Source organism: Lutjanus erythropterus, chromosome 20 (assembly GCF_056507025.1).
Source record: "Lutjanus erythropterus isolate fLutEry1 chromosome 20, fLutEry1.hap2, whole genome shotgun sequence".
Taxonomy (NCBI): domain Eukaryota; kingdom Metazoa; phylum Chordata; class Actinopteri; order Lutjaniformes; family Lutjanidae; genus Lutjanus; species Lutjanus erythropterus.
Window position 1 is genome coordinate 3,957,451 of NC_139336.1, and position 109,824 is coordinate 4,067,274.

Here is a 109,824-nt window from a genome sequence, read left to right on the forward strand (position 1 = left end):
AAATCTAACCATGTTAATAAATCCTTATGAAGAAATAGCTTTTACTAAAGGTTGACGGCATAAATGAACTGTGGTAAAAATTTAAAATATTCAATCAGCACTGAAATCTCATAATTAATTTGGACTTAACCAGAAATAGGAAGGAACAAAGTACAAATACTTTATTACTGTATTTAAGATTTTTCATGTATCTGAGTATCTCTTTTTCTGACAACTTTTTATTTTTACTCCCTACATTTGAACACAAATATCTTCACTTTCTCCTCATTACATTTATAAAACAGGCTCAATACTCTAGATTTAATGCAACATGAAAACAACGTAAAAAGACGCAACAAAACAAAAATGAGGTAGAAAAGAACATATCAAGACGAAAACAGTAATTATGAAAATGAGGTAAGAAGAAATTGTCGTAAATGATGTAACAAGACAAAAACTATGTAAAAAGTGTAACAAGAATATAACAAGACAAAAATGACGCAACAATGCATAACAAGGCAAAAATTATGTAAAAAATTGAACAAGACAAAATTAATGTAACAATGAAAATGACATAAAAAATCTAATAAGATGAAAATGATGTAAAAGACCTAACGAGATGAATATGCTGCAATAATACATAACAAGGAAAAACTGATCATGTAAAACATGAAGATGAATATGATGTAAATTTGTAACAAGACATAACATGATGAAAATCATGTAACAACATATAATAAGGGGAAATGATGTAAATTATGTAACAAGACAAAAATGACATAAAAGATGTAACAAGATGAAAATGATGTAACAGATGTAACAAAAAACAAAAATGACATAAAAGGTAAAAAGACTTAACAGGATGAAAATGATGAAAAAGACGCAACAAGACAAAAACAACATAGTAATATAAAGCAAGGTCAAAATGACGTAAAAGATGTAAGAAGATAAACTCAACATAAGATAAAAGACGTAACAGGATGTAACAAGATGAAAACAACATAAAATACGTAACAAGACCAAACAGACAGAGTGGGGGACTCAAACATGGAGAAAAGATGAGGTTCAGTTAACTTTGCACACAAACAGTCAGTAGAAATGTCCTCCAGAGGACGACTTTTTACTTTTATACTTTGAGTACGTCTCAGAGCCTGAACTTTTTAACTTTTACTTGAGCAAAGAAGTTGAATCAGTTCCTCTACTTTTACTGCAGTCTTTTTTTTTATACAAGTATCTGCTCTTCAAGTACAGAATGTGTGTACTTTTACCACCTCTGGACCTAACAGATGAAGGTTTGCCCTGTTTTGTTGTTGAGGATGGAGCTGAACTGAGTCACCCATGTTAATGACAGTATTTATGGAAATCCTACAATGACAGATCAGTCAGACTGTTATCAAACACACACAGGTCAGTCCAGAAAAAACTGCTGTCAGAGGAAAACACTCCCCGGTGAAACCTTTAATCAGACAGCACAGACCTCCACACAGGTTTCACTGTCAAGCTTTTTATTCTTAGACAATGTTTGCTGCGATAAATTTCATCAGTGTTGTGGCATTTTAACTACACTCTTAGACATAACGGTCATAAAAGGATTCTTCCTGAAGGGCTAAGGTTATCCTGAGAACCATTAGCTTCTGAAGAACCCTTTTTTGAAGAAGGAGTAGGAAGCATCAGTGGTAGAGGACCTTAAGTACATTACGTAATGTTGTCAGTCCCAGTTTGGTTAGGTTAAAGCACCAAAACTACTTAATTAGGTTTAGGAACCGTGCAGAAAAAAACAGCATAGACCAGTAAAACCAGCAACCATCTTATGCTATTTCATGTGGCTTTTGTCAGCAGGGACAAGATAATGGTTTGAGTTCAAATAATAGTCTGGTTAGATTTAGACAACAAAAGTACCTGATTAGGTTTAGACAGAAAACTACTTATCAAGTTTCATAGATGGGAAGTAACTAAGTACAAATACTTCATTTCTGTACTTAAATAAATTTTCAAGTATTAGTATTTTACATGACTATTTCTTTTTTTCAACAACTCTTTACTTTTACTCCCTACATTATAACACAAATATCTCTACTTTCCACACCATGTATTTTCAAATGTGTCTTGTTATTTTAGTTATAATGCCAAACAGTGTAAAACAGTGTAAAATACGTAGCAAGATGGAAATGAAATAAAAAAAAGACATGAAACAGGGCACAAAAGGACAAAAGATGTAACAGGGCATGATAAGATGAAACGATGTAAAAGACGTAACAAGATGAAAAAGAAAAGAGAGAGACTTGACGATGGAGAAAAGAAAAGAAAAGGTGAGGTTCAGGTATTGTGCAGAGAAACAGTCAGTAGAAATGTCCTTCAGATGGCAACTTTTTTATTTTATAGTTTGAGTACATTTTGAGACTGTGTTTCTACTTGAGTAAATAATGTGTGCACTTTTGGTTAGGTTTAGGAACAGATCATGATTTGACTTAAAACAATGTCACATAATGTCATGGGACTTACATAAGTCATGTATGTAACCTAACTTTAGCAACTTTGAATTTTAAAAAATGTCAACACTACCTTTGACTTTGTTGCTCTTTAGCACCTCCTCCTTTCCCCCTTCCATCATAATTACTACGGCCACTAGAGGTCGCTTCCTCAGAACATAAATATGGGTCATAATAAGCTTCTTGCCCAGACGACCTATAGGTCCTTTGTTCTGGTGCCTGTCAGCTCTACGTAAGTTTTTAGTGTCTTTCAGCTTACTGATTTGATTTTCTAACCCCACAGCAACAAAAATGGAGTGGAGCAGTGGAGCATTTAGCAGCTAAAGAGGCATATATGTTTCTCAAGAGTTGCCGGGGACCAAAACAGAAAGAGAATAGCCAGAGACATAACTCCAAATGAATGCTTAAGTTGCTCTGTTTCTACAGGATGTGTAATAAGTGACTGTGACCTCACACATTATTAACTTCATGAGGTGATGATATGTCAGTGTTGTGTTTACAGCGTGTTTCCGTCCTCTGAAGTGGCCAAAAAATCAATTAATGCAAGTTTGAGTCCACAGTAAAAGTTTTCATTCATCAGCAAAGGAAGAAAAAGGTCCTTATGTCACTAAACAGATAACAAGGTGAAGTACACTTAGACCACACACTCACTTTCAGTCAGCAGATCATTAAAGAGAGGGTGTTCACAGTTTATTCTTGACCTTGGAAACAGTAAAAAACAGAAAAAAAAAATAAAAAACAGATCCTCAGCAGATGGAGTTCAGGCATCACCAGACATTTAATGGACTTTGGATCAAGCTCATGGAACCTTGTAATCCAGGGGTGTGAAACATCCGGCCCATGGGCCAGAACCGTCCCACCAAAGTGTCCAGCCGGGTGCACTGGAAGTTTAAAAAAATGGAGAAAAAATGGCAGTCATTAATTTCAGACCAGAACAAAAAAAAAAAATAAATACAAAAAATAATGGTTATTTATTGAACATTGTGCAAAGAATTGTCAGTCAGCAGTTTCAGTAAAAAAAAAACAAACAAAAAAAAAACTGACACCATCTTAAATAATATTAGTGGAACCCTGTTAAGGCTCTGCCAAAATGTTTGATCTGTAAACAGTTTGTTAGGCAGGAGATCACTTCACCTTATTCCTCATTAGCTTCTACTATAGCTGGTGTTGTGTGCTGATGCAGCATTACTACACAGGAGTGGAAATGTCTGGAAACTGAAAATATTTCTAGATCTCGACACGCTTTTTAAATTATGAAGGAGCAAGATACTGTATTGTTCAGTTCAAAAATTCATCACCCATTCTGGAGAATTGGGACAAATGATGTCCTAATAAAAAAAAACTCAAAAATTATGAATACCAACACTCCAATTCCATATTTTGGTGAAAATGTATCATTTATAGATTCATAAATATGGAATATATGTAATTTATAAAATGTCACTATCCCACAAAGATTAAAAAGTGTGAATCCGTGAATCAGTTAATTTCCCTTCATTTGCTGAATCAACTAACAATAACACATTCTAAGCGAGTTGACACTTTTGTCTGTGGTATTCACAACCTCGTAATGGAAAGCTCAGAGTTCAGAAGTGGTTTAAACGGCTTCCCACGTCGTAACCATGAATTCCATTTGAAGGCAGCATTAATTCTCCACATCCACCTTGTTTGACCTAATCTGAAAGCATCCAATCAGGTTACAGGAGAAAACCATAACGAACTAACACTATGTTACTGAGTTCCAGTTGGAAAAAAATATACCAAACATAATTGTGTACAACAACTATGTAGTGGTCAATAAAAAAGAAACGTACAGACGAAGAGCAAAAACTTGTGAAGCTGCAAAAGAATGGTAAGTCAAAGCTAATATTAGCATAATTAGCGAGGCAATGCTTACCTCACATCTAATTAACAGTGTGACTGGAAACTCTGTTACAGTAGTACTTGTTAAGCACTCAAAACACAAAGTTTAGGACTTAGGAGACTTTGAGATTTACTTGTGACTTGAACAGTGACTTGGTCCCAAGTCAGCCATTTTATATTAACAACCCTATAAAGCATTTAAAAGTTTTTCTAATGGTGTTTTCACAGAAAGCTAATGATTTTTTTGTCCCAATAGATTACATACAAAGTTACTGTAAAGATGCACAAATTTAAAATATTCATCTTGAGCAAAAAATTTGCTTCTGTCATGGGGCTTTTGCTGAGTGTTAGGTGGAGAGGACCAAAGCAGAGCTGAGGCATGCAACCAACAGACAGCTGCTGACAGCTGGGAAGCTTTGGGGGTGAGAGTCGTGGACAGACAGGGGCTTCTAGGGGAAGAAACGCCAGAGTCACACTGGTTTGGCTCCGATGTGGACTCCTTTACTGGCAGGAGCAGAGCTCAGAGTTTATGCTTCAAACTTTTGGGATTTATCGTCACTCCTGCTTCTCAACCTGCCTGCAGCAGCAGCCCAGGGAGGAGTTGCAGACCTGTTTACTAGCAAGAAGAGAGCTCAAAGTTTGCTTTTTAAACTTTTGGGATTAAGAGGTGGATTTATCCTCATTCCTGCTTCTCAACCTATCTGCAGCAGCAACCTACGGAGGAGTCGCAGACCCATTTACCAGTGAGAGAGGGGCTCAGAATTTGTTTTTTAAAGATTTGAGATTAAAAAATGGATTTGTCCTCACTCCTGCTTCTCAACCTGTCTGCAGCAGCAACCCACAGAGGAGCCAACGTCGCTCGACTGTTTACAGTAAGCTAATTAGTTTCTTTTTCCATGTTGACCGTTGACTTGATGACTTGAGGAGAAACGAATTTTACAGTTATTTCATAAACATACAGAGAGGAGGGGTAAAAACAGAGACAGGAAGGACATATCAGAAAGAACCAGCTTCTCTTGTGAGTGCTATCAGAGGCTGACACACAAACGCACACACACAGCTGGTGCCTGCTGGCTAGTGCTAGCTCGCTATTAGCATGTTGCTCATTAGCTTAGGGCAGCCAATGTGGAATGAATAAACACACTCACAACTAACACAAATAACTACAAATGTTCCCAAAATGATCTGGCGATCAAACTTGCATGACTAACGCGAGTTGAATATTTGTTTTTGCATTTAGCATTTGAAAATTCACGTTTTGTTTTTTTTTTCTCTTTAACAATTTAAAGGAAACATTCAGGGCATTTAAGGGATGAAATCATGAATTTGCCTGGTAATTTAGAGCAAATCTAAAAGAGTAGCAAGTGATCCCACCAGCTCGCGTTTGACTGTTTTTACTTGGTCCTGACTTAAGACTGACAGATTTTTTGTGTTGAACCGTTTGGTTGAAATCGTTGTGTTGCTGTTTTTCCATATTCTGCTCCAGATGGAGTGACCCACTTACTGAGAGAGAGAGAGGCTCTGTGCCATTTCTGGTGACTAATACCCCCTCCACCCACACCTCAGCACACACACACACTTACACACACACAAATGCATACACACACACACACACACACACACACACACACAGAGCTGTATTGGAGTGTTGTGTCGTCTTGTTGTTTCTCTGTGTTTCTGCTCTCTGATGATTCTGTTTGTTAAAAATAAAGACGTTTGTGAATAAATGAGTGTTGACAGTGAACGTCAGTGCCTGTTATTGTAGTTTTACATGTTTTCAGCTCAGAAACCTTCAGCCCAACGCTCACTGCTGTTTCATGCCACTTTTTGCATCCAAACTGTAAGACCTTTAATCAAACAGAGGGGCTTTTTTTTCCCTGAAACTATTATACATTTCACAGGAAGTTTTCATTCCAAATAGATAGAAGTATAATGAGTTTCTAATTTAAATTATAACTTATAACATATTTTAATTTAAGTGGAAGGACAGCAAATTTTGGCCATTAATGAAATTAGATTTGTAGTTCATTCCTGCACACAAAATACAACATAGAGACAATTAACTTCAAAATGATCATGCAAAAATTTATTTGCAATTTACATGTACACACTTAGGATATAATTCTGTGCTGCATTTATTTGAATTTTGGTCTGGCTGAATGTGAACAGCAGTGACAATTTGTTAATGATAATATGGTCAACATCGCTTCACATAAAAGTTGGACATTAGGGGACTGTTAATTGTTATGTGAACTGTTAATGTGTTTGAGCAAAAAGCATCATGGATGTAAACACAGTCCTCCTCTTCCTCTTCTGCCAGAGTTGTGCGTGTTGCATCCCATATCAATGTATCGTGTTGGGAAACATTGTTGAAACAATATCCACCTAAACATATCTAATATAAATTACACTCCTTTGAATATGCAGATGTCATAAACCCCGCCACCTGCATTTTAGCAAATGAGACATCAAAGTACAAGTCAAATACTTTTTTTTTTTTTAACCAAGGATGGTTTCTGTCATTTAAGGAAGTTCTTACCACACTGATGTTTGCTCAAATGTTCATTTTTCTGATCAGTTTGGATTTAATTGGTTGTTTGATGCTATAAAAAGGTGGTTTCACCTCATGATTGACACTTGAACCCTTCTTGTTATTGCGTTGACTCTGTGTATGGGTGGGACCCAGAGGTAAATTGCTATTTGTTTAAGTACTTTTCCTATGATGGCAACTTTATTCACACTGGTCAACTATAACTGAACACACGACTAATGTTAGCCTGACTTTATGAATAATTTCATCATGCTGAGAGTATTATACAGTGCACATTAAGTGCTCTATCTGTCTCGGCTGTGACTGCGAGTCTGCATCCCACTTTACTCATCAATTAAATGTCAATATGACAGTTTTGACCGTTATACATGTTTTTATCAGCTCTCTTGTCTCTCGCGTAAAAACAAGTCACTCAGGGTGCATTAGCAGCGCACATAACATTTGCTGCTTATAGAAAACAGCTGGAAAAAAATCCCTCTCACTGCTAAAACTGCACTCTGTCTTAAAGTGATAGCAAAGAAATGATGTTCCTCTTCTATGTTGAAGTCCATTTTCTTCTCTGTTGAAAGTTAGCGAAGTCAACTGTGCGCCTGACAAGTCACTATTTCTGAGCAGATCTCACAGATGTGAAGGTATCGCGAGATCTTGCAGCTTATGGACACTTGGATTACACCACATGAGCAGTATGGAGACAATTTGTGTTTTTCATGTGTTTTTTTTATTTTTTATTTTAAAACTTTTCACCATTCACTTCAATTGTACTGGATTTGGCTACAATTTTGTTTTCCACTGAAGCTCCAGGAGTGTTTTGTGAACTGGAGATCTTCACCCATCCTCACATCAGCACAGGGGTGAGGAGATATTGAGTGAAAGTTCATTTTTGGGTGAACTATTGCTTTAAGAGAAAAAAATTCACATCAAGCGCAACACAATTTCGAAAATAAATTATTAAGCCTTTAAAAAAAAAGATGGCGGCATAAAAGATGTAATCAACATCAAGTGAACATGACATGGGGCTGCTTTTACTTAATAAAAAGAAGAAAGAACAACATGTCTGGGTACAGCCAATATTGTATAAAAGAGGAGAACTTACTGAGTTTCGCTGCTTGGTTCAGTTACTGAAACTGAACCACAACTCCTTTGGGACATATGTCAGGACAGCAGCAAGTATTGAAGCAGCAGAGGAGTCATTTCAGGGAGCCAGATGACCCGGAGCAGCAGCTATCTGTGGATAAGATGTATTAAATGATTAGTAAAAAGTTACAGCTGTGCGTGGTGGAGCCAATAAGCATTTCATCCTTGCAGCTGCAGTGAAGGTCAAGCTGCATGTGGCGTGCACAGTTTATATTATCTTTATTATGATGTTAAGGCCTCGATAATTATTATACCATCAGATAATACACTCAAGTGATCAGGTTTGGAACCTACATACATCAGGATAGCGCACTTCTGTTCTCAGGATAGAAAACGTATAATTTTGGAGAAAAAAATATCTATCCCTACTCCTCACCACACCTCAACATCTAACATTACATAGACTGACATTTTTTGCCCCCCCTTCCCCACCCCCACAATGTTAAACTGATGTCAGCGCCCATGAATACGCCGCGTTTTAGGGTGGAGAAGAAGAGTGGCAAACAGATATGTAAATTAGATTCATTTCAGTTGCCTGCTTTAAAAGCTGACCTCAGGTCACACTGCTGGAACACAGCAGCTCTGAGCCCCCCCACCTTGAGGGAAACAGTCTGGTTCAGTCAGGCGTCTCCTTTCTTTCTGTCTTTCTGCCTCATTAAATATTCATGAGACTCACCTGAGGCTCGCTGCAGAGCCCGCCTACCGCCCTGAGCCATGATGTCACACTGAGGTGATGGTGGTTCTCTTGATGTGAGCGGCTCTCTGGGGGAGAAATGATACAACATGGTGGACGTCAGTGAGGATCTGATGAAAAGAAGAGATGTGACTGTCTGACAGCAGCTGACTGACAGCACAGTCTGCTTCACCTCCTCCGTCACAAATAATAGGGTCATCGCCCCTCGCTGTCAGACCCGCTGCAGGATCGGTCCTACTCCTGGATCTGTTGGCTCCAGAAGCTCCAGGGATGAAGATCGCCCATTCACATCCTGACCCTGATCCTAGATTCAGAGGCTCCGCCCACACAGTAAACAGTCCAGGCTAGGTAGAGGAATGGTGAGATGGCAGGAGATTTTCCACATAAAACTGAAGGCTTAAACACTTTACCTATTTACATAAACTGAAAATATTTTTTGAGGAAAATTGCACATATTTCCTGGTATGTAGGACTACGAAGTGTCTCACCCACGCTGCTTTCATGAAATATTTTTGTTGACCAATCTAGTGGTAGTGATGTTTAATTTCCCAGATAACCTCTGATCTCATTTAGCTACTTTAACCACCTTTTTTTAAAGACACATGAAAGCTTTAAAATTCAGAAGTGGTTTTCTTTTTTTAGTGATGTGTTTTATGTCATAGAGAAAAAAAAACTCTCTTAAGTTTTCAGGCAAATACCCAAAAAACCCCAACAGCAGAGAATTGGCTAGGGACGAGAGAAGGACATGTCCCTACCAATATTTAGAGACTAATGAATTGAATCCCTAGCAGTAATTTGGAAAAAAAAAAACACTGTTGTCCCCCTCAATGTCTAGTCAGTGTTTAAACATAGTTTATCCCATTGCATTCTGTGATCTTAGTCAGCCTTCCTCTGGCAGCAGCACGGCATAACTCCTTGTCCCCTCATGCTGTGCTCCACAGGCAGGAAATGGAATATGCTTGTGGGGGCACTCACCACAAGCAAACTGCCTTTGATTTTCCTACCAACTGTGACATGAAATATCCACCCTTGCAAAAAACCCACCCACTGCCTTCCAGACCAAGCAAACAGAAGTGCTAAAATGCTAACTCATTACCAGATTTTAGGACTCTGTCTGTGGCTTCAAACTATAATGTTGTTGGAGCCTGCTATGACCAAGTTCAAGTGGCCACAACAGAGGGGAGACACACAATGACAACGTTTTAACATAAGATATTTTATTGTTCAAATTAAATCCAATTAAAGTGCCAGATTACATTCTTACATCATGAGGTGCCTTAAATCAGTAGAGTCAGTGGCGTGTTGTGTGGTGGGACAAAATATAAGGATAACCTCAAAAAACATAATCAAACCAAAACATGGTGTACTGTTAGGGAGAGCACATTATACATGTTAAAAAAATATTTCTGAAAACATGTGAAAGGCTGAGAACTATGTAAGTCTGACTAGTGGAGTCAGACCATTAAACTGTTGTTCACCATTTCTTTGTTCAGGATTTTTTGGGCAGACCTGAAACATGGCTCAGTGACGTCCCGGAGCCATGGTCCCCCAACACTATATGAGCCCCGTACAAACAACACCACCTCCCCCTCTTCTCATTGTCCTTAACAGTCAGTTACAAACGTACCTTCAGCGACTCTCTCAGGCCATATCAGCCCAGCAGTTCACTTCAGCTCACTTCAGTTCCAACAACCCGACACAGAAGAAAAAAATATCATCCTGTCACCGTCCTCTGGCTCTGGTGGCTCAAACATGTCTGGACATGTCCAATAAAGCTCCTGGATGGAGCGTCCATGTTTCAGGTGGTTTTCAGGTCGTAGTGGTGTTTGACACTGAGACAGCAGAGCAGATGCACATCCAGTGTTTCAGAGCAGAGCAAACTGCTCATTTTTTTCATGATTTTGAGGCCTGATTTTATATACTTAGGGATTTTTTTTAATCATTCAAATTTGGCTGGGTGGTTAATAACACTTTTTTCTGTGGTGTGACAAACTCATTACATGATCTTTAATGGATAAAGAGCTGTACTGTAAATGCAGAATATTTATAACCCTCACAACTTTGGATTCATACATCAGCCATCACAAGTCCAATGATGCAAACACTCTTGATCTTTCCCAATGGGACCATCCATCCCATACAACCTATAGAGGACATGAGTCTCAGTTGTTGACATGTCTCTGTATTTTGCTCATAGCGTCCTCAGCAGAGCAGGTGTGGAGACGAAACCCTCTGATTGGTCCGTTTATCCTCACTCTCCTTCTCTCTTTCTCTTCTCTCATGTTGTTGGCTGACTCAAAGAGTTACTGCATGTTACATAACCACACACAAACACACACACACACACACACACATATACACACACAGTGAAAGTTTTCAGCTGTGCCTTTGTTTGGTGTTTGGGTTTGATGTTGCCATGGCGACGCTGACTAGAAACAAAAACAGAGGTATAAAATAAAAAGACAAGCCTGACAGGAGACTGTAAAACACATCTGTAAACACTCAGAAATTAAACCAGTTATTGATTCAACCAATCAGAGAATGAGATTGTTTTGTTGTTTGTGTGACTGAACACTTTTTAACCATCTTTCACCTGCTGGTGCATGCTGGGAGACAGTCTGTTTGTTTGAGTAAATGATCACGATGAAAATAATGGAAATCATTCATTCAACTAAATTAATGAATGATGAGAGTAAAAAACAGTCAAATCAAGTGAATGAATGAATGAATGAATGAATGAATGAATGAATGAATGGATAGATGAATGGATGAATGTGTGGGAATGAGAGTGAAGCTCGCTGTGTGAGAGTGAACTGATCACACTGGTGAAAGGCTGAATTCTGATGTGTTTGTTTACCGGAGAAAACAACAGGTTTTTTTTTTTTTTTCTGACGAGGAAAACACCAAGTGAAGATTTAAGAAAATCATCTTTATAATCAGTGTTGTCCTGAACCTGATGGAGGGATGAGGGAGGGAGGATGGAGGTGTGCATGGATGGAGGGATGGATGGAGGAATGTATTATTGGCTCTCTAGTTGTTTGAGGGTGACTCAGATGCTCCGCCCACAGATGCGCTGAGTCACCATGAACCGCCAAGTACTCTGTGTGTGTGTGTGTGTGTGTGTGTGTGTTTGTGCGTGTGTGTGTGTGTGTGTGATGTACCTGATTTAAATGTCAGTAAAGTGAGAATCTGACTCTCTCTCTCTCACACAGTTTTTTTTTCCTCCGTCTTCTGATTGGACGATGCGACTCTGAGAGGTTACAGCAGGAATGCTTATTAAATGATTGGAACCGTAACGAGGCACAAACTCGTTTACCTCTATGCTGTTGCTGTGTTTAGAAGCATTTTAGTTTTTCTTTGTTTAGGCCTATAAGACTCCATTTCCCAGAAAGCCTGCTGGTTGTTTTTGGTCATTGCTCATTTCTTTTATTTATGAATCTCTTAGAGAAGCCCTGTTCATGACAGTTTTCTCTGAGAAGACACTTGTTGTCCCCTCTAGCAGCAGTCAATGTATCCAAGTTATGTTAACAAGTCACATGCCTGACTCGAGTCACAAATTTGATGACTTAAGACTCAGCAAAATGATGAAAAAGACTTGCAACTTGATTTGGACTTTAACACTAATGATTTGTGACTTCACTTGGACTTGAGCTTTATGACCTGAAAATAACTAACACCTTCTCCCAAACCCAAAGATGAAAAAGTCTGCTTTTTAAAAAGCGTGAACCAATCACAGTTCATTCGTAGCAAGTCAACATGTAATTCCCCAGATCCACTTTGTCTGAACCAATCTGACAGCATCTAATCAAGCTGCAGGAGAGAACCACAAAGATCTGATGTTATGTTACTGAGCTCCACTGGGAAATGACGACACCAAAGATCATTTTGTAAAAAATCTATGAGGTGGTCAACAAAAGATGAATTACAGGACACAAAATGCATGGGTCAACAATTCTCCAGGGAGGAACCTTACTGTGCGGAGTTTGCATGTTCTCCTTGTGTCTGTGTGGGTTCTCTCCAGGTACTCTGGCTGCCTCCCACAGTCCAAAGACATGCAGAATAATAAGTTGGTAACTCTAAATTGCCTGTGAGTGTGAATGTTAGTGTGAGTGGTTTTTTTTTTGTCTCTATGTGTCAGCCCTGAGATGAACTTGTCCTTGGTGTACCCCACCTCTCATCCAGTGTCAGCTGAGATAGGCTCCAGCTGAGACCCATCAGGATAAGCAGTTATGGAATATGGAAGGATTTCTGACAATTAATTAATTACATTAAAAATCACATAAAGCAACAGCAAATATGTGTTATGAGTTTGTCACATCACAGAAACATGTTATTAACCACCCTTGAATGAATAAATGAAGGGCGTGTATCTGCTCCACTGTCTCAGTGACAAACGCCACTATGACCTGAAAACACCTGAAACATGGACGCTCCATCTAGCGGCTTTATTGGACATGTCCAGACATGTTTGTGCCACCAAAGCCAGAGGACAGTGACAGGATGATATTTTTTTCTTCTGTGTTGTGTTGTTGGAACTGAAGTGAGCCAAAGTGAACTGCTGGGCTGACTGGGACTGAGAGAGTCGCTGAAGGTACGTTTGTAACTGACTCTTAGGGAGGGTGAGGGGAAGGGGGCGTGGTGTCGTTTGTAGGACTTACATAGTGTTGGGGGACCATGGTTCTGGCATGTCACCAAGCCATGTTTCAGGTCTGCCCAAAAATCTGAAATGGTGAACAGCAGTTTAATGGTCTGACTCCACAGTTCAGTACACATTCTTCTTTTTTCTTTCAATCTGTTTGGCTTTATCACTGTAAAACATATAATGACAGAAACACACTCATAGGCATTGGAAAAGAAAGTGAAGGTTTTGCATTAAAGAGCACTCAAATCAGCTGGACACACCGCCGCAGACCACCCCAGGAGGAGCGGAGGAGAGCGGGGATGAGAGCCACGTTAACGCTGCCTGGACTTCAGGCTGGACAAGCAACGGGAAACCAGAGACTGTTGTGCCCATATCCCATAAAGACTTGCTCCACAACATCCTGGATTAAGCTGTAGGCCCTCATGGGTGGACCATCACCATCATCACCATCTTGTCCCTGCTGTTTATCTCCCTGATGCAAATAAAAAAGAAAAGACCTACAGAATTATTTCCTGCATGTATACATGTGTATGAAAATAACTGTATATATTGTTGGACATCTCAACTTCCAAAAGCCTGTGGGAGCTGCTGGTTAACTTGTGACCAAAGACGTTTGAGCAGAAGCTCAGTCAAGGTGAATAAACAAGCAACACACAGTAAATGAGTGTGTAACTGCCATCCAATTCTGAAGATGTTCTCATGCAAATAAGCTTTTAACCATCATATTGGGAAACTATGCTTTTCCTGAGTTAAAAGACCTGGAGCTGGTGTCACAATGATAGACTTCAGATGGACGTCTAAATTCATCCGTTGCTTAACTAGGACTATGGCACAATAAATTCTGAGTAAATTAAGTATTTTTCAAAAAATGGCTGACCTAGTGACCGCATCCAACCACTCACCTCTGTTTACCCCAGTAGAAAATAAGTCATTTGGAGGAATTCAACAGTGACATTTTACTTGGAAAGTGTAGTGAAGAGTGTAACAATACAAAAAAAAAATCTGATATGGAAAAAGTAACAGAAAACAAAAATAAAATATGGTACAGGCTGCAAAGAAATCTTTGCTTCCTCCATAACAATGTTTAAAAAAAATATGAGCCATGTCTTCCACTTGGTGGCACTGATTGCTACCATGGTAACATGGGTCTTAAGCCTGAGTCAGCCTGGGGGAAAGGTGTTTTTTTTGGCTCACAGTTTGTCAGTTTGTTTATTTTGGTGAAATGGTCTAACTTGCAATAGACTAATCTATGAGCAAAATTAAGACTAGTCTAACACTACAGTCTAGTCAAAAGTATCCAGTCACAGTGTGTAGGATTTAGTGGCAGCTAGCAGGGTGAGCTTGCAGACTGCAAACACCTTGCTTCACCCTCCCCTTTCAAGTGTGTAGGAAAACATGGTTGTTGTAAAACTTGCAAAAACACGAAAGGCTGTAGAGTCAGTGTTTGGTTTGTCCATTCTGAGGCTACTGCAGAAACATGGTGACTTCTGTGAAAGAGGACCTGCATCCTCTGTAGATTCAGTGGTCTGCAAAAAAAGGAAATGAATAATACTTATTTCTTTAACATTTAAATTTTCAATTATTAGTGTTGTGGGTCTATGAAAAAAGTTGAGACACTTCAAAATTTCAAGGCAACATATTTCGATAGATTTTTGAGTTTTGAGCCCAAGTCAAACTCTTTTTGTCCTAGGGTGCTTTTCATTTGGTAAATTTGTCTCCTCATCTCCTCCTCTTGCTTCCTCTCCTCACATCTGAATGAGGAAGAGACATGAAGAAGGAGAAGACAAAGCTGCGAAGTGAAAAATCCTTGTTTCAGTCTGAAGTGAAGACAGTTACTGATGATGAGCTGATAACAGCTGTATCAGCTGTCAAACTGACTGTTCAAATGTCCACAGAAACACTTGAAAACAATGTCAACACCTGACAGTATTCATTTAGGTCTGCAAACTGTTTAAAATAGCTGATTATTAGTAGTATTCTTACTGATGTTGATTTTAATCATCATTTAATATTCCTTTTAAATCTTCTAATTTATATCGGCTATGGATCAGTGTTATTTGTTTGCTTAAGATATTTATTTACTATTATTTATTACCATTTATTTTTATTATTATCTGCACAATAATACACCAAGCTGTGTGAGAATGTGTGTGTAGATTTTATTGTGAAAAAAGACTCTCGTGAAAAAAGACTTTCTCTGATTAGTCCGTTAAAAAGTGTGTGACGGTGATCCCACAGTAATAATCTGTGAATCATCACTGTTCCAGACACCTTTTCATGCTGCCTCTACCTGTTTGTGTCATTTTTTAGAACATGCTGCGTAATAAGTCTAATAATACTAATAATGCTTATAATCATTTTTTTCTTCATGAGCTGTTTGTGACACAGAAGGACATAAATATTCATATCAGAATCATCAAAGTGCTGCAGAAACTTCTGTCAGTCACTGGACTTTCCCGATTTCTCTGCCTGTGTGCTGATGATGCAGGATGACAGTCGATTAGACAGAAACTGTCTAATCAACACACCACTTGATAAAAGGCTTCCGCGTACAAACAAGTGTATCCTTGCTCTGAGCTCCTCCAGAGGCCTCCTCTCTCCTCGCTCCTTGTCTCCTCCAGGTCCATTTAAGCAACTGGATGATCCTTCATGATGGCGGAGGGGAAATGATTTCCGGGACGACGGAGGAGAGAGGAGACGAGGAGGCAGAATTCAGCGTGATGACAAGGACCCAATAGTCTGTGCATTTTCTTTATTCCTCATGTGTTAACTGTTTTGCCCTTCTCTTGTGTTTCTTGCTGGTCCTTGTTTGTGTCTCTCTGTCTGTGTGTGTGTGTGGGGGGGGGGGGGGTCTGTCAGTCAGTCTTTGTGGTAATAAACCACAGCCTTCTTGCTGCATCTTTGTTTTTTTTCCTTTTCCTTTCCTTTTTCCTTATTTCCCTGTGCATCAGATCCACACACACCGCTCACCTGTTTGTCTGCCACTCCAGCCTGCCCACTTCGTTTCACCTGAGAGCCCTGGATCAGCCCAAACCCCCTGCTTGCTTTCATTGAAAATAAATCCACTTCAAACTGAACTCCTGTCTGAGTCTCGCTTTTGGGTCCAGTTCTCACCATACAATACTCATGTTGTGAAAACTAAGTTTATTAAATTAATTTAATAAATACATAAACTTCAAAATGTTTCATCACCTACAAATCTTTTGTTGAGATAATTTACTTTTCTTCTTTAGATAAACTTAAATATTTGAATTTGAGAACCCCATAAAATAATAAGTAAATTCATTCAAGTGAAAGTGAATGGTGGTTAAAATTTTGAAATGCTTTTTTTTTTAGTTTGAGTTAGACTCAAAAGTTGAATCTGTTGCAGTATGTTGCCTTGAGATTTTTTTTAACAGTTTAAGGCGATTCTTACATTTGTAAGCTGTAAAAATGCGTGGCCTATACACCAAATTAAAAGCAAAGTTGCATATTTTGTCACCTAAAAATTGTCATATAGCTCAGTGCCTTTTCCTCTAAATTTTGATGGTGCCTCGTCTCCTTGAGTCTCTATGAAGTAGCTATGGTTGTCAAATCAAAAAAAAAAGTCTTCAGGGAAAAAAGAGGTTTAATAGCCGCAGCTCAAGACAGATTTCCTGTCTTTTATTGGCCAACAATGGCTCTTTGAATCATAAAGGTTGAGGTATAATACTACTCCTTTGAGTTCCCAGGGAGATGGAGACAGTGTTATCAGGACAGCAACAATGGCCGGCCCTGAGACGGTGAAGAGGCAGAGATAGTTGAAATATGCTCTGAGGAATTTGAACTGACCTCAAACATGCCCTTGTCATATTACCTTTAGCCTAAAGAAAGAAAAATCCATCCAGTATCATCACATTGCATTTCAATAAGCTCCAACTGCACATCCTCCTGAACTCTTCCACATCAACAGGGAAAGGCTTTGACAGCAGGTCAATGGCAGCAAAATCTTATTCAAATCTGGCTCAAATTCTGTGATTCCTCCATTTTCATACAAATGCGGGTGTTTGGGAATAGTGATGTGTCGGTCGCGAACGATCCGGATCTTAGAGCCGGCTCTTTGAAGTGAACGACGGGAACCGGCTCTTGATTGGGAGCCGATTTGTTAGTTTCTCCTCTTTTTTTCTGTTAAAGTCGCACATGATTGGTGGCATGTGTGTGTTTCTCCACACTGAGTAGGGAAGGAGTTATAGACACACAACACAGTGAGCACATAAGCAACTGGGAGGGAGACGAGAGAGAACATGCGCTACAGACAGAGACAACACGCTTGAAAGGTGAGAAAATACACTTGTTTGAGATGAACTGCGCCTCGCCTGGAAAGTAGACGAGATCAGGCGGCCGCAGCAGGAAGTGGAGAAGAAAATCTACAGTCAAGTTGGACAGTTTTCAACAGAGTTAAGAGAGAATAGAGGAAGAGACCACCTGTAGGTTACCTGTAGTCTGCAGACCATGGTCATAGCTAAAGAAATAAAGTGCGTTCTTGATCGCTTATTGAGGTTAACATAGAAGAGATCCCCCTTCTGATACATGTAACATCTGTTCTTTTATCTGCCTTGTAAAACCAAGTCATATATAAGTCATATATATATATATAATCTTTATTATTATCAGACAAAATATCTGCTTGTTGACAGATTAAAACTTCATTGCACAACAGAAGACTGATATATCCAGTGTTAAATATTACAATTACACAGAAAATGAGTAATTAATATAATATGTGGTGTTTGTTGTCAAAATTAAGCACTCTGCTTAATATTGTAGTACTCTCCTCCATGTTGAGTATATTGAGTGTATAAATAAAGCCATATAAATAATAAACATTTGATATAATGTATGTTTTTTACATTAGTAATTCATTTTACATTATTTTGGGTAATAAATTAATTTGAGCAACAAAAAATCTGAGGAGCCACTTGGGAGCCGAAAGAGCTGGATCTTTTTAGGGAGCCGAGCCAAAAGAACCAGCTCGCTAAAAAGAGCCGGAATTCCCATCACTATTTGGGAAAGTGGAAATAATCTCCTGTAGATCTGGGAAGTGTGCAGCATTGCTGTCACTGATTTTTCTCTCAAATATTCGAAGCTTCACAACATGATTATAACTGTGCATACATTTGCAATAACATTCAACATGTTCACATAGCCAGTGACGTCAGTCATATAATTATCAGCCTGGTATCACAGCAGTCCATGAAATGTAAGTTATAGGTTTGCGTACATAGCCTACATGAAAACATTTATTTATTTATTTATTTATTATGTAAATTAAAAAACTAAAAACTAAAATGTGCATTTCTCAGCCTATGTCTATGGCCCCAAAAAATAAAAGTCTAGCTGTGGCTGTTATTTTGGCTAAAAATGGCTTTCTGGCATAAAGGTTGCAGACCCCTGTCCCACATGCATGGAAGGGGAGGGTGAGGCAAGGTGTTTATAATCTGCTAGATACCACTAAATCATACACACTGGCCCTTTAAGGAAGTAGTTCTTTTAACACAAACCACAGTCTTTTCCTGAACCCAATCCAGAAGCTATTTTTGTTGTTGAAACCTAACCAAGGCCTTTATTTTGAAAGTGTAACCAGACATTGCATATATATGATTTCTAAATATCATGACAAAAAAAAAGAAACCTGTCCATGCATATAAATCTAACAGATTAAATTTTGAGACTATTTCACAAACTGTCGTGATAGTGTGTTGCATATTTTACCCAGTTATCATTTTTATCACATGGCCTGAGTGTGGTAGAACTCTTATAATGAGCCGTTCACTCAAGAAGACAGGGAGACACTTTGTCTGTTGTTGTAAGCTCTTAAAAAGCCAGTTAGTTTTTGGGGGTTGAGGTAATTTTATCACACACACAGTTCACAAAGATCAAGACACATTTCATTGTCTTTTTAAAAAAGACTCTGTCCAGACTTGATGTTGTTGTTGTTGTTGTTGTTGTTGTTTGTTTCTCTTTGTGTTCAGTGGGCTCAGATTCTGAGGTTACATAAAGCTTCTGTCCCAGTGAGACTCTAACAGAGGGGTCCGGACAGGTACGCTCCTCGCCTGTCACAGCTCGTCAGCTGCCGCCGCGGTGTGATGCGATGACTCTTTCACTGCGCTGTAAGAAGTGATGGTCCTCACTGCTTTCATTTCACAGAGGGACAGATTTAGCTGTTGTAAATCTGCAACAAAGCGTGACCTTGAAATCATAAGGCTCTGTCTGATTTTCGCCAAAAAATTAGGCTCCTTATTCACATGGAACTATATTATGGATGTTTATTTTGACTGAGCACAGGAGACCAATCAGGTTCTGTGCCTTGTCATGTCACCTCACAGACAAGTCAAATTTCATTTATATACCCCAGTATCACACATGACAATAAATTTGCCTCAGGGGATTTTACACACTCTCACAGCTTTGTGGCAGAGGTTATAGAAGTTAAAGAATATAAAATGTTGTAAATATAAAGTTTTGAAACCTCAGAAGTTATAATTTTATCAAAAATATTATCTTTCTAAAAAGCTTAAAATTTATTATTTCACAGATTTGCACGAATCCGAGATATTTTCAGGTTTCTAGTTAGCTAATTCTTAAACATTTCAGTGATTTGAGGCTAATTCTATTATTGCAGGAAACAAACAGTGATGTGCTTAGTTTGTCAAAAAAAAGTAGTCAATAAGTACATTTGGAAGCAAAGGAAGAGCTGGAATGTATGGAAAGCTTAATTTGTGTAGCACACATTTCAACAATTCAAAGTTCTTTACATAAAATATAAAAAGCATCAAAACAAAACTTTAAAGTAACATAAAACAATATAAAAAAGCATTTCAGCATGATTTAAGAGTATGTAGACAAAAATAAGATAAAACAGGAAAATAAAAGCTACAGTGCAGTTTAAGCCTCATAGCTGGTTTCATGAAAGGTGGAGGCAAACAGAAAAGACTTCAGCCTTGATTTAAAATTACTGAGAGCTGCAGCAGATCTGCAGTTTGTTCCAGATACGTGCATAAAAACTGAATGCTGTCTCTCCGTGTTTAGTTTTGACTTTGTGGGGACAGAAAGTAGACCTGTCCCAGACGACCTGAGAGGCCTGCATGGTTTATAACGTAGCTGAACATCATAATAAATGTATTTTGGCCCAAAACCATTCATTGCTTTATAAACCAACAGCTGTAATTTAAAATCAATTCTCTGGTAGATGGGAAGCCAGCACGAAAAACCTCGGGACTGCAGTGATGTGATCCACTTCTGACTCAGCTTTTTTAGAGAGACCTGTGAAGAAACCATTACAGTAGTATTTTTTTCCCCAATCCTGCTGAACACAAGTCCTTTAATTCTTGATATATTCTTCAGGTGGTTGGAGGCTGACTTTGTAATTATTTTAAAGTGGATGTTGAAATTCATTTGAGTCCATGACCACATCCAGATTTCTGGCCTGGTTATTTTTAACATTACTGACTGAAGCTGGGTGTTGACTTTTATTCATTCTTCCTTGGCTCCAAAAACATTTACGTAATTTTTATCTTTGTTCAACTGAAGAAAATTCTGGCACATCAAATTGTTGCTTTGTTTAGTGTAACTGCTGAGAGCTTTGATGGGATTATAGTCCCCCGGTGATATGGTTATACAAATCTGTGTCATCTGCATAATTATGGCAACAAGTCTTGATGTTTTCTATAATCTGAGTTTATGGGAGCATGTAGATATTAAACAGAAGAGGCCCCACAATCAAACCTTGGAGAACTCCACAGGTCATTTTTATCCACTCAGATCTGCAGTTATCAGTAGAAACATATAGAATGAAGATAGTAGAGGAACAGTCACAGAGAAAGGTGGAACCAGGAGAGTTAACATAAGATTACTAGGTAATTTAGCAAGGAATATTTCTGATTCTTTGTTATTGTATATCATAAAAACATAGTTGTACGTAACCAAACTGCAACAGTTGACAACAAAGCAAAGAAAGTCTGCTACAAAGGTCTGGTGCTGTCCAGTGGTCATATATGTTGTTCTGGGGTCACTGGCAAATGATTCATTCTGTTGTTTAGGTTAACTTTGTGCAAACAGATTGTCTTTGGCCCTTTCCTGCTTTAACATGACAAAGCTCTCGTGTAATCCATAATGAAGAATTTGTTTGAGTGAAATTGTCTTGAATGCACATGCAGGATTGTCACCACACACAAAGATTTACCTGGCTTTTATAGGCTTACCTTTAATTTCCACCAGGCGTGGCTGCGCTGCATCACGGCTGCGCTGCGGCATTCGGGCCAGTTCACAGCCATTCTAGACAATGCTTGTGTTTCCACCAGAAACCAAGTCTGTTTTTGACAGATGCCACGCCAATTAGGGCAGAGTAGACTGAATGGGTAGGAAGTTGGGCACGGAAAAGGCAGGGAGAATCCGGTTAATTTTCAAAATAAAAGACCCCGTGCAGACTCACGATCATAAAGACAGACAGAAAATAAACTATTTAACTACGTAGCCTGCTTATCCATGGTAGAAGCACAAAGAGCAAGGAAAGAGGACTTAATCAACTAAATCAGAGCAAGTAAACATAATCAGATGGGCAAACGCTCTGCTGGTGAAACACTTCTGAACCACTGCTGGTGGAAATTGCAGCTGCTCGTACGATGAACGAAAACGCAGCGCACAGGCGACATCACAAAGCCGCATCTGGTGGGAATCCCGGGTTAGCCAGCATTGTTTGCTCATTTAACAAGAGCTTAAATGCAACGGACATTCATTTATATGTAAAAGTCCCAAACTGCAGCTTTAAGTTCGGTACACAAAAATGTAAGTTACTGGTACTGCAATAAGATCACCTATTCTACTCATATTTTAAGATGGAAGATTTTTTTTTCAGTTTCATTTTATGTTCATTCATCAAAGTAAAATGTTTAAGTTGACAAAACTCAAAAAGTGTCTTGTAGTTTGTGGTTTTAAGTAACTGAAAGGAGAAGTGTGTGATTTCCAGTGGCATCTAACGTTCAAACCTTAGATTGCAACTAAGAGGATTTACCCTGACACCGCCCCTCTCTCACCAAGAGTATGGTGGCCGTCAGCGGACAAAATGGCGAGCGAAAGCTATCTCACAACAAACTACAATTATGTGTGTAGGATAAATTACCTGTCCAGCAGAAAACAGGCAACCTCGGCATCACTGTGAAAACGTTTGTCCTCCATCAGCGATTTCCATCATGTGAACGCTATGCCGATGTTGATTCGTGTTTTTGCCGTTTCCTGTCATGTTTGCGTTTACTTTCTTCGCGTTTCCGCTTCTTGGATGACGGGGATTCAGTGTCCACTGCTTTTTGTTCTGGTACAGTGTATGTATGATCCTCCATTTGTCAAAACTGTGCCAGTCAAGGTTCACAACGCTAAATGATCTGCCAGCAATCACCCGCGTCTATCCTCCCCGTCTACTTACGTGTTTACGATGCGGCGTCTACGTAAGGTCGCCATGGGCTTCCCAAGACTCACTGTTAGTGCAGTTTGTCCGCTCTGCGCTGCGTAGACGGCGCAGGATGATGATCTCCGTAAGTCGACCTGACCGTATGTAACTATAAATGGCTATTTCTAAAGTAACGGGAACATATAAATTATGAGTTTACGCTGATTGATAATAATAAATAACATACTTATATATAATATATCTCATTTATGTACATAAATTCCTGTAATTATTACACACTGGTCCTTTAAAGATTACAGACACATGCAGGGCCTGACATGAAAAAGTTATACATGGTAAAACACAACTGGATAGAAAAATATGTACAGTGTTAATAATTATCAATGCACAGGGGACCACAGTGTATTTAAACCTTGCCCTGCTTTCAGAATTATTTACATATAAAATTGATTGCAACTGTATAATTACAGTATTTGGAAAAGGAGGTTGATTCTCCATGGAGCGCTAAACTCATAATCCAGACAACATATTCCAAAAACTTGAAAAGGTAGCACATCTCAAGTCTTCAAGTCAAGGAGGACTTAGGTACGCCTGTCACCGGTCGTTTTGGAAGTCATTGGTGAACTACCTGTTTTGTCGTTCAGGTATCAGGATGTGTCGTTCAAATAGTACTTCTGTATTTTAACAAGACATGTTCATTTTTGCAGAACTGATTTTCCAAGTTTGGTGTGGTGAGGAATCAGTTTCAGAATAAAAGGAATTATAATAACAGTCAGTTTTTTGCACTTGACTGTGGATTGACAGGAGCTGGATGGGACAGGAGCCATTCTTCAGGGTTTGGGTCAGGACAGGATTTTCTTTTTTACTTTGTCATGCAATTGGTACGAGACAGGGATATTTTTGTGGGAGTGGGATGAGACAAAAGTGAAAATCCACTCCTGTGTCATGCCCTTTTTAGGATGAAGAAAAAACTAGATGTACACTTTTTACAGCAAACGCGCTTCGATGGACATTTTTTACAGCGTGAGGTTGAGGGTGTTTCCTCCACTGAAGAAGAACAACTGACCCTGGAGTGTCCCGGCCCCGTGCTGAGACAAGAGTTCAAGAGGTCATGGCAGACCGCGACCCTCCTCCTCTTCCTTCTCTTCCTCGTCCCCGCTCCATCCGCACGCATCACTTCCTGCAGGCGTTGGGTTTGCTTTTTTTTTCCTCTCTAAATAACAACAGCAGCTCATTCTTCAGTCTGAGGAGCAGATTTGGCTGCCGGGACGTCAGTCTGGATTAAACTGCACTGAGGTCCGATCTCGTTTTAGCTCTGACCTCCGGGCTCCGGCACACATCAGACAGTCTGCTTTCCGAAAACTCCCTGCGTCCATGTTGGAGGAAGAGTCCAGTTAGCAGAGGCAGACTTCACCTTCAGGCAGACACAAATTCCCCAAGGCTCCTATGGAAATATTAATGAGATATAAACTGACTTCTCATTTAAAGCTGTGACCCCAAACTGGATTCACCTGCAGTCCTCAGCTGGTTTCACTCTGATCAGCTCATCTCTGGCACAAAAAGTTTTTTTCTGCTGAAGAGTGAAAACATATTAGACTCAGGAGAAATCTGTAATATATTTACTGTAATGAATCATAAAACGACCATAAATGATATCAGAGATCAAGGAAACAAGCTACGTTGGAACACTTACGTCTCTGACATCAGCGTTGCAGCTGCAGTGTCCCACATTGGAATTTCCATTTTAGACCAGAATAACTTTTAGTTTGCCTGTTTCACATGAATTAATTAGAGTTCAAATTAATGCCGAATGCTCACCAATTTAGTGAGCATCTGTTTATGAGTTGCAAGAAATCATTAATAATCTTGTAGAAGTCGTAGGTGTTTATAACTGTTAAAGTGAGGAAAATGTGAATGGAGTTTGGCAGGCAGTGAGACAGCCACTTCATCGTCCAGAGTGATTTCAGAGCAGTAGGCTTTTGTTTTCAGGATAACAGGCTTGACTTTGCATTGACAGAAAAGTGACAGTGTTAGAAACAGCTGATCAGTTTACAGTGGAGGACTCGTCCTCACGATGTTGTGCACATCCTGCGCTCCTGCAGTGTTCCTGCAGTGCTCCAGTCTGGGGCGGAGAGGGCGGAGGGAAACAATTTGCTTCAACCACAGATCATATATTAATTTAGTATTACATTTTGTCAACCTATTTAATATACAGTCTGTGGCTCCAACTCACTATTTGAACTGCTGCACTCATTTCTGCATTAATTAAATATTAATATAAACAAATTCCAATTTTGTGCTGAAAATCTATTTATTTATTTAAGGAATTATATATAAACGAAATATGTTTTGGTCTGCTTTAATTTTTTTAATTTCCAAACATTCTAAACAAAATCTAAAACTCACTATTCTCACAATTTTGTGAAAATATTGGCTCTTTAAAGTTTTGTCCCAGATTTCCGTCAACTCCACAAGATTTTTACAAAAACATGATTTAATGAGGCATAAAAATGCTTAACTATACCCTAAGGACCCCTGTCTCACTTCCTGGTTTAAAAAAAAGCAGGAATGCTGCTAAAGCACTGGGAAACTTTATATTTTTCAACAAATTTATGAAGCAATATTGCTATCAGATGTGTCTCAAGCATAACACATTTAACAGGGCTTAATAAACTATATTTTAATTGTCAAATCCCGACTTCACTTTCAGTTATGAACAACAAAACACACAACAGGAAAATGAATTGATATATTAAAAACTAAAATAAAAGAAAATGGAGATTTGAAATTGATTTAAAAGCAGAGGAGAGAATGACGAAAATAGATGAACCAGTCAAAATATTTGTCTTCATTAAACCTCATTAAACCAGTAAGATGTAATGTACTCTGTGTATGTGTGTGTGTGTGTGTGTGTGTGTGTGTGTGTGTGTGTGTGTGTTTGTGTGTGTGTGTTCTTCACAGCAGTGTGTGTCGATGCGTTCAGACAGCTGCCGTTTCCTCGCGGCTACACTGGTCGATGCCTGCAGATAAACACACACACACACACACACACACACACACACACACACACACACACACACAGCCTATATACTGTATGTGGGCTGACAGTGTGTTGCAGACTCTGGACCTACACTGTAAAAACACATTGTTAGACAGATCTTAAAAATTAACATCATTGACCTTGAAAGAATAACTCTGGATGTTTGGACAGTCTGTGTTTTTATACTCAGGAAACAAACTGCAGCAGGAAATTCACAACTGCAACACACACACACAGAGCCACAACTAAAGATGGGAAGTGCAAAAATATATACATACATGTTACTGTACTGAAGTAGATTTTTCAGGTATCTGTACTTCGCTTGAATATTTTGTTTTTCAGACACCCTTTTTGCTTTTGCTCCCTACATTTGAACATAAATATCTGTAATTTCTACTCCTTACATTGCTCATTACTTCAGCTTTGATGCATTGAGAGTAATAACTGATTCTTTTTATTTCTCATCATTGAGTGCCGCCTTTCCAACATCAGGACTGATTTCAGTGTAAGTGGATGACAGTAACACACACAAGAGTCAGACAAGATGTAAGACGTAACAAGATGAAAACAGATCACAAAAGACACACAAATGTAACATGACAAGAAAGATGTACCAAACGAAAAACGATGTAACAGGACTAAAGGTGACATAAAAAGATGCAACAAGACAGAAAAACGTTTAAAAAGACAAATAGAGACAGACTTGATGTAACAAAGTAAAAAAGATGAGAAAGGCATAACAGGACCAAAAATGACATAAAAAGTCTTTACAAGACAAAAAGATGTAACAAGACAAAATGCAGCAAGACCAAATGTGATGTAACAAAACAAAAAATGACAAAACAGACATAAAAATACAAAAAAGATCTAACAAGACAAAAAATGACATGAAAGACGTAGCAAAAAGACAAAAAAGATGTAACAAAATTCAAAAGATGCAACAAGACCAAACATGATGTAACAAAACAACAACGATATAACAAGACCCCAAAAAAAGACATGAAAGACGTAACAAAGAGACAAAAAAACATGTAAAAAAAATGATAAATGACAAAAATTCATGTAACAAGACAAAAAAAGTAACAGAACAAAAATAATATAACAAGACAAAATAGATGTAATGAGAGAAAAAAGATACAACAAGACAAAAATGACAGAAACAAAAATGGAAAAATGTAACGAGACATAACAAGACAAAAACGATGTAAGAGACGGAGAGGGAGATTCAACTGTGGAGAAAAGGTGAGCTTCAGTTAGCCTTGCACAGAAACAACTGGTTTAAATGTCCTTCAGAGGATGACTTCTTAACTTTTATACTCTGAGTACATGTCAGAGCCTGTACTTTTTCACTTTTACTGCAGTAAAAAAGTTGCTTCTATTGTACCAGAACTTTTTTTTTTTTAACACGAGTATCTGTACTGAGTAGAGAATGTGTGGATTTTTGCAATCTCTGGTAAGAAATGAGAGACAAAACCCACAACCCTACTCCAAAACAATGCTCAGCTCAACCTGATGTGATGCAAAAGCTGGAAGATACTCAGTAGTAGTTATGTGCGTCTGTGTTACCAACATGCATCTTGGCTACACAGTTAATCACACTCACAAAACTCACCCCCACTCGTAACTACGGTGGCCGACAAGGACAAACATGCTGCATATACAAAAACACTGCATATCCAGTCATACAGCGGAGGTGCTCCAGGCCTCTAGGGGCAGTGCTGAGCTCCGCTGTATGACTGGATATGCAGTGTTTTCTTTTTGCTTTTGTTTTCTTATTTGCAGCACGCTTCTGTACATGCAGCTCCTTTCTGTATATGTCGCACGTTTGCCCTTGTCAGCCACCGTACATAACACACTGAACTAAAAAACATTAACAACAAGGAGCATTACATCAAAGAACATACAGTTTTTCACTTGAATTGTTCACATTAATCAGTTTTTATTATAGAATAAGAATAATTTTAACTTATCGATTATTAACTTATATAACTTATATATAACAAGTCCAAATCAGAACTTTGGTCATTTGCTTCAGTATCTTTTATTTTCCTATATCTTTGCACATGGTACACTAATTTACTTGTGACAAATAAAGGTGAAACAAAAAAACTGAAACTGAAATAATTACTAAAAAACAAACAAAAAAACAAAAATTCAACAGCATGTATAATATAATCACTCATACTGTACAGCACTATGAAGGGTCTGGTCCTTTCTCTCTCCTGTCATCAACATCACATCTTATGTTTTTCTCTGGTGATGCATCTTGAAATTTCTAGTCCAACCCGCTCACTCCTCCTTCATCCATGTTTCCAAACAAAAGCATTCTGAAGTTGTCCCCTTTTGTCTTAAACTGCAATCAGCTGTGTTTGGATTATTTCATTTTATTGTAAATATTCTGTTAAGATTATATTTCATTATTATATATTTATATTATATTTCGAGTTTTGCAGCTGGTGGAGTCTGAATGGCAAAAGAGTTGATTGATTTTGGTCAGTGAATGAAATTTTGTGTGAAAGCAATGAAAAAATATTCACATTTTGGTCCACATAGACTTCTGTCACGCTGAGTGTGTGAAGAGTTTAAAGAACGTTACTTCACCAATGCATGTTAGCAATCGAAAAAAAAGTTTAACAGACAAAAACAAACAACAAAGGGCTGCAATAATGATGTAATCACAAAAATTACATCACTTAAACTGTACAGTAGAGTGCATTATTTCATTTTATTGTAAATATTCTGCTAAGATTTTTTATATATGTCATTATAGTTACTTCAGACTGCTGCAGATATATAAAGTTCTGCAGGTGGTGGAGTCCGAATGAGAAAAGAGTTATTGGATTTTGGAAAAAGTAATTGAATGGATTTTGTGTAAAAGTAATGGAAAATGATTCATAGACTTTATTAAGTGTGTGAAGAGTTTTGTCGATGTAATTTCAGTTTTGACCAATGCATGTCAGACATTGAAAATCAAAAAATCAATATCTATATCTACACTATCAACAGACAAAAAGAGGAAACGGAGGAAAATAAGTTGAATGGAAATGTTTGAGGTTGCAGAAAATGGCAATATAGTTCCAAAACAGATTCTCCTGCTCATTGATGTCAAGTGTGAGTTATCTGTCTATAAAAACAAGGAATGTCTGTCTGTATGTCAGGGGGTCGGGGTGTTCCTCACATATCTCAAGAACTGCTCATCTGATCTGCTTCAATTTTGGCAGCTGTGTCACTGGGGACCTGAGTAAGAGCAGCGTTGAATTTGGTGCAATTTGGACATTAATAAATTTCTAATAAACTGGTGAGGATCTGCTCTGTAGCTGTGGAGAATGGGACTCATCGACGTCATGACGGTCAGCAGCGAACTTCATCCAGAAAACAAACTGCATTAAAATACATTGCTCACAAATTTCACCGTGGCCATTCAGTTCGGCCTCATGTCCTGAAAACAAATCATATAAACTGCAGCCCAAAGCTCCGCCCACACCGCCTCAGCTGATTTCACCATTTTCCCCTCTGCGTCTTTCCTGTCAATATTATTTTTAGACAGCAGAGAGTTTGTTGAGATTCTGCGCACATAACCGGTGGTTGGTTAGATGTTGATCCTGGTATGAACTGCTGGAAAACCATCGCTCTGTTTTATATGATGACAGATGGGAGAGGCAGCATGGGATTATGGACAGAAGTGTATAGAAGCCCATTTCTGCCAAAAAAAAAAAAAAATAATAATAATAATAATAATTATAAGATCCTGTAAGTCTTTATAATGAGAAATTCTGTCAAAATAATGTGAAACTTTTCCAAATAATGAGTTAGCATCTCAACATAATGACTTTAAATCTCAAAAATCCCAAAATAATGACTTGTTACTGTGACTGTTACTACAGTAATAAAAAATAAATTATTATAGTAAAAAAGAAAATATTATTGCATCAATCCTACCTAAGATATTCATGTTGGCCAACCAACTGCAAGCAAATAGTAAGAAACAAACTTGCTGTAAAGAAAAATGTGTCACGTAGCAAACGTTAGCTAGGTGGCACTTAAGTTAACATACAGTTTTACAGCAGTTACGTATCTTTAACATGTCGGGTGGAGGAGGGGATTCTGTACATCACTGCTCATTAAATGTTCTTTACAGCGTTATGAAACGTTCAGGGCTTCAGGATTTCTGGACGTCACAAACTTGACTTTGACTCTTAGATCACCTCTGTAAGTTAACGAGACGCAAAATTAGAGCAGTTTCCAGTTTTTGTCAGTTAGTTACCTTATTATTCTAATTTCCAGACCAACATGCCCAACATGCAACTCTTAGATTAACCAAGCTTAATCTCATCTGCTAAACCTGTACATGACATTTTAATTAACATAAAAGTTCATAGGAAACAACATTGCTGGGGTTTGTATCTGTGTTTTCAGTAGATTGTCATATTATAGCTCACTGATTTAATTTATAACTTAACTTTTCCTTTTTCTCCTGCAAATATCCAGTTTTATTTTTGTATGTCTTGTATCATGAGATTTTAATTGTAGAATCAAGTAAACAAACAAGCAAGCAAACAAAAAAGGGGGTGTCAGACAGAGGACAGACTCACCAATTAAATAAAAGGGAGAAAAAAATAGATTTACTATTCAAAGCTGTACTTAATAAACAAATAACATACATCAGAATTCTGCATTAGAACAAACAGATTCAGGCTAAAATATGTGAACTTGCCCTTAATGTTTTGTCATATTTAAAGAAACGAAGTAAAGATAAGATCTAAAATCACAAATAGGTAAAATAAATGTGTGTACTGTGGGTTATGAGGTCAGTTTGAGAGTCAGATGAAACTCAAATTAAACCCCTGCAGAGAAAACTGAAACTATGAACAGATCTCCAGTGTGGAGATATGAGGTTTCTGTCTCTGTCATTAGCATTAGTGTCGGTCTGAACGCAGCACATTAGCTACAGGTTTTACTGCGCTATAATTAATCCTCTTCACGCTCATCTATAATTCATGGAGGTGTTTTTTTTTTCTTTCTTGGATTTGGAAGAGAGAGAGGGGAGCTTATTTAAATTTGACACAGTTTGATGAAAATAAGGTGGTGCTGGTGTGTGTCTGTCTCTGTAATTAGCTAGCTTTTAATGTTTAATTTTGTTTTTTAATCTTAATGTTTCCCCCCACTGTACGTCTCTGGCCTGTGGGGGGAGAAGTGAGTGTGACATTTAATCCTCCAGAGGACGGAAAATCAGTCGAAACCACTACAACTCAGACAAATAGTAAAAAGTAGAAGAATCAGACTGATACTGAGATCTGATTCTGATTAAAGATGCAAAAATACAACAATCCTCTGTGTTCAATCCTTTCATTTTGTCCTCATACATATTAAACATCAGCCTTTTTAGACATTTAAATTAAAACGAGCCTCGTTTCACATCCATCTTAAGACTGGAAAATGAAGTTGGCTTCAAACTATTTGAGAATGAAATCTTTTATATAATCTGAGCTAGACCAGCCGTTCAGTTTCTCCCCGTGCTTCCTGTCTCTGTTTGCTAAGCTAAGCTAAACATGTCCTGGATTGATCTCGAACTGGATGCAGAGATGGAACTGATGTTTATCTACTAATTTCAGATTAAAACATGTCTTAGAACAACGGGACAATTTGCACATCTATTAGATGAGACAAGTGCATAGGAGAGGACTGAGTGGACCAGAAAGTTGCAAGAAGACTCCTGCATGCTGACATTTCGGTACCCAACCTTCATCAGGGTTTGCCTGATGAAGGTCAAGTACTGAAACATTGCAAATTAACGCTGTATTGCAAGTTAGACACTGTGCATGAATCCTTTTGCAAATTAAAACGTAAAATATTGTCTGGTCCAAAATGTTAATCCAAAAATCCCCTTCTTGAGAAGTCATTTTTGTAAATTTTTAAAGTTGTAGGCCTGTTTTCTCAAAACAAGTAAAAACTAATTCTACAATGTCTACATACAGAGAACAAAAGTAGATGACAGTGTCTGGCAATAAGTCTCTAGATGTACTGATTCAGCTATTTTACTGCAGTAAAAGTGAAAAAGTTCAGGCTCTGAAATGTACTCAAAATATAAAACTAAAAAAATCGTCTTCTGAAGGACATTTCAACCAGCTGTTTTGGCGCAAAACTATAAAACCTTCATCATGTTACATCTTTTTCTTTTTATGTCTTTTTTGTCTTGTTACGTCTTTAAGGTCTTTTTCATTGCTACGTCTTTTTAGTCTTGTTATGTTTTTCTTATCTTGTGGCATCATTTCGTCTGATATGCGCTGATGGATACACCAAGGTTTCATCTTTTCTACAGGTTATTGTTCCATCCATTTAGGTTGAAATCAGTCTTGATGTTGGGAAAGGCAGCATGGAATGATGCAAAATAAAAATAATGAATAATTCCTCTCAAATGCATGAAAACTGAAGTAACAAGTATGTTCTGAAAACGTAAGGAGTAGAAAGAACACATATTTGTGTTCAACTGTACGGAGCAAAAGTAAAAAGTTGTCAGAAAAATACAAATTTGTAATAAGTTAATTGCCATCTTTGATTGTGGATCTGTGGGTGTGTTGCAGTTGTGAATTTCCTGCTGCAGTTTGTTTCTCGAGTACAGAACATCTTTGCCTCTGGTCTTTTTTTAACATGTGGGCACCACTGATCAGGATCTGCACTGGAGGTGAACCCTGCTTCTCCACTGGAGTTGTTGTGCGCGTTGTTGTGTGTGTTCCTGTTAGAATCAGAATGTGTGTGAGCAGCTCTTGCCTGGTTGTTTCATTTGGACATTTGCATGAAGTTTGAGATTTTCTCATTTATCACCCATAGTGTAGTTGGACACCTCTTAAATCTGTGTGGCCCAGCAGTCAGTCTCAGTGTGTGTAATGTGTGAATGACTTGTTAGGCCAGGGGCAATTATTTTTCACATGAGAAACTAATCAGGCTTCAGGGGTTCAGACACAAATGATATAAAGTCTTAATTATGTCCAAATCTCTAATGATAAAATGGTCAGAAGTCTTCAATATAGAGCATTTCTACTGCTGGTCAACCTTTCTGAATTGCAATGTGATGTATTGTGGGCTATTATTTTTTACAGTTTACTATGCATGCTGCATACAAGTTGCAACAACAATATTTTATTACATTTTTTACTAACACACACAGTTATAGTGAGCATCCATTTTATGTTTTAAAGTGTATCAGAGTTCTCTTAAGGTTAATCAAAATACACATTTTTAAACCATAATTCTTCTTTAGCTTTGATTTAGAAGGACTACAGAGTCGACATGTTATGGTTAAGACACATCTGACAGAAATATTATTTAATGACTTTGTCAAAAAATATAAAGTTGCTTGAGCAGCATTCCCTCTTTTTTTTAAACCAGGAAGTGAGACAGGGGTTCTTAGGGTATAGCTAACCCTTTTTATGCCTGATTGAATCATGTTCTGGTAAAAATCTGATGGAGTTGATGCAAATCTGGGACACAACATTTTTACACCTACATGTATGTTATCAGTAGATATTGTTAGTTTTTAGATTTTGAAGGCTTTTAAAAAAAAAATTTAAGTCTTTTAAGTTGTGAATTCTTCTCTGGGATAAGGGTGTTTTTCTAGCACAGAAAAGTTTAGAATTTTAAAAAATTAAAGCAAACCAAAATATTTCATAAAAGACATAGTTATATATGTTTCACCCAAAAATCACCCAAATTATATATCAAATGTGATCACAGTAACATAGAAATGTTCACAACTGGTTTTCTGTGGGTATGTTAGTGAGGTTGCTCTTAGAAAAATGTGACAGTTTCCTTAAAATGTTCCATTTTTTCGAGGACTTCTTTGTTTTAGTAATCTGCACTTCTCTCTCCATTTCTTATTCACTGAGGAGACTGAAGAGGACAAGGGGCGAGCATGATTGTGTTTCGAATGGAACCCTATATTTGTGAAAGTCTTGTGCATGTTGTAAAAACTAATTATGTTTTATTATGTGACAATGCTGTGGTTAGGATCTGGGTAGGGTTAGGAACTGAAAACATCTGGTCAGTGTTACAGAATGATTATGGTTTTTAAGCTTGCAAGATCCTTCATAGGTCTGGGGTTCCCTTCTACACATGACGAGCAAGGATGTATTGAACAGAACTTGGTACATCCTGTACACACTGTGTAGTGGCAGAAATGTGTCATGAATCAGGAGAAATGCGGGGGAATTGTGAGCCATGGAGGAAAATGGGAAAGGGCACTGAAAAACGCATGTTCATTTTCAATGGGAGTAGTCAGTTTAGGGTGCAGTGGTAGAGGCTGCAAGGAAAACTCTGGCTGATGGGAACATCATTCATTTTGCAAATGTGGATATAAACCAACGTATTGGATGAATTACAATGTTGACATGGTCACCAGTTACATTTCATACTGAGTGGAACATGAATGTCTGCACCAAAGTTCATGGCAATCCATCCAGTAGTAGTCAACAGTTTACAAAGTCGTCAACCTCACAGTGGCGCTGGAGGACACCATGAATGTCTTTGAAATGGCTGACAGACCATCCATAGGGCCATGCTGCTAACGTGGCTAAAAACTGGTCAGTGCGATAAGCATCTTTCACCATGTATTTTTCGTTTTGTTCCTTTTTGCCACAGCTTGCATTATTCTGCACTCTATTGCAGTGTCCTGCACATAAAGTTATTGATAGGACTAAGAATTTTTGTTTCTATGACAGAATTCTTTCTTCATATTGTGAAAAAGTTCTTATTTTCAGAGCCCAAAAGATGATATTGCTCATCTTTAATATAAAAACCCTATATAAACCCTAATGTGTGCAAGATAATTCCTCGTTACACAAGATATGGTTTTCATGTTTTGTGCACAAGTTCTTACCTCATACGTACAGGATAATAACTGGTGCACTATAGAAACTGATCCAATATCTTGCACACACAAAATATGGATGTGCAAGATAACAAATAAAAAACATCATCTTTCAGGACCAAACTTGTTGATGTTGTCTCTTTAGGTGTCTTTGAATGATCAGATGTGTAATTGAGAAAATGATACGTCCTGGATCCTGTAATTAAAAACTCTTCAGGTTAATAATTGTCTCTTCCTAAATCAATCCCTGATGCTTTTTTTCTTCTTCTTGAAGCCCCTGGGAGCAGATCACAGTCTAATCAACACGGATGTTTAAAAGAATCACTCTCAGAAACGCTCCAACATCCTCCTGCTCGGCGTTACAGAGCTGTGAGTCACTCCACTGAAGGAACCCAGTGAGGGATGAAAGTGGTATTAGTGCCGGTTAATTCGTCCTGACAGTTGGAAATGTTAAATCCTGCAGGGGGCTCAGCTTAGCGCGCTCGCTCTCTGCCTAAGTAGGTTAAATACAAACCAGTGTGATCAATCAGCAGACACTAAATAAATCCACGCAGCCGAGCCAAACACCGGCTGCAAACTTGTGAGGAGAAAAGTGAAGGAGTAGAACCGGCAGCAGTACCACAGAGGAACCCTGGAGCAAGGCACTAAACCACCAGCTGCCCAGAGGCAACCAGTAGAGGCAAAGCTAGCAATTAGCTAGAACAAAGGGGTCAGTACCCAAGAGAATCTGACCCCCAGGAGTTTCTGATTGCCAGGAGCCTCTGATCGGCAAGAACTTTTGATGGCCAGGAGCCTCTGGCCACCAGAGACTTCTGTGCATGAGGAAACACTGATTGTCAGGAACCTCTGACTGCCAGGAGCTTCAAAGTGCTGGGAACCACTGACCACTAAGAACCTCTCATTGCCATGAGCCTCTGATCAATTCATTGCCAAGCGCCTTTGATTGCCAGACACCTCTGATCACCAGTAGCCTCTGCCACCCAGGAGTCTCTGATGCCAGGAGTTTCTGTCCACCAGAAGCCTCTGACTGCCAGGGACCTATGAATGCTTGGAGTTTCTGACTGCTAGGGGCCTCTGACCATCAGGAACTTCTGACTGCCAGGAACTTCTGATCACAAGGAGACTCTAACCATAACAAGCCTCTGAGCACTAGGAGCTTCTGACTGCAAGGGGCTTCTGACCAACAAGACCTTCTACCTGTCTGAGTGCTGGAGACCTCTGACCACCATGAGCCTCTGATCACCAGGAGCTTCTGCCTGCCAGCAGCCTCGAACTACAGGAGCCTCTGATTTCAAGGGGCCTCTGATAACAAAAGTAGAAAGAAGTAGTAGTAAGAACAGAGGGAACATTAGGAATGGGCTACTATGAGGGAAAAAAGATATAATGAGAAGAAGTAACAGATGTTTTGGCCAAGACTAACAATAAATATTTCTTTGGCCCTGAAAAGTGATGAAATGCAGTCATACTGTGTGTGTATAACAGTATTTATTAAAACCACATGTTTTAATAAATGTTGATTTATTGCACCAACAGAATATTCCAAGAGTAGGAGTGAATTCAAACATTCTTCAGACACTTCATACTGTTTATACTGTTGTTGTAAAACTTTTGATGGTTTTGAAAATTAAATTAAAGTTTTATTAAGATTAAGGACTTTTGAAAGGACATTGTCACACATTAATAAAAACAAGACTAATATAAACAACTTCAGTTTATGCCATTGCATTACTTTTGTCCTACTGATGTATTAATGACTCATGGGATTGAAAGTATCTGCAACTTCTATTAAAAGTCAAATTACATTTGTACAAAATAGCACTGGTACTAGTGATTTGTTTTTAAAATGACATTGTTCCTTTTGTCCCAGTTCTCCCCTACCTGTTCAGAGGAGACCAGAGGTTACAGAGGAAGGAGTCGCTTAAGCTTTACAATGTTCTAGTTTGTACAACGTTCCATGTGGCCACATCTGAAGGAGAACAATCACACTGGAAGCTGGAGTGAAAAGTCTCCTGTCATAGACAGGTTTAAGGCACAGTTATCACTCAAACCAGCGCACACTTTCCAACAATCTCTTCACAAAGACAGTCATGATGTCGGATTCATTTGAACACACGTAAAGTGACAGAAGAATTTGTGTGAAGACTGAAAGAAGAGAAACTCAAAGTTTATCTGGTTTCTGGTCATCTGGTTTCTAACAGTTTGTGTCTGAAAACACAACAGGCTTTCAGCGGATAAATGGTCTTTAAGAAGTTGAATATTTGCTTTAAACAGAAGCAGCGATGGCTGAAAGAGTCTCATCATGTGGTTTATTTGTTGCAGCTGATGTCAGTGTGGGCTGGCTCGGGCTTCAAGTTGGATAAACCTCTTGACGTTCATCTTGCGACCTGCTCAGCTGGGACTGGAAGCGCGGTCAGACAGTCAGACGGACGGCTGGACGGATGTTGGAGCAAAAAGGCCCCGCAGCTGCTCTGCTGCATGAAATTACAGAGGAAAAAAAAACACGGCGAGGAAATTTATGCTGCTGCCTCTTTGTGTTCACGCTGTGAGAGAGCAAGCTGAGCGGAAACTGATCAGATCTGATCAGAGCCACGCTCAGGACGAGGCCAGCGGTGCAGGGCTGACTCTCAGTGTGTGTGTGTGTGTGTGTGTGTGTGTGTGTGTATGGGGGGGGTGCACGTTCACGGAGCCATAAACTAATTTCATCCAGAGTCGTGGTCGCAGCTCGTCTAAAAATACTAACGCCTCACATGTTGTTTTATCTTCAAACTGGAGGTCAGAATCAGAATCAACCGCAGCTTTCACTTCTTTACAGGAGCTGTGCTACATTCAGAGTTTTGCCAAAAAATCAAACTTTCTTTCTCTTTTTTTCTTATTGTGTGTGTTAATATTTCTACAGGCTGACCACCACATAATTTTATTCAATGTGTGCCTTTGATTAATATTTTTCAGAGGTTTTATGTGGACGTCCTGCCTATAACGCCTATTTTGTTTCAATTTATTCTCTATTTTATACATTTATTTTTTAATGTAATTTCCATGGGTATTTGAATCGATTATAAAAATGAGAGAATATCAGACTGTTTTCACGCTCAGTCTGTTTCATTCTGGAGGTCAGAGGTCATCGCGGAGCTGCTCGGCCCACTGCGCTGCGATTATTCAGTCAAGGTTGAAGATGGCATTTAGAGAAAAAACTTCAGGCCAAAAAGCCGAAAACAAATAGCTGCTCATCATTATTAACGAGGTCAGATCAGCAAAATCACGTCAATAAAACTTCACAAAGGAGCAGAAATGACACAGAGATCATACAACTGACATCAGGAATACATTTTAAAAGACCAGACTGCTGTTTTTTTTTTTTACAGAAGAGTATTACTGCCAGGCATTATTTAATAAAACAAAAATAAATAAATAAACTTTTTGAGAATAAAGTCAAAGTGATGTGTTAACTTTGCTCCCAACATTTCAACTTTGTTTTCAAAATGCAAAGAAAAAAAACCCTTCCTCTTCTGATTTATTTTTATGACTGGAACTAATACTGAAAGTTTGACTTTATTCTCTGCATTTCAACTTCATTCATTCGTTCATTTTCTGTAACCGCTTATTCCGTAAGGGTCGTGGGCTGCTGGAGTCTATCCCAGCTGACATTGGGCGAGAGGCGGGGTTTACCCTGGACAAGTCGCCAGTTAATCGCAGGGCTGACACATGATGGGCTGAGGATGATATGAAGCACGGTGTCCTGGTTTTATTTATAAGACACATGAGGTATTACACACAGGTGACGGGTGTGTTACAGTCATTTTAAAGACCTTTCTAGCTGAGATTGTCATTAAGCTGTAGGAGCTTACAATAACTTTTTTTTTATTGTATTTTTTTTTTTTTCAAATTCCTCTCACAGTGGCGGCTGCACTCTCCATCATCTGGTTTAAAAAAGGTTGAATCACACCAACAATTTGTAATTTGTCTAATCAGTGCAAACACAAGTGAAAAAACTCTTTAATGCAGCATATAGACAGCTCCAATTTTAGCTTGTTCATATTATCGATTACTGTCGGCAAATAGTTTTTTAATTTTTTGGGACAAATTTTGGGACTTTCATTTTTCAGGACTCTAACTCCTGTATATTTTTTTATACATTATGGGAAAATCTCAGTAATCTGGGTCTTAATGTCATTTTTGCCCATCACTTCTATCAGCATATAATAGTACTTACCTGTCAGATGCTAAAATCTGGGCACAGGGTGACATCACCAGAAAAATTATGTATTTGCATCTTTTCTGCTGCTGTTATTTTAATGCAGAAAAACCCCTTTCCTTAAAGAACAGAGTGTTTTGGATTTTTTTTTTTTTTGTCATTAGTGTGCCTTTTTTGCCATCATCTTGATGATGTAATAATTGAGTGAACAGATGATACTGAGTCTATAAAGACACGGCTGTCACATTTGGTCAGGTCTCATCTTTCATATTTTATTTTGTTTCACAAATAATATAAATTGTAAAAAATGGAAAGAAACACACAAAAGTAGCAAACTTAAACAGCATTAATATATAATTAAATACAGATACAAGAACTTAAGGACAATTAGAGACAAGAAGAAACAGGAATCTAACTGAGTTTTAGGATTAATTTAAATATATGTGAGCAAAAATAATGAATAATTCATGTGTGTGTGCGTGTGTGTGTGTGTGTGTGTGTGTGTGTGTGTGTGTGTGTGTGTGTGTGTGTGTGTGTGTGTGTCATCCTAAGCCTTGTGGCTAATAATAATCTGAAGGTACAGACAGTGTAACAAATCAACACTGAATATGTATGTCAACAACAACATGCACACACACACACACACACACACACACACACACACACACACACACACACACACACACACACACATAGCTGTGTCAGTCAGTCATTTGTTTGGGATTTGTCAGATTTAATTCAGGAACATTAATCTGCTACGAGACAAACTGCAGACAGAAAGTTTACGGGAACTAAAGGGGATGTTTCTCACCTGAGGCTGCCGCTGATTGGTCAGCGCTCAAGCTGTTTCTGTTGGAGTCCTGACCAATCAGAAGCGTACAGCTGCAGTTCCTCCCTGTCCATGAGACACTGCTCCAAGAAAGTTTTTGGACAACCCCTTCATCTCTGTGGAGATCGTTTACCTTCTTCTAAAGGGAAATTTCACTATATTTCATGTGGCTGTCCAGTCAGTGCTGATGGTAAATGTAGTCAATTAAAGCAACAAATTCCTCAGTGCTGTTATATTGACCAAGAAAGCCATTCTCCTGCTGCATCCGGTGATGTCACAATGATTTTTGTCACCTAATGCTGTGTTTTAACTGAGAAAGTAGCTATCAGCTAGAGGTATGGACTCGAGACACGTGACTCGGACTCAGTCAGACTCTAGTCATCAGTTTGAGGACTTTAGAAATGTGGAGTTTCTCGCTCATTATCCTACATCAACAGTCTGAGGCATCTTAAACAGCCACTGATGGTTTTACATTGAAGCAGTGGTAAATGAGAACGGGCTGGTTTGTCTGACCCACCCACTCACCCCGTGTCAACATGCACACTGCGAAAACATCCCTACAAAAAAGAAACCAAATAGTCTGAAATATAATCAAATTTAAGAAAAAAAAATCTGCCAATGGGGTAAGCAATTTTGCTTGGCTAGAATTCTTAAAACTAGCTTACAAAAAATTATTCTTCAGGTGAAAGGCTCATTGCATGAGCCAAACTTATTAAATATAAAAAATGCAAAGCTCCTTGAAAAACACACCAAGGCACACTGTAAAGTTTGTATAAAGTTAAAATGCCTTTACTGTACATAGCAAAAAGAGTCAAAAGAGTTCAAAATGACCAACGTGTATCGACCAACACAGGTCTTCATCAGGGTCAGACAGGAGTAACCTGCACACCTGTGTGACACTAATGAGTTGAGTGGGGGGGTAGTTCCCTGTCAAGACACACACCCACTGACCAGATACCAAGTGTATCAAAGTGGAAACATGGGGGTGGGGGACAAAATGAAAAGAGAAAAAAGTAGAACTAAAAAAGAGAAATATGAACGAAGAAAAAGAAAATGACAAAAATAATAACACTAATAAAAAAGGAAAATAAAAGAAAAAATATAAAAGAAGAAAATAAAAATAAAAAATTAAACTATATATATATAAATAATTTTTTTTAAAAAGGAAAAAAAACAATAATTGAAAACGTATTAGCTTACAAATAAATAGCTGCTTAAAGACCGTAATAGGCCAAATATTTCACTTATTTATGAAATACTTGCTTAAAATGAGAAATATGGTCTCTTCATTGAGCTGACTTTAAGATTTTTTTTTTATTTGATTTAAGTTTTACAGTGAGCAAAGAAGCTTATTATAAGACTCATTTTCTTAAAACAGAATAGTTTGGTTTCTTGATTGAGATGGCTTTAATAATTCAGCAATAATTCAGTCTTGTTCCTCAGCTATTATGCAAACCGTTGTTGTAGCTTGTTATCGGTTAATTATAGCTCAATATTTCCCAGGTTGGATATATTTTCTTAAAATGATATGACTTCTCTGATGCAAAACTTGCTTGACAAGATTATTTTTCTTTTTAGGAAAAAAAAAAAATCTGTTTTTGCAGTGTAAAACTGCCAGAGCATTAATGTAACAGGTGCACGTGTGAAAGAAGCTTTACAGAAGTCACAAGTCGGTCATTCATGTTCAGTAATATTAAAGGTGTGTATGAATAAAACAGCTGTGGTCAGCTGTCAAACACAAAATGATTGTTTGTTCATATCTAAAAGTCATATGTGAATCTGTCAGTCAGTACCTGGTGTTGTGTGTGTGTGTGTGTGTGTGTGTGTGTGTGTGTGTGTGTGTGTGTGTGTGTGTGTTGTGGTGTTGTGTGACATTCAGTCTGTGTGTTAAAGTCAGACTTTGCTGCCAGTTTTCTTGCAGACAAACTTTCTCATGACATCAGACAGGAATTAAAGTGTCAGACGTGACTCAAACCAACAGCACACACCTCTGCTGCATTAATGCTCGACCACGCACACACAGACGCGGACACACTGTATATATAAAGGAGGTGAAACCCCCGTCGTTATGGTTACGGTGTGTCACAGGAACGCCCTTTAACCCCAGAGGAGTGATGTCACATGGTCTCCACCCGGCTGTGCGTCACAGTGACATCGGCAGACAGAAACGCCGACACAATAACAGGTTTCTGTTTACTGAGCTGATAAATAAACTCTGACACACACTCTGAACACCAGCATTCATCTACTGAGTGTAACAGAATATAATTTATCCCACAAAAAGTTTCTGAAACAAAACTGCTGAATGAATTTTATGCAAAACAGTCCTGATTTTCAACCGAGCAATATGGAGTTTTATTACATATATATATGTACATATATATATATATATATATACCTCAGACTTTATGATGGATGATGTTATTTACATCTTTAATACAAAGACTACTTTGCTTTCCTGATTTAATTGATACTCAGCATTAGTGTTATTCTATGTGAAATAAAAGTATGTAAATCAAAATGTGACTAAATGTGTTTTTTTCACAGGAATGTGTAGATTGTGGAGGTGCTTTTACAGCCCTGAGTAGTGCCTGCAGTCTTCCTCTCTAGCAGTCTGTGGCCCCAACAGCCTCCATGCTCCGCAGGCGTTGTAATATTCGAATGTGACTCAGATGAGTGTTGAATCTTTATCAGCTCCTCACTTCTGAGCTCTGGATTTGGCAGCTGGACAGTCAGAAGACATTGTTAAGAGAGACTGCCGCGAGGAAAACAAACTGAAACAATAAAATTATTTTTAAAAGAAAGGGGAAAACCCTTTGCTGAGTGGAAATAACCCCTGTGTGCACATAAGAACAAAAGAGATTGGAAATTAGTGGCCTGCTCAATTTACGGTTGAGTGAAACCACACTGTTGTATTAGAAAAAAAACTGTTTTCAGCATCCCATTAGGTGCAAATCACTAATTATTATTAAAGGTAGGGCTGCCATGGACAATTAATTTAATTACTGATCTGCGAATTAATTAATCTATGTATCACTGCCAGCAAAGGAAAGCAGCAAATCACATTGGAAAAACAGAGAATGGTTAAAGGCAGAGTCAGTAGTTCTCGTCCAAGCTGTTCCTAAATGCATTAGGACGTCAGATACCAATGTTTTAAGTTGGTGAAACGTCCTGAGCACCGTGAAATAATGAGGAAAAATAATGAAATAAAGGCAGAGGGCAGAGTTTCTGCAGATATATCCAAAACCACACCCTTCTAATGGGTCATAAGTGATTATTGAAAGAGATTATGTCATATGAGTCCATACAATGTTTTATTTTATTTATATTGCAGATTATACCTTGAGAGTTTTTGCTTAAAAAACGACTGGTCACCATTTAATTTTCTGAAGATCTACTGACTGATTAAATTAATAATCATTTCAACTGTAATTAGATGATATGACACATGAACCTTGTATTTATTTTGCTTGATTCATGAGAACTTTCTATGAAGAGAAACCTAAGTTTCTTAGTCTCTCAATTTACGCCAAGGGTCTGAAAGCTTTATGATCAAAAGAGACATTTTTGGCATCCAGCTTATGGACTCTCAAGAAGATGAGCCCCCGTCAAAATTTAAAGGAAAAGGCTATATATTTTTACACTTGGCAAAAATAAGAATCACTTTACAAGTTTAAGTTTTGAAATAAAGTTTAAAAAGATTTGCCGAACTATAATCTTTAGTTGAGATAATTTCCTTTTCTTCTTTAGATAAAGTTGAATCTTTGAGTTGCAGGTTGCAGACCCCTGATTTAGGCTGATAAACCATACTTACTCTGACTCGAATTTTCTTCTGCAAATGCTTCAAAATTGTGACTTTGGGTGCTAAACTTTTTAAACACAATTGACTCAAAATGACTCGTAACCCCTGCAGAGAGCGATGTCACTGAAAGTACGATCATAAAATGCACTGACTTCACTGACATTGAATCTCTTCAAACTAAATTAAGAAGTTGGCAGTCCTGACAAGTTATCCCTGAGTTTATATTTGTTACCATGACGACAAAGGTCACCTAACTATGGATCAGGGGCACGTTCAATCTGACAACTTCCTCTGGCAGCAGCACCGTGTCCCTCCTTGTCCCCACAGGCTGTGCTCCACAGGCAGGAGGCTTTTACTATACTTACGGGGACACTCACCACAAGCAGACCGACTTTACTGTCCCAACCAGCTGTGACATGAAATATCCATGCTTGGCGTATACGTACAGTATATCAGTGTAATATAATGCATGATGTCACAAGGTGTTCAACACACTACATTTCTGTTTAAATAAACATTTTGCCATGTTTTGTCAGGGCTGAACGTGTCCCTGCTCTCCACAGAAGTTCACTGGAAGAACTGGTGTATCACACATGATTGGACTAAAAATATAAGTGCACACACCAGTTCAAGGTCTCCTGATTGTGTTTTAGAGAGGTAACCCCTGCATTTTAAAGAGCCTTTTAATCCTCCATCAGTCCTCCACAGTTCAGTCATTCAGAGAGTTTGGTCTTTAAGTTCAGCAGAGAGTCATTAACATACACAAACTGCACTGCCAGGATTATTGTTGGGAAACTGTCCTGATCAAATCACAGGAGGTTAAATCAGGTCTCATTCTGAACTTCGCATGAACTTTGGGGAATTTTGGCAGAAAAAAAAAAAATCAGTAGCATAAAGTCACACTTTCATCATCGTCCTCTCTCCTCCTTTCACTCTTATTCATCTCACAGATTCTCCTCTGTGACTCATGTTCCTTCACTGCCTGCACATCCATTCATTACAATGTCAGGGGGAAGAAATCACTTGCATGCACAAATGAAGTAACATCAAGTTACTGCTAGTTAGTGTTTGCAACATAAATCATTTTAAATGATTAAATAAATTACTAATTAGTGCACACAACTTAGGCATTTCTGAAGCAAGACTGAAGTGACTCTAGAACACAAATTACTGTGTAATTACTGATCTAATTATCTCTAGGCCTACTGCATGAATTAGGTAACTGAAAAAGTGCACTAAATAAATCATTCTGGAGCACATTAATTAGTGCAGATTAAGAATACATGATGTAATTCTAGAACACAAATTACTTGTGCACATATATACAATTAAGCACCACAAATTGCATAATTTTAGGGCTTAAATGAGTTTGTTCACTCATGTAAATAATTCTACCACACAAATTGTATATTTCTAGAGCTTGAATTGGTCTACATAATTATAAAGCCTGAATTAATTCATCCTAGAGCATAAACTGCACAAAGAACATAATTCTAGAGCACAAATTACTAGTTAATGTAATTCATTCTTGAGCACAAATCATGAAATTCTGCAGCATGAATAATGTAATTTCAGAGCACAAATTACACAATTTAGCTGCCGTCAAAAGAGCTCAGAGTACTCGTAGTCATAAATAATTTGACAGTACAAATTATGAATTTCTAGAGCACAAATTAGTGATGCATGAATGCATGTACAAATAATGTACAAATTACATTATTCTTGAGCTCAAATTACATGAATTAATAAAGCACAAATTTCAGAGCACAAAAGACAATTTTAGAGCTCAAATTACTGATTAAATCACTCATTTAAAAAAAACCTACAGCACAAACTGTATTTTTAGAGCATGAATTAGCCTACAAAATTCTAAAGCATTAATTAAATAATCCTAGAGCACAAAGTACGTTATTCTAGGGCATAATTTAAATAACCCAGTATTTAAAAGATTTGTTAACTTTCTACATACTGTCTTTATTTATCTGCACCAAAATCATCAATGCAATTTGCTTCAACTTGACAATAAACCTTCTGATTCTGATTCATCTGCTATCATCTACTATCATCGTGTTTTATACAGCAGTTTGACTTCTGGTGTTGTATCCTCAGGCTTTGCTCAGCAGCACCTCGGCAGCATCATGGTCGTTCCATGCGCCCTCTCGCTCCTCTGATCTCTGTCTTCTCTCTGGGATTTGAACCGACAGCTCCCTGCTCACAGTTAAAGCCTGTTTCCACCCTCTTCCCCCTCGTTTCTCCTCCCCCGCTCTGTTTCCTCCCCTGAGGCGTTTTTTTTGTGTTTTTGAGGAAACATGCAGATCATTGGCAGCGAGATCAGACAGTATTATAGATCTGATAGACGCTGGCAGGCAGAGTTTAGGTTTATGGCAGCGTTTATATTTATATACATTATAATCATTATCATCATGTTCGTCCCGCTAACCCCCCATTTACTTCGAGCCGAGTCCTCGGCTCTGTGCTCCAGGCTGAATGCTGCGAGTCCAGACTGAAGAGAATAAAAAGTGAAGCTGTGTAGTTTCTATCTGGGTCAGAGGATGAACACATTCATCAGCAGCAGATTCACATCAACACTGAAGAGAAGAAAACGATCTGATGGAAGGAGAGACTCTGACGACGTGCACACACTGTTCCACTGTTCACCTTTAACCTCTGGATCCTGATGTCCCCTTTACGTTACACACACACACACACTCACACACACACACATATATGTATATATAAACATATTTATGTATTTAAAGATTTAAAGTAAAAAAAAAAAAAAGCAAATAAATACATTTTTCTATGTAGTCAGTTCACTTTCCATTAGTGTGTGTTTTCTGACTGGTTGAGTGTTCTGACTGCACTATTTTCACAGTAACAGTGGGGGTGGGGGCATTAGATGACAAGTTGAAATGTGCTTTAATGATAACAATGATTCATTCATTATCTCAGTAATTACATTTTTGTACTTAAGGGTCAACCATTGACCTTTGCACTTTGTATTCCTGTTAAGCACTAAATAAATAAAATTTATTATGATTATATGATTATTTTTGTCTCTTTTGTTTCTTCAGGTGAGAGGTGTTTCCATGTTTTTGCATTTTATCAGGAAAGTTAAAGTATTAAGTAGTAACCAGTGTGTGGACTATTTAAAAAAACCTTTTTTATCTCTGCTGTGTTACTGATGACCTACATGTAAAACTTCAGTAATCAATGAATTAAAAATGAATAAGAAAAAGTTCTCTCCATATAAATAGTACTAAACCCAGCATCACCTTTGTTTTTGGTTGCTGGTGGCAACAGCAGCGGAGCATGCTGGGAGAGGCAGATCATCCAGGTGTTGTTTAATGAGAGCGGTCAGACCGCAGCCCGGGGAGCGTTACAGTTTGGACAGGACGACCTTGATGCTGCGCCGGAGGGGGCGGAGCTTCAGCCCAAACACGTCCACCTGGATCAGATTCAGCCCCGCAGACAACAGGACTGTTCACCTGAGGAGGGTCGAGGTCACCGAGGAGCTGAAGTCTGCTGTCCAAACTGAACACAGCTGAGAGACATCAGGGATGGAAGTCCTGCTGCTACTGTCCCCTACAGGCCGCACTGTGCATTACAGACACTACATGAACAACTGTTAGAATAACATCCTCATTTTGTTATTAGTTCTACCACTAGTGGAGCTAAATGTGCTGTTATTAGAGGACAGCTCACACGGCCATTAAAGGGACAAAATCAAAAGTACATATTTTTCCTCTGGCTTGTTGGGCAACACCAAAAAAATCTAGATGGATAAATAACACAACAGGCCTGGTTTTGGGGTGAACTGCCCCTTTAAAGGGTTTGCGGGTTAAAAAGACAACAAGTTTTGTATTGCCATTTGTTGTGATCATGGCAAGAACTATTCCTTGGGTCCATATAAAAAGTTACTTTAAAGTTGTATTGCCACTTTTTACTTCTACACTGTAAAAAAAACCACAACAATTTAGTTGAATCAAGTAATCTTTTCAATTTAACTTAAATACACGTTTTATTTATTCAAGTTAATTAAACTTAAAATTTCATGCATTTATTTTCAAAACACTTGAGAACTTCTTTGTAGAAATTTGTAGTCTTTGACTTGAAATGAGTTGAGTGAATGTACTGTACAGAGTTCTTACCCATTAAATTATTTTTCTAAAGAAACATGATACATGAACATATTAGCAGACTGTGTGACTTAAAAGTTGTTGGTTCAACTTAATATTTTAGGTTGTTGGACAGATTTTCTCATGTACAGCTGACTTAATTTCAACTTTATTTCATGAAATAAAATTTGAAGGCAGCCTGTACTCCTCTACATCTCAGAGGAAAATATGGTGCTTTTTATTCACATTTATCTGACTGCTTTAGTTACTTTACCAATCAAGATTTCTACACACAAAACATGGCAGATTTATAAAATATGTTTTTCTTTGAATTAAAGAGTTTATACAAGTACAGCTGACATTATTAGTCCATTATGCAATTAAGAAATTGACAGAATTAGCAACGAAGCTACTTTAATAATTGTTTAACATTTTTCAAAAGTTTTAATGTTAAAATGATTGTACATTTGGCCTTTTTTGGTAATGTTAATCAAATATCATTCAAATTATGGTAAAAATATGATAATTATCATACATGTGGCAAAACCGCTTCAGGTTCACGTGTGCATCTATTAAAGGGGAGTCTGTGTGCTGAGGGTTCCACCCTGAAGAAGACTGTTTGGACCGATAAGCGTGGGTTGTGACCCAGATAAACTTGAACATGTACAAGCACTGTCAGTGTTTTTCGAATTTCATCATGAAATAGCCTTTTTTTCTTTCTGATACCCAAGATAAACTGGAGGGGTCACAAGGTGATCAAAAGAACACAAAATATATTAAAATATATATATGAAAATATTTACACTTCCACTCAATTCACTTACTTTTGTCTAATTTTTGCTTTTAATTAATTTTTTTTTTTTTATATATAAAAAATGATGAGTCAGACTGTCTCCTCACTTGGTGCAGCTCTGTTCTGATCAGTGATGAAGACTTCAGGAGAGGATGCTGGGACAAACACAGCTCTGTACCTCCACCTGCTGGACAGAAAACATCACTGCTGCTCTTCTTTTCTCCTTAAATGAAAACGTTCTGTTGAATCAAAATTAAGTTGATCAATTAATAAATCACAAACGTTTGTCACAACAGTCATTTTGATATGAAACACAGATGTTACCAGTAATGTTAATTAAGGTCTCGTTCCATTTAGTGTCGCAGAGCCTTTCCAGTATGAACAATAGCTGAGGCCTGATTCTGTGAGACCTGCAGCCGCTGCCTCCACCTGAGTGATCTGGTAGAAACCTTTGTCAAACAGCTGCATTTTTAGAGAGATTAAAGATTATAACATTTACACCACACAACATCAGCTTTTAATTGGACTTATCAAAAACTTCCATGTAATGTAGTCATGTGATTTGTGAAAAGTTTACTGACTCTGTATTTTTTACACATTATTCAAATGTGATTTTATATGTGAAAATGAAACATAATACTGGCTTCATGTTCACAACTGAAAGACTCTGTATGAATATTAAAGGACAGTTGTTATTATGTATGAAACTGAAATAATGTCAGTGATGAATTAATCAAACAGTTCCTGCAGTACCAAGCACATCCTGTAGGAGGCGTACACAATAAATGTGTGTAATTAAAGTCTGTCACTTTGAGCGACTGATCACAGATCAGTTTTTGTTGATCATTTGTCTCGTATGTTCAGGTTAGTCCACTGAAATACACAAAAGTCAACAAACGTGACTGACTTCATTTGTCAGTCAGAACAAAAGCAGCCTGAAACACCTCAGCAATTAAAACTGGACTTTGTTGATTTTATTAAAGAGATTAGAAAGTTTTTGCAGAACAAGTTTAATTTACCTGTTTACATGTGAAATGTTCCAAAATTCCTCAACTTTCAAACTTTCACAGTCTTTTGTGGCTCCTGGTGTAACTTTTTTGAAACATGCTGCAGGCATCAAACTTTATATTTACAAAATCAATCAAGTTTATCAGTTTGATAATTAAATATCTTGTCTTTGTACTGTCCTCAATTAAATATGGGTTAAAAAAAAAACATAAATTTTTTTATTTCTGAAAAAGTTGTTAAATGAGCATCTTTACAAATGTAACCTGTTACTGTCAGTGTCAACACAGTGACCATCAGATGTTTTCATGAAAGCTGTAACACAAAGGTTCCTCTGTACACGACCTAAAGAATGAAGAACATGTTTACTTACAAAGATTCAAAATTTATCACAAAATTCAATTAAGTGTCTATGAGTGAGAGGAGAATGTTAATATAACCATGAGGAACCTGTTGTGTTACATCTGTCATGAACACACAAGAACATCTGATCAAGTGTCCAAATTGCAGAATCAGAAACAAATCAAGTTTTTTTTAAAAAAAAGAAAAATGTAAGAGAAAACATCATTATTAATGAAGTACTGTAGAGTTGCAGAGATGACCTGGACTAAAAATCTTGTTCTCCAGAGAAAAGAAAACATGTTTGTTTGCTTCAGACCTCAGTAAATATCACATCATCACTTTTACTAAATCTTCCTCCCTCCCTTCCTTTCTTCCTTCCCTTCCTTCCTTCCTTCCTTCCCTCCCTTCCTTCCTTCCTTCCCTCTCTCCCTCACAGTTTCGGGGTCACAGTAACGCCTCCGGTCTTCTTGTGTGTTTCTTTAAGCCATGATATCAGGATGTTGTTTGTCTCGGCTGGACTTTCCATCTGAATCCAGTGTCCACACTCCTCAATGTGTCCTCTGCTCAGGTTTGGGATCTGCAATCAATGACCAGAGACATCTGATTCATTTCCAATAATCTATAATGATTGATTGTCATGCTGCTGTTTTTTTTCCCCTCTTGTTTTTCCTCACCAAGTCCTCCATTCCCTTGGAGAAGGCCGGCAGCAGAACCGGGTCTTTACCTGCCGTCACCATCAGTGCAGGCATCAGCAGCTGAAACACACACACACACACACACGTACCCACGCACACACACAAGTCAAATACATATTACTACGCCACTGAAAATAGTACCATTTACTCCTGTTTGTTTTGTTTGTTTGCTAAAAACCACAATGAGCAACATTTTTTTATTATTATTATTAAAGTATACATTGTTTGCTTGGGAAGTAACAGATTACATGTACCACGATTATGTAATCTGGATAGAAAATCATTGTAACTGTATTCCATTACAGTTACAAAAAAATAAGATTTAATCAAAATACAGATACAGATTTTAATCAAAATTAAGGTTATTAGAAGGACTGCAATTCTAAACTAAAGAACGATATCCTACCACACACAGCTGACAATTCATTATCATGACCACTAGTGAAAAAATGCTTCACTGAAATTTCCAAACCATTTTTTGGCAATAAATGGCACTCAAAAAGGAAGGAACAGCTGAACAAACTAATAAAATTAACCAACATAAAACACTTTGAGCTCTGATGATTAATTTATTATTAGTCGACTATTAAATTAATCTGCATCTATTTTGATAATGGAGTAATTGTTTTGAGTCATTTTTCAATTCAAAAAAGTCAAAATTCTTAGATTTCAGCTTCTTAAATGTGAATATTTTCTGGTTTCTTTACTCCTCTCTGACAGTAAACTGAATATTTTGAGTTGTTAGAAAACATCTTGAGTTTTAATCAGCATTTTACACCATATTCTGACAAAGAATTAATTGATTAATTGAGAAAATATCAATAATGAAAATAATAGTTGCAACCATAAAAACACGATATCACGCTGAACAATTTGACCGTTTTTTACACTGAGGTAATTCAAAAGTAGTAGAAAGTAATCAAGTTACATTACTTTGATATTGCGATACTTGGATTACATTACTGATTACATGTTTAACAGGTAATCAGTAAGTGTACATGAATAGATTTTTAAAGCAACCCTGTATACTTGTGAGGTGTTTTTAACGTTTTAGTATGAACCAATGGGCTTGGAGCTAAGGGCCACAGACAGGAAGTCAGACAGTATTGAGAGACGGACGACGGCCCAATCCCAGCGTCCACACTCACAGACTTTGAGGCGTTTCTGGTTAATCAGCGAGGGCTTCAAGCTGTTCGTGGGACACGGGAATCATAATAACAGTATGTCCGTTTTTTATATATAAAAATGTGGATAGAGGGAAATGGGATGGAAAGGGAATCATTCTTCCGGATTAGGACGGGACAGGATTTTTTTTTTTACTCTGCCATGGGGTTCGGGATGGGAATATTTTTGCAGGAAAGGGAAGGGACAGCAGTGAACATTCACTCCAGTGTCACTGTCTATTCCACTGTCACGTTTTCAAATACACAAGGACTTTTTTGCAGACTTTTTGAGCCCTTTATGCACCTGTTCTGTAAGCATGCATTTCTGCAGACTCTGAGAGAATTACCCACAGTTCATAGCGTCATTAGAGGGACAGTCTGGAATTTTTGAAGTGTGAATGAGGTACTTTTCCACAGTCAGTGTTTTACCTGCAGTAGGTGGAGGTTGACGTGCCTCCAGTTTGGAGAAACAGCTGTTCTGCTGCTCCCTCGATCTGTTAGTTTGTGTTATTGTGTGACTTTGTTGACTCCAAACTAAGTTTTTAAAATAGTAAATGTAGATTTTATGACTGGAAACCAGTTCCAGTTCCAGGTTTTCCCAGGATGATTAGAAACCTGTTCTTAGTGTCTGTATGACGTCTTGTTTCTGATGCTCTGTAACAAACCTTCCCAGTGGGGCGAGAACACATCCACTTCCAGTTCACTTCACTGTTGCGATACCAATTCAACGGTCCCCTGTGGAACGAAACACAAACATTGTTATTGATCCACTGGAGTGTACTGCTGCTTATCTGATGATCTTTTAAGAAGGCTAATATTTATTTAGTTATTAAAATGTTGCTTCACAACCTCAGCCAGTGGAAAAAACCTCTTTGGTGGCCACAGAGGCTGAAAATAGTGAGTTTGTGTTCATGCAATGGGAGTGACCTTTCACAAAAAAGTACATAACTTCCAAATGGATTTACAGACTTGCAGAAGATTTTGTACTGAGGTTTGTCATGAGCATGGATGTGTTAAACACAATCTTAAAAATGGCGCCTATTACGTCCAATGAGAACAGTTCATCAGGTGTATACGCCAAAAGAGTTTTCTAGCTTCTGGGTTTGCTTTCGGAGTATTTCACTGAATATGCACAGTCGTTTCTAGAGGGGAACCCAAGACCCCTCAAAGATCTGGTGAGAGGGTTCATTTAAACCCAAACCATCTCTTAGATTCAAGATTCTTTATTATTCTTTATTAACAAAATTAAGACCCTGACCCTAATCAGTTGTTTTTTTTTTGTCCTGTGGTGACCCAATTTTAACCACAGTGTTGTCACACTATAAAACATCATTAGTTTGTACAAGGTGCTCAATGATCAGGGCCCTGTTTCCCAGAGCCTTCGTAGCACTACGTGCGTCCTAAGTTGTGTTTTAAGGTCTCCCGGACTGTTTCCCAACTCTGGGAAATGTTCTGGGAGACCTTAAATATATAAATGGATCGATATATTAATGGTTCTGCTTCAAGATCTGATCAGACAGTGAAACTGGAGTCGTGTCGGAGCAAATGAAAACAGTTTTAGATGCAAAAATGTGATCAGTTCTTGAAAATGTCTGATGTTGAGCAGAATAAAAGGGAAATTCTGTATAAGTATTTATCATATGTCAGGTGTTAATTACTCCAGCTAATGCCTGTAGCACCCTGGACACCAGTCTTTGGTCTCTGTTACACCTGTTTGATCAATATCTTGAAGCCCTACAGCACTGAAACCCTCCCTACACTGTACAAAAAAACTAGTTGAGATAACTGAAACTTTCAAGACTGCATACTGCAATAGATTTTTGAGTTTTTAGCCCAATTCAAACTCTCAAGTTCTGAAATAAACTTTAAAAAGTTTAAGCTGACCTATACTTTTTAGTTGAAGTAATTTACTTTTCTTCTTTAGATAAACTTGACAGAGTTTTAAAAAAAACCCAAAAATATTGTATTTCAGAAATTGTTTGCACTGAGCTCTGAATCTGATTTGTCATTATTTTGGTACCTGAAAATTTTACTTTGATAAATTGTCAATATTTTTTTTAAATGTAACTCAACGAAAGATTTTTAAAATTTAAGAATCTAAGTTGGGCTCAGGACTCTAACAAACTCAACTCTATTGCAGTACATTGCCTCTGAAGTTTTCTCAACTTTTTTGTTTTTACAGTGTATCAGAAACTGTTTTTCTTCTAATAAGATGGAAGCCAAGGAGTCACCTTTATTTCAGTTTTGTTTAAAATGTTTTAACACCTTAAATATCATGCTTTCATGACATTAATTAATTATTGGCGATATATCTTTGTAATCAATATGAAAATCAGTGATCCCTGCACAGAGTTGAGATGGTTTAGTTTTGGTGTCCTGGAGGACCTTTCCTGGTGAATGAACACTGTTTTAACTGTTCAGAATGTGCGACCTGAATCCTCGCTCTCTGTACTGGCTGACGTAGTACTGCAGGTCAGCCTCCGTCAGCATGGAGCTGCGGGGATTCTGCTCCGGCAGACCCACAAACAGACCACCTGTAACACAACACAAACGAGACCAGAGACAAGCCTTTTTAACAAACTCTTCACAGTGTCTGTAGAAACTTTTATAAAAGATTTTTTTTTATGAGGAAATTCCAAGTAAGACTTCAGACTGGAGCCTCACCTCGAGCACACACTCCTGCAGTGCTGATAGCAGGACGCTTCGCCTGAGAGAAAAGACAAAAACACAGATTTATTAAGTGACACAAGGGTGATTTTTCTATCCATACAGACAGATATTGTACAGTACGTGTGTGTGTGTGTGTGTGTGTGTGTGTGTGTGTGTGTGTGTGTGTGTGTGTGTGTGTGTGTGTGTGTGTGTGTGTGTGTCCTCACTGCTTCAGCACTGCTGAAAAAGAAAATCTTGAAGGTTCTCTCCAAGTCTTTCTCCAGCTCGGCCTCTGCTACACCCTGCAACACACGTGTGTACAGTTTGTGTTGTGGTGATGCAAAGATTCAAAACTTTATTGTTACAGAAACAAGAACTAGTTCAAGAGTCGTACAACATGATCAATTAATGTTTGACTATTTTTTTAAGAAAACAATACACAAAAACTCAGATTTCAGCTTTTTAAATAGGAATATTTTCTGTTTTCTTTACTCCTCTCAAGGGGTGGAAGTAACTAATTACAAATACTCAAGTTACTGTAATTGAGTATTTTGGAGAGAACTCAAGTCTGTACTTTTTCTACTTGAGAATGCATTTCACTATGTAATCTACTTAGTTACTTTTAAAATCACAACTGAGTACTGAATACAATTTGAACTAGAAGAGGTCACTCAGTAGAGTGCAGAACCCCACCAGGCATCACATGGTGAAGCACCTACTGCAATGCCAACAACAACAACTGTAAAAATAACATGTAAAAATACTCTGTTACAAGTAAAGTTCTGCATTCAAAATCTTATTTAAGTAAAAGTGGAAAAATATTAGCGACAAAATAAACTTAAAGTACCAAGTAAAATTAAAGAATGGTCTATACCTGGATATAAACCTGAATTATGATTGATTTTTATACTGCTGGGTAGTTTAATGTATAATAATAAATAATCTATAATCATCTGATTTATATTTTGCATTAATAATCTCAATCTTAAAAGTCATCAAGACAGTTATCAAATAAATGCAGTGGGATAAAAAGTTCAATATGCCTCCAACGTGTAGTGGAGTAGAAGTACAAGTAAAGCAGATAAGTAAAGTACCTCAAATCAAGCCAAAGATGTTGAAAACCATTGGCTTAATCTTATATGTTTTGTTAATGCAAAAGTTTAATCTAAAAAGTAATCTGTGATAAGTACTACTGTTGAACAAATAAAAAAAAAATGGTGCAGTGACAGTTTGTCAAATATTAGCAGTTGGTTGGGTGTTACTCCAGGTTAGGGTTAGTGGCAACAAATCTCACTTCAAACTGAGGTCAAAGTTTGCAGTCCTGCATGTTGCATCACCTATGTTAGCATGTTAGCATGTTAGCATGCCGCACACAGACTTACAGGTTTTTGGAAGTAGAGCTGGTAGTCAAATATGGGAATATCCTTCAGTTTCTGTGCAGGAGGAACAGACGGATCGACGCGGAACAGAGGAGTGTTCAGAGACGCTACGGCCCTTCACAAACAAGAAATTACACGTTTTACTACAGTATAATACATGTGGGAGACGTCACTGAATCTGTGTGTGTGTGTGTGTGTGTGTGTGTTCACCTGACTCTCTCAGGGTAATACTGAGCCATGGTCCACACCAGAGCGCCTCCCCAGTCATGACCCACCAGTGTGACCTGTGGTATCGACTGCACAAGGGACAGACATATTATTATTATATATAGAAATATACTCTATATATCTGGGTTATCCATCAGAACTCATCATGGACAACAAATAAATGCGATAACCACCTGTATCAGCAGCAGATTTTACATCTGCAAGTTTATTTTCATCATTAATTAGTGTGTAGCTGAGGTAAGAGTGTGTATAATGTGTTATTACTCACCATTTTGTCCAGAAATGTGATTAAATCCTGGAAAAAAGAGAAAAACAGCATGTTTTATGGCATTTTAATATTGTTCTTTGTAAATATAATTCAATAATCCATGAGAACTGTCATGTACTTTGCAGTGTAATAACACAATAACGGACTGTGGTGACCTAAAAGACTACGGTACAACTTTTGGTAAACATGGCAGCGCTTTCCTGCCACACCAGAAAAAGACAAATGAATCAGTCTCATTTTATAACATGAACAGTTTGTTAGAAGAGGATATTTTCACATTATTAAAAGCTTTATTGATAATATTTCTATTTAAATTCATTTTTAAAGAAAAACATCCACAGAGCTTTTAGAGACGTGATGTTTAAAAGTCAAAATCACTTTTCTATAAAAAAAAAAACAACAACACATTTTTTTAAATGTGAATTTATCATTATAAAAATGTTTAGTGGTCCAAAACAAATATTTAGTTTTTTCTGAGTAAGATGAGTGATTGAAATGGAATGGAAAGGGGCAGTGTGACCTCTAGTGGCCAAACGCATCAGTAGAACCTTATGTCAAAACTTTTCTTAAAAGAAACTTTTCTTGTTATAATATTCTACTGTTTATCTTGTTAGAATGTGAAATATGCTTTAACATAAGTTATCACATTATAACACAAAACTTTTTACAGTATAACAAATGAAGTATATAATATAAAATATAAAAATAAAGTAGTAGTAATAATAATAATAATAATGATAATAATAATAATAACAACAAATAGTATACTGTTATAACAAGAAAGGTTTTTGTTACAACAATAAGTTACCACATTACGATATGAAACTTTTTTCATTGTATCACAAGAAATAGTTGTTATCACAAGAAAGAATAAGCTGTCAATTTATGACATTAATCATTTTGTTATAAGATAACTAGTATATTATAATAAAACAATAAAAGTTTTAACAATAAAAGTTATCATAGTATCATACTATCATCTACTATCATACTTTCATGTTATAGATGGATAAATAGTACACAACAACAAGATAAATAGTATAATGTTATAATGGAACAAGTTTGTATTTTGTAATTGTGTGAAAATATATTTTTATTAAATAAAAACACCTTATTATAACAATAAACATTTCACATTATAACATGATACTGATCGGTCGTTACTTTTCTGATGTGGTAGGAATATGCTGCCGTAGGTCATGTATAGTCATTGTTTGTGAAAACGTGAAACACCCTCAATATTTGTGACATATGTTAAATGAAATGTGAGGGTGTGTGTTGGTGAGTTTGTACCTTGCAGAGCTGCTCCTGAGAATATTCCTCTATGTCTGTCAGTGGAAAAACAAAGGACGGTTAGTGAGAATATGTTTCTTGAGGTGCAACATGAACTTTCAGAATATGGGATTTAGGTTTTTTATTTTTTTTTTAAAGATTATTTTTTGGGCTTTTGCCTTTATTTTGATAGGGACAGCTGAAGATATGATAGGAAAGGGGGGCAGAGAGAGGGGAATGACATGCAGCAAAGGGGTCACAGGCGGGAATCGAACCAGCAACCGCTGCAGAGGACCAACAGCCTCGGTACATGGGGTGAACGCTCTACCAACTGGGCTATGGGCTATTTATTGTGTGTCAGTGTCCAGCAGAGGGCAGCACTGACCTGCTGATACTGAATACAGGGGAGGTTTTCAAATCAAAACCGTTTAAGTGCTACTGGCTGGTTCAGCTCTATTTGTCATCGGCTGTCTGCAGTTTTATAGAATGGCCTGTGCTGCATGAACACACACACACACACACACACACACACACACACACACACAGACCTGGGGGTGCTGTGGACTGTCCATATCCCTTCATGTCCAGAGCCAACACCCTGAACCCTGCTGCTGCCACAGCTGGGATCTACCAGAAACATACCAAATGTTCAGACACAGATGTAGTACAAACTGGAGACACTTTACTTGAGTCTTTTCTTTTCATGCCACTTCTACACCACGACATCTCAGAGTGAAATATTAGTTTACACCACATTTATCACTAGTCACTAGTTACAAATGAAGAGAATCATGTGCAAAAATATACACTTTTACTTTAAACACTATAAGGATACATTCCTGATTATACTTGCATATTTGTACTTAAGTAACATTTTTTCAATAAATGGATCTGATTTCTTCCTCCACCACTTGTTTTTAGTATTAATCAGTCGCAACAATTCACACAAATTCAACCAATCTCAGTGAATGCTGCGCGACCTTGCAATTTTGTCCAATCATTGCAACTTTTCTGCAAATCTGATGAATTGTCATGCCTTCCCATGAGTTCTAATAATCATCAGCAGTTCCCTGCACCAATGTCATACATGTATGTCTCAATTATTTACTATTTTTTTTGTTTTTTGTCAGAGGGTACTGAAAAGAACACAGGGTTTGTCATTGTTACTGAGACTGATCAATGCTGTGTGCAAGGTTACTTAGAACACTCAGAACAGAGGGTGGTTTTGTTCTCACTGGAACAAGGTTCTTTTTGTTTTTTTGTTTTTTTGTTTTTTTCAATTTTCAAATTCCTAAAACATTGCAACATGCATCAGAAGTTTTTAGAAAAGCTGACGTTAAATCAGACATTTTATGCTGCAACAATCCCAAAAAACGCCTGTGAAATCATGTACTGTAAATGTAAAAATGTAAAAATCTGTATCACACTGCACTACTGTACACTTTTTTTTTATTATTTTGGCAGACTTACACAGAATCCCACAACAGCAGTGGGTGCAGATGAAGTTTTACACATGAACATGTTACCTGGTGCCTCCAGGAGTACCAGCTCTCAGGGAAACCGTGGCACAGCAGAACCGGTGGACCCGAGCCCATCTCGACAAAATGAGTCCTCACACCGGGCTGAAAAAACACACACATACAGAGGAAGTGTCATTAATGTCCCAAGAAAACATTTGTGTGTCTTTCTTCCATCATTTCCTGCACATGTTACAGGTAGAGAACCATGTGTTGACACTGATAGAGGTTATTACCTTGATGGTGACGAATCCATGAGACACTTGATCAGGGCTGCAGGATGGAGGAGGACTCTCTGCTCCTACAGCCTGAAAAAAACACACACACACACACACACACACACACACACACACACACACACACACATGTTATTTAGGCAACAACATGACCTTTCCTCTGGCATTTGCTGGTAGGTGTTTTGTCTTCCTGCATCACTCCTGTGCTATTTTCTTTTAATGTTTCATTAATTACATAAAGCCTGCATTCAAACTTATGTCTTGAAAATTATGTCATCTTGGAGGGGCAGTGATTCCCAGTCTGGAGAACATAAACCCACTGCATCAGGAGAAAAATAAAACGTGTAGAAGAACAAAAAAGCTCGGTCAGCCCTGTAGCTGCAGGAACATCAGGATTCAGATTAGCAGAATGAAAATTGAAGTACAAGGTGGAGAGTTTACACTACAAATTTTAGGTAGTTCTTATCATGCTGATGTTTGTTCTGCATAGTGAGACTTTTCTCCAGTGCTCAGCTCAATATGTGATCATTATGCCAATGAGGAAGAAAAAAAGCAGTCTGGCTTGTTTGTGTTTCTCTAAACCAATCCCAATCTTCTTGCTAAGGCAGAGATGCAGCAACGACGCCCATGCAAAATAGTGTCAGGTTTTTTGTGGAACATTTGCATGCAGGGAGGCGAGCCCTGGCATCAAAATGTCTAAATCACCTCAAAAGAACAACTGCTGGCTTGTTTACATCCGTATCGTTAGCGACCACATGCTAATTGCAACTTGCAAATGTTGATGCTGTCTAAAACAAGTGACCAATGACAGGCTTAGACCCACATAGTACATCTGATAAGTTGGGCTACACTTATGTATGTTGAAGTGTTAATTTTTTTGATAAGTTGGGTTCAATTTGATGCTATAAAGGGGGGTTTCACGTCATGATGACAACGATAACGTGGCTCCAACCCCGATCACTACTTCACAGACTCTGGCTCTAAATGATGTCACCAGCCCAAGATGGCAGCGCTCATATCTGGGATAATTTGGGTTCATTTTTGTACAGTGGGAGAAAGTGGACATGTGGCGTCCATCGTTATATACAGCCAATAGTCTTCACCTGAACTCCAGTAAAGTTGACCAGTTTGCCCAGAGCGTCGTCCAGATTTTCCACCAAGATGGATTTCATCCCAGCTCCCTCTGCTGCCCTCACACCTTCCTCATCTGCATCCAACCACAGAGTCTGAAAGAAGACAGACAGGATGACCAGAACTGTACCGGTTGTCCTTTTGGAGTTGTGTTTTCAGGTTATAAAATTATATGTACGCGAGTGTGTCCTCTACCTGTTGTGATGTCACTCCCAGGTGCTGGAGGGCACAGCTGAACATGGAGGGCTCGGGGACCCTGTGACCTGAGCGACAGGACTGGAGGACCAGGTCAAAATGGCCGCCCAGCAGAGAGAGAAGGCGGGCTGGACTGTCTGAAGCGGTGCTGTCATCCAGCCAGTGATTGGCCAGCACAGCTGTCAGTAACCCTGATGGCACAGAGAAGTAGAATCAGATGGAGGGAAAACTGCAGCCACTGAAAGCCTTCAGCTGGTGAGTTTGTTGGATGTCATTTCACCTGCCTGTCTTCATGTGGGGACAGGATTTGATGTTATGACCTCATATTTGCACACATTTATAGGATTAGTATTAACAGTGTTATCTTTGACATATTTATGACGAATAAAGTAAAAGTTTTACTGTAAACAATTTAAGAGAAGGCTTTGACTTCAATGAATCAATCAGCCAATAGATTTTGTTGGAGGACCAGAGCTGGACCACAGGTCACTATTTGACCCCCGCTGTCAGTGTTGTGCAACTTCACACTTAAACAGCGTGAACTCAAAGTTCACAGAGATTAAAATGAACTAGTTCATGTTTCTAGTTCACATTCTTTAATCTTTAACTGAATTAAGTCAGTATCTCAGAATAATGAGAAACTTTATGAAAATTATGACTTAATATCTAAAAATAATCATTTAAAATCTTAAAATGATGACTTAGTATGCAAGTCAGTTTATAGATATATGGTCAGTATTTATTGTATATATTTTTTATGATATTTAGTATCATTATTTTGAATTCCAAGACATTATTTTGACAAAGTTTCTCATTATAATGACTTCCAGGATCTTCTTTTTTCCATCATATCAGCAGAAATGTGCTTGAATGGATACAGACATTTGGAGATGAGTGTATAAGGCGGCTTTCTCTCTCTCTCTCTCTCTCAGTACTCAGTGTTTGTCTCTGTTAACAGACTCCAGTCTGTAGTGTAGTTCATACACTTCACTGATACACCACAGAATTATAGAGAAACTTCAGGCTGATCAAACAAAGTTTTTATATCACGTCGACACTTCTGTCCATGTTGGCGCACACTCTCTCTCTCTCTGCTGTGATCACACTGTTTGAATCAGCTGATGATGTGAGCCCTGTTATCTGTCTCAGTTTGGTTATACAAGGACCTGATGGCTCGTAGTGACCACCCCTGTACCCATAATTCCCTGCGGAACATCATACCACTTTGACGCAGACTGGCAGCTGTCTTCAGCACAGCTGGTTGGATGTCCATCATCGCCTCTCTGAGCTCATCCAGCAGGCAACTGACTGACCAATCAGACGGCAGAGTCACAGCCCTGACCTGAGCCTCCTTCAGACACTCCTCCTGGAACGCTGGGATCATCTACACACACACACACACACACACAGTTAGGAAGGAGGCAGTAAAGGTCCATCCAAGGTCTAATTTCTGTTTTCAGAAGACAGAAGTGAGGTGAAACAGTAAATCAGTGGATTGTTTTGATGTCACCCACCTGAGAAAGCGTCATCTCGCCTCTCTCTGCCCGGCTCATGGCACTGTCCTTTTGTGATGTCACAGAGGACAGAAAACCGCTGAAATCCACAGAGGGACAAAGAACAACATTAAAGCTAGGGTAGGCAACATTGTTTTGGTATCACTGAGAAATAATTTAATAAAAACATATCAGCATATAGTAAATGAAGTAGTCTGAGAGAGAACTAGGACTTTCTCTATTTTTCAGCATTTAGAGAATCGGGCCCGTGACGGTAGACTTAAACCAATTACAGGTCTTTTCAGACCAGGGGCTCCTATTGGATGTTCTAGTAGTGCAGCTGCACATGCATGTTCATTTGGTGACACCCTGAGTCAATGGCTGAAACGCCTGCAGGAGAGGTCTCTATAAAACTAAATTATAACAAAAAGAATCTCAAAAACAGTCCAGCTAATGAACAACATGCTCAGCCCAGGAGTTGATGCTTACGTTTGACTTCATGTTTAGTTGAGTTTATTCACGTGTAATGCGGTGCCTTACTGAGGGCTGAGAGGACCGGGTGGAGCTGAGACAGACAGACAGCTGAGAGCTCAGAGCTGGGGAGCTCTGCAGGAGAGGGTCGGTGGCAGACTGGAGCTTCTTGAGGAAGAAACACCAGAGTCACTCTGATGCCTTTATCGGCAGGAAGGGAGCTCAGAGTATATGTTAAAAACTTTTGGGATTACAAAGTGGATTTCTTTTCATATTTGTTTGTACACGTGTGTGCAGTAGCACCATGAAGGAGTTGACTGCACTGGTAATAGTAAGATAATTAGTTTCTCTGTCCATGTTGATTGCTGACCAGAGGAGAAATTTATTTAAAAATCCCGGAGCGAGAGTAAAGAGAGGAGAGGATGTAAAGGAAAGAATCGACTTCTTTAACTGGTGAGTATAATCTGTACTGACACACATACATGGTGCTTCTGGACTGACATTTTTGGCCCTGCAGAGTCGAACTGTGTTGCCGCTGATGTGCATTTCCACCGAGCCGCGCACGAGATAGACCCACTCTGGAGCGGGAACAAAGCAAGCTCAACTCGCCTCCAAGCAGGCTGCAGTCACGTCTCGCCGACCGCAGCCAAACCGTGGCGAGCCTCCTTTTCTCCCCCTCCAACAAGTGTGTGTTGTGATGTGTGCAGGAGAGCAGAAAGACGTTTTTAAAAAGCCTCTTTATTTTCAGCTCTCAGTACTCAGTACCCTCACACTGAATCCTTATGCTGGTCTATGCTTGCTCACGATTGCCTTGGCAAACTGTTACGTATGCGCATGAAGCACAAGCTGCTCATCTGGTAGGAGGGGCTCAGGACCGAGAAAACAAAACCTAACTCAGATGAGACTAAAGATTCGATCGTTTTTAGGCTTCCTACCTACTGCAGCTTTAAAAGGATAGTTCACCCAAAAATGAAAATTCAGCCATTATCTAGTCACCTTCATGCCACTTGAGGGTCGGGCTTATTTTGTTAGTCCACAAAACACTGCTGGAGTTTCACAGGAGAACAGTGTTACAGAATCTCCCAAACAATGTAAATGAATGGTAACCAGGTTTAAACATAAAAAACAACTTGAAAAAAAAACATGAAAATGGCTCCATACTGCTTGTCTGGCATAATCCAAGTTTCCTAAAGTGTGCCGTTTGCACACTGTCACAACACACACACCCAGTTCAGACAGTGTGCATGTGCACATGAATGTGAAGGATGTACAGTGAAGATTCAGGCTAAAAACATGGGGTGAATAACACCTTTTTAGTCAACTTGGCATGTTGGGACTTTAGGAGACTTGGATTACACCAGACGAACAGGATGGAGGCATTTTATTTTTTTTATTCTGTTGTTTTTTACATGTCAAAACTTGTCACCATTCATTTCCATTATTTGAGAGATTCTGCACTGCAGTTTTTCTGTGAAACTCCAGCAGTGTTTTGTGGACTAAAAAACTAAACGCGATAATCATTTTATATCCCAAGGATTTTTCCTAGAACCCACTTTGGGCGAACTCTTTCCTCTGGAAAAGGTTCTTCTGATGAAAGGGGTTCTTAATGAAACCTTCGGTCTTACAAAGAACCCTTTCTTTTAAAAGCCCAACAGGAAAACCCCTTTTGGAACACTTATTTCTAAGATTGTAACAAAAGAGTATAAATAAGACTTCTCTTTTAGCTGATTTTTTTTTTTTTGTAATTTTATGGTGCAATAATATCATATTGCATTTTGCCATTTACTTTTGGGCATATAGCCTGTGCACCTACCATCTAAACTTGTTTCCAGTTTTTCCACTAAAATTCCAGTTCTACTGAAGTACTGTAGCCTTCACTGTTTCCACAGAAACACTAAAAAAAACATATGGACTTGCTCTGTTTTAATAAAGATTTATAAAACTCCTGTTTGAGCTACATATTTTGGTCAAATCATTTTCCTGCTTGGACAGATTAACAGATTTTATATACTTTAATGTTGGATCCATAACATCTTTTAGAGAAATTATACCTTTTAATTTGATCTGGATGAATTAAATTGCATAGCAAACAGGTCATTTTTTACAGTGTACAGATGACGTAACAGTCTCACCCTGGCAGGTTATGCAGCTCCTCCAACTTGTGGAAAACGGCATGAGGTGTGGAAGAGACGACGACTCCCCAGAAGTTGAACAAGACGGCTTTCTTCTCAGCCATCTCCTCTGAGCGCGAGTGAGAGGACCTTCAATTCTTCTGTCTCTGTCCTCAAACGGGGACGCGTGTTCTCTGCTGCAGCTGCTGCTGGAAGGCTCTGCTCATGCACGAAGGGAAACTTTGCCCTCTGAACAGACTCGCAGAGCAGGTCCGCCCCCTTGTCCTGCAAGCTCACACTTGATTCAGAAAGAGGACAAAGGCCACACCACATATAAAGTTTCAATAGGACTTTGTTGAGTACCCCAAAGTTTGATTTTAAAGTATGAAGTATGAATGCTGCTGCATTAGCATAATCGCCTATATGGACAATATTTCAGCAACGACTTGGCTGATTTGGACACCATTGCCATGGTTTTTGGGGTTACTGGGATGCTGAATTAATTTCTGATATTTCTGGCAAAATTCAGAATGGCCATTTAAACTGGATGTAGCTATATTCCAGCTCCCATGGACCGATTTTGATGAAGTTCCAGCCCACAATTATCTATCCCACAATTAACAATTATCTAAATGGGATTTTAAGTTTATTCCAAAATAAAAATTGCTGCATATTTCAACACACAATAGTATAAATTAGCATTCAGCATTAGATCAGTATGAGTTTTGTAATATAAAAAAACCCACTTTGTTTCAATTCCTTTTTTATTTTATTTGTGTAGAAAGACTAACAGTCCTGTAAAATCTGTTGATGTGAGCGTCAATACCCAGAACCCCAGTAGCTCATGTTATAAGAAGACAGCTTGGACGTCTGTGGTTGTGTTCTCAATCCTTATTAAAAGAAGGAGTGAAAAGCTCTGCAGTCTCTGAGTCTTTGGCTTTGAGGACGAGGGTGTGAACCTTGTGTTAGTTTTGAGGGCAGTGTCCAATGGAAAGAGTGAAAAACTCTAACAAAGAGATCTCTAATATCTTTGATTCACTGGCTTAGTAAGGGAGAGCACTGCTTGGAAGTTTTGCAGATCCAGGTTTGATCCTTGTGTTAGTTTTGAGGGCTGAATCCAACAACTGCTCAGAATGATAGTGGACTGTCTTAGGTTTGATTCTTATGAGGCTCAGTGAATAAAGTCCAGCAGCCAAAATAAAGACATGAAAATGCTCAAAGAAGCTGTCTCAGTGCAAAGTGGACTTCGGGTTCATTCGGGTTCATTCAAGAGCATACCATGGTTATACTAAACTGTGAACTAAACTGTTTTGAAAGAAGAGGTCTCTGGAACATCTCTAAAAGAATCACAAACAAACTGAACTCCATGCAGAGAGATAGCTCAGGAGAATGAGCTGCTGAGATTGAAATTGTCTGATCAACGCAGTGCTGGTTTGATCCCTGCGTGAGGACATGTCCTATTGTCTTTAGAGACACCAGTAGAATGCACCCCCTACAGGCAGCTCTGGTTCACTGTGTAGTGATGATTGTTCTTAACCTAATAAGTTTGATATTTACCTGCAACCAATTAACTCAATGATAATCAACCAATTAACAACATGATTGTTTAAGATTACACGTTTAAACCAAACAAAGTTCTTTAATGTATTTTTTGAGCATTTTATTAGTTGTTTATCAACTCCTGCTGCTCAGTGTGTCAATGTACCAAGATCCATTCATATCTCAAACATATATCCGCACTCTTTGTGATATGTTTACAGAACTTATGTTGTATCAGTCCTAATGTACTCAGGGGATGATTAGGCTATGTGGCAGAAAGGGGAACTGAACCATCAACCTTGACACAACAAACCCTGGAGACAGACCTGAGACTTGGTACAACTGGTGGAGATTCTGCAGACCTGCTGACGTGGAATTGACATGACTGTGGTAGACTTAGTAGACTGTATACTGGGTAGGAGCACCTGCTCATTTATGAACATCAAGTATACTCAGTCTACCAAGTCTACCACAGTCATGTCAATTCCACGTGAGCAGGAATCTGCCGAGTCTCCACCAGTAGCACCAAGTCTACTACAGTTCTACTACAGTTAAGTAAATTCTGGTCGAGGGGGATGGATGGTGTGATTGCATTAGTCTAGGGGTTAGTCTTCATTGCCTGTTGTCTTAAGGTTGATGGTTCAGTTCCTCATTCTGCCTCATGCTAAAACACTTCATGCTGAGGGGTGGAGGACCTGAAAGCTTCAACATGATCTTTCAGAGCATCAATATCTCTCCTATCAGTGTGGTTGTTCATTGTCAAATGATTCAATACAGCTTTGTCTGTAGAGACACCAACACAACTCAAGGTGTAAGATCAGTCTGAAAGGCAGGTGTGTCTGTTGGAAAAGAAAACACAACTGTTACACTTTCAAGTCAAAGCAATGTGGTCATCCAGACTCCTATTAGACACCAACCAAGGTATGAGCATCTTTTCCAATAGCTCAGGTAGTAAAAGGATGACTTAAGAATTTAAGATTGCGGGATCGATTTTTTGCCCACAATGACTTTGGAAGGATGCAGTCCATAGAAAAGAGTGAAGCCCCATGAGAACAAAAGTAGCTCTGCCCAATCAGATAGCTCACATTTTAAGAGGACGGTTTGGGAGTTGAAGGTTGTGGGTTTGATCCTTACAAGACTCAATGACTTTTGAAGGCCAAAGTCCAAAGAAAAAAGTAAAAAAAAAAACTCTGAGAACAAGGAGTTCTTCAGCTGATACGATAGCTCAGGTTATAAGAAGACGGTTTGGGAGTTGGAGGTTGTGTGTTCGATCCTTATCACCCTCACTGAATTTTGAAGCCCAACACCCAAAGTGAAGAGTTAAGAGCGTCCAGAGAAAAGGTCTCGGTGCAAAGGGATTCTGGTGGCGTTGTGGAGGTTCATTGTGACTACGGAGTCAGTAGGCAGTCACTAAGAAGATGTAAGAAGATGCTGCATCAATGTCTTCTCTGACAGTGGACCACTGGGGGGACATCAGCCTGTAAAATTCAAAACCCAAGTGAAAAGCAACTCTTAAAGGGACAGGTCATCCACAGTCAAAAATACTTTTCTTCCCTCTGGTCCATAGTGCTGTTTATCCATCTAAATATTTTTGGTGAGAGATATCAGCCATAGAGATGTCTGCCTTCTCTTCAACATAATGGGACTAAATAGCACTCAGATTGTGGTCAGATTGTGGATTATCGGTGCAGTACATTGATAATCCACCAGGGGGCAGAAGACCTGCCTCAGATTGTGAACAGGTTATTCACAGAAGTATTGATGATGATGTTGTAGAGGCCTCAGAAACTCATGTATCAAATATGATGTAAATATCATCATAGGGTTTGTTTTTTCCAGATCTGTGAACTTGCATCTGATTGGTTGCTGCACTCAGTCACTTATTTTTCTACTGTGCTGCCTTCAAAATAAGAGTTCTCTACTTCATTTGCCAGCAGGTTGACAACCTCATCTAATTATGAAAAATGATCTTCAAAGGCACTCAAGATTGTACAACTGTATGATCATTTCATTATGATTAATGTTCAATGTGGAGTTTAGGTTCATAAGATTATTTTCCAGAAGAAAATAGATCTAGGAATTAAGGCTGGATTCGATTTATTTAGATTTACTGACTGTAAAAATACAATACAATTAATAGCTGATGAGCTTGATTATTGCCTGCCTGTCTTAACAATACTTAATTCTTCTTTGCCCACACAGGGATTATGCTAAGGTTAACATTCCAGCTCACCTTAGCGTCTATATTTCTTGGCAGAAAGTTACAGCGTGAACCTCCACCTACAACCTCTGTGAGCAACCTGCAAAGTCTGCCTCCACTTGCTGAGTCTCACTGACGTCTGCAACTAAGATCTCCACCCAGAAACCTGCCACCGCTGTCTGCACCTGAAGGTCCTGGCAGAAAGATGCAGCTTGAACCTCCACATACAGCCTGTACCAGAAACATGCAATGTCTGGCTCCACCTGTGGGTTGTAGCGGCCAGCCGGTTCAGCCCAGATCTCCACCCACAGTTGCTCTCAGAAACCTGCCACTGCTGCCACACTTCAGGGTTCACTAGCTGTTTCAGACTTTGTTCACAAGGTGGCACTGTTGAGGAGGATTTCTGTTATTCCAACAAGTGCGTCTTGATATTTACCTCCACCAGGCTGATGTAGGCCTACCACCACCAGGCCTATTAACCTAGCAGCCACTGGGCCAAGTTAAGCCCTTTAACAACCTCAATCCAGCCTTTTGATCAATTATAAATATGAAAAAATATTTTATTGTGATTTTTTTTAATAACCTGTTAACACTCTAAGGTTATGGGTGTTTACATTCATTATCAGAAGATCATTTGTTTATTAGTGAGCTAATCAGTCCATTAATTGGTTGTGTCTGTTGTTCATCACTATCATCATCATTGTAACTCAGGCTGTTCAAGCAGAGCAAACTGAGGAGAGTCAAACTGAATGAAAAACGATGGTTAAAAACAACAGCATTACAAAGATGCTTTCTTTTCTCTTGTACCTTTTTACTAAAGTTTCAGAGCTTTGCAGATGTCTGCCTTCTCTCCAATGCAAAAAACTATTTGGCATGTTTTGCCGCTCATGTTGCTCAAAGTGCCAAAAAATATGTTTGAAAAACTCAACAATGTCTTGTTCCAAAAATTATGACCCAGTTAACTTGAGATAATCCACAGACCTTGTTGTGAGCAGTTTCATGGAGGAGCTATTTTCTTTCATAAACGGATGACTGGACAGAAGGAAGTGTGCATCTACTCATGGGTGAGAGGCTCATGCTCATGACAGTGTTGGATGTCAGTAATGATGGCGTCCCTCCTCGGCTGAGCTGCAATCTCTCATTCATGAGTAATCCCACCCACGCAAGACTTACTGATGGAGAACCAGGCTGAGAACTAATATGTGAGGTGAAAATGAATAAATTAAAGGCAATGGGCTGACTTTGTAAAATGCACCCTCTTTACATTAATGTTACCATGACAACAACATTAAGTGTCACCTTCCCATTTTGTCACCTGTAATCCCAGAGAGGGGCGCACACACAGTATCTGTTATGGCTTCATTGTCATTCAAGTTTATTGCACATTAGCAGCTGTTTAATGATTCCACGTGTAGGAATACACACACAAACACCTCTGCATCCTGTTTATGTGAAGAAAAATACTGGAATAAGTAAAGAATTACAAATTTATCATTTATTACACAAAACATATTTTAAACTCTTGCTTATGAGCTTTTCCTTTTAGGAAAGAAATCATCAAAGACAAACAACATAAATAGGATAAAATCACTGCGTCCCCAAATCCCACACCAGGATCTTTTTAGAAAGAGCCAACATTGATTTGTTTTCTTTCTGAGTCTGAAGTGAGAGGTAAGATCCATATGAGTGTCACGTCTGTGTGACGAGTACAGTGCTGGAATCAAGACGAGGTTAGCCTAGCTCAGCATAAAAACTGAAGGCAGGGGGAAAACGGCTAGCCTGGCTCTGTCTGAAGTTCACAAATACACCTAATATCACTCTGAAGCTCACTGATTAACATGCTGAGGTTTGTTCAGTCCCTACACACACAAAAAAACCTCTATAAAAAGTTTGTGATTTTAGGGGGAGTTCCATGTTGGGACTTTTTCTTGAAGGGCAATAGTTGATCCGTCCACCCAGTACTAGAATTGGTATTGTTTAGATTTTAACAATCCTGATTCTGTGCATCAATTTTGGTTCTTAAAGATTCTCTGTTCTGTTTCTTTGAGTATCCTCCTGCGTTCTTCACAGCGAATTACCACAAATAAATGTTACCAGCAGAAACACTGAGCTAACGTTAGCTAGATAACCGTAATGATAGTGAGTCTTTTATCTTATCTTCAGCTATTTTACTGCATCAACAGAGGACTATCCCATCCTTCTGAAAAGTTCTGTGGTACAGTCAAGCAACTTGAATAGATTCACTGAGAATAATGTAAGAGTCACAATTAGGGCTGAACAATAAATTGAACTTGTGTATATATATATATATATATATATATATATATATATATATATATATATATATATATATATATATATATATATATATATTTATATATTTATATATATATATATATATATATATTTATCTTTCGATTTAATTACATTTGTAACTGCTGACAGTTAGTACACTGTTCAAATTCAAGCTCAGATTTTCCTTAGCAATGAAAAAAAAACCGTTGTCTAACGTTGTCAGCCGTCATTTTGTGTTTCTTTTTTTTTTTTTTAAGTATCGGTTCAGGCACTGATGCGGTTTTAAAAGTAGTGTTTTAGCACCTGAATTGGAAAAACCCAAACAGATACCCAACCCTAGTTTCAGGAAATCGTTTCAGCACAGAACTCCCACTAAAAACAAACCCAAAGTGTTGAACTATTCATTTAAAGTGAGAGTTGACTCAAAGTCATTTCACTGCAGCCCAAACAGAAGAAAGGAAAAAGAAAAAACCCTGATATGTAAGGAACTAATCAGACTGGAGTTTTCCACATCCTGTATTTGCGTTCCCGAACGTGTGAGTCCTTCAGCTCTCAGCTCGGGAGTCTGCTGCTGTGCTCAGCAGCTCTTTAACAGTTGCTGACGATGTGAAGCAGATTTTACTCTGCCGCTCACTTCGACCACACTGGTTCGTCCTCTCTCTGCTCCAGGTTACTCAATGCCTTTCAGTGTGTGGTAGATGTGTTTGGGTAAAATCACGTATCCCTCCCCGAATGCCGGCGGCGGCTCTCGGACGGTCCTGGCCGTCTCGCACGCCGCCTTCAGCCTCTTCAGCTGTCTCTCCTGCCGCCGACACTTCTGCTGCGTCGTCTTCAGCTTCTTTCTGAGACTCCCCAGCTGCTCCTCCAGCTGCTCGATGCGCTTCTTCTGCCGGGCGGAGTCCTCTGCCGTGTAGTTGTGGTCACAGGAGACCGCCGCCGTGTCACCCCGGTTGTCGGGCAGGCTCCTCCCGGGCTCCTCCTCGGTTTCCCCCTCCTCCTCCACTGCCAGCTCAGAGGTCAGGGGCAGAGAGAGGGGGAAGTGGATATCTGAGGGGAAAGGATCCTCCAGAGACTCCGACTATCACACAAAAAACACACAAGGTCTGATGCTTAACTAATCCTGGATTACATTAAATTAACCTGATTTAATTACCTGGTTAACACTCATCCACAAGTAAAGAATTGGTTTGTTCATTCAGTTGGAGTCATACAAACATCTGTTTTTCATTGCCCTCTGACCATTTCCTCCTGGGATCAAAATTCTTCCATATTTCTCATGACAAATGTTCACACCATTTTCCTTTTCATTATCACAACCCGTTTCTGATACTGTACAGTGTGTATAAGCCCTATACTATAAAACCCTACTGCTTCCATCTGTACAATAATACAGCTACATCAAATCAGAGGAATTCACATTTCTTAATGAAATTCTTTAAGGAAAGGGGCAAACATTTTGTAAAATCTGTTCCATCAATTCTCTTTTAGGGTCTATGTCAAAAAATAAATGAATAAAAGAAAACTGATGAATATTAGTTTATGAGATGTTCATGCTAGAGGGATGAATTATTCTGTATTCTTTCCTGAGAACTAAGTACTCAACATAAAAAAGCTGTTGCAGTGTATTTATTATTTTGTTATTTCCATTATTTAAAAGTCACCAGAATGCAAGGAAACAAAGTCTCTGAAACTATTTTTTTTTGGTATCGAAATCCTATATGAACTCCTATTGTCACCTGATCCTATTGAACTGAGTCTTTTATAACAGCATGCTCTTATTTTGAAATAAAGACAATGGGAGCCTTCTAATGCTGTGATTAAGCTTGAACTTGTTTTATTATGATTCTCTTAAATCCCAGATTGTCCTCCAGCTCTGTTGATGTTATCAAAAACTGTTTTCACAGTAAAGTTTCTGAGCATCAACTAAGATAAACTTTAGGGTTTGGAGTTTATTAAGTTCACAGCTGTTTCCCCAAGCTGGAGAATCAATATACCAATCAGAGCTTAGCAGACAGGCCAAGAAAAGTGACATATGAACATGACCTAGAATTCATTTTATAATTTAAGTTAGCAACAGTTACACTTGGTAGTTAAAGGGTGATTTCAGGATTTTTCACCTGGACCTCATTTTCCCATGTTTTGTGTGAGCAATTTTTGAAGCTGGTCCAGTGTTGAGGCTGTAACGTAATCTTCATCTTCAATGGCACACCGCCAAAGTGTGTTCAATAAAAGCGCTTGTTTTTGTCTTCAGTTTATGCGTTGCAGCCTGTTTTAATTTAGTCATGCATAAATCTCCACTTTGTAAACACTTGCGTAATAACCAGTTTAGACTCATGAAGAGTTCTGAACTAAAAAAGAACAGTGTTGTGTTTATTATCTTCTATCGATCAAATGTGTGTGAACAGCTCTGAGATGTTTCACCTTGATGCTGAGGTTGAAGGTGAAGAGCGACGGCACGGCGTTCTCCTTCAGCACTCGGTTGTTGCACTCCCTCTTGAAGCAGTCTTTGGTGAAGTGCTGTGAGCAGATGTTGCTGTACTTTGTCGGCTTGAAGTTGTTCCTCCTCATCGCCGCCACCCATTTACCGCAAACATCTGGACGCGCCAGAGGAAACCTGGGAAAAAAACAAACAAAAAGAAGAGAATTTTAAAAAATGATCACAATGCAATTACTTTGTCTGCAATTGCGATATGACGTCCGATATTAGAGGGAATGATATTTTTTACATCATTATTCTCATATGCATTGAAAATTCTTTTTAAATGATTTTGTTGCGATTTCTGTGGGCATCTGTGGCAAAAACAGGCATTTTTAAGTCTGTAAAATATGACATACAGACCAGGAAACCTCTGCAGCACAATGCTATTCAATTTACAGTGGTACTGTGTGTGCCTCCTCAATTAAAGCTTTAGTTCCACAACATATTGCATATTCTCTGACAGCAGCATTACATAGCCTATGAAGCAAATTGAGACCTAAAGGCCTTCATAATAAACACATACTTGAATATCAGATAACATGTGGGGCAAGTTCATAAACAATGTTATTTCAGATCTTTATTTCATAGTATATTGATTCAATCTCACTTGATCAACCCAATTCTTCACAACCGATTAGCTGATTATTGACTAATCATATTTTGACGCACAATTTTGCGATTTCAAAATTGCAGTGGGCCCCATTGCGATTTCAATAAAATGTAGATTCAGCTCTAAAATGAAATTTGATCACCTCAGGATTTGTCCCTTATGTAGGATTTATTTAACAATTATCAGCAGGATATGAATCAGTTCCTTGTATAGTTATCAATAATTCATTGAGGAACTTAATGTAAAATTGCAAAATACAGCCTGGTCTTGTGAGGAATCCTTTAATGATAAACCCTGAAGAGGACATGTAGTCCTGCACACAGAACTCCGTTCAAAAAAACTTAACTTTAACAGAGGTTTCATCTATTGAGTGAATGTCAGTGCCTTGCTCTATCTGCTGCTGGGTTCAACAGGGAATTGAACCTCTCACCAGCAGTTTTCACCACTGACCCTCTGGCTGCAGACAGCCAAATGACACTGAGATGGAACTGAATTGTCTGCTCTGTAACCTACGTTGTTAATTGACTTCAGTTTGGATCACCTTGTCTCACTCCCACATGGCCAAACCTACAGGGTCCCCACATGTTTACCCTGTTCTATTTGGGCTAACATTAGCATGACGGCCAACAAGCGCCGACACAAGAAGAACTGTAACCGAACTCCACTCAAAATCAGTGGATTTTAAAATTTCTGTATTTGTGCATAAGGCAACATGTTGAAGAACATAACACCAAGTGTATTTACGAACATGTATTATGTTGTGCTAAATTCGGCATATGAAGATTTGTGAAATAGTTAATTGGTTAAGTTTTAATTACATCTTAAACAGGACTGTGTGTACGGCCACCCTAATCGTGCTGTATGTTAACTTGTTACTTTGGAAGAGCGGGACTGTGCGGTTAGCAGACGAACTTGATTCAACACTTTCAATTTCTCAATGTAAAATGGTGCTTGGTGAGTTGTGTGTTAGCCGATTTTACCAGTAAAATCTACCGACACAAGAAACATCTTGTGTCTAACTCTACCGCTCATGTAGTGTTAATAACGAGCAATGAAACTTTAATGAGGCACATTAGTAAACGCAGGCTGGTGAACTCTGTCCTGATACTCTTCACAGTGCTTATCCATCATGTCTGGACAGCTAATGCTAACTAGGTGACAAATACACAGTTGAAATTAACTTACTTGTGGAATGAAATGTCTTTGTCTTTGTGGTAGCGGTTCTTACAGCCGTACGCTGAGCACGTCTGAACCATGGCTGCTGGCCGGACGACACTCACTGCGACCCGGACTGATACTCAACGAAGCTCCGCTGGTGCCTCTCTTCACCCTCCACGCAGGCTTCACTGCCACTAACAATGATGGCGGCGCAACTTGGGTAACGTGACCTACGCTTTCGGATGTGATTGGCTGAGCTCGCGTCTTATGCTTTCCTGAAATATCTCGTGTCCACCAGAGGAAGACTGCCAAAAAAGTAAAGAGTTTTCATTCACATATAGATTTTTGTTTTCTTTATTTTGTTTTGCTTTTCTTTTTTTTAAATCTATCCTATTCATTTAAAATATCCTCATAAGGATATATTAGATAACTTTACGTCAACAATAACAACAAAAAATAATAGTATTGCACCTAATAAGTGTTGTACTTTGTGTTGTAAATTATATTTTATGTTGTTTATCACAAAGACAAATTACATTATCCACAGAAATTGTAAGTGGGCAACATTATGATGGTATTTTTTTTCTAGAATGAAAATCTATCAAACTTTCTGATCATTAAGCTAATTAAATTTTCCTGTATTTAATGCAACAAAATCATTAAATGTTTCCAACGTGTTTTATATGAGAATACTATGACTTGTGTGTCTGATGGAGTTGACAACATTCAAGTCCTCAGCCACAAAAAATTCTATTTAATAAAAGATTTAATCACAAACAGGTTGGCTCATTACAAGGTTTAATAGTCAAGAGTTTGGTGTTTTAAAATATTTTAATTGAAGAGTAAGTTGGTCCAAATTCTCTAGAATGGGTGATATAAACAAAAAGAATCTGTACATGGAAAAGTTAAACCATGGAGCATTACTTCAGAACTTATTTTTGAAAAAGTAGGTGGCATTAAATTTCTCCTGCATTGAAATTTTTGATATAAGATTCCTGTTAAGTCTCATTTCCATAAACAAGTGCTACTATTCTGGTTAATTATTTATGAACATAATTTTTTTTCCACATAAATTATTAATTTGGAATAACAAAGGCAGATTTAGATTTAAAAATAAAATATTGTTTATTGAAAGCTGGTCAAATACCAAATTTTTGGCTTGTTGAAATATCCTGAGCACAGAAAACAATGAGAAAAAGTAGGGAAACACAAGCAGAGGGCAGAATCTATGCAGATATACATCATCACACATGTGATTGAAAGGGAGTCTGTACCAGTGTTTCCCAATCCTGGTCCTTGAGGCTAACTGTTCTGCATGTTTTAGATGTTTCTCTGCTCCAACACACCTGATTCAGATGATCAGCTGATCATCAAGCCTCTACAGAAGCCTGATAACAACCTGATCATTTGAATCAGGTGTGTTGGAGCAGGGACAATGGGCCTTTGGGAAACACTGGTCTATAAATTGTTAATAGGAAAAAATTATAGATGAGTGGTAACAATTACTAATAAAAACACACTTTTACTAATATGTATGTAACAAATATGAAACAATATGTAATTCCAGTTACTACATGCTGTGAGCAAATGGCATGTTTACATACACTGACCAGCCAAGTTCACCTTGCCAGTATCAGGTTGATCCCCCTTTCCCCTTCAGAACTGCCTTAATTCTTCGTGGCATAGATTCAACAAGGTGCTGGAAACATTCCTCAGTGATTTTGGTCCATACAGATGTGACAGCATCACACAGTTGCTGCAGATTTGTTGGCTGCACATCCATGATGTGAATCTCCTGTTCCACCACATCCTGAAGGTGCTCTGTTGGACTGAGATCTGGTGACTGTAGAGGCCACTGGAGTACAGTGAACTCACTGTCATGTTCAACAAACCAGTCTGAGATGATTTGAGCTTTGTGACATGTTGTGTTTTCCTGCTGGAAGTAGCCATCAGAAGATGGGTACACTGCGGTCATAAAGGGATGGACATGGTCAGCAACAATACTCAGGTAGACTGTGGTGTTTAAATGATGATCAGTCGGTATTAAGGGATCCAAAATATCCCCCACATCATTACACCACCACCAGCAGCCTGAACTGTTGATACAAGGCAGGATGGATCCATGCTTTCATGTTGTTTACACCAGATTCTGACCCGACCATCTGAATGTTGGGGCAGAAATTGACTCTCTTCAGACCAGGCAACATTTTCCAATCTTCCATTGTCCTATTTTGGTGAACCTGTGTGAATCGTAGCCTCAGTTTCCTGTTCTTAGCTGACAGGAGTGACACCCGGTGTGGTCTTCTGCTGCTGTAGTCCATCTGCTTCAAGGTTCAACATGTTGTGTGTTCAGAGATGATCTTCTGCATACTTTGGTTGTAACGACTGGTTATTTGAGTTACAGTTGCCTTTCTATCATCTCAAACCAGTCTGACCATTCTCCTCTGACCTCTGGCATCAACAAGGCATTTTCACTCAGAGAACTGACGCTCACTGGATATTTTCTCTTTTTTTGGACCATCCTCTGTAAACCCTAGAGATAATTGTGCGTGAAAATCCCAGTAGATCAGCAGTTTGTGAAATACTCAGACCAGCCTGTCTGACACCAACAACCACGCCACGTTCAAAGTCACTTAAATCACCTTTCTTCCCCATTCAGGATTTCAATGAGCTGTTCAGAAATGCACCACAAACATGCCAAGACTTCATACATGGTAAAATTTGCACCATTTAAAAAAAGTGCAAATATTGGTGCTAATATTTTCTGCAACTGTATGAAATTCCTATATGAGGGCTCTTGAGGCTTCAGCACTGTTTGTCATGCAGTTTCCACATATAAAAACACATGAGCAATATTTTGCAGCTGGGGCAGGCTGAGTCATGGGAAATGTAGTTCTATGCTATCAAAGTTAAGATATTATTCAGAACACAAACGCTGTTGGTCAAAAAAACTTTATTAATAAAAGGTGTTTTCAACAGGGCAGATCTGTCTGACCAGAAATACACCAGAAAACAAGTAAATACACAGCACTGATATGTAACTGTGACCTCTGTGTGTGTATCATCGCTATTTTATATAACATACTGAGTCCAGTAGTTGAACCAAAAAAGCAGAAAAGGCCACAAGGCTCTTCAACACTAATCAGTTCAGTCAGTTTGAGCAGCTGCAGACTGAAAACTGGACAGAAAAAAAGCAGCTCACAGCTCAGTTTCTCAGCAGCTGACAGCTTATTTGTGGTTGTCAAAGCTCAGAAATCTGCAAACCAGGCTCAAATCATGATTCATGTGACTGCACTTAAACACGCCATTACAGAAGAAGAAAAAAAAAAGGAAGGAAGGACAGATTGAAGGGAGGTAGGAAAGCAGGGAAGGAAACAAGAAATGAAGGCAATATTTAAAAAGAGCAAACTTCTGATTAGGAACATTATTTGTTCAGTTTATACATCAGCACATGAATGCAGCACTGTGACAGACTTTAGAGAGGAAGAAATAAATAGAAAAGTACAAAGAAATTTTTTGGGTGGGCTACCCAAATAAATTCTATATACAGTACAGGAAACATTGTATGTCTTCTCCTGTTACATTTATATGTTCACATTTACAAAAATGACAGACCAAATTAAATGAAATGCTTTCAGCATTTAAGAGAAATGTCCAGAATCTCTGATGACATTGAAACATTAAAAATGACTCTTAGTGTTTTTTTTATAGTCTGAATCTTATTTTTAATAGTTCTTTCCATCTTTTCTGTTGGCTATGAGAACATTTAACTGGAACATTTTCAGTTCAATGACTTCAATAACAGAATTTTGGGTTGTGTGAGGCACTCATTCTTATGACCTGGGACAAAACCATATTTTGAGAAGGTCTTGATTTTTACTCTTCAGTTACGCTGGGAAATATATTTTGAAAGATCAAACCCTTGGCTGTTAAATGTTGTAACAGGCCAATCTCCTAGTGATTACATTTATTAAAAAGTAAAAAAATAAAGTTAGTATTCCTGCCTTTTTAAACAAGGGCATGAGACAAGGGTCCTCAGGGTATAACAAACTCTTTTTATGCTTGATTAAATCAGGTTTTTGTACAATTCTGACAGAATTGTCTGAATTCTCATCTGGGACAAGAGTGATTTCTGGCACAGAGCAAGTTTAGAAATTTAAAAAATTAAAGCAAACCACAACATTTTATGAATCCTTAAAGAATACATTTTCTCAAGAAATTGGAGGGTGTTGGTTGATGTTTTTTGTTTTAAGTTTTTCTTTTGGTAGGATATGATTTGCCCCAATTCTCAAGAATGGGTTAGAAGCACCGGCAAACTCTTAGATTATTTTTCAGCCATTTTTATATTTTTTTCAATAAACGCAACATCTTTGGTCATTTCTGGAGCTGTATATTGAATCTTACAGTCACCAAATGGTTATCAAGTTAGCGTGAACTTTTGGTCTCCTGGTTTATGATCTCTCAATGAAGCTTGTGTCTTCTTGTGTCAGTCCTAAACTCACAGAGATTCAGTTTAAAATGATATAAAACAAGGAAAAGCAGCAAATCCTCACATTGCAGAGGAAGACAGCTGAGTCAAATGTACTTATAACTTGCAGAAGAGATGGACAGAACTACCAACAAAAAATACAGACATTTCTGCAAACACTGCTTTAAAACTACAGTGTGACAAATAAAAAGCTACTGTACAATAAAAAGTGTTTCAGTTCAGGATGAAATCATTTAGTCTACATCCTCTGCAGACATCTGTTAGGAGCCTGTCAGACAGTGATCACAAAAAATAAAATATGTCTGCTTTGCAGGAACAGTATCCAATATAATCTCTTGTTATAACTAAAAAATAATTGACATAGAAGAAAAATGCACACAAAAAGAATCTGAGTGCTGTCAGCTGGGTATGTTGAATGTCTCTAAATACTGCAGTACCCAGAAGCCTCAGAGGCCATTGTCCATCCATACTTGAGAAATCAGAATTCATCAGATTCAGAATGCTTTCACACTACAATCAGGAACAAAACAACATGAAGCTCTCTTAGTGGATGTTTCTTATAGCAATGCTCTCTGGGACTTGTAGTTAACTTCTCTGCTAGAGGCGTGACTAGACAGTCTGATATCTTTGACATTTAAAGGAACACTTCCTCATCTCGGTGTCTCGATGCTTGTTCTGTAGTTTCAGCTTCAGTTTCTGCTCTTCTTCCTCCAGCAGAAACACAAGACACACTGAACATAAAGCCTCTGGAGGAGTGTCTCTGCTCACAGTAACACTGAAGCTGCAGCGGCCTGGACATTAAAAAGTGGCCACTCTTATCTACGCGTCATCTGCCAAGTCTGAGTATGCTGCTGCTGATCTAATAAACAGTATGTCGCTCATTTGAGCGTCAAAGTTCATTCTTGTCATTGGGAAGTGTGACAAAATGATTATGGTCAACTCAAATTCCACTTCTCTGTGGAGTTTTTAACCATGACCACAACCTTTTTTGATCAATTTGCTGAAGACTGAGATACGGTTGAAAGCCCTGGAAAAAAACAGTGAGTGGACCTTGAATTAAAATCATACTGTCACAAGGCATGTCACTGATGTCCACTGAGAGAGACCGCCTCTTAATGGTATTTGAAAACCAATAATGTTAGAATAAAATAAAGACTGTGGATATTTGGCACACTGTGCTCGCCGCAAGCTAGAGCTGGCACTGGTACTTAAATAACCCAGTACCAACTGGTATCAAAACTTCAATCATTTTGGTATCCAGATCTAGACAAAAAAAATGTTCTGCTTGCAGCCAATCAGCGCAAGCGTTCTTCATAAAGAAGAGCCTTCAATAAAAGGCATCAAATGAAGGACTCCATTGGTATCAGTATCACTTTAAGGATACTGGTGTTGATACTGGTATTGTATTTTTAGCTAGCCTTACAGCTAGCTAGTCACTCAGTGACATACTGCATGTTTGACACTGCTGCTAATTATTGTAATGTTTCATCCACCGACTCAAAAGCACTAGAAAATTTCACAAATAGAGGTATTCAAACTTCTTCCAGTGAGATAAACTCATTATGCTAGCTCTACAGGGATAGCATGTAAGCTATAGCTAGCCCCAACAGCTTATACCAGGTTCACATCAATTTTTAATTTGCAGTTATGACTTGGGAACTTGCACCTTTTTGAAAACTTTGATCTATCTAGGGCTGCAACTAATGATTATTTTCATTGTTGATTATTTTCTTAATTAATCTATTAGTTGTTTGCTCCATAATGGATGTCGTCAAATGTCAACCAAAAGAGGTTAAGTTTACCATCATGGAGGAGTAAAGGAACCAGAAAATAATCACATTTCAGAAGCTGAAATCAGAGAATTTTGACTTTTCTTCTTGAGGAATCAAAATAGTTGGTGATGAATTTGATAATCGATTCATAATCAATTAATCACTGTAGCTCTAGATGTATCAGCTGTCACTCATCTAACTAAAAGGAAGAAGTCAATATGAAAAAAGGTTTGTTATTAATAAACTCTGGATAAACAGGTGCTCTTTACAGCAGCGGCTGCAGAACTTAAGGGCTCTGTGGACTGAGTCGAGCAGGTCTACATCCACAGCAGGCCTTTACAGGCATATACTCGCCCTGTCAGGTCCGCAAGAATTCCATTCATGGTATTTGTAGTACAGTAGAAAAACAAGTATCGTCACGTTTTCAGAATTTTGGCATCGGTTTGATACCAAATAGGGCTGGGTATCAGTACTCAATATCTTTAAGGTATCAACTGAAACAACCCAGTACCAGTATCAAAACTTCAATGGTCAAACAATGATTTGCTGGTCATGCAGCCTAAACGGGCATGACCCCCAACAATGATGCTAGCAGAAATACTCGGCTCCCGAACAGGCACTGCACTAGAAATACCTGATTATTGAATAAACAGAAGCACCTTTTGTCTGCTGAAAAACATTGTTTGGGTGAATCTGAATTGGATATGATGTTATATTGTCAGTGCACGGTCATTTTAACCCTCACTTGACTAACACTGCAATCATACAACCATGATTACCATGCTGAGCTGTCTGATGATGTGAACGCTTGCAACTTGTTAACATGGATATCTTTCCCTACCATCCATCCTCATATGATGTGAGTATTGCTTTAACAACCACAAAGGTAGATGCTTCCATCAGTGACACCCTCCTTCAAGGACCAGTTATCTAATATTGTAACATTATAAGCTACCAGTTTTCCGCAATACCTTCTGGTAAAAAGTTGTAACTGCCAGTGGAACATGAGTGACATGACATCTATCTTGGATCAACAACTGGGATTAGTGAATTTGGGATAGATAAATAAAACTACTTGACTTGACTTATGTCAGTACATCAGCAAGGGTTGATCAGTAAGAATGATCATGTGACACTGAACAAAGAATGAAGTGTCCATGAGCCACTTTCTGTGCATCATTTTGAGGCTGTGTCCCATTTCAGGATCCATTTCCTTCACAAAATACAAGTTGTAACAGGTCAGCACGGCTGTTCAAATGATCTGTATGTCTTTTTGGTGCATGTCACCGATGTCTGTTTCCAGAGCAACAGATATGGCCACAGAAACCTTGAAACTCCACCTCTTCTTTTGTATCACTTTAAATGCTGCGGGAGAAAAAGAAGCTGTACAAACTAACAGTTGTTCAGACGGTTGAAGTTTTTAGTTCATCACATTCAAATTCCTTCTCTTTCCTCCATCATGATGCGGACCTACTTCTTCCCCTCCTCCTCCTCCGTCTCCTCTTCCTTGTCTTTCTCCTCCTCTCTGCCTCCATCGTCGCCTTCGGAAGCCTCTTTCTTACTGCCGTTTTCTCCTCTGCCTCCGTCTTCATCGACACCGGCCTCATCCTCAGCTTCTTTAGACTCCTCCTCGTCACTCCCACTCTGAAAACACATTCCAGACTTTGATTTGATTGTCAGCTGCTTGAAGTTTAAAGTGAGGATTAAAGAAGTTAGAAAAAAATGGTAACAACTTCTATGATGTCCATGCCCATAATGCGTTATAAACATACTTATAATGCGTTATACTTTTCTTATATTCATAATGCTTTATAACAATAAACAACACATTAAAGAACATTTTTTAAGATCAAGTATCACAATTCTTCATTACTGCTGCTCACTTACTGAAAATCTTTTGGGCAGGGATGAGTGTATTGTGATTCTCAATAGACGTACTACATCACAACCATTTTATAATGTATTATAATCACTGTTCTAATGCATTATAAAATTATTATAATGTATTACAAGTATGTTTTTTGTGAAGCCTTACATTTGTAAAATTTACATGACCATCAATCATTTGTTCATCATCAAAACAAGGGCTACAACAATAAATCAATTATTAATGAATTACTGAATCAATCACTAACTATTCTGACAATCGATTAACTGGTTTGAGTAATTTTTTAAAGAAGAAATCTCTGATTCCAGCTTCTTAAATGTGAATACATTTGGTTTCGTTGCTCCTCTATAACAGTAAACTGAATATCTTTAGGTTGTGGGCATTTTATAAGCAAACAACTATTAATCCATTAATTATTATGACTATAAATGAATGACAATCATTGGCTGCAGCCCTAATCAAAATGTTGTGTGAAACTGGAGTATTCCATTTCTGTTATGAACCATAAAACAGATAAATTTATTTTATACCGGTTTGTTTGTTTTTCTTACACAGATTTTATTTTTTACACTCTAATGAAAGCAAACAATGAGCTCTTATAGTGACTTATAATCAGTTTGTAATGTATTTTATCTGTCTATTACCTCAGGAATTTTATTAATTTACTTAAAGCAACGACCACTTGGAGTAAATTTAGTTTTTAATTTTTAAATTAGGGGTTTACAATAAATATCGGGGATGATAAATTATCAGTTGATATTGGCCTGCCTAGCTATATTGGTCTATTTTGGTGTACATCAGCCAAGAAATACTGGTTATAATAATATCAGATTTGACAGATCATGTCAAAGCATTTAATTTGAATTCTTAGCCAAAGTGCTCTATGAAAGTCAGAATATATTTGTGAAGTTTCTTCATGAACTGCAATATAAAAACTAATGAACATTTGAAGAGTCAGAACTGTTCTTTGTTTTCGTTGTCATAGTGATGTCAGATTTGGCTTGGTCAGACTTGTGGAATATTAAATCATTCATCTTGGCTCACTACATCTGAGCCTTTCTTACCATCAGGTGTGCATAAACAACAGGTTATAACAACTACTTTTTAAAAACACAATAATGAGACATTATCAATTATCAGTTTCAGCCATGACAAGCAGGTAATTACTGGCTATTGGTATTGGCTGAAAAAAAGGGCCAATAAAGGGGAGTAAATAAAAATCTGTTATAGCTATATCAGCCAATATTTGCTATTTACAGATGTATAGAATAAAATATATATAACAGTAAACTTTACTGTCCAAAATTACCTGAAACAGTAAACTTTCACTGGTGGTTTGAATAACTATACATAAAAAACAGACACATATACAGAACACAATATATCAGTTCAAGGATCTAATATGCATAAAATTCTGGCTATGCAAATACAAAGCCAAACTTAGGCTAAAAATAAAAACAATTTGCTGAATATGTTGCAAAAAGTGTTCATATCAGCCAACATATACGCCAATACTGATGCAGACCAATATCGCTGTGGTAGGCCAATATCACTGATATTGATACACTGATATATCTGTCAGGCTCTCATTTTAAGTATGTTAATATTATAATGCATCATAGACATGGGTGTCATACAAACTTTCAAAAAGACCTAAGCTCTGGGAATTTAGGTTAATATTATCACATTTCTCTGTTATTTCATCTTTACTTTAAATTAGTAGTATCAATATTCAACTTACTTAATAACTTTAGTTAGCCCAACCTTTAATTCAAACAGTACAGTGGATTAACAGCTAACTCATGATGGACAAGGTGACTTAGTGAAGGGGCTGTGTGTGTGTGTGTGTGTGTGTGTGTGTGTGTGTGTGTGTGTGTGTGTGTGAGTGATGGGGTCAGCAGGTGTAGTGTACCTGCTTCAGGCGGCCCCTCCTCCGGCTGGGGACCCGGGCCTTCATCCTCCGGGACAGCGCCAGGAGCTTGTTGTGTCTCTGCCTCCTCTTCGCCTTCTCCGCCTCCTCTCTCCGCTTCTCCTCTGCGTGGTCGGAGTCCGACTCGTCCTGCCGCTGCAGCCTGCTCCGCTTCCTGGGCTGCACCATCCTCTTCGGCTGGCTCCTGTCCTCATCATCATCATCATCGTCCTCCTCTTCCTCGCCGCTGGAGGACGAGGAGCTGTCGTCGCCTCCTAGGAACGAGCGCTTCCTGCGAGTGACCGAGCGGCTGTCGTCGCTGGAAGTCGCCCCGGAGTCGCTCCGGTCCCGGTCTTCCTGTTCGCTGTCGTCCTCCGGAGAGCTGTGGAAGTCGGACTGGGATCCGGACGACGAAGAGGAGGAGAAGGAGCCTTCGTCACTGTCGTCCAGGATGGAGGCGGGGAGGCCAATTTGCCGCTTCTTCGACGCGTCCACCTTGGTTTTCCGCATCGACGCGAACATTTTCCGCTTGTACAAGCTCTCCATGTCTGCACGCGGTACCGGGGCCCAGTGACATCAAACAGAAAACGGACCAGAGAAACGGTACTGAGTGTAAACAAGCTAACGGTGCAGCTAGTTAGCTCCTCTCGTCTGCGCGTCACAACAACGACTGCATGTTATATCTCTGCTAAAAAACACAATATGGCGCCTGAATTCACCACCGTGCACATGTATTTTGGACTCTGCTCATGGAAACGTTCTGTCTGCATGTGTTAAAGCAGGCTTTACGGGCTATTAAAAGGATACTTTCGCTGGTGGTCTTTTTCAGTGCAACTAGCTGTGTTGTTGTTGCTGCTCCAGCTTCTTCTTCGCTGGACTGATTTGTAGCATATAGTATTGAAGACGCCCCCTGTGGCGGAGAGCAGCCACTGCTGCTGCTCACTTGATAAAACTCAGAGCCAACATTATTAATAGACCTTTGTCACAGCAGCCATTTTGACATGAAATAGTAGTGTAAACAGGTGTTACCAGTGATACTAATTAATGTTCAGTTTCATTCAGGTCAAACAGAACCAGGATGTTGCTATTATGTATGTTAACCTGTGCTTACCCCACTATTTCATATCAATATGTCTGCAGTGAAAACAGTCCAAACACTGACAATTTCTAAATGTGGAAAGTGGACTAAAACTAAACTAAACTGAAATTAAACAATTATGTTAAAACAGCTGTATATGATTATGAAAACCATTAAAACAGAATAGCTGCTGAAGACATAATGACACCACAATATATAAAATACTAAACTGCCCTCTAGTCCAGAGGTCTACAACCTTTATGATCAAAAGAGCTAGGGGGGAAAAAATCTGTCTGGAGTCGCAGCTATTAAATGCTCACTTTTCCCTGAAGACTTTTTTTTTGGCAGCCATAGCTTATGGAGACTTTAGAAGACGAGCCACCATCACAGTTTAGAGGAAAAGACACTGAGCCATAGACACAGTCTTACATATTTTAGTTGATGAAATATTAACACTTTTTTTTTAAAAAATTTGGTGTACAACAGATTTGAGTTTTGTGCCCAACTCAAACTTTTACAAACTTTCTTCTGACCTTTAGTTGAAATAATTTATTTTTCTTCCATAGATAAATTTATAGTAAAAGTTAAAGTTAAGGAAACTAAAAAAGTTTTTCAAAATTTGGTCACAGTTAACTGTGAACTTGATTTGTTACTGTTTTATTGCCTTAAAATTAAATGGTTTATGCTATAATTAAAATTAAATACAACATTCTGGGGTTTCTAAAATTCAAATATTTATATTTATCTAAAGAAGAAAAGTAAATTATCTCAACAAAAGATCAGTAGTTGGTAAAACTTTTTCAAAACTTTAACTCAGGCTCAAAGCTGAAGTACTATGTATGTTGGCTTGAAATTTTGAGCTGTCTCAACTTTTTCATAGACCTACAACAATGAAACATGAAAATATGTTAAAAATATAATGTTATTCATTTCCATATAATTTTTTGACAAAGTCACAGAGAGCCACTGGAGAGGAGATAAAGAGCCACATGTGGCTCTGGAGCCTCAGATTGCAGAACGCTGCTCTACACAAAGCAGCCAACCTGCATCTGCCCTGTGGACCCTTAAGAGCCACACTAAGGACTGTCATTATAACTATAAATATAGCATTTTAAAAATAGCTCTAACTGAAGTGGATAGTGTAGTCCAGACTGCGACTTTGAAGTATGGACTCCATCCACTTGAGTTAAATCGATTTCAGGACTATGTTTTTTATAGTTTATAATTATAGTACTCTGTGATGTACTTGGCTGTGTGACCAGCAGCATATTTTTAATGTCATCTCCCTTTTTTGTTAACTTAAATCAGTCAGTCAATCAATATATCATGGTTTAAGCCTCATTTAGCTCATAGTTTTGACTTTATGGCACATTTACTGTTTGTCAGCGCTCTTATCAAACCTGTTTGGAACAGCAGGCGACTGTTTTCAGCAAACAAGCTCTGATAAAGCCACACCCAGCACCAAACAGCAGACAGACGAGGGACCCCTGAATCAGTGTCCACCCTCACAGAGTCACTGTTTCTGGTAGGTCTGTGAGGGCTTAGGCCTGTCCCACTCTCAAATTGCTACGACCATGAGGGCTGTCTCACAGACCTTTAGAGCCCTTCATGCACACTTGCCATAAGTCAGAATTTCTGCAGACTTTGTTTGAGCAAATTACCAACAAGCCTTTTGACATTAAATACAGGATTACCAGGGCAACCTCCAGATGTGTTTTTTAATGGTCTGTAGATGACAGTGCTCTTCAGTTTTTTCATTGTTTTATGTGCATTTCTTTCTATTCACAAACACAAATGTATTAAATCACTAACTAAGATTTCACCTTTTTTTCTAGAACTGAAATCTTAACCACTTGGTTTTTAACTAAAGTGCTCAGCTTTCATAACATCAGAACACTTTTCCCTGAAACTCCCGACTGAGTATATTTGTTTGTGTGTATGCCTCTTTTTTTTTTTTATCTTTATGTAATTCTTCATACGTATTTGTGTAATTTGTGTCACTTTGATGCGTCACAAAGTGCTGTTCCTTTCCTCTTTATATCATTGCTAAAAAGCCAGATATTTTTCTCAGGAGTTGTTGGAGTCCAAACCAGAGCTAAAAGAAGAGTGAATACTGGACTTCCATTGATCAGTCAGCCAGAAACAAAACTCCAGTGGGATTATAATGTTGCTCTGCTGAATATGGAATTACTGCAGGCTGCTGCTTGCTGACATGATAGCTACAACAACTTAACGTTGATAATATGACGGACAGACAAACTGTTTTTGTGTTCCTTTGCTCCTAGAGGCCAAGAACAATCAATGAATGCAGCTTAAGATAGAACTTTAAGTGGCATTTTAATGTAATATGAATTTATAACAGGTTGGTGAGTTTGTATCACCTCATGAAATAGATGACATGCTGTGTTTATCAGGTTCTGCAATAATCTCCATCAACTAACTGAATCAGTTTATTATAAACTGATCTTCTGTCAGGTCCTCACTCAGGACTTTTGAGCCAGGAGCGTGCTCAGTTTGATCTTCCCGTCCATGGAGGCGGTCAGGCAGGTGCCGCAGTCCACCGCCGAGCACCAGTCGACTGTCACCACCGGCGCTTTGTGCCCGCCCAGTGACAGCACGCTCTCCAGAGCTGGCTCCCCATTGGTCAGCTGGGAGAGGGGGGAGGTAAGAGGGGGGACATGTTAGCAAATCAAAATATAAAGCATGATGTAAATGAAAATATTAATTTTGATCCAGCAAGGGCACAGCAGTGTGTTGCTGTCCCTACAGAAAACAGAAAAACAGACCACCATCCCGCTAAAACATGAAAGGCTTGTTATGACAATGTCTTACAACGTTATCACAAAATAACATTGTACAAAATTATCAGCTCATCATGAAAAGTTTTCTATAACATGAAACTTTTTTTATAACACGATAAATAGTATATTGTTATAACGAGAAAAGTTTCTTGTTATAACAATGTTATCATGTTATAAACATGAAACATTTTATATTAAAGCAAAATTAATATATTGTTAGACGAGGAAAGTTCTGTTTTTCTTCTTCTTGCAGCAATACAGCAGCAATACACTTCTGTACAAAACAACCCCACCAGTATATATCATTATGTCTATATAACACTAAAAATTGATTACAAAATCATACAAAAAGAAAATTACAATAAGTAATAAAAATCAGGATTAATTAAAACGGCATACAAATAAAATTTAAAGCTAAAGAAAACAGTAACGTAGCACAATTAAGAGAAAAAAATAAATACAAAACACATGCAAATTTTAAAGATCATTTCAAGAGGTTAAGATATATTCAAGAGAACGTTAAGTTTGACCAGAGCAGCTGAGTGTGGACACGTGAGGATGAAGGTGAAGATGAAGGTGTATTTACTCTGTATATGAGTCCTCCAGTGCCGGAGCAGGTCAGGACGTGTTGTCCTTCAGAGTCAAAGGCAAAGAGTCGACCCCTGGCAACCTGAACCTGAACACACATTTAGACATGACAGTGTCTTTACATTCATTCTTTTATCTAATGTTCCATCAGCAGGATTCATTTTCCTGAGACCTAATTTATTACAACTGTGATGTCATTATGGTTTTCTAGTATTAGTAAAAAAGAAAAAAAAAATTAAAACTTAATGTAAATATTTAAACCATTTTATAACAGTACAGCTGCACTGCTGACCTGTTTGTATCCGCTGTACCCTGACAGGACGAAGGGTCCGGTGGCGTCCTGAGGTAAAACCTGCTCCGACTGCTTCACTCCACACCGATGGATGTTCCACTGGATAAACTGAACACACACACATTTTTATACTCAGCTCAAAACTGTTATGACTATTTCTTTTCAGGTTTTGAAAAGTCCCTGATTGAAAAGACATGTTTAGGACTGTAGTCATTCTGTCACTGTGACAGTTTTCCCACAAAAACACACACACACCTTGCCGTCCGCTCCGATGCTGAAGACGGTGTTTTCATCGTAGCTGAACTCCACGCTGTAAACTTCTCCGTCATGAGCTCTCCAGCTCATAGCGCTCTCATACCGCTGCATATCTACAGCAGAAGATTGACAGTACAGTGGGTTCACTCACTAATGTGAACATGTAACACAAAGTGCTCCACACAAATAGAACTATGTTTGTGAGTGACTTTTTTTTTTTTAGGATTTTTGACAGTTGGTCATAAATATCATATTTTTAAAGAGGTCACTTTAAGATCTTGGAGCAATTAAGGTCATCTGTTGTTATTTCTAAGCTTCTGCAGTGTACATGATCTTAAATATTCAACAGAGAAATCTAAAATGAAATAATCATAAGTTGCAACATTCAATCAAGCCACAGTCCCATAAGTAATTATATTTTAGATAACCATAATAGCCTCTAGTCAGCATTGTATTCTCACTAGTCAGAATGGTCATTAAAGATATCCACTACAACTTTCTTACTAGTAGAAAATGTTTTAAAGATATCTGATATGACATATCTAACTTTGATTGTACTAGTCTAAACTAAATTTAAGACATCTAAAAACCCTTGCAAAAGTACAAGTGACCATTTTAATAATTTATTTAGTAGCTAGACTGAATATGTATTGCAGATTCCTGTAATTCAACATTTCAGATCATCACAACGTCAGTCTTCCTGAGACAAATGATGCAACTTTTGCGATTTATCTGTGCTGGGCTTTTAATTTCTGATATCCACAATTACATTTCTGATATCCAGAATGAACAATCTGAATATTTGCAATAGCATTTTTACTAAGAGAAACTCCCCCTACCATCTACTTATTACTAGAGATAGTTTTATTTTCAGATATCCAAAATGAAAACGCATTCCATACATACCCAATGAAAATCTGAATGTCCAAAACTACATTGTGACCAGTTAAAATGTCATTACGAGTATCAGCAATTGCAATAAAAGTTAATAAACACTGACCGAACAGTCTGATGACTCCATCAGCGGCTCCCGTCACCAGCAGGTTTCCATTGTGGTTGAAGGCTGTGCAGTTAATGGCTACTGGATCAGGTTCTAAAGAGAACTGGAGCTAAGAGACAGAGACAAACAGAAATGCAAATTATACAAATCGGTGGCGTCCTCTTAAACTGCTGGCATACAGCTTGTAACTGAATAACTACGACAGACGTGGCTGGTTAATTACCTGTTGTTTGACAGTCTTGGTGTCCCACAGCAGCAGCTGTCCAGACACCGGGATGGGAAGTCGAGGGACAGAATCACAGCTGCCAGATCGGCTGAGAGCTGCAGCTGAACAGACAAACGACGAACCGCTGGGACTGCAGGCTAAAGACAAAATACTGAGACACACAGGAGGGACAGATTATCAGAATATGTACATCAACAACAGATATTCACTGCTACAGGACTGAGTTATTCTTCTTCTGTTTTGTTAAGTAATAGTTCCAACATGAAACCCTCTAAAACCACAAACTGACAGTACAAGGTAGCCTTTCCTGTTTACTGAAATGTTTTGACAGGATTACCATTAAATTTGACTCAGACATTCATGTTCCCCACAGGATGAACTGAAATCACTTTGGTAACAGCTCACTCACTGTCAGAATAAATCAGAAGAGTATTTCCCAAAATGTTGTTCTTGTACTATCAGCTGAGGGTTTCCAACATTATGTTCTACACAGAGTGCAGTTACATAATACAGTCAGACACACAGGCTTACCGTGGATGAGTCTCGTCGATGTTCATCTCATAGAGATTCTTCTTGGCGTCCGTGTCATACAGCCGCACTGTGCCAACACCGCTGCCTAGCAACAACTGACCACACACACAGAAACATCTTTTTGTCATCTTTTCACTGACTTACAGTAATTCCATGTTTCAATAAATGCCTAACCCTAAATGTAAAATAACCTCAAAACACAAGTCTTATTTAGTGTTTTAACTTGTGTGGACCTATCTTCGTCCCATTATAGGACTTGAATCCACACTGTCTGTGTGTGACAGATTTTTATCCCCACAGGTAGATTTTTTCAGAGTGTCACATACAGGATGGTTTTGCCTTTGTCAAATACACAACCTTTATTAGATGCAACTTCCACAGGGCCACTATGGAAAAATGCTACATTTTAATGTTTTTATCCAGAGACGGGGGTAAGTCATTGCTTTGCAAGTCACAAGTAAGTCTCAAGTTTTTGCACTTAAGTCCCAAGTCAAGAGTGACAGTCCCAAGTCTAGTCCTAAACTTTGATGTAACAGTGGGTCTCCAGTCTTATTGATTTACAAACTTACTTGGCTATTAAGCTAATGTTAGCAAAGCATTAGCTTGCTAATTATATTGATATTAGCCTCAGCTTACCGTTCTTTGTTCACTTGAAAATGTCAAATGAAGTTGGACGTTGTTGCGTCTCAGTCTGTAACTTTTGACCTGCAAGTTTTGCATACTGCAATTTATTTCCTGCTGACCACCTCACAGTTTTTGTACACGAACAAAATTTTAATTTGTTTAATTTTTTCCAACTGGAGCTCAGTAACATAACAATGGTTCCTCATGGTTCTCTCCTACAATTTGCTTGGATGCTGTCTGACTGGTTCAAACAAAGTGGATCTGGGGAATTAAGTGTTGACTTGCCGAGCTGATTCAGGAAATTAAGGGAAATTGATTGCTTTGTGGACTCACTTTTTAGATAACAGACATTTTCATCTTTGACTTTGAGGGAAGGCATCAGGTATTTTGGGGGTCAAAAGTCTCAAGTCCAAGTGAAGTCATGAGTCTTTTTTGATACTGTCAAGTAAAGTCAGGTCACATGACTTAAGTCCACAGCTGTTTTTATCCCATTTCATGTGTCAATTTTATGCACAACTTCTTGTTTATATTACATGTATTCACAATCTTATTTTGTTTTGTTGTTCCTCTTTCTGGACTTGCATGCCCACATGCAATGCTGTATTGCATGTGTATTGTTTGTCTTGCTTTTTCTTCTTTGTAGTTTTGTGTATATTTGGATAGATGTTTTATGTGAATAGCTTAAAGACTGAATATAACCATTTATTTCATGACCTGTAGACTGTGTCACAGAATTACTGTGGCATGGCAGTTTATTAATGACCAGATGGAATCATGTAGTAATGTAGTCAAGTATCAATAGAAAGCTGATCAATGCTGTTCACATGTGTACAGTCAGTTCATGTGCAGTCTGAGTCTCGTTCATACCAGTCTGTCGGGTTTGGTGGCCCACTCCAAAGACAGCAGAGGAGACTTTGACATGATGGTGGCTTTGGTCTGCATGATGGGGTTGAACGACCACACCTGAGGAAGAGGAGGACAAGGAGGAGGATGGCTTTATTATATGTTTCGATTATTAAGCTCAGTAATAACATTATGAATGTTTTTTGGCCTATTTATTTTCATACAACCCCAAAAGACAAATGAGATAGATTCACCTTGATGACCCCATCTACATCCAAACTGGCAACCCGGCGACCAGAACAGTCAACCCTGGAAAACAGAGGAGGGATGGATGGATGAGAAAAGAAGATGGCGCTCAATCTGTTACCAAACAGGTTCATAGATGTCCATCTTTAGTCCCCCCCAGTGTGAACAGTTAAACTGAGGTACTGAAGGCAGACCTGCAGTGCATGATGGAGGAGTGATGCTCTCCGTACTCCTCCTGGCTGAGTTTGATGAAGGGCTGTTCTGCTGACAGACCTCCTCCCTCTGCTGCTCCTCCTCCGGAGCTCCTGCTATTTGAGGAGGTGGAGTCAGGAACGTCGCTGGTGGTCTCTACAGGAGGTTCAACCTCCCCTACCTCTCCCTTCTTCTCCGGTGTCTGAAGGCAACACATGGAAGGATGTTATCAGTGTAAAAGAAATCAGTTTCCACTGAAAGTGAACAACAACCATGTTCATTTGATTGGAATAGCTGTAAACCAAACCAAAACATTTACAGTTGTATTTGTGCATCTTTGTGAAAGGTGGTGCTGGAAGCTTGGTGTTGCAGGGACTGCTTGTGGGTCATCTTAAGAGCTATTGTGGCTGGCAAGCTAACTAGCAGCATGCCAACTAGCTGGGAACATGCTGGCACTGACCAACCAAAACTGCTTGCCAACTTAGCTGGCTTGCTACCAATTAGCTAATTATCTGCTAGCAAGTTGACTAATCAGTCACAATCAGAAAATAAGTTAAAACACTTTATTTAAGGAAATTTATTTTGTAGCATGGACCCCAAGAATTGAATTCACTACACTTAGCTGCTGTTTGCCCACAACTTGAGAGAGCTAGGCTAGGCGTTTCCTCCTGCCACCAGTCTTTATGCTAAGCTAAGTTAATCACCTCTAGCTCTACTTATGTAGTCTAAAGACATGAAAGAACAATAGGCAATTACATAGGCAATTGTTCACCTCCCCAAGCTAGTCTCTTCTGCGGGGTCCCACAAGGTTGCATCCTAGGTCCCATTTTTTTTCTCTATGCACATGCTTTCCCCTGGCCAATTCACACAAATTAAAATTTCAACATTTACTTCCACTGTTATGCCAACAACACGCAACTTTATCTACCCCAGAAACTAATGACCGGACCAGTCTAATCAGTTTCATGAACTGTCTTTTGGACATAAAGTGTTGGGTTGCACAAAACTTACTACAGCAGAATAAAGACAAGTTGTCTTTATGCTAAGACTACTTGGATTACTGCAACTCCCTGTTTACTGCGGTTTAATCAATCATCCTTGTCCTGCATGCATCTGGTCCAGAACACTGCAGCCAGGTTCCTGACAAGTACCCAGAGGTGTGATCATATTACCCCTGTTCTGGCCCCTCCACAGGTTGTCAGTACACTTCAGAATTGATTTTAAGGTTCTCATGTTTGTCTATAAAGCCATCAATGGATAGTTGCTGTTGCAGCCCCTAATTGTGGAGCAGCATCCCCTTCCTATAAGATTTGCCCCTCTATTGACTCTTAAGTCTGCTAAAATTTTGCTTTTACTCATTGTATTCCTGATTATGTCCATTAGCTACCTGCGCTGGTCTGTAGATCACTTTGGTTAACATGGGTTGCTTTTAAATGTGCTTTGTAAATAAATTTGACTTGACTTGAAGGTGGTATTCTTTTACACTCTGCAAAAAAATGAATATACTTACTTCCCAAAATATTCCTTTAACAAAACTGACAGAAGAAGAAACCAGATTTTGTAGCACCCCTCAGGTACCTGTGATGGTGGCTTGGAGAAAAGCTCTTTCCTCTCTTTCTCATGGTCTTGGATTCTCTTGTGTCTGGAATGCGTCCCCTGGTTTGCGGGCTGATTTGTTGACTGACTTGTTGACTGTTGGGACTGGGAGCTCGCAGATTCGCTCGTGGATGCCTGGCTGGAAACTGGCTTCACCTCCTTAGGTTGGACTGCCTCTTTTGACTTCGCAGGCTAGAAAAGACAAATGAATTTTAGATACAGAAGATGATCACAGGTCAGAACTATCAGTCACTCACAATGTTGAGGACATCCAGTAAGATTATGGCCACAACCTGTGGAAAAGTACCTCCTTACAGGTTTGTGAAGCCTGGCAAGATCACACCCTCTGAGGGCAAAGGGGTGTGGCATTGGTGATAATCTGGCAGAGTGAAACACCTGTCAATCAAGGCAATCATATCCAATCAGACCAACCAAATGGAGATGGTCAGTTCAGTACCAAGCTCAGAACCCATCACCTATTGTCTGATGACAGTTTAGCCTCTGGAGGCAATGGCCAATGTCTCAAGGATTCTGGTGTAGCCGGTGGACATCTGGATATCAGATATTTGGTCCAAGACTTCCTCTGCCATCCGCCAGTCACTGTTTGCAGTCCAATTAGCAATTGAGATATAACAATCTCAAATGTGATTGGTCAAATACTACTTGGACTACTAACAGAAACTAGAACACTTTAAGACCAAATTCTTGTCCCTTGCCTACAGATTCTACATCCATATGCAGACATCTGTTTATATAGTGATTGCTTCAGGACTTCTTTTCCAATCTGATTTAAGGTTTGGAGTTTCATTCCTCTGTGTGATCTTCTTGATTGGATGTTTATTTTCAAAGCAGAATAAGAAAACAGTTGATGTCTTGGGAGCTGAACTTGTGTAAAAACTGTCTTGACTTTGTAGGAGCACAGAGAAGTTGGAGGTTTTTTCAATCACTTCAATACGGTCAGTATTTTCTTGGAGTAGCCACTAATGGACAGTAGAGGAACTACAGGTGAACTCGCCTCAGCTCTGTGGCTGCTGATTGGCCACAACACCTGAAAAATATTTCTTCAAACATCCAACCAAGTGTGGAGTCATTTGGTTTTTAAATTCAGCAGCCGTGACCTGCTGTCAAAAAAATTCAATTTCCTGTTTTTAATCCCCCTAACATTTTAAACTTTTAAACACCTGCTCAGCACTCACCAGATTGGTTGGCAGGTCCTTCCTGCCCACTGCTACCTGGCTTGGCGAGGACCCGGCGGTGTATTGAGGTGGTTTCCCTGGAGTGCGCCTGCCCTGTGGTAGGAATGTAGAGAAGAAGTTTCTGGAAGGAGCAGTGGTGGTGCTGACAGCACGCTGGCTCGACACCAAGTCCCTACGAGAGTGGAGATGGAAAGAGATAAAAATGAGGAAGTTGAACAACAAAGCCATGAATTAGTACAAAATGATTTCAAGCTGTCAAGTCAAGACTTGTTGGAATGAAAAGACTGACTGATATTAACAGAAGGAAACCTTGTTTGTGTTCTTTCCATTAACACTTCTGCTCATTTTTGAGCAATCCTAATGAGGTAAAGCACCCAGAGGCCAATAGTAGAACAGAAATATAAATACAACAACAAAGGTGTGATGTTTCCTTTGTACTATAAGACAGGTAGGCTGGAATGCCTTTGTGACCATCCTCAGAAGACTTAAACATCAAGAAATATTAGCATCTGTTTGTGTGAGTGATGAAGACTTTCGATGGCACATTTGCCCATGTTTTACTGTTGCCTAGATCTTAGGCAGAAGACCAGCTGTTGTGCATTTCATTGAAACTACCCAGGATTCCATCCAAATGTAGAGCAAATTTAAACCAAATTTCTAGAAAATCTGCAACAGAAAATCCACTACCATGATAGGAATATTAGGAGTGAGGCATGTCGAGATGAACAGCTGGTGGCGTTAATTCTCCAGTGGAGAGCCATTATACCATTGCAGATGAAGAGGCCGCAACAACGTGAACAGAGTTTCCATTAACTGCCATTTTTTACCAGGAAAATCTGTTGTAGTCCAACATATTTAAATCTCTCCATTCATAATGTCCAGTGAAAGAAATGCCATCGCTGTAATGACAGCAGTCCAGTTATGGAGGCTTGATTTTCCTAATAGCTTGTTAAGTTCTCATCAGAAATTTCAGAAAAAACGATCCAGAGTGGTCAAAATGTTTCACAGCACTAAATCACACATCACCAACTATGTCACTGATTTTGATGAAAGTGGATCATAATTTAAATGTTCCCTGGTTTTACCTCTGATGTCCTCCAGCTGCAATGTCTCAGCTCGTGGTGATTTGCAGAGTTAAGTGGTGGACAGATAAATTAACTGCTAGCTTAACTAGTGCTAACTGCCTCCAGCTAGGTTTTTGTCTGCCGCCATTTTTCGTCTCTTCTGTGCACCAAAAGTGTCGGTGGTCATTTTAGCTACGTTGTGCATGAACATCATAGTTTATTTGCCAAGTCTGTTTCAATTATTCTCAGTCTCATTTTACTTTTATCTTACACTGACTTTTCTACATCAGCCAAGTGCAAAAAAAGTTTTCTGGGGTTCCATCAAACCATTTGAATGTGCAAATTTAAGGAAACACACTTAATGATATTATCTTTCTACTGATCACTGTTAAAGGACCAGTGTGTAGGGTTTATCGGCATCTAGTGGTGAGGTTACAGACCAATTCACCTCACTCTCCCCTTCCAAGCATGTAACTGTGAAACGCCAAAGACCTTATCTAGAACCAGCGTTTGGTGTGTCTGTGCGGCACTACTGTAGACAGATTGTGGTGCAACATGGTGGCCTCTGTGGACAGGGACCTGCACCTTCTGTAGATATAAAAAACAAAACATAAATTTCATCTGTCACAGTTCACACAGAACTAGTTGGTAACCTACTGTTGGCTAACACGCAAACCAGCCACGAACATCTATTGCAAGTCACTCAAAGTTGCAAATTAACATAGCAAATGTCTGTCAAAACAGCTTACAATTGGTCAGTGGTACAAATTCGTGCACCAAAGTTCAGCAAAATTTAACTCAATATGAAAGATTTGCTTCGCCCTAATAAGCTTGTTGACTATTTGCTGTTTAAAATGCTGGTATGACTGACTGTATTGTTTTCTAGCAGAGACAGATCTGTTTTTATATTTGAAACATAAAATAGATGAAAACACAAAAAACAAATATGTCAGAGGTGCAAGTGGAAAACGGCCATTGAGCCAACAAAAGACAAAGACAATGCCAAGCAACAATGAAGACAATGTGACACACAAATAGAACAATAAACAACCATGTTAATAGGGAGGCAGCCTGGTAGCTTTAAGGATTTAATGCACCGACTAATGCCTCTGCTTTAAAACTGGCCAGTGACTTTTATTACATGTTGCTCCTCATTTCTCTTTCCCCTCATTTTCTGCCATCTCTATCTTGCTGATCCTAATAAAAGCAGAACAAACTCTGTGTTGGTTTTGTTTTTTATCCCTTGCTGCAGTGATATGTATTAGATATGTATTTGTTACTGTAAATACTGTACTGTAGTTTTTAAAATGTTTTTTATAATGTGTTAAACCTCGAATGTCAAATTTTATACAGTTATGGTGTCTCTAATGCAGCTGGCCACACAGCTGTTGTCAGAGCCTGTGACACATCGTGGTCCATTGGACAGGGTCAACAGGTAAACAGGTATCACTTACCTCAGCGATGTGTTCGATGTTATTGGCCAAAATAACTCATCATCTAAGCACCCCATGGAAGCAGGTTCCTGCCTTAAGTACTTTTCTGTCTTATTTATATATATCAAAAATACATAGTTTATGGCAAAGTGTCTGTTATATTCTTACATACAGTATACACCGTGTAAACAGTGGAATTTGTGTCAACTGCAGAAGGAAAGACCTCTTGTGTTGGTGAGTTTTTCCTCTGAAACATTTCCAATCATGACTTCTAAGGATATTTTGAGGGCTTCTTTGAAGAACAATCTGCAAATGTTACCACTAGGGGTCATTATCTGCATGCACAGTATTAACTGTTATGCTGATGACATGCAACTCTATATATAGGTGGTAATTCTGCTGACTCTTTATATTCTACCACATACATAATGTTGCACTGGCTGACAGGCATTTCAGAAGAAACATGCAAATAAAAGATAAATAATAAATAAAAATTATTTGTAGCGTGCAAATTAAAGTGCAGAGAACAATGCTGCAGACATAAACAATCACAAAATACATTTTCTAACCTGGTATCCTCGTCCACTCTGATATTCCGCCATGCTAGAAAACTATAACTTAAGTCCTAGTAGGATCAGAGTGTAAAGTAACAGAAAGCTGGCAATTCAGAGATACACTAAATGAACTTCATTTATCACTTATCAGAAGTGTAACTGCCATAATTTAACTGTAACTGACCTGACCTGCACAGCTGTTCTGTCCATTGGAAATAATGGCCTTGCTTTGTACAGTGTCAAACTAGCGCTGTTTTTAAGATATTAAAATGATTGTAATTAATAATATCTTTGTCTTTAGATAACATTAGGAAGCTCATCCAGTCCAGTTTTTACCATTTGAGAAATAGTGTCATGATTGGGTCACTTTGACTTTCAAAGATGCATTAATTGTCAATACAGTCATTTGTTTCTTCAGGACTAGTTGGCTGCCAACAGATTTAAACCAGTGAGCACTCAATCAACATGCTCCAACTCGTAAAGAATGCGGCTGCTAGACTTTTAACTATAGCTGCAAAAGGAGAACATAATATTTTTAGCATCACTACACTCATTATCCATTTGTTTCTGTATTGAGATTTTAAGATTTTAATTGAAGAGTTTACTGCTCTTCACAGCCAGGCTTCAGACTGTATCTCAGAGTTATTCGCCCGCAGAAAAGAACTTCCTGGCTGTATTTTTGCTGTTGTTTATGAATTTATTTGTATTGTGTATTATAGATAATATTTGGATGCATTTATTTTTTAATTTGGCTGGAAAACATCAAACCAATCTGGCAACACTGTCCAAGGTAACTAGCCACACGGCTACCAGAGCTTACTAACTAACAGCACCACAGTAAGCAGTTTCATAACTACTTAAACAACAAGTAAAGTCCATCGGGAACAGTCACGTCAGTACTGTATTCCCGGTCAGTCTCAGTGGAGGAATTCGGTCCCAGTCTGGCCATGTTCACTATGAGGCTGTTGAGCATAGTTTGGTTGCTTGCTAAGATAAGTTGGACAAGTTTGCCAAAACGTAGCTGCTGTTAGCTAAGCTATAAAGTGTTTTTGTACAGTAATCGGTGAGGTCAAGCCCCCCAGCCCATCGTATGCTCTGTTAGCTGTAGCTGGCTAACATTAGCTGTAGAAGCAGTCCACCGTGAAATGCCTCGCCCAAAATCTGCTGTCATAGACACCACTTTCCCCAAAATGAATCATTCTAGCCAACGAACTGTAAACAAGGTATTTTTGGGAAACATAACAAGGTTTGAGGTGAACACCCAAAGACACACCGACGTACCATACTGTTGCTAGCTTGCTAACTAATGAATCTACACTGTTAAAAGTTGAAAATTGAAGACAAGTAGCTGTCATTTTATGACTGGTTGAAACTGGCTGGTTCTTGCTTATGGAAGCACGTCATTTTTTGTTTTAAACCGAGAAAAACTGTTGGATTTTGTAATACAAATACAAAGAAATGGATTTTTAAAATACTTTTGGGGATATATTGTTAAATAGGTGCACAGCATGTCAAATGTCATTATGTTTTATTGTATATGAAACTTTCTTATTAGTGGTATTAATTTTAGTGTGTACTGTATTTGTCCTCAATCAACATGTGAAAACTGTAAGTGAAATTTAAAAAAAATGGATCGTACTGACAAGAAACAACAATTCATCAGGTGAATTGTTTATTTGGCAACATCAACTGGATTACAGCACACAGTGCAAAAACACCATAAATACTGTCTCATTAACAATAAGTTAGTTAAAATCGTTTTAAATATATATTTTATACGAATAAGCACAAAATAACTTAACAGTTTTGTTTATTTTAAAGTGCCTCAAAATTCTTCTAAAAGTGAGTCTGGTGAAGATAAATAATGTTTCTGTCTGAAAAAAACAAAGACATCATGTTTTCTTCTCATGATACAGAGTTTCTACGGAAGACGTTTAGCGGCAAAAAACATCAAAAACTTGCGTTAATTTAACAATGTAGTTAAATTTAACAAGCGGGTTAGAATTCTTGTTTTAGTCTCACACATCTGACATTACATTACTTATTTGTTTGTTCTACTTTATCCTCAGAATTCAGAGAAAAGTCCCAAGGCTAAAAACATTTTTTAACATTTCAGTAACATCAGCAAAAAATGTTGGCACTCTTCATTTAGCAGGAGGTTGACCATGTTATGTTTAAAATTTCAGCAAACAAAAGGATTCTATGCTACAAAATCAACATATTAGAGTTCATCGTCAAACTTATGAAGTAAAATACTGATAAAAACAAACACAGTCAGTGTAGTGAGATAAAATAGAACCACACACTAGCATGCTAAAGTGCTAAAGTCATATGTGGTAAGAAATGCAAAACAAACCCCCATTAGGACATAAAACATAAAACAGCGATGGATAGAAATTGTGCTTAAGTAACCTTTTAAAAGACCTACAGAGAGAAAATTTAAGATGGCTGTCATCTGTAACAACACATAACACAGTTTTGGTTTTTCATTTAAGTGCATAAACCAGAGCTTAAACTGTTAATGTAGTTTCTCTGGTTTAAAGCTTACATCCAGAGCTTCTAATACAGAGGAAGAATAATACCTCCATTTCATTCAAAGCATGGCAGCCATCTTTGGTGCACCAAAGAAGTGTCAAACCCGTCAGTGTCAGTGAGATCAGCCATTTTTGAAAAGCATCGACTCCTCGACTCGACTTTGGCGAATTATAATTCTGTTTTTGACTGCCTTTAAAGAGTCTATAGAATGAACATTGAAAAAGCTTACAGATTGGCAGCCATCTTAGTTGTAGTCAGTCATCAGTAAAGACAGTGATGTTAGTGTCTCACAGCTCAGTGTCTCCAAGTCGGTCCATGTTCTGGACGTACACCGGCAGCTTGTGGTGGACCATCTCGTCTCCGTCTCTCTGGTCCCGGCTCTCTGTCTGCAGGGCAAACAGCTGGAGGAGATAAGACCAAAAAGACAGGTCAGACACAATAACAAGAAAAACACAATTACTAATTGTGACATGAGCAGTGTGGAGACATTTTGTGGGTTTTTTTTTATATACATTTTAAAACTGGTCACCGTTCACTTCAATTGTACTGGATTTGGCTGCAACACTGTTTTCCACTGAAGCTCCAGGAGTGTTTTGTGAACTGGAGATCTTCACCCATCCTCACATCAACACAGGGGGGAGGAGATATTGAATGAAATTTAATTTTTGGGTGAACTATCACTTTAAGTCTGGACATGATACATGTGCTTATTGAATTTGATACGTCTATCAGAAACCTTTGCCCTACGTGTTCCATGGTCCGCACCCAAACTCAGTCACTGCAGAACTTTGCCATTTTCGCCAATTCTGTCTGTGTCAATTTTAGCAAGTTTTCAAGTATCCCACTCAAAAATGCATTTTCCGCAGCAGAATAATAACCTCTACAAATACAACAAGTTTCATGCACCTTCAGTACCAGGGACTGTTGGCCTTGAAAAAAGTTGGTGCCCGGGCCCTAATTATACCCCAAAACCATCTAAGCAAACCTCAGCATGAGACTTTCTTGGATCTCATGATACATGTTACAAATAGTGGGACTTTTAAAATATGATGATGGACCTTGTCATTGATTCATGGAACTTTTTAAACCAGGTGTTTAAACTAAAGAGTGGGATCCCACTTTAATTGGCACTTTTGGAACCTTACAAATGTTTGGAGTTGAATGTGAAGAGTTGCTTCTCAAGTGAAGAGTTCAAGTATCTCAGGGTCTTGTTCACGAGTGACAATAAAATGGAGTGTGTGACTGACAGGCAGATTGGTGCAGTGTCAGCAGTAACACGGGCATTGTACTGGGTCATTGTGCTGAAGAGAGAGCTGAACCGGAAAGTAAAGCTTTCGATTTACTACTCAATCTACGTTATAATCCTCACCGACAGTCACGAGCTCTGGGTAGTGACAAAAGAGTGAAACTGCTGATACAAGCAGCTGAAATGAGTCTGGAAATGAGACAGGAGGAGAGTGACGGTATCAAGCTCAGACATGTGAAGGAGACTCGGAGTAGAGCCACTGCTCTGTCTGAAAGGGGCTGGCTGAGGTGGTTCCACCTCTGATCAGGATCCACCTGAGCGTGTTCCTGTGGAGGTTTTCAAGGTACATCCAACAGCTGGTACAGGACATCCCAGGGTTGACCCAGAAAAAAGTGGTGAGATTATTACGTCTCATCTGACTTTGCGAACAGAGACGGATTTTTCTCAAGATTTCTGCTGAATACCAGGACGTTTTTCCCTTATCACTGTTGCCTTGTGGTTGCTCATGGTGGGACATGTTGGGTTACTATTTTTGATTGTTTTTCCATAAAATTATTAGGTGTTAAAACAGTTTTGTAAATATTACACACATAAATGAGTTTCTTCTCACCAGCTGGCGGAGCTGTTCGTTCTCTTCTGTCATGCTGGTTGTCTTCTGGACTTCAGCATCAAAACTCAACAGGACCGGCTGAGGTGAAAACCAGTTAAGGACTAGAAACCATCAAAACCAGAGTTTAAATAGACTCAGTGGATCAGTTTCAGACAGGTTACAATGTAGACTAGACATTAAACTATGAACTTCAGCTGAAGGATATGCATACACTGGAACAGGACAGATAAGAAGTTGTGCAATGAAACCAAGAAGGTGTCGGCCCACTGGCGGGAGAAGTATGGTGAGAAGGCGGGGTTCTGGTCAGGGGTGGGAATAAACGGCAGGATGAACCAATCACGCCACTCGGCCTGACCCTGCAGCTCCAACGCCTGCTTTTGGAAAAACTCCTGCGTCTTGTCCAGGTTTCCTTTCTGTAAGGATGAAAAAAAAGAGACTGTTTCTTCCTACTGTGTTTCAGAAACATACAGTCTGCTGTGTCTGATTCTTCCGCGGGATGTTACCTGGATGGTGTTGATGACATAGTATCTGTACAGGCTGGTTCTCAGTTTGTTGACCGTGGATCTGTAGACATCCTCCAGTCTGCAGAAGAGCCGTCTGTCCAGGTAAAGCCAGTACTCCTTCAGACCAAACAGGTCAAAGTTCTGGACAAACTGCTGCAGCTGATCGATGATCTTATCCACCTGCAGACAGAAGATGTTTGAGATTAAAAACAAACTTAAATAATAATAATAATGATAATGATGTCTAGAGATCTGTCTCTAAAACATTCCTCTCATAGGTTAGGAAAAAGTCCCTCAGACGATCTATCTATTCGTACCCTGAAGCCTTTCTCCTTGTCGGCTTTGATCTCGCTGTCCAGGTGTTTCAGAGTGCTGGTGAAGCCACGATAGATCAGATACTCTCTCACATGTTCGTCTGTCCTCTCCACTGCTGACCCCATGGTGACTTCTGGCCCTGCAAGACAGAATTTAATACAGTGTACAATACAGTTATACAGTTTTCCTTTTTAATTTATGACCAATGAGAAAATTCTGACAAATCTGGCTATTAATTTAATACTAGGGAAACTGCTGTTTGTTTTAAAATCACAGAAAATGGTGGAAAATGATGATCAGTGTTTCCCAAAGCCTAAGATGACGTCCTTCAATGTCTTGTTTTTCCCACAACCGAAAGATATTCAGTTTACTGTCATAGAAGAGTAAAGAATACAAAAAATATGCAGAAGTTTGACTTTTTTCATTAGAAAAACACTCAAACTGATAATCAAAATAGTTGGCAGTCAATTTAATAATCGATTAATAATCCATTAATCAATTAATTGTTGCAGCTCTAGTGTATTACCTACAGTGCATGGCTGTACACAGCCCCTGGTCTGCACGGCCTCAGTTTGGAGAAAAAGCAGGAGGCTAGGCAAGTGTTGTTGTTAACATTATTTTAACCACTTAAAGGTCCACCAAAGAGACTCTAACCACTGAAGTGAACAGGACACTACACTCAGAATATTTTCCTCACTTTCCAAGCCAAATATCGCTCTCTCCAAAGCAACTGGATGCCTTTGACAAAACCAGTATTTTAACCTGACAGAACACAGGAGTTGCAGGTCTGCCACTGCCTCGGTCGGTTAGTTTGTTTACATCAAAGTGTGACTTCAGTCTTTTAAAAGGTTAGTTTGAATCCACCAACGTCTGGTTTCTTTGCAGAGAGCTATATTTGGCTTTGGTTTCCTGTTAGGAGAGGCTGCTTGACAGCACAGTAAAGCTGTTAAAATATTCTATATATAGCATACACTGGATGAAATATGTTTTGCTGCTGACCCTGTCTACAGCAGTGAATGAAAATGGGTTCTGTGGGTTCATACTGGGTCCCCTAAACAATATTGGAAAAGTGTGAATTGGGGAGGGCTGTCCTATATTGTAAAAAAACTAAAGTGTGATTATTTTGGCTGAAATGGAGATTGTAATATGCCCTACAATTAGTGGTAATGATTGTTTTTGCAGTACAATTTCCAGTTTTACTGAAAAACAAAACAAAAACTATGTAAATCATGATACTATTGATATATGTTGGGATCAGTACCAAACAAACATATATTCTTAGATCTGGAGAACAAGATTTTTAAGCCAGGGCATCTCTGCTGCACTTCATTATAATGCTATTTGTCACACATTTTTCAAAAAAAATGCAGGGTTCTGTGATTTGGATGTTGCACTTGACCATATTGCAATTTCAATAATATTGCGATTAATTGTTCAGTCCTAGATTTGGGTCTGACTGAAAAGCTGACATCGCTGTGGATTCCCACAGTAGCCATTTCACTGCAGTGGGAGCACTTCTGAAACTTGACCTCACTATATAAAATGACCTGCAGTGACTTCTCAGATAGTCACAGCCTCACAAAACTTCACAACCACAAACTAGAGACCTGGAGCATTCTGAGGATGGACGGCTTTCCCACATATACTGACAATAAGAGGGTCTCTGATCAACCCCCAGAAACAGAGTTGCTCGCCATCCAGTCACCGAAAAGATGTAACTTTTGCATAAATCTCCAAATGTCAAAAGTTTTGACACCACATTACAGCATGAATTTTTTGAAGTGTTGTTCAAGGTCTTGGTGTCTTAATGTATGCTATTCTTCTAAGGATGTTTTCCAGCAGTCAAAACGTTTAAATTTTGTACAAAATCTGTGTAATAAATGACATCAACCCCAAAACTGCTGTAACAACTCATGAGACACGATAGAGCATCGTGGGAACCACCATCATAAACTTCCATCATGAGGTTCAAAGCTCTTATACACTCTAAACTTTCAACATCAAAAAACACAATGTTTGTTGCAGTCTTATGGCTAAAACACAGTGCTGAGCTGCATCTCTAATTAATCTGCAGCTTTCGGATGATGTACTACTTCTATGTGTCTATACTGTCCCCTAAAATACACATCACTGTACAGTTAAACGCGTTCTGTTGAGATAGTTTAGCTTTAGCCACACCTTCTATAGCACTACTGCAGTAACTATACTAAGTTTTGACTGTGTAAACTGCCTTCACTTTGTTAAAAGCATAAAATAAAATGTTGTTATACGTCTGAATGTAACGGTTTCTGGAGTGCGTCGTTTTGATTCCTTCCGCTTTCAGTTGCTAAAAAAACAAACCTCCCAGCCAAACTCCATTCAAATATCTCATAAAAGTGGACACGTAGCGTTATAATTATTAAATAAAGAAAATGTTGCATTCACTCTACACCTCCGCAAACACCAAACAATGGTACCTTCGCACGCTAAAATCAACTCCAGAAATCTGTGTTCAACTGGAAGTGAAGCTCCAGTAGCTTCTTTCTGCAGCCACCATGACGAATGATTTGCTCATATTTTTTTTACATCCTGACAAGTTTAAAGAATACTTGGATGGTAAGATATATGCCGACTAAACATGCAAATTACGTTGTTAGAAAAAAGGTCTGAAGTGGTGGCTTAACATTTACGTACCTAGGTTGATAATCAAGAATGTCTTAAATTGACCGAATTTTGAGTGGAGTTTGGTTTCGTCGTGCAAAACAACAACGTGTACCGCTGTGGAAACAAAAGCTTCAACCCGCGAAAACAGACTGAACTTTATTAAACAGTTGGAGCACAAAACTGCTCCTGTGCCATGTTCTAGATGTAATAAAGAATGAAATACTTACAACAAAGAGAAAAGTCTCTTCCTGTTGTGTTTGCCCACTGACAGTCATGTGACGACTTCACGTGACATAACAGCGAGCTTAAACCAACAGCACCATCTGGTGGCCAATATGTCATACTGTATTATACTTGTCAAGACCTCAAAGTTCAATTTAGTGTAAAAGTTGTGATTTAAATTTAAAAAGTTGGGGTGTTGAGACTAACAAACTGTATGTCATCGGCTGCAGTGTAGTTCATTACACTTCACTGATTCATTGATCACCCTGAGAGTTATACAGAGTTATAATTACAAGATAATATTTTATTTATATGAAGGAATAATTCTGAAAAAAAACATTACAAAACTGTGTATGTTAGTGAGTTAGCAGAGCTGAGATGTAGTATGGTATCTGTATAAGTTGAACAAAATAAAATGGACAGTTCACCCCAAAATCAAAAATACATACTTTCCATCTAGATTCTTTTGTTTGTTTGTTTGTTTGTTTTTGGTGTGAGCTGCAGAGCTCTGGAGATATTGGCTGCACAGATGTCTGATATAACAGGACTAAATCGCACTCAGCTCACAGAGCTCAATCCACCAGAAATACAACTGAAAAATTAAAAAACAGCGCTTCTCTTTCCATAAATCATGACACAGTTAGTCAAAGTCATTGTGTTCCATTAGATTCTACTGCAGAGAGAAAGTAGTTCCTATTCTTGATTTGGGGATGAACTGTCCCTTTGGGCAAATTATGTCACAGCTTTACAGTAGCATATGATAGCAAGAAAAGTGCAAACATCAAATAAAAAAGTAAAAAAATAACACAACTTTTGCCATGTTTTGTAAAATAAGTGCAGTCAATATATGTACTGGATAACTAATGTCTAAGACAAATAAGAAATAGCACCTTGTTAGCTGTAGCACTTTGGGAGAAACATCAGTTTTATTTAAAATGTTAACTCTGTCCATCTCATCTGCATCTCTCTTGATCTTTGACTCTGTGATCACAGCTGGCTGAGAGACTAGGAGCCTATATCTTGAATCTTCTTCTCTGCTCCTTCAGCAGTGTCTGTCTGGGAGAGGTGAAGAACTTTCCTGCAGACTCTCCTGAAGGCCGGGCTGGAGAAGTAGTAGACCACAGGATCCAGCATGCTGTTGAGATAAATCAGGCTGAGGGTGATGTAAAATGCAATGGTCAGGTCTTCCAGGGCGGGACAGACTTCAGACTCAGGGAGGGTGCTGAGTACTTTCCGGTGCTTGATCCAAAGGAGCAGCTGTGTGATGTTGCTCGGGAGGAAGCAAACGATGAAGAGCACTGTAACCACTGCGATGAGGCACAAAGCCTTCTTGACCTTTGCGCGTTGGGCCAGCTGCCCCCCTCTCAGATGGAGCATGATGTGGACGGTGCAGTAGAGAATCACAAGCAGAGGCAGAATGAAGGACAGGAGGAACTCCAGCTTGTGCCAGGTCCGATTATATTGGAGTATAGTCTCAAGCAAGAAGCTGTCGCAGTCGGATTCATCGACGTGTTCCAAAGAGAAGACATGAGCTGTCATTGAAATAGTGAGCAGCCACAGTACAAGCGCTCCACACATGGCTTTGGAGACGCTCAAAGAGTTGATTGAGTGATGGGGATGCGCCACACGCATGTACCTGTCAGCAGCGATGGCCATCAAGAAGAAGGTGCTGCCGCTGCGGTTCATCGCAGACATGAAGAGGCAGATTTTGCACAAAGCGCTTCCAAACTTCCACTGCATCCCGGAGAAGTAGTAGCTGGCACGGAAAGGCAAACCCACGCCGAGAAGGAAGTCGGCCACCGCCAGGTTGAAGAGCAACACCGTGCTGCTCTTCCAGGGTTTCAGGTGGAAGCAGAAGATCCAGAGAGCCAAACCATTCCAGAGGGTCCCCAAAACAAACTCTGCCACCAGGAGTGGAGGGAGCACTCTGACCAGCAGGGTCCCGTTAATATGGCAGTGCATGTTGAGTGCTGCGCTCTTGACTGCAAGTCAAAGAAATGAGGATGGTACGCAATCTTTAAGAGGACATGTCAAAAAAAAAAAAAAAAAAGAGAGAAAAAAGTAAGGTGATTGTGGTGTTGATTATTTCAGGAAGTGGTATTGGTTTGTGTTTTCTTGAGAATACACCAACGCACAGAACACAGACAAGATCATTAACTCATCTGAGAAATTTGTGAGAAAATGCAGCAGCTGCTACAAGCAGAGGTGGAAAGTACAAATACTTAAGTAGCATTTTCATGTAACTGTGCTTTACTTTAGCTTTTTTTTTTTTTTTTTTTTTACTTTTTTAAACTTTTACTCCCTATTTCAACAAAAATATCTGTACT

The 109,824-nt window shown here is 38.7% G+C and overlaps 5 protein-coding genes across 5 annotated transcripts; all 5 read right to left on the bottom strand.

Moving 5' to 3' along the window:
* Positions 1-50,152: 50,152 nt before the first annotated feature.
* ephx2 (epoxide hydrolase 2, cytoplasmic) lies at positions 50,153-64,811 on the bottom strand. The gene is made up of 18 exons (XM_084746339.1): positions 64,587-64,811; positions 62,005-62,083; positions 61,712-61,874; positions 60,491-60,681; positions 60,268-60,390; positions 59,165-59,236; positions 58,938-59,033; positions 57,960-58,038; positions 57,433-57,467; positions 56,140-56,166; positions 55,854-55,939; positions 55,647-55,758; positions 54,492-54,566; positions 54,280-54,322; positions 54,047-54,149; positions 52,281-52,350; positions 50,432-50,512; positions 50,153-50,334 (listed from the first exon to the last, which is right to left on the bottom strand). The coding sequence occupies exons 1-18, from the start codon at positions 64,688-64,690 to the stop codon at positions 50,188-50,190; spliced, it is 1,686 nt and encodes a 561-aa protein (XP_084602465.1). The 5' UTR covers positions 64,691-64,811; the 3' UTR covers positions 50,153-50,187.
* Positions 64,812-71,084: 6,273 nt separating this feature from the next.
* thap1 (THAP domain containing, apoptosis associated protein 1) lies at positions 71,085-80,924 on the bottom strand. Its single transcript, XM_084745776.1, has 3 exons — positions 74,874-80,924; positions 73,021-73,213; positions 71,085-71,677 (listed from the first exon to the last, which is right to left on the bottom strand). Exons 1-3 carry the CDS (start codon positions 74,942-74,944, stop codon positions 71,270-71,272), a joined length of 672 nt encoding a protein of 223 aa, XP_084601902.1. The 5' UTR covers positions 74,945-80,924; the 3' UTR covers positions 71,085-71,269.
* Positions 80,925-82,039: 1,115 nt separating this feature from the next.
* LOC146308052 (uncharacterized) lies at positions 82,040-85,999 on the bottom strand. The gene is made up of 2 exons (XM_084745777.1): positions 84,908-85,999; positions 82,040-82,751 (listed from the first exon to the last, which is right to left on the bottom strand). Exons 1-2 carry the CDS (start codon positions 85,448-85,450, stop codon positions 82,578-82,580), a joined length of 717 nt encoding a protein of 238 aa, XP_084601903.1. The 5' UTR covers positions 85,451-85,999; the 3' UTR covers positions 82,040-82,577.
* A 2,452-nt stretch (positions 86,000-88,451) lies between these two features.
* wdr91 (WD repeat domain 91) lies at positions 88,452-107,604 on the bottom strand. Its single transcript, XM_084745786.1, has 18 exons — positions 107,503-107,604; positions 104,635-104,771; positions 104,318-104,497; positions 104,020-104,227; positions 103,815-103,897; positions 102,250-102,359; positions 96,373-96,544; positions 95,159-95,368; positions 93,583-93,782; positions 93,397-93,451; positions 93,167-93,262; positions 91,676-91,770; positions 91,142-91,295; positions 90,919-91,027; positions 89,919-90,031; positions 89,664-89,771; positions 89,370-89,459; positions 88,452-88,630 (listed from the first exon to the last, which is right to left on the bottom strand). Exons 2-18 carry the CDS (start codon positions 104,755-104,757, stop codon positions 88,466-88,468), a joined length of 2,271 nt encoding a protein of 756 aa, XP_084601912.1. The 5' UTR covers positions 104,758-104,771; positions 107,503-107,604; the 3' UTR covers positions 88,452-88,465.
* A 229-nt stretch (positions 107,605-107,833) lies between these two features.
* Positions 107,834-109,492, bottom strand: LOC146308054 (hydroxycarboxylic acid receptor 3-like). Its single transcript, XM_084746205.1, has one exon. The coding sequence runs from the start codon at positions 109,457-109,459 to the stop codon at positions 108,503-108,505; it is 957 nt and encodes a 318-aa protein (XP_084602331.1). The 5' UTR covers positions 109,460-109,492; the 3' UTR covers positions 107,834-108,502.
* Between the last annotated feature and the right edge of the window lie 332 nt (positions 109,493-109,824).

What these genes read in the sequence shown, in the direction of transcription:
- ephx2 (XM_084746339.1), bottom strand. Translation starts at nt 64,690, where the DNA reads ATGGCTGAGAAGAAAGCCGTCTTGTTCAACTTCTGGGGAGTCGTCGTC. An exon ending in TCAACTTTACTGGAGTTCAG is followed by an intron (nt 59,237 to 60,267) that starts GTGAAGACTATT and finishes TGTTTTTTTCAG; the next exon opens with GCTGTAGGAGCAGAGAGTCC. An exon ending in TTTTCAGCAGTGCTGAAGCA is followed by an intron (nt 54,323 to 54,491) that starts GTGAGGACACAC and finishes CTTTTCTCTCAG; the next exon opens with GCGAAGCGTCCTGCTATCAG.
- thap1 (XM_084745776.1), bottom strand. Translation starts at nt 74,944, where the DNA reads ATGGTTCAGACGTGCTCAGCGTACGGCTGTAAGAACCGCTACCACAAA. An exon ending in AAAGACATTTCATTCCACAA is followed by an intron (nt 73,214 to 74,873) that starts GTAAGTTAATTT and finishes TTTTTTTCCCAG; the next exon opens with GTTTCCTCTGGCGCGTCCAG. An exon ending in CCTTCAACCTCAGCATCAAG is followed by an intron (nt 71,678 to 73,020) that starts GTGAAACATCTC and finishes TTTGTGTGATAG; the next exon opens with TCGGAGTCTCTGGAGGATCC.
- LOC146308052 (XM_084745777.1), bottom strand. Translation starts at nt 85,450, where the DNA reads ATGGAGAGCTTGTACAAGCGGAAAATGTTCGCGTCGATGCGGAAAACC. An exon ending in GGAGGGGCCGCCTGAAGCAG is followed by an intron (nt 82,752 to 84,907) that starts GTACACTACACC and finishes ATGTGTTTTCAG; the next exon opens with AGTGGGAGTGACGAGGAGGA.
- wdr91 (XM_084745786.1), bottom strand. Translation starts at nt 104,757, where the DNA reads ATGGGGTCAGCAGTGGAGAGGACAGACGAACATGTGAGAGAGTATCTG. An exon ending in AGGACCTGCCAACCAATCTG is followed by an intron (nt 95,369 to 96,372) that starts GTGAGTGCTGAG and finishes TGTCTTTTCTAG; the next exon opens with CCTGCGAAGTCAAAAGAGGC. An exon ending in TCCTCCATCATGCACTGCAG is followed by an intron (nt 93,452 to 93,582) that starts GTCTGCCTTCAG and finishes TCTGTTTTCCAG; the next exon opens with GGTTGACTGTTCTGGTCGCC.
- LOC146308054 (XM_084746205.1), bottom strand. Translation starts at nt 109,459, where the DNA reads ATGCACTGCCATATTAACGGGACCCTGCTGGTCAGAGTGCTCCCTCCA.